The sequence below is a fragment of the Cydia strobilella genome, chromosome 20 (genome assembly GCF_947568885.1).
Source record: "Cydia strobilella chromosome 20, ilCydStro3.1, whole genome shotgun sequence".
Taxonomy (NCBI): Eukaryota; Metazoa; Arthropoda; class Insecta; order Lepidoptera; family Tortricidae; genus Cydia; species Cydia strobilella.
In genome coordinates, this window is record NC_086060.1 from 3867296 (window position 1) to 4011474 (window position 144179).

A 144179-nucleotide genomic window follows, 5' to 3' on the forward strand; every position below is an offset into this window, starting at 1 on the left:
AATTAATATATTTAACCAGTTTATTAAGAAAACAAGCGGCTTTAAGATTATACTAATATAACACTATAAAAAGGCAAGCCAAAAAAAATCAGGCTCGTGAAGTCGAAAAATGGGTCCGAATGTCCCTTACGTAACGATGGAATAACGTTTAGTAATAAAAAAAAGTATTGTCCCAGTGTGGCTTTTAAATGCACTGAGGCTAAAATCAAATTGAAAAAAATCTTTAATGCCTCATGTAAAGAAAACTAAATTTAAGTGCAAGTTAATTTGAACCAAAAGTTCCACAAAAGCATAAAATAATGTGCTGTAAATTAGCCTAAGTGGGGTCGCAATTATATTCCGTTCCTGAGCTTTGTTCCAAATGCTTACCACACAAAAGCGAATAGAAAAATCAAACAAGTTAGTACAAAAATAAGATTCTAGTTTTTCCATAACTGCAAATAAAGAATTTACTTACTTACGCCTGCTTGCTTGCTTAAATTGCTTCCCTCGTCCTGGAATCGAACCTACTAAAAATTAAAAAAATACTAAATATTCGATTTCATGGACATTTTGTATAGTCAAGTGTAAAAATATGGGTGCACTCATCATACTCAAAAATATGTCCCATATAGCCCTTATGTTAGCGTATTAAAAACTATGGGACATATTTTTGAGTAAGTTGTATGCACCCATATTTTTACACTTGACTGTACGACAGACGACTGTTGTCTTGGAGAAATTTTAACATTAACATAACTGTATCGTCGACTAGTGAAATAAAATAGCAGTTTTTTATTTTATTTTTAGTCGGCTCAATTCCCATACAAGCGAAAAAAAAACTGTGAATGCAGTTTTGTTTATTTTGAAAAATTTAAGGCACTTTCCCTCCAGGGGCCATTATTTTTTCCACACTATATATATGAGAGCCAAACGAAACAGAACACTGATATTGACACTTAATTACGTGTTGAATTTGTGCACCATAGTTCTGTTGGAGTCCTGTACCTGTACCCGTACCACGAGTCACTGACAGTGTCCACACTGACATAACGCTCTACGCGTAATTTACTTTTTACATCACCTATTCGAAAATGGGCTTTTTCTTCCTCGCTAGGAGGGATCAATGTAACACTTTTCTTCCCTGCTAGGAGGGATCAAAGTGGCGATTTTCTGTTCAAGGACACAATTTTATTTCTTTTTTACATACTATTTTTTTAGGTTAAATTATATTTCGGAACATAATTATTTCCTCATAGGTGATGTGAAAAGCAGTATGTGTCACATATAGCAAAATTATTTCCACCTTTGGGCGTTACGACTTGAATCCCTCACTACGCTCAGGATTCTATTTTAGAATCCCTCGCTACGATCAGGATTCAATTATAGAATCCTTCGCTTCGTTCAGGATCCAATACGCCCTCGCCGTAATAAATATGTCATTTTGCTCCCTTGTGACACAATCTACTATTCTGTACATCTCGCTTGCACTAGAAGCGCTGGTGGCCTAGCGGTAAAGCGTCCGACTTGCAATCCGGAGGTCGCGGGTTCAAACCCCGGCTCGTACCAATGAGTTTTTCGGATCTTGTGCACGAAATATCATTTGATATTTACCAGTCGCTTTTCGGTGAACGAATACATCGTGAGGAAACCGGAGTAATCGCAACAAGGCCTAGTTTCCACTCTGGGTTGGAAGGTCAGATGGCAGTCGCTTTCGTAAAAACTAGTGCCTACGCCAATTCTTGGGATTAGTTACCAAGCGGACACCAGGCTCCCATGAGCCGTGGCAAAAATGCCGGGACAACGCGAGAAAGATGATGACATCTCGCTTGCACTAATATGTCAGTACGAGCGAGATGCATATTAGAAAGTAATTTACGTAGACGTTAGCGTATATGTCAGTGTTGACACTGTCAGTGACTCGTGGTACGCGTACTGGACTTTCTTGACTTCCGCCTTCGGCAAGCAGTTGTAATGTCACCTGGAGTTTGTGTTCTGTATTTTTTGTCCTCAGCCATTAGGGGTTGATTAACTGAGGCCAGTTTTTCCTGAATCGTTTTTTAATGCTCGAATTACTGTCCTCAAACATTACCTTTTCATTTACCTGTTTACTTAAGGAAAGGCGTTTTTAGGGTTCCGTAACTCAAAAGGAAAAAACGGAACCCTTATAGGATCACTCGTGCGTCTGTCTGTCCGTCTGTCACAGCCTATTTTTTTTCGAAAGTACTGGACCAATTAAGTTGAAATTTTATACACACATGTAAGTTTGTAACCCAAAGACAAATGTATTAATGTAAACAAATGAATACATAGGGCCACTTTTGGGGGGTAAATGAGAAAATTTAAAAATAAAGTTTTTAAAACTATATCGTATTACATATCAAACGAAAGAGCTCGTTGTCAAAATGTCAAATATATTTTTTTGTAATTTTAAAATAAATAGTTTAGAGTTATTTAAGAAAATAGGCAAAAAATTACCATTCCCCCCCTTTATCTCCGATTCTACTGGGTCTAAAATTTTGAAAAAATTACACAAAATAGTTATTTACCTATGGATCACAGGAAAACCTATTAGAAATGTGCAGTCAAGCGTGAGTCGGACTTAATTACTTAGTTTTTGATCCGACCCCTACGGATTTTTTTAAAGACATTTCACTAACGTTTCACATAAAAAATACATTGTTAAAAATTGTGTAATGTACGGAACCCTTGGAACGCGAGTCCGACTCGCACTTGGCCGGTCTTTTTATTTTGATTGCTTCCTAAACGTGGTGTACGGTCTAAATATACCGGGTGGCGCCTAAAACATAGGCAAAAAATTAAACAGTAGGGTACTCAACTAGGGCTAGGGAACAAGGAGAGCTCTAAGGAGGCGGATTACATGAATATTTCCAAATAACTTTAAAAACCAATTTAATGTCGTAATAAAAATAACGTAATGACAACTGTGGCTGTACGTCTTTTTTACTATGAAGGAGAGACTTTTTGCGATAACTCTAAAACGGCTGAACTGATCATGTTCGCTATAGTTTTTATTTAATGTCTTTCTTAAGGTATATCTACGATTTTTTTCATATTTTTTGGAACCATGGTTCAAAAGTTACAGGGGGGACACGGCGATTTTTTCCGAATATATTAAATTTATCAAAAAATTATTTCTGAGGACCCCTATTAGTTTTGAAATACCTATCCAACAATACCCCACACTATAGGGTTAAAGCGAAACCCCCCCCACTTTGCGTGTAAGGGAGGTACCCTAAAAAAATTTGGCTACTAAAATAATGAGGCTTTTACCTTCGTCTTAGTCGAGTAAAAATCACAGTGGGAATACAGGCAGCCCGTTGCATACTCTAAAAGCATGCTTAGGTAAGTACCAACTGTGTTTTAACAATGAAACGTGCTACCGCCTGCGATCTCAGGGCTTTAGAAAGCTGCAGGCGTATTATCTTATAAATATATAATATTAATAATAACTGAACGGCCGACTTCGGCCACGGCGACTGATGTCAACTCCGTTGCTGTCGCTGGTGTGCTCGCAAGTGGATGATTAACATAGCCTAACCTAACCTAATTATGGATCATGTAAACAGTTCTGAAATGAAGCATTTTTATTTTTATTGCGGACATGAGCACACCATTAACAAAGTTATAGGGTATTGCCGCGGGTGGTCTGATTTTTAGGGTTCCGTCCCCAAAGGGTAAAACGTGACCCTATTACTAAGACTCCGCTGTCCGTCTGTCCGTCTGTCTGTCACCAGGCTGTATCTCATGAACCGTGATAGCTAGACAGTTCAAATTTTCACAGATGATGTGTCTGTTGCCGCTATAACAACAAATACTAAAAAGTACGAAACCCTCGGTGCGCAAGTCCGACTCGCACTTGGCCGGTTTTTTATTCTATCGCGCTTGGCATACCTAGAGTCCTAGGTCCTAGATAAATAATGTATGTGTGGAAGAATTTATATTGCCATCGGGAATAATTAATGGACCGCGAGCCACGAACAACAGAGGGTCTAGGGGTCTACCCTGAACCTCGTTCGACGTGTTGCCTCCCTGTCAGACTTACGTACGAATTTACAAGTGCGACAGAGAGGCAACACGTCGATCGTGGTTCGCGGCAGATTTCAATGACCAATAGCCTCCCGGCAAAAAACTCGTAAAGTGGTTAAGGGAGATGTGTAATGAATTCTAGTGGACGTCAGCTGGGCGTTTTATAAAATAAACTAGCGACCCGCCCCGGCTTCGCACGGGTAGTTCAACTAATTTGCACAAAACCTTTACAAATTATACAGATAAACCTTCCTCTTGAATACAAATACAAAAACAAAAACCGCATCAAAATCCGTTGCGTAGTTTTAAAGATCTAAGCAGACATAGGGACAGACGGACGGACAGACAGCAGAAAGCGACTTTGTTTTATACTATGTAGTGTGATAGTGATATTTGAACTTGATTCTTTCAAATCTGGACATTCTTGGGCTCATTCTTCTCAGAATCGAGCATTCTCTATCCTGCCTTTAAAAAAAATGTCCCAAAATGTCCATTCCATTACGTCACGTATGTACAATTTTCATACAAATTTTGGGTTATTTTTTTATCATCAGGATTGATTATGCTAGTGATTCTGAGTTAAAAGAACCCAAAAACACTAGGATCTGTCAGAATCAGGTTTTCAATATGTATTTTAGAAAAATACCTATTAATACAGGGATCTTTTTGTTAAGCTATCAGAGAATGGTAGACACTTGACGCGTAGTTGGATCCGTTACTTTTGGTGCTGACTGTAGTTACAAAAAATAACACCTACTTTCCAAAACGAAGGATCTACTGTACAGTCGAAGGCAAAAATATCGATCCAGACAAATGGCTCAAAAATATGTGAACACGACTTTGTTGTCTAAGGTGAGTAAGGTGTGAGAGCGAAAGCTTACACATAATTTTGAAACTGGGAATGTAAATATATTTATACCCTTGACTGTACCCCTAGTGGCCGTAGCCGCCTTTCAAGTGGCATACGTCATTTTTAAGTTGTTGGAATTTCGATTTGATTTTATTTAATCAAATTTCAAATTTAAATGACATAAATTGTCCGAAAGCCGGTTCCTGCCACTTCAAGGGCTAGTCAAGGGCCTGACACTCTTTGATAGAGAAAGATAGTCTTATCGCGATTCCTATAAGAGGAAAGAGAAAATAGTGCCATGCTTCACCGACCGGGCATTTTTTCATGGTCGGGTTATGGCATCATGTGGGCATCATAGCTAGGAGGCTATGGCGAAATACCGAAATTTATAAAAGTGAAAGAGAAAAGCCATTGAACATGCAAACCGGATAAATTGCGTATTATTGGTATGCTTGTATATACTATCCCCCTTATTCATAAACGTCTACTAAAGTTGACAAGCCGCTAATAAGCGTATGTCCCTTTCCATCATACCAATACGTCGGAAAGGGACAAACGATTATTAGCGGCTTGTCAACTTTAGAGTAGACGTTTATGAATAAGGGGTATGTCTATGGGGCTAGTGTAAATTTCATTCGATAGCGTACGAAGGGGTTTGAGTTTCCAAAACGTCCCGCTTGGCGCGCTGTTTAACTTCCCACACAAAATGAGAACACAAACGCGTACGTCCACCACGCTATTGAATAAAATTTACACTAGGTGTTCTATTATTCACAGGCTTTTACGAAAGGCGCCTGAAGCGACAAAGTTTTGGGGGCAATTTGGCAATATTGGCACGGCTAGGCACTTTAGGTTTTATTGAAAAAGATTCTTTTTTTCCTTAGACTTTTTCAACGCCCGTCGATCTTATTGAATTTTGTTACATATTTCGGAAAGTCGTCGAAATTAGAATTGATAGGAATAAGAAGATAAGAGTCATAAGGTTTGGGTGTTTTTGTAGTTACTTGAAGGACTTTGTATGGCGGGAAGTGTAGTGTGATTGATTCATGAAAGCTTACACCGACTTAAAATGTACCTATAGGTGCCTATAGTAGCTTGAAAACGACACATTTTCTTCCCGAATTGCTCTGAAATGGGAATTCGCCATTTCCTTAAACTTAAAAGATTGTGGACTAATAAAGCAGTGGTACCTTCTTTTCTGGTTGTATCTATATTATTGTCTCTTTAGCTTCTGAAAATGTTATAAAGAAATAAATGTTATAAAGAAAGGGATATGTATGTTAAGAGTTTTCTTTAAGAAAGGGAGCCTATTTCGGCTAACAAACTGCTATACAGTTTGGCAGAGGTTGAACCTATTTGATTTTTTTTTCTACGAAAGAAAAACATAGATTAGATTAGATATATTTATTTCACAACACAATATAATCTTTATAAGAATCTACATAGTGATTGTCAAAAATAAATTTAAATAAAAGCAAAATAATCCAAATTAATTAATTTCACTAATTATACATTATATACACACATTACATTTCATTACATTATCAGATATTATGATTATATGGCATATGTGTCATCTTCAATCAAAAGGGTACTTATTGTCGGTATTGAGTTTTTGCTATTAGCATATAGTTCAAAACATGCTCTTTTAAATGCAAAAAGAATCAGAACTCTAAGTTCCGTACTTATTTTTCAGATTTTTTGAAAATTCATCATGTAAATGTACAGTTTTGAGATATTCGATGTTAAAGTTTGAAAGTTTAAAATAGCAAGTTCTAGTGCGAAGTTATGGAGATAGCGGTTTATAATGTTCCTTAATCATTACTCCTAAACAAATGACATTGAATCTCTAATATAATACATATAATTGAGATATCGCACTGATGTATTGGTGCGATAGAGAGGGAACGCTATCGAGTTCGGGCAGATGCTAACGTAAATGTCAAATGCCAATTCGTGGTAGCCGTGCTAGTCATCACCCAGTATCTCTAAGAACAGAGACCTAGAACGAGCAAAACACAAGCAAATGACTACATCCTGTGTTTGTCGGGTGCCAAATAGCACCGGAACCCACAGCCTGTGTAAGTTATTACTTGTATTTCCACCCAGGAAACGACTTACGCAGCATCCTATAAGCGAACAACTCGCGAACGCGAAGCGAAGCGGTGCGGCGCGGCGCGGCGGACCCACGGCGTTCGCGTTCGCAACGAGATCGCCCACGTAGGACACTTCTATAGGTATCAAAGGATTGATTCACTGCCTCCGCATCGCGGTCGCGTTGTTCGCCTACGTAGTAGGCTGCGTTAGTTGCGAAACAGTGAAGAACGAAAACCGCCGTCGCATCGCTCGCTCCGAAGCTTGAGCTCAAAACCCAAAATCAAAACCATACCAAGTGTCCAGCACAAATAGAAGATCGTCTGTCGACTCCAGACTATGAAGTTGCTGCTTTCATCATCGAAGGAACCAAGATCAGGGGCCTCTACCACGTCATCGGGTCAGTCCCAAATTACGGTCTATGCTAGACTATCAACTACATTTCCCCAACATACTTGTGTTTCGTAAGAACCCAACGCAACCCTGTCACCGCTAAAAACGTCAACTGACACGCTCCGATGCAGTATCAACCTTCATGCATTACGATAAAATTTACAATGGCTCGCTGTACAAGTAGGTATATAATTAGGCTTGGCGTTCAAAGAACTGAACTAGAGAGCGCCATGAATTTTACGGCGCTTACGACGTTTTGGTCGTGTGGTGACGTTTTGGTGGTGGTTTGGTGTGTGGTGGTGGTGTGGTGTGGTATCATGGTGTGGTGTGTTACCTATAGGTTGTGATTTGATTGCAACAATTTCATTGTTTAGTATGGCTTTTCTATAGTAGTAATAATATCTCAATGGTTCAAAGAAAACTTGCTTTGCCGGTCTAAGTAGCGACACGAAGCCGCCGCCGATAGATATACAAGGCTGGCAAAACCTTAGGTCCATCCACAGTTCCACACGCAACTGTGGAACAGTGAGTAACTATTAGGAAACTTAATAAATGTTACCTTGTTGCTCCACAAAAGTTAACTGCGGTGTGGATGCACCTTTTTACTCTGAGGCAAGTAAGTATTTATGGTAACTTTTCTCCAAAAAATAAATCGCAAAATACCTACATTTATTGGCGTTGAAACTCTAGGTCCATGGGGTCCCGCGCAAAAGTTTTTTGTAAAAATCGCGAAGCGTCTAAGACGTAACTGGTGACCGAAGAGCTGGCTTCCTCACACAACGTATCAGCATTGCGATACAGCGAGGAAATGCCGCCAGCATCCTTGGCCTCAAGGGCCTATTTCAGATTTAAGCTAGTTATTCATTTATTTTAGTATTTGTACAGTTACTTTAATACCTTTGTATATATCAATTATGTAAATATATTACGAAATTTTATTTTTATTACTTCGTCTTCCTTCGTACATTAAGAATCTCGAGGTTCATATTAATATTTTCATAAAAGGTTTTATAAACAGTCAATAACAATTGCAAAAACGTTGCTTCTATTCAGTTATAGATTACCGCCAGATAGTAAAAGTGGACCGAATTAAACAGTGGCTGTAAAACCGCACCCGTAAAATGTACAAAGTTATTTAATAACACTTGAGTTTACAAATTTAAGTAAACACTTGTTAAAGCGTCAAAATGACCAACTTCTGTTTTATTTTAATTAGTTACATATTTAGTCGACTGCAAAGATAACTTGGTCTGAACTAGTGGTCTAATTACAAATATTACAATTTGAATTTGCAGACGCTCTTATTGGCTGTCGAAAATAAGGCTGTGGCTACTTAATTAGTAGCTACATAAGCGTAGTAGTTTAGTATCGAACCGAGTAAAAAACGTTTGGGAAAACGGGCGTCTTTTCTGTGGTCTGTGGACATTACAAAAGTAAAAGATTTAGGTAAATAATATTGTCTTCGGTTACCGCGATAGTTACTCATAAAATAATACTATGAAACCCGGATTATATCGCGTACGTCGCGATGTAGTATAAATTAATTATACGCGATATAATCTGTTTTCATAATTTTATTTCATGACTTAGATACAGTTTTATAAGACTGATCATACACATTTTATTTAAGAAGAAGAAGGCTGTAACATGCTTTTGAGGATAAAGTACGAAGATTAGTTTTTGAAGTCCATCTATTATATGATGTATTTAAAGTATTTATATAGGTATAGGTACTACAGGAAAGCCGCAAAACCTTAACTCAAACTATATTTTTTTTGCATTAGAAAAAGAGTAAACAATCTTGACGTGTAATTTAATTAAAAAATGCTTTTAAAATAAATTACATTTTTTAAAGGCCCTGTACGCCAAAAATGTCTTACATCATAGTAGAAGTTGTTCAGTATGACCTACATATTCACCTCTCAGAGTATGGTCAGACATAACAAAATTAATCTTTAGGTATGTATTAAACAATGACAATTAAGCTTCCCAATTCTGGTGAACGCTTAAAGTGTGACTCCAGCCTTAAGTCCCAAAAGTTGATTTCCAATAACCATCCTACCTTAAACGTGGAGACTGTAGAGTAGCGGTTTCACGTCACATTTCAGGAATAGAAACTTTATTATAAGATTTTCTTTTTAAATGCGAAATTATTTTTACGCACGATTTGCGTTTTTTTATCTATCTAGCATATCTTTTTTATCTATCTAACATAGTTTTAAGTTCCTGCATGTTCGACTAACCTGTTATGGATTTCTGTGGAGTCTTAGTAATAGGGTCCCGTTTTTACCCTTGGGGCACGGAACCCTACAAACAACATTACTTGCCCCTTGTAAAAAAACTATTTCTAAAGTTTTTTCTATTACCCTCACAAATATCCAATAATGTTATTTTACCGAAAATTAAAAAAAAAATGTGTATTATCAGTAAAAAAAATTAAAATTTTAATGTATGGAGAAAAAAACTATTCACTGCAAACGCGAACGCCGTGGGCCCGCCGCGCCGCGCCGCTTCGCTTCGCGTTCGCGTGTGTTCGCTTACGTAAGACATGGTAAGACGCAGCGTAAATTGATTCAGTTATGGCCGAATCAGAGCAAACAATCCAATGCCGAGACAATAGACGCTATTTGGGTCAATTTTAATGATACTATTTGATGCAATATTGTTTGGGTTAAGGCGCAGTTCACAATTATTTATTGTTGATTATAATAAAGTATATTTCGTAAAAAAGAAAATTGTATCTACATTCTGAATCAAAAGTAGGTACTGGCTACGGAAAATGAAGAACTAAAAAATTACTTTTTTAAATTGTTAGATTGCCTTGGAGTAAATTTATCACGGAAAATTTATAAGGACAAACACAGGACACAGCAAAATACTACATTTTTACCCACTTATAAAAACAAAAAAATATATTTTTTCTAAAAAATCCGCAGTAGTTAATATTTTTTTAAGTAACTTATTCGTAGTGTGTTTGTAATTACAAACATTTGGAAAAACAACGCAAGGGAGATGTTAAATTAAGGGTCATGTAATGTTGCATGATAATAGATCATTATTATTACGTACATTTAAAGCACGTTTTTTTCTGATATCATAAAACCCTCACAAAAAAATAACCTTTGTAAAAAAACTTACTTTAAAGAAATAAACAGCTTGAAACATTTCTCCCATCCGTATTTTATTAAGCAAAATGTACTCAGTGAGCATATTTGGCTAAATAAAATACGGATGGGAGAAATTTTTCAACAAGCTATGTATTTGTGAGCATAGCTCACAAATAACAACTCCCTAGGTGCATAACACTCGCCCTATATCCGGTTTTATTTTACCTACATGTATTTTTCTTTAAATTACATCTTATTCGCAGGTCGTTTCACCACAGTATAGAGACAATGACAGTAATCTATCACCGGTCCAAGAATGCTCATCGATCAAAACGTTCATCGTTAGAATTTAAGACACAACAAATGCTCGTGTGTTAGTTACATTATGTTGTTAAATGAGGCACGTTATCCTTGTCTTACAATGTACTACAATGGGAAGAATCTCAGAGGAAATAGTTTTCTAATACTTAGTCAAATTCAAGACGCAAGACGGAGGTGCAAGACGTCGGATACGTCATTAACAAACTAAAATGGAGCTGGGCGGGACATGTTGCCAGGCCGAGTGATGGCAGGTGGGCCAAAATGTTAACGGAATGACGGCCGCTCTCAGACGAAAGGAGTGCCTGGCGTCCGTTGGATGGACGACATTCGTAAGATTGCGGGTCACTTCTGGGTGAGATTGGCTTAGGACCGGGATAAGTGGCCTACTAGAAGAGGCCTATGCTCAGCAGTGGGCGGTAATAGGCTGATTTTTATTTTTTTATTTTATTGATGCAAAAAATATTATATGATGATGAGTCAAGTTCAAGTGTGTAGCATGTGTGCGGGTATTTTTAATTTATACCCAAAGGTAAACATCAAATGATATTTCATCCACACCCAAGAAATACTGATTGATAAATGAGAGGCGCGGGAGCCGCTCGACTCCTAGCGGTTTTTATAAGATGTAATACTGTATACGAATTGTACTCTGGTTCCGCCATCTATTTTCCTTTACATCGGCCTCTTCGTTGCCATCTTGAATGTTTCCGGAAAGCACCCAATTTAAGCCCATCGTTCTGAATGTATTTTATCAGCTTAAGCAATTTTCGCATTCTACGATATCGTATTTAATTAAATGAAATCTTTCGCATTGCATTTGATTAGGATATTGAGTCTTATTTCGTTCAAAATGTTATAGGTAGGTGTAGTCTACACCTAAAGCTGCTGATGTGATGACACAGTCGGTAACGTTATAAAATTACTTCTGTTTGCAAGCGCAACTTAAGTATGACTCACGTATGTGATAATCAAATAGTATTATTTGATTATGATATTATTTGCAATAATAATTACTTTATAAAATACAGTGAAGTTTATGAGTTGTGTGACAATGATCCTTCTATGATCCCTTGTAGCACCAAGTAGTATTAGATACCTATGTGCAAAAAGTAGTAACTATTGTAAGTTTCTACGTTTTGTTGTATAGGTATATACTAAACACATAATGGTTACGTTATCAATTATAAACTCAAATATTACTTCATTATGTACAATAATAAAATTTCAGTTTATAATTTACATAGTAGTGTGACTACTTAAAACAACACGAATCTTAATACATAATAAAACAATTTAATTTATTCCCTAGTTGTAACATTATCGAATTTCAGCAATAACGATCTTCCCCTTAAGCAATGAACTCATCAGCGCATGGCAAAGTCATATAGTCTTAACATTGAACTAGTATGACGTTCTTATATAAATAATTATAAAACATGACTATCATAGCACGCAACGGACTCAATACAGTGCCATAATTGTTCACAACTAGTCGCACTAGTTCCAACATAGTTTATTTTTAAAATGAACAACAAAAGTGGGTAGTTCATATTTTAAATTGTGAAATGTTTAGTTTGTATACCTTTTGACTGGACAATCAGAACTAACGAATTGTTGTTCTACGTTTTTGTTTGTCAATTTCTCGATTTCGATGTCCGTTGGTGCCACAGAACTATTGCAAACTCGTTTAAAAAAACTGTTTTTAATTTTACATCTAATTTTCTTGTAGTGCGCCGTGCGTGAAAAATTAACTATGAAATGTTACTTAGTAACAATACCTATAGTGTTAGAAATATCGATACATTTACAGGCTGGCTCAAAAATATATTGACAAAATTGTTTATTGCGGCATATTGTCGATTTTAACAAGTGTTTGCGTTCAAATATCAATGCCAAAAAGAGTAGGTATATTTTGAAGATAATATGTTTTGTTTTAGTTAATTTTAATTGACTAAAACAAAACATATTGAACTGATTGTATTTAATTTTTATTTTTAATGGCATTTTGTGTCTGAATTCCTAAAAAAAAAGCAGTGTCACTCCGGGAGTGCCGACAGAAGTGAACAGAAGTGAAAACTTCAACAATTATGTTTGTATTTTTTTAATTCGTAAGGAAATATTTTTTGAATCGTCAGGAAATATTTTTTGAATAGTCAGGAAATATTTTTAAATGACGTGTTTTTTTATTCATTATTAAGAATATAATTAATATAATACCACTACTAGTTATATACAGAGGTGTCAGTTACGGTAACAGTGTCGCGAGTTCAATAGTTTTTTCCCATCTCAAAAACCCAAGAACTCGAAAACTGAGAACACAAGAACCCTAGAACACAAGAACACGAGAGTGAGCTGCGAGTAGCCAACCGTTGGGAATTGGACGGAATCGTGACGTCCGTGATGTTCGAAAACAAAAAGTCGTATGTGACTGTAAACTTCCTATTATGATATGACAATTTGCCATTCACCGTAGAATTTTATTTGAGTAGCGAATGTTTTTTGACATTTTGAATATCGAATATTCTAGATAAACCTAAAGAATAATGACAAAAGACTATGGACTCTAAGTACTAGATATAAAGTAGAATTTTACTAACGTACATAGCCGTTATTCTTTCTTTATGTATTTTGACAGAATTTATTTGAATTTGACAGTAGCCTTCCCGTGTTTAAGGTTAATAAGGTCCTTAAATTTTTGTATGAAATTACAAGCAAATATCAGCCTTCTTGAATTAAGTATATAGTCCGATAATGATGCTTATTTTAAAGACTTTGAATTTTTCCCATACCAAAAAATGCCCAACGAGCCTAAAGAATTTCTCACTTCAAAAATATTTATTAGCGTATTTTTTGACCACCTGTACTACACCACCACCTTTATACAGATAACCAAGAGCTTTATACACCATTGATGGCATTGATACACGGCAAATAAATTATAGTTAAAACCAAATAACTCCCGAAGATACCAACAAGTTTAGTGAAAGTGCTACCATGAAATTTGCAGTGAAATGTTTCATTATTGTAGCGGTACTAGTGGAAGTCACTAGTCGTGATTTAAATGAGACGGAAAGGGCCGCCCGCGCTGCTTTCGTTCAGAAACTTCTAAACAAGCAAAAACTAGCTGAAGGGAGAATAAGGCTTGTCGGCGGTCCAAACCAATTTGAAGGTACAGTTCTTTTTAAGTTTTTAACGTATCAAACATCATGGATTACATACTTTCTGTTATTTTCCTTGCTTCAGTATTTGCCACCTGTCGCATCATTAATCTCTATTACCTATGATCTGTTCCGTTTCCGATCAACCAGAGCACTAAAACTTTTTAAATTAATCACGATGAACATAAATAAAGAATGGGCAATCTTACAGCTACTTATTATGTCCTTTGTCATGATATTAAGAACATTTTGGTATATTTTTCATAGGTATCCATGGTGGTGCTATTTGTGTCCGTAGTGGCTATATCCGGCCGTAGCGAGCAATATTTTCACCATATCCTGCATTTTTTACAAGCTTTAAAAACTATACTCATAATCATCCCATTTTAAAGACTACCAGACCAAAAATATTTATTTAAATCCTTAATTTTATACTAAAAACTCCTTTTAAGGTACTAGACTGTATTATTCACGAACTATCACTATTAGTAACTGCCCTACCTGTTCAGTACTGTTGACGTGGTCACGCGCGTGGTTTGCAGCACAGAACGTGTGCACGCAATGAATTGCAGCATTTGCAGCGCACGCGGCGCTGCAGGGTCCGTACTTCTTTGCAATCCCTACTGCACTAAATGGACTGGTGGAAACCTTACTCGCCATTAGTGTAACTGTAGACGTGGTCACGTGGTTTGCAGCACGGAACGTGTATACGCGATGAGTTGCAGCGAGCGTGTCGCTGTGGGGTCCGTACTTCATTGCAAACGCTGCTGCGCTGAATGCACTGCTAGCGGCACTCGCGCGCTTCGTTTATGGCGCTCAGGTTTACCTATTATTTCCTAGTAATCCAATGTAAGTATGTCATATCCAGAATGTTTTTCACAGACAATATTACGGAAAGCAATCATGAATTCATGGAAAAGCTTTTGGATTTTAGGCACATGGTTACGGTTAAAGTGGGGGATCTAGGTCACAAGGACTTGATGTTGGTGATAGTAGAATGCTGAACGGATCATTCTTCTTTTTGTCCTAACCCTTATCCCATCTAGGGTCGGATCTGATGAGATCATTAAAATAAGTTTGTTCACAGGCAACGTATATATCTACCACGGAGGCCGGTGGGGCGCTGTATGTGACGATTCTTGGGACGACGCGGCCGCCCAGGTAGTCTGCAGTCGTTGGAACCGGAGCGGAGTCGCCACACACGCTGCGCAGTACGGAGAGGCGAAAAGTAAGCCATTTTCATCCACAGATCTACAATGACACATGCGCAGGCATCTACCACGGGGGCCGGTGCAGAGGCGTCGTTTGTGACGACTTATGGGACGACGCGGCCGCCCAGGGTGCGTAGCCATTATGCCAATCGTTTACGCTCCGTAGCAAACGAAACGCGACTGTCACTGTCGCACTAATATGGAAGAGTGATAGAGAGACACAGTCTTTTGTTGTCGCAAGCGATGGTCAGCTGGCCTAGGCACCTAGGTCGTCAGTCGCCACACACGCCGCCCAGTAATGCGAGGCGTAAGTCTTACCATCTTCACTCTGCTTTTCCACTTCCTTGGGTCTAAAAACTCGGAGCTCGTACTCGGATATTTGTATTTTATATATTTTACGGTATCTCGAAGTCATCCTTTACCTAATTCCAAAACTAGGTATGTCTCCTTTGGTCCCTTATTCTGTCAACAATACGCCAACATGGGTAAAATTTTTGTACAAAAACGTACAACAGATCTTTTTCCCTATCCAAATGTTGTCTGGATAATATCGTGTTTAGCCATATGAATGCCCTTTGGCTACTTGTATTATTGCATAGTTCAAGTTTCTTTTATTTACACTGCACACAAGTTGCACTAGCTTCGAATGCATGGCATTCACGTCCGAACTATTTTAATTATCGGTGAACAATAAACAATATTGTATTGTACCTAAGTCTTTAATTTGTAGCATTGTCACAATTAATTTTTCCACTGACTTAAGAAAGATTGGACGATAAAATTCCTCTCGCTACCTCAACAGATTAAAGTTTATTTTATATGTTTGTGGGTTGGACATTGATTAGGCCTTAAAAGGGTCTTCGTAAAAAATTTACGACGGCGTCTCTAAAAGAACCCTCTCTCGTACTCTTGTTTGTATTGAGCAGACGAGATATAACAGCGAAGGAAAGACATAAACACTGTAAGGTTGACAAAATATAAAGTGAGCCGATCTTTCGAACAAGTTTAAACAACTTTATATTTCGTATTGAAAGATATGCGTTTGTGTTACGAGAGGTGTAAGAGTTAGGAGCCTCAGAATTTTAAGAGAACCGTTATAATTTAGAATATACTTCTGTAGAGAATCATTCAATCGCTAATATCAGACCCCTACCCCTATACCTATACCTCCCTAGTAGTCCCTGGTAGTAGTAGTCCCTATAGTTCCCTATACCTCGTTTTTTAGCAATAAATAAACCCCGATATTGGCGAATTTTGTGTTAGGCCCATAAAACGTGTTCCAAACCTCGGCCATCCCACGAGGGGCCCACTGACTATCAGTCCGCCGGACGATATCGGCCTGTCAGTTAGAACAAAAATGTGACAGTTCCGAACAACTGACAGGCTGATATCGTCCGGCGGACTGATAGTCAGTAGGACAAGATAGAGCAAAAAAATCGTTACAAATAAATGCAAAGAGGCGGCTCACAAATTCAGACAAAAAAACATACAAATCTTTTAATTGTCAGGAAAGTTCTGGATGGACGACGTTGTCTGCGAAGGCACAGAGCCATCCCTTCACCACTGCATCTTCAGCGGCTGGGGCTCATCCGACTGCGAGCCTTCTGAAGCCGCTGGTGCCATCTGTACTGAAGCTCCAGTGGCGCTGGTGAAACCGCGAAGGAGGAGCTTGCTTGAGACACTGGATGGCGATGCTAGGTTGAGGCTTGTTGGCGGGAGAAGTCATAATGAAGGAAGAGTTGAGGTGAGCCTTCATTTATGCGTATATGGAAAAAAATAAAGAGGGAATCAATATCTGCCAATGGAAACTGCGTGAGGACGATTTTCGTCCAACTAAAGCGAGAAAGGTATAGTATTTGGAAGGTTCTGAGTGAAGTACCAGTGGCACTGGTGAAGACACTAACGAGGTCTAGTAGTCGAGAACTAGAAACATTAAGATGGCAATGCAAGGTTGAGGCTTGTTGACGGGAGCAATCATGATGAAGGAAGAGTTGAGGTAAGACATGAATATATGTATCAGGTCTACAAACTCTGTGTGAAGAAGATATTCTTCGACCAGCGAATGTCTGAGGTACATTGGAGCCATCCAAAGCCGCTGGTGCACTGGTGAAACTGAGAAAGAGATGCTGGATGGCAATGCTAAGTTGAGGCTTGTTGTTGTAATGGGAGAGTTGAGGTAATCATTTATTTATACTGTATAAACTAGTGATTTACGTTTCATGGCTGATCGCAAGGCATGTTTATGTCAAAATTAGTTACGATACAAGTGCGAAATTCACATCGAGTGGCTTTTTAAATCGACACTAGTTGCGAATTACCTATTCGCACGTGTATCGTACAACGTTTTACAGTACATAAGTAACCCTGTAAATTTTCGACGTAGTTACGTAATGTGTTTATTATAGCAAAACTTATATTTTACTTTAGTGAAATACCAGTTGTTTTAGGCCTTAAAAGAATGTGTAAAATTCTTATTTTCACTAGTAACTAGAACTTGAAACCGATAAGTTTTCAAGATAAGACGTCTGGTCGTCTTTTTGACGTCCATGATAAATTACCAACACAACGTGCTGACCAATACAAGTCACAAAGTAACTTTTTCCAATAATTATAATAAGTTCCTAGTTACCGCACTTACTCCACCTTGAAAGTTGTTTCGTTACTAAAGAAACTGTAGCGATGTCAGTCTACTTAGCTTATCCACTGAAGGGTTATTGAGAACGACACTAAAAGGGAAGCTTTTGACGTCACGTCAGTCAGAAAGTATTTATTTAAGGTACAGCCTTAAATAAATACTTCCTGACTGACTTTATGAAATAAATTATTATAAGTATCGAAGGACAAATTAATATGTAATACAAAAACAAACCGTTTCATTTATTAAGGTAGGGGAGGTAGGGGAGTATTGGACACTTACTTAAGTCGTAATAAAAATGTAATATTTTAACATAATCAACTTTTTATTGCATATATTAATAGCACATCTATTTGGCTTCAATTAGTACTATAAGAACACTTAAACGTATCTATAAGCAGTCCTAAAATTGCAGGAGATTTTTTTAAACCATGTCAAAAAAAAAGTGCCTAAACCGCCCTGTGGTCGTGGTGTGGTGCCTGTGGTGGTTTTACTTTCCTCGTATTCGAAATGAAAAGTAGTTTTTAACTCGGGTCACCATTTCAGTCTCACTGCGTTCGAGCGCTAAACTACCTCGACACAGACGGCTGCCTTTCATCCCTTGGTTAACAATCTACTAATATTTGTACGTTCCATTATGGTTAAAAAAAACCGGCCAAGTGCGAGTCGGACTCGCGCACCGAAAGTTCCGTACTTTTTAGTATTTGTTGTTATAGCGGCAACAGAAATACATCATCTGTGAAAATTTCAACAGACAGACGGACATACGGACAGCGGAGTCTTCATAATAGGGTCCCGTTTTGACCCTTTGGGTACGTAACCCTAAAAACTATACTTATGTAAAGATAACTATATATATCCACATTCACTGCCAGCATATCGCTAGGCGGTTGCTTTGTTCGTAGGCGCTTTTCTCCAACGGGAAAAACTTTGTAATCGGCTACGCTCGTAGCGCGAAGCTTTCGCTTACAGTGAATATAATATAAAATACATATAATATAAATACATATACCGAATATATAATTATATACAATATAATATATAAATTATAAAAATTAAAACTAGGAAAGGCATTCTATCAGCAAAGAAAGCACGTAGATACGGATTTCTTAAAAGCGAACTTATTTATGTCATTTTTAATATTAAGGGGGAGTCGGTTCCGAAGGTGCGCTAACTTCACGCAGAACGAGTTTGACATGAAGCCAGTGCGATGTGGAGGGATGGATAAAGGCATAATTATTGCCACAAGAGCGAAGCTGACGGTCGTGATAAACGCCGTAGTATTTTCGCCGCCGAATGTTGAACAACTATTGTTCAACAGGCTACCGTTTTTGTGCTCACCAGTTGGCGCCACTAGATGTTGGTCCAGAAAAACAGATCTCAAAATTCTTCTATGCTTATTTTTATAAAATCAATACGTTCTAATATACACAAAGGTATTTTAACGTCTAAATGTGTCATTTTTAGGGTTCCGTACCCAAAGGGTAAAAACGGGACCCTATTACTAAGACTCCGCTGTCTGTCCGTCTGTCCGTCTGTCACCAGGCTGTATCACATGATCAGTGATAGCTAGACAGTTGAAATTTTCACAGATGATGTATTTCTGGTGCCGCTATAACAACAAATACTAAAAAGTACGGAACCCTCGGTGCGCGAGTCCGACTCGCACTTGGCCGGTTTTTGTTTCAACCTGTTTAATTTTGCATATATTTTAGTTGGCACTTTTTTAAACCACTAACATTTATTGAGCTAAGTATATCTTTAGTTTACCATGATTAATCAAAGATGGACAAAGATGTACCAAAATTATGAATAAGGAGTGAAAATTGCCGATAAAAAAGCTTGAAACCCCCCAAACTTCTATGCATTTGACATTTTGAAAGACCTCCATCTACACTTGCGCCCCTATCGGCGAAATTAAACGCGGTAGCCCTAATTTCAATTTTCTATAGGTATTTTTAACTTTGAAAGGGTTGAAATCAATCAAAAGAACACACAAGAGGCATTCAAGTCCCTAGACGGCCTAGACTATTATCAACAGATTGGGTTGTAAAACAATTAAATCCAACTACTTACTTTTATAAAATGGATTTCCTTACCGTCTTACTTTTTCGAAAGAATTTCCGTCTGTCAAGTGTACGCAACCTGCTACTGTATGAGCAAGGCCTCCGCTGTAACTATTTAATTAGTGTTATAGATTATTTCATATTATTATTTAATTTCAGTTTAGTTTAGAATAGTTAAATTAGCATGTACAAATTATAATAATTAGGGCCTGTTTCACAATGTCCAAGTAAAGTCCTGAATAAGCTACTTTTTTTTTTTTTTTTTTATGTGATGTTCAGCAAACGAGCAGACGAGCCGCCTGATGGGAAGCAGTCATCGTCGCCCATGGACGTAAGCAACATCACAGGAGCCACTTAAGCATTGCCGACCCTTGAGAACCCTAAATACCCGCTTCTTGAAGAATCCCATGTCGTAGCACAAAGGAAATACCTCAGGAGGCAACTCATTCCACATTCTGCACGTTCTGGGAAGAAACGAGCGGGATGCCCGCTTATTCATGGTGTGCCATGTGTCTAAGAAGTGAGGATGAGCTTTGCTCCTTTGGCGGGAGGTGCGGTGATAGAAACGAGACGATGGCACCAGATCAAAAAGTTCTTCGGAACATTCACTTTACTTTACATTGAACATTTACTTGCCACTTATCTGACAAATAAAGTCATCGTTGGCGTTTTACAATCTCCAAATAAGCTTTATCTGCTGGATAAAATGCTTTTTTGTAGGAAATTTTATCTGGTAGTTAATTTATTCGTTAATTAGCTATCCAATACTTTACTTGGACATTGTGAAACAGGCCCTTAATATTTTAATGTAATGGGTTGATACCTAAATAAATAAATAAATTATTTTTATTTATTTATACACTTAAGATACGGCAATAGCTAGCTACAATATTTCCTGGAAGTTATTATGTCGGCAAAAGATGTGCCGATTTTATGTTTGTTCGTGAAAGAGGGTAACAAACAAAGATTAATTAATGTTTGAAACATACCTATCTTCGTAGCAATTTATTGGAATGTAAACAACATTGGAGCTACAGAAACCTTGCATGATATCCGAGAAAAAACAATGTATCACAATTTATTTTGAACACACACACGAAGCTTTCTGTGACCTTTAAGGCAACCTTTAGAAAGCCATTAGGAATCAAACGAACTTACTTGTAAGTGAAGTTTGATTTTAATGATATTAGCTGCACAAATTTCGAAATGAGAACTTAACATAACAACTTGTAGTGGCGCCACCACGCAGCATTCGATCATGACTTTTTCAGAGGAAAAATAAAAAATTCAGACTTGTATCAGATTTCCGAACGTACAACTTCTGAGTTCCCGCGTGAGACATCTTTAGATATACATTTTATATTTTTAATGATTTTGTTTATTTAGATAGGAATTTAGTTTACGATTTCCTTTTTGATTTCATTTTTGTTAAATCACGTAGTTAAGAACATTAATTTCCTAATTGTTAAAATATGTATTTTACTACTATATTTTTTGTTCAGATATACTACAAAGGCAAATGGGGCAGCATTTGCGCAGACGGCTGGTCTCTCTACGAAGCCATACCCGTCTGCTGGCATTTAGGCCTCGGCTACGCAGCGCAGGCCTCGCAAACGACCGTGTTTGGGGCCTCGAAGATCGTCCTTAGCGGCGTGGAGTGCCAGGGGAATGAGAAGAGTCTGTTTGAGTGCAGTCATGAAGTTATCGGAAGGGTTAAGTGCCCGGGGGATGTGGGTGAGTAGGAAAATGAACCTTTTTGTAGTAATTTTACAGTTGAGTTTATACACAATTATTTATTATAATATGTTCTGATGTAACTACAGTAGTTAAGCTACTGTTTCATTGATACTGAATGCTCAGATAATCGTGTACAAATTCCTATATTACCCTTTTTCTAGTTTTATATTCATCAAAAACAAATCAAAACCTGTGTGTCCTGTGTCGGAACGTCGGTAAATAAAGGTAACAAAATTCGCGATAGACCCGGTTGTTTTGATATGTGTACAAAACGCGAAAGTTTTAAATGTTATACCCTGAAATACTTTCCAAATAGCAATATATCTACAGTTTGCGTTCAAAAGTATCTGTCACAGTCTAATTGTTTTACATATGGACATATCTCATTTTGTTATTACAGAATGGTATACAGTGTGTAAATTTAATACGGGCGAACATTTAAACGGTGGTTAGCATAGGACCTAAGAAATATATTGAGCTAGGTTTTGCTTAGAAATACAATGAAAATTTTAACCATACAAAATAATTCGGCCCGCAATGTAATACACCACACAAGTTACGGGATACGAGCTTTTCAAAGTAACTGTCAACGCTTGTTGGCAATTACTATAAAAAGCTCGTATCTCGTAAGGTCATGTCATCTTATGTTTTTTAATGTTTGCAGTACATTGCTGCTCGGTAAATTAAAAAAATAATAATTACGAGGTCATAATTAAGTGCAACTTAAAAAAACTTCCTACTGAATGATTAGACGGATAAATTCTATATCTGGTTTAATTTATTGCCCGTATTAGATTTACACACTGTATACTTTTGACTTATAATCTGATCCGCTACTTTTGATGCTGACTATACCGACAGATTCCATCTCAAGCGACGCGTATAATACCTAGAACATTAACCTTAATATTCGTAGTCTATCTTACTTTCTACCTGAAAAATCTTAACTACAAAAAAGTTCCCTCATTCCGTTTCCCTCGCTCTTATGTGTAGACAGTATAGATAGAGATAGAGAGACAGCAAGCTTTTTCTACAGATCCTAAATTTCTTGAGTTGGGTACTTGAATTGTCTTTTCTCACGGTATTAAGGTGGCTAATGGTGTTAATAAATTGACGTTGATTTAAGACAGTGGTTATGAACAACCGTAAACATGATACATTATGTCACGGTGCCATTTTGTTAACTTACACCACATGAGGCGTTTTGTTAATGGTGATAAATGATCAAACACAGTTTAATCTCCATTTTGCCTTTTATTCTTAATTGGACAAGTCAAATGAGCTCTTTTAGGGTACCGTACCCAAAGGGTAAAAACAGGACCCTATTACTAAGACTCCTCTGTCCGTCTGTCCGTCTGTTCGTCTGTCCGTCTGTCCGTCTGTCCGTCTGTCCGTCTGTCCGTCTGTCCGTCTGTCCGTCTGTTTGTCCGTCTGTCTGCCACCAGACTGTGTCTCATCAACAATCAATAGTACAACCGTATTTCTGTTGCCGCTATAACAATTAACAACAAATATTAAAAAGTACGGAACCCTCGGTGGGCGAGTCCGACTCGCACTTGTCCGTTTTTTTTATGTTAACATTTATGTAGTAGGTACAATACTTTGTACATACTCTTAGGTACAATCGGGGACATTCCGGGCGAACACCTTAAGGGCAAAAATCGTTTAAAAACGTCTTGCAGACGGTCAGGCGATATCATAAGAGTGATGACCACTTCAAAATGTGGGGGTTGAAAAAAAAAGGTTAGCTCAGGTAAAGTTTATTGCCGTCTATTGTCTTTGTGACGGTCGGCAAATGATATGTCAATAGGTACTTACATCCCAATTTTGACTGATTTTCATTTAATTTGTTTTCTTTAGTTGGTGAAAACTCCGTCAATTCCGTCATATAAGAAACAATCATGTAAAAAGCTAGCAAAGTTTTCTCGCATGTTCGATTTGAGTTATTTTTAGCGGTTTAGCAGCTACTATTAAAACACTATTACGAAACCTTTTAGTTAAAACCAATTTAGTATAATAATACCATTGACTCATTAGAGCATAGTGATGTGACATCACCAGTTACTCCCGTTCCCGTCATTGTTGAAATTTTGACAATAATAGTAACTACTTCTTAATAATAACCAATAGTTACTGTCGGCCCAATTCGAACAATGCTTATAAGATGTAACAGCGATACGATACCCGTCTGTCAGTGTCAAAAGTGACATTGCTTCAACCAAAAACGTGACTTTTGATACTGACAGATTGGTATCGTATCTCTGTGACATCTTATAAGCATTGTTTGAATTAGGCCTCGTATCTAGCTTCCGATCGAGATTACGTCCGTGTGAAAGTCATCAGAAACTTTCAACCCAAGTTTCACCTCTTCATGGGTTAAATTTCCAAAAAAATCTTTACTTAATGAAACTAACGCATTTTGAAGAATATTTGTGGCTTTTTATGATTTTCAGCCAGTAATTACGAGTATTTAACCAGGCCCAGAAATCATAATCTGCCAAACTAAAGGATAACTGATCATCTGATTTAAACTTTCACGATTTTTACTCATTATTATCCACAACGACGGGACTTAATCGCGTAAAATAAGTTTTAAATTAACCTCCGACGTTTCGAGGAGGAACTTATTTTACACGATTAAGTCCCGTCGTTGTGAATAATAACTGATCTTCTGTTATAAAAGTTCACATTTACAGTGGAACTTCCATACTTTGCCACTTCAAAGTCCATGCAGTTAGTTTAGAGGGGTCTCAGGCCAATTCCAACCAGGCCAATTCGAACATTGAGATACGTCATTTGCTAGTTCTAGAAACGATATGGATTAGATATGTCAGTGTCAAAAATGACATTTTTGTTTGAAGAGACGTCAATTTTGACACTGACATATGTAAACAAATCGTCCATGCTGAATATGTCTTCTCGGCCACACCTACATCTTGCATGTCTCCTCTTTGGCGTCTTAAACAATAAATCTCCGGAATAACTCTTTTCCAAGATTAACATTTCAAAATTTCACAACCGTCATGACACTAGGTCAACTCGGCGTTGTCTCTTAGAAATGTACCTTCATAGAAAGATTGCATTTACCGGTTGTTTCCGATATCTCGCGACCAAATGCTGGAATGATATCCCTCCACCTGTAAGACGGCTCAAAAATAAGCAAACTTTTAAACACCAGTTTAAAAAGATACTGCTTGAAAAACAAAAAACAGGGATACCATACGGCTTTTTGGTTGCTAATTTCAGGATCTAATCGGTATTTCGCGCTTTCTCACTCTTATTTTATGGCCACTTTTATTTTTATTTCTATGTTTATGCTTATTTTCTGTTTTATTTATGTATTTTATTTCAGAACTTTCTAACACTACTCAACTACACATTTTTTACAGTACCGTATACTTATCACCATCATATTTACCTAACTGTAACGTGATCTGGGTTCCGGCAGAATATCAGTGCTTCGCTCAATAGAGTGGAGCGTATAGCTGAGTCGGAACCCTTTTGTTGTTGCTGCAATGCACACAGCGTACAGCTAACCACTAAAAACTAATTTTTCGTGTTTAAGTAAAAAAAATTTTGTTAATTTAATTTAGTACATAAGTTTTGTTCTGACTGCAATGTACCTACTTATACTTTACACTAAAATTGTGTGTTTTGCAGCATCCAAATAAACGTTTTATCTATCTATCTATCTATCTAAACCATATCGTTTCTAGAACTAGTAAATGACGTATCTTATTGTTCGAATTGGCCTTAATGTGCAGTGACATCAGACCGATATAAGAATGATATTGAAAGCTCAGACTTGTCCGCACAAGTATATTAGTGCGAGCGATACGCCCGCACTGATATGGTTCCAATTTCCAATATCATTGTAATATGGGTTGTATTTATGTCAGTGCACGTTCAAATCGGCTTGTCTAATTGCACAGTAAAGTTCTACTCTGAGTAATATTACCAGCATTACCGGCAACATAGGGAATATTGCCGGTAATGCTAGTATAAGCACATCATTACCGTAATCGTATTATGTCAGTTAAGCTACGAAAATCGAATTAGGCTCCCGGCCTCCTGGCGTGTTTCGTACGTAAAATTTTAAAGACTGTAAAATGCCGGCTAGGCTTTAACGGTTTAACACTAACGCTTTAAGAGATCAGGATCTTGTTACAGTTTTGATTTGGTTTTGACACGACCTTGACGTTCGTCTTGGTGATTGGCGTGCATCTCACTCACGACTTTCACTTCATTTTACATGCAAAAATTAGCGTTAGCGATTTTCAGTCGTATGAAAATAAGATCCGGTTTCTTTATACGATTTTCAGTCGTATAAAGAAACCGTAACAAGTTTTTTAATCTGAATCAGGCTCTAGATTATGAGTAGATGAAATTTGGTAGTCGACAATTTTTTTCAATGGTATCAGTCGATCAGGGCCGACTCCTTTTCTTATAAGTGAAATTAGAAAAAGATTTCCGCTTGTAATATTAGTTGTAGTTTATTACGCAACACGGCCCAGGTTTGTTTTGAGGATCAAATGCCTGTATGGGACCCCTTGTCTTTAAACAATACAAAAGTCACAAATTATGGTCAGTCTGACTTTACTAACGAAGTGACGAACGCTCTAAAAAAATGTGACGTTTTCAACCAAAAGGTACCACATTGTCGCTTGTCGATAAGGTTGATTTCTAATTGAAGCTATATGGAAATAGTGCCTTACTGATAAGCGACAATAAGTACCCTTTTGGTTGAAAATGGCACAAATGGCATCATATCGTGACGTCACTGTGTCACTTTGCTTATAAGTCGTTTCGATGTATGGAAAACAAGGAAATTTCGAATTTGTCGGTGAAATGTTGCGTTTATGTATATTGTTGCTGTACAATTTTTTTTTAAATAAAATATAAGTAATCAAAGTGTACCGTTATTTTTTCCTATTTAAATGTTTTAAAAAAGTTTTTTTTTTTCGAAATTTGAGGTCTTGTATTTTTTTATTATTCCCATATATTTTTTAAGTTTCCAATTTATTGTGATTGTTAATTTTATATCTATTTAACTAGATTTAGTTGTTTCAACATGTGTCAACTACCCTATTGTATAACTAGGCAAAGGAAATTTTGCCTCGCCTCACTAGACTTATATTTCCGAGATATAGACCGTCAAACTAATTGCCTCGTCTCTTTTCTATAGTATAGGATGTTTTTTTTTCTAAATAGCAGGGAGGCTCGTGGGGCGCAAACTAGTGAGAGGGCCGCCTGTTGCCGACCGCTGGCATAAAGTGTTGGAATCATAGACATAGTATATACAAGTAGTTATAGACGCGCCACCGAGCGACCGGGGGTAAGAGAAAGAATATTCATATAAAACTTGGGCAGCATAGATTTTTTTCTCTTACTAACACTCATAAATTTCGGTTTTTCGACATCTCCTCCTACCTATAATGCCACCCGGTCGGTGATAAGGACAAAGCATGGCACTATTTTCTCCTTCCTCTTATAGGAATCGCAATAAGATTATCTTTCTCTATCAAAGAGTGTCAGGCCCTTGGTTGGAATAGTGCGTACGCAGCGAGAGTCGACATTTGAATGATGATTAATGTGATTTTCAAAAATTTAAATCCACATTCATCTACTTTTCATAAAACTATATTTATAGTTTTTTTTATGTCAAATTTTGAAATCGGGAATCAGACTGAACAGCCTGTAATTACTATGTATTACCAATAGGGATGATGACACAAGTTAAAATTTTTAACATAATCTAGTAAAATAGATATAGCAAATGAGCAATTTATTACAATAATGTGGATATTAAAATAATATATGGAAAAAATACAAAAATACAGGACCTGAAAGTTGCAAAATTTAAGTTTTTTGTAACTTCCAAAAAGGAAAAAAGTAAGTAATTGGATTCCTTACATTTTACCAAACAAAAGATTGTATAGAAACTATATACATAAACGCAATATTTCACCGACAATAACACAATTTTCTTGCTTTGTCCATACTTCAAGATGGGCTCTGTGACCTTGACGTCACGGTCTCTTATCGTTTTGTTAGGAGGGTTTCGCGAATGAAGTACGACGGTAGGACTTCGACTATCATTTCTGACTTTTGTATTCCTTTAATGCAATGGGTCCCATATAGACATTTGATCCTAAAAACAAACCTGATTGATTGATACCATTAATGAAAATTTGTCATCTAGCCTATTCACATTACAATATTTCCTTTTTGCAGGTCATGTAGCAGCAGTGGTGTGTACAGACCGCCTTGCAGATTTAGAGTTAGACACCGTCGCCATAGAGAGATCGGCACATCTTCAAGACGTTCCTATGTATCTTCTACAATGCGCTATGGAGGAAAATTGCCTCAGCAAGACCGCATACGAGGTGCCATGCTAATATTTTGCTTTTATACCTTACTAGCGACCCGCCCCGGCTTCGCACAGGTAGTTCAATTCATTTACACAAAACCTTTACAAATTATACATACAAACCTTCCTCTTGAAGTATACTCTATCTATTAAAACCGCATCAAAATCCGAAATGCAGTCATCGCATCAAAGTATTGGGTTTCAGAGAACAACCCAGAATCGATGCAGTGTAATTGATCAAATCAAAGCATGGATGTGCGTAGCAAACTGTTACTTCGATATGGCGACCTCATTATACCTCACGCTTTGAATGATGGTCCCATTGGTCCCTAAGACAATTCCTTCAAGTATCTTTTGATTGGGCTTACCTTATTAAAAAAATATTAAAGTATTTTTATTACTTAAATGTTATATTAGTAAATAGATTAATTGCTAAACTTGCGGTATAGATGAACAACTTAAAGTAATTTCACCCTAATTGCTTCATTTTTTTTCATTAGATCCAGAAATCCAACCCCGCCTGGCAGTATGAGACACGGCGTCTACTACGGTTCACCGCTGCTTCTCTTAACATCGGCAATGATGAGTTCCGGCCCTACTTACCTAAACATCTGTGGCAGTGGCATCTTTGTCACATGTAAGTTAAAATATTTCAGATCCAAATTACCTCGTGAACGTAAACTGATTGAGGAAACGTAGTCACCCAAGTCAAGTCAAATCAATATATTCTTTATTCAAATAGGCCTAGCAACAAGCACCCAAAACTCGTAATCAATAAATGTTTGTAGTAATTTTCTCCCATTGAGAATGCATTTTATGATCAGTTCTAAGAAATATTCTGTAAATTTTTATTTTAGTTAAGGTTTAGGATAGGTAGTATATTTTAATTTAAATAAATATATATGTCAGCGATAGATGAATGATGATGAAGATTAAAGATACTCGATGAATGCCATAGCTAAAACGATACAATTGATAAAAATACAAATAACAGAAATGTAGTGAGGTTGACTGCGACACTTTCCAATTCAAATCTGACTGACGGTTCCTCTCAGGATGCCAGCCCCTTTTGGGCTGTCATCAGAATCAGCCAGGAACCAATTATACTACTCTTTGGAACCAATCCATTCAAGCAGCTGTTTGGGTCATTCAAATAACAGTCACTGTATCGCAGCCAAACACACTCAAGCATAGACAATTTCAATACTTGACATTTCATCAATCGCAGCCGTCATAAATTACAGTAATAACATTATTAACATATACTAATCTATGGTCATAAATTCATAATAGACGGTCTCCGACATATAAATATATTTTAGTTACGTTTAGTTTATAAGTTTTGTTACTATATTTATATTTAATTTGTTTCAATAAAGAAGTATAATATTCTAAGATCTAGCCACGACCTATCCATAAATACGTATAGGTTTATTTCAATAATGTCTCTATACTTCTGGGACACCCCACTATGTGTGATTGTTCGATGTAACATCATATTCTTTCTGTATTTTCTTTCAGCTTCTATATTTACACTAAATGGATTCACTTTTTCATGAAATTTAATTTAATGTCATTCACCGGTCTGCACCGAGTTTCATTCGTTAAATTATTTACAACAAAGCTTGGGTGCTTTGGGATCATTCCGAAATATTTATGGATTAATTTGATTTAATGTCATTAAAATAGTTTAAATTTAGAACTTCTGATGGTTTTTATTTAGTTATGTGCACTCATATATTTTGTATTAATAAGTATATGAGTACACTTAGTGTTGTGCCGGTAGTAAATTACTTTTACTTCTTACTTTTGTTATGGTATTACTTTTATTAGATACGAACAGAAATCATTATTTTATCTTTCCCTCGCTAAGCTATTAAGTAGATATTTTATTATATTAAGATACATTTGAGAAAAATAATGCTATGATAAAACTAGTGACTCTGCAAGTTGTGGACCTCGCGATAAGTTTCTTAACCTTAAAAAAATTACAAAAAAAATACTTCGTTATTATTCGATTTCATTGCATTTTTTTCTTTCATTCGATTTTACACAGCATAAAATATTTTAGGAACCTTTCCAGTTTCCATGACGAAATCGGTAAAATGGGCGACAGAAATTTTTATATCGAAAATAATCCCAAATCACCTCACAGCCAAACGATTAGGGATCACAAACGCAGACAAAAGAGATTCTTTCAAAATGCGAGGTATCAAAGGAATCACAAAGGAATGCCGGGGCATAGATATCTTGTAATTTAAAAAGATCTGAGTTTAGCATAATCGGTGTTGCGATTCGCAAAGTCATCTTAAAGTCGATTTTTTATAACATAAAGTATAAAAACCGGCCAAGTGCGAGTCGGACTCGCGCACAGAGGGTTCCGTACTTTTTAGTATTTGTTGTTATAGCGGCAACAGAAATACATCGTCTGTGAAAATTTCAACTGTCTAGCTATCACGATTCATGAGATACAGCCTGGTGACAGACAGACGGACAGACGGACAGCGGAGTCTTAGTAATAGGGTCCCGTTTTTACCCTTTTGGTACGGAACCCTAAAAATTAGTCGGTCTTGACATTAATAGGGCTACTTAGTCGCTAAACCATAGACATATATATTACGTCGTAAAGACCGGCCTTACGAGCACTACGAATGGGGCCGATACATCGGAGTCAAAATCGCTTTTAGTTATTGGTGTAAACAAAGTATAAGCGTATGCATACAATTCCGACCGATCACCGACGCCTTTTCACTGCGTAATTCGCCACACGACTGAGCGCGCTGGTGTAACTAAATGCGATTATGACTCCAATGTATCGGCCCCATTCGTAGTGCTCGTAAGGCCGGTCTTAACGAAGTAATATAATAATATGTGTCATTTCCAACCAAAAGGTACCACATTGTAGCTTGCCACAAGGACGCTCTGACAGGTTTTTCGTATAAAGATACAAGCAATTTTCGTCCTTATGGTAAGCGACAATGTGGTACCTTTTGATTGAAAACGTCACATATATGTCTATGCGCTAAACTCGTTCAAAAAGGGCGCCCTTTACATGATAAGGAATGAAAGAAACATTCACATTATTCACATTCATAAATAATGCCAACATTATTAATGATTCCCGAACCTTAGATAAATTCTATCAGGAATTTCGTTAGCGAGATGTAGGAATCGACGCGGCAGGTTTTCTATGACGGAACAGTAGTCCCACTCGAATAAAGTCACAGTCGCAGGTAGATTAGGTAGAAGGTAGTCATGTGACGGTGCTAAGCCAGAAAGTTATCGCTCCATACAGTTCATAACGGCTGTTTTCATATTTCCCAGGCACTATCACAGCATGGAAGTATTCGCAACGTTTGACGTTCTTAATGCGACTGGGCACAGAGTGGCAGAGGGCCATAAGGCCTCCTTTTGTCTAGAAGACAATACTTGCTTGCCTGGTGTGGAGAAGAAGTATTCTTGCAAGAATTATGGGGATCAAGGTAAGTTAACTTATGAAATAATTTCTTTTTCTGTCAACAGCTAGAGCAGTTTGAAACAGCGACGGAATATGTATTTTTTTTTGGAACCCCTAGTTAGCCCCAAACTAAGCAAAGCTTGTACTATGGGTGCTAGGCGACGATATACATACTTATATAGATTAATACATACTTATATACATAGAAAACACCCCTGACTCAGGAACAAATATTTGTGTTTATCACACAAATAAATGCCCTTACCGGGATTCGAACCCAGGACCATCGGCTTCACAGGCAGGGTCACTACCCAATAGGCCTGACCGGTCGTCGGTTATCTGACACAGTGTATCACAGCTATCCCTTCTCCATAAATGTACCCCGCCCGCAGCTATATAATACCCGATACACAATTTGCCGTTATTAAATGGTATTTTGTGCAACAGGTACATTAATAAAGTTTCTTAAAATTCAAGTGCCGAAGTTACAAAACAAACGAATCACAATTTTTTTTTCTAATACGGCAAACAATCAAAATTAAAAAAAAAATATTGTGTGGTTTTAACCACGATGCAAGTGAAGCTTATTTCAGATTGTAGGCATTTAACTGAAATTTTTCGATAAATTATATATTTTTGTGAATATTAGGTACAAAAGGTTTTATAGAGTGGAATGTAATAACAAAACCATAATAGTAATGTAAGTATTTTTATTGCTTTCAATTTGGTATACAAAGATAGTAACTGATTGTTAACGAAATTAAATTACAACAACATTCAAAACACCATTTTCATTTGCAATCTTAACACTGTTAAGGCCGCCAGCGCCTGAAATCTAACATTTTATGGAGCGATATATTAGACCTAGACCGTTTCAAATTGCTTTCCTGGCGCGTTGCCAGCGCCTGGTGTGAGATACATACGTATATTTTGTGCAAGCGATGTCACAAAATCGAGAATGCTTGTTAGATTATGCTGATATCAACTTCTCCGCTTCCTTAATATCTTATTAGATTAGATTAGATTTCTTTATTTCACGATAAAAATACACTATACGTACTTACCTACTTATAGTCGTAAGAAGGACGGCCTGTATGCATTAGTAAGAAATTTTAACCTTGTTGCCCCAAATGGATTTTTTTACAAAAAATATATTTTACTAGCTTTTGCCCGCGACTTCGTCTGCGTGGAATTAGTATTTTGGGTACCTTAATACTTAAACAAATCTGATTTTTAATCCATCCTTTTTTCACCCCCAAATTAGTCCACACTATACACTTCCACCCCATTTTTTACACCCTTAAGGGATGATTTCGGGGATAAAAGTTATTCTATATCCTTTCCCACAGCTCAAACTATCCCCATACCAAGTTTCATCTAATTCGGTTCAGCGGTTATTGATTCCCCATACAAGTTTCCACCCCCCTTTTTACCCCCTTGAGGGGTGAGTTCTGGGATAAAAATTATCCTATGTCCTTCCCCGGGACTCAAACTATCTGTGTACCAAATTTCAACTAAATCGGTTCAGCGGTTTAAGCGTGAAGAGCTAACACACAGACAGACAGACAGACTTTCGCATTTATAATATTTTAGTATGGATGCAATATTATATTCTGCATTAAATAACTAAAAATTGAGGTTGTCATATTTTTAAGCTTTTACGAACATTGGTTTTTTTGAAAAATTAATTACAATTAGGTGCATGTAACATCCAAATTTAAAGAAATCGAACTACTAGTTTAGCTAAAAAAACTTCTATTTTCAAAATCAAGTTAAGATTTTTTAATATCTAAACGCCGCTCTACACCAATAGATAGCCTGCTAGCAAGTTAGCGCAGCGTACTACGTAGGCGAACAACACGCGAACGCGAAGCGAAGCGATGCGGCGCGGGGTGAATCAATCCTTTGATACCTGATTATAGGAGAATATTACTTATAGGAGGGATAGAAGTGTCCTACGTGGGCGATCTCGTTGCGAACGCGAACGCCGTGGGCCCGCCGCGCCGCGCCGCGCCACAGTTGTTCGGAACTGTCAAATGTTTCTTGCCTGACAGGCCGATATCGTCCGGTGGACTGATACAAAGAGTAATATAATATAGGTATATAACTGATAGTCAGTGGCCTTAACGGTTGGCTTATCATTTTGCAGGCATTTCCGTCAACTGTTCCGATATCTACATGTACAACATCGACTGTCAATGGGTCGATGTTACCGACGTTGAGTTGGGTGACTACACTTTTAAGGTAACAGTGAAGGGCAGTTTCATTTTTGCTATATTTTTGGTATTTTCTATAAAAAGGGACCTTATTGTCGATGGCGCTTACGCCATTATTAACGATGCTCCGATATAAATACAATGCCGCGCGACGCTGTGCGGCGTAAGCGCCATCGACAATAAGGTCCCTTTTCATAGAATATGCCCCATTTTTTCTTTTATCTTTCCAATCTTCTCACGAAGAGATGACTTTAGCACTTCATAGATAAATAAGGTGCTAACAAATTAGTTACCGATATTTTAAGAGATAGTACTTTTTATTGACGTTAAATAGAAATTTTCATATCATTATTTTGTTTTCATTTATCGAACAAAAAAAAAATTATAATCCTATCTAAAAATAATCATCATGTGCATTATAAATTATAACTGACAAGATGTGTGTTTAAATTGAGTCGCTTAACGCGATTTTGGTATTTAGAAAAGGTAAGTAATAGAGTAGATATTTACTGAGACGGTCTAATGGATTTACCCGAGTTTAAAGTTATGCGACACAATTGTTTGTCTTAAACGTCATTATCAACGTATCATTTGATTTATCAACGTGAAGTCGCCAGTTAAGTGTTAGGTAAAAGAGGTTCTAGAATCTGTTCAATGAGGTCCCATTTAATTATGTCATTAACAGGGTGTTTTTACGTAGCAAATTTGTTTTCCAATTTTCTCCAAAAAACATCATAAAACCTGGAGAATGTTTCATACTTAAACATATTCCAGGAGCCGAATACTATCAGCCGTAAATATATTGGTAGCTAGTTTGTTAGCATATTATCATTATTTCTACGAATTTCTCTGCGAATATATGCAGGTTTACTCTCGATGTTTACGTTCGCCGAAAAGGTAGCGGTAAAATATTCGGAACTTAAACATGCATTTAAATTTTAAAGGCATGTTTAAGTTCCGAATACCTAACCAAACAACTAGCAACAACGTCACGTTTCGAAACCACAGCCACTGGACTGAAACTCACACGGCTTGTGTGTCAAATCGCTCAGCCTAAGCCGCTCTTGTTTTCTTTTAATTAAGAAATGCATATTCATACATTTTGCGTTATCCTCAGAATGGGATAACAAGCTTTGTCCAGAGAGGGTCATATTGCACTTAGATATATAGGTCAATCCTTTAACTGAGTATAGTCAGGTTTTCAATCTAAGGTACCACATTGTCGGTTGTAAATATGGTTGATTTCAAATTAAATCCATATGGATATAGCGCCTTATTGACAACCGACAATAAGTACTCTTTTGATTTAGAATAGCACATATACCTACTTATCTACTTATAAACTAACAAGTTATAGTCCCAAAACTCAGCTAATAAACATTTCTTTCTTTCCAACCGACTGAGATAAGTGGTAGAGTTGGATCAAGCTAACTCTGCATAGTATTTGCAATGACAAGGTGTGGTAATGTCATCAATAATGTATTTTTTTTTAATGACATGAAATATGTTCTGTTCAAGTCGATGCAAAGTTTAGCTGACGGACTCTACACCCATAGATGTATATACTAAAAGTGAACTTTATGTACAGGTAGCGGTTAATCCACACGCCCGCATAGCAGAGCAGCAGTTCCACAATAACGCAGCGACTTGTGTACTACGGTTATCAGAGACTTACGCGAGCGTGTATGGATGTACACTGGGACGACCATAGTTTATAATATAAAGGATCCACACGCCCGTATTGCAGAGCAGCAGTTCCACAATAACGCAGCGACTTGTGTACTATGGTTATCAGAGACTTACGCGAGCGTGTATGGATGTACACTGGGACGACCATAGTTTATAATATAAAGGATCCACACGCCCGTATTGCAGAGCAACAGTTCCACAATAACGCAGCGACTTGTGTACTACGGTTATCAGAGACTTACGCGAGTGTGTTGGATGTATACTGGGACGACCATGGTTTATAATATAAAGGATCCACACGCCCGTATTGCAGAGCAACAGTTCCACAATAACGCAGCGATTTGTGTACTACGGTTATCAGAGACTTACGCGAGCGTGTATGGATGTACACTGGGACGACCATAGTTTATAATATAAAGGATCCACACGCCCGTATTGCAGAGCAAGCAGTTCCACAATAACGCAGCGACTTGTGTACTAAGTAGTCCGTATGTCTTATGGGTAGGACAAATAGGTGTAGGCACGACATTTTAAAATCTATGGCCGTCCAAGTGTGCAGCCATACACGCTCGCGTAAGTCTCTGATAACTATAGTACACATTGTGTACTATGGTTATCAGAGACCTGGTCGTGGTGGTCGTCCTATTTGTCCTACCCATAAGACATGCGGCATACTTATGTACAGTCAGCAAAACTAATAGCTTAGCAACTGCATATATTTTTATATTTGGTTCCATCCAATACACACTCCCGCCACTACAAAATATGTGTCTAGGTTGACTTGCCATATCCGTTGTAACCTTCCCATTCCCCCGTGGAATCACAGAAGAGAAATGTTAACTTGACCAAACCCTCATTTTGTGAAGTATAAATATTAAACTCTCGCTGTAGGTATAACCAGAATACATTCTGTATATATTGCAGGATTTAAATAAATAATAAAACACGTGTGATTTCTAAACCACTTTTATTTACAATACCTTAACTTTACTATCACAATGCCAACAATATCTAATTGAGCCATTATAATTCTATTGTACTCTAAAATAACACCCATTATCAAACCAATAAAGTCCTATTTACAATGACACCTTCTATCCACCTCCATCCTTGTGATTTATAGGAAAATATAGGTTTTCCTCGTAAGTCCCAGCGTACTTTTAGAAGTACAAATTCAATTCGAATCTAACTAAGTACCTACCTACTCCAGAATTTACAAAAGGTTCTTAATTAAACACAAAGACCCTGGGTCTTACAAGAATGTGTTTTTTTTTTAATTCGGAGCTATTCATATAAATAAAAGTCAGAAAAAACCTAATAGGTAATAAGTTTTTGATAGGCTGTAAAGTCTGTTCGAAATACAGATTTGAAAGTCGCGGAAAGTTACAATAAAAGTTGGAGAAGTTCTAGGAAATTCCAGGATTTGTTACTTACAGGAAACAAGAACATTCATAGTGGAAATGGAAAATTTCAGTTTCCATACAAAATTTGCTTAGCTTCCGATTTTTTGCCATGTTTCAAAATATTGGAAACTTCTCGACGCCTCATCAGTAACAAATGCACGTCTTCACTACGTTTGAACTCTGTTTGAACTTAGTTTATTGCATGAGAATGAGAATGCGGTTAACAATTAAAAAATATGGCCGACTAATAGTAAAATCCATATCGCGTCATTACGCGATACACAAAGGATTCACAATCGAGTTTCTAATATATATATACATTTCTACAATACATTTCTTCACCTTAATCCATAGCAATAAGATATGCATACATATTTGTGAACTCAACTGTACAAACTAAAAGCGGTACAAGGGATTTTAAGAGCTAGATGACGCTGCAAAATTGAATGACACTTACGGTTTCGCGAGTTACATTCACCAAATAAAAAATAAAACAAATATTTCATAAATTATAAATGTCAGATATTTAAATACATCAAAATGAAATGTGATGTTACAAATGACGACTGGCCAAATTTTATAAATAAAATTATATAATTTTTAATTATTTTATATATATATATTTTTTTTTTTTGCGTTTACTGTTTACGAAATAATGGCACTTAGTGACATTTTTTTACGAAATTACGTTAAATTTGTACGACTAACTAACTATAAAATATAGGGGCATGGAAGTGACCTCTAAGACAGGCCAAATTATTTCACATTATCACCATTAGTTTTTAAGCTGACAATATTTTCATTTAATTTGTCATGATAATAGTTTCATTCAGTCTATTCTATTATGTGTGATTCACTTATTAAAGCTCTATTGCTCTTGATATTAAAAACAACTACATATTCTAAAATACTCTTAAAGCTATTTTCATTGTGTCAAGACAAAAAATAACTTAAATATTGTAGGAAAAGAAATATACACAAAATATAAACATAACATTATTACAGCTTCTAAGCTTTTACACGTGGACGGGTTTATTGGAAACATAATGGCATATACATATAACCAAAATAACTAAGTAAAATGTCAATAAATAACACAGACTGCCGATCTACTAGGCTCCGCATTACACAGCGCAACTTTCACCATCCCACTAACCCGGGGTTAACCGGTTAAACCGTTAACCCAGTGTCAAATTGTACGTTAACCATGGTCTCGAGCCATACTCGTACCTATACGATGATATGATGATCGTATTTGTCTACGTCATAGCGTGACACTGGCAGTCACTGCCTCTTTCAATCGCGTGGTGTTCAAAAGTGACACGTGATATAACGTGGATGGAATCCATAATGCGTCTGCTGTGTTCCATCTCTATAAAACTCCGGTAAGCCTCGATCCAGTGGCGTAGCTAGGCGTGGGCGAATGGGGCCTTCGCCCACGGCCTCGCACTTATTAGGGGGGGGGCCTCGCAAAGCCAACCTTTTTATTAACTTGGGAAAACACATTGAAAAGGGCCTCGCAGATGTAGTTTTCGCCCACTGCTAGATTGGTTCACGCTACGCCACTGCCTCGAACTTATTAAAATTATTTATAGCGGGGTGCTCACGTATTATTAATTCGATTTTTAGAAATAGTACACGTCGCTAGCTCGATCGATGTAATCGTTGATCCAGTCAATAATCCTCAAAAATCGATAGAAACATGTCGAGCGTTTATTCAACTTAACCTGTTAAACGCCAAGAATACATAAAGTCATTATTACCTATTCACAACGACAGGACTTAATCGCGTAAAATAATGAGTAAATAATGAGTAAAAATCGTGAAAGTTTAAATCAGTGTAATACATAAAGTCGTTGTTATTAGTCGTGCACACAGCGCCAAGGACAAACTACAGGTGTTATGGCATACGCTGTCAAAGTAACCTTGATACACTCAAGTAAGGTTTACATTTGCTCGCTTTTTACCTTGGCGTGTATAGTATGAATCTTCACCCTAATCCCTAATCTGTTAAACAAAAGCCATAGTTTCTTTTGTGTTGGGCTACCGTGTCTGAGCGCGTGCCAAAGCAACAATGTTGTTTAAAAAGCGGCTGTATCATGGTGGTTTTTAGGTTCAAATTTAAGAACATGAAACATGTTTTGGTAATGTAGGACCATCGACCACCTGAATGTAGGCGAGCGCGTATATAATTACATATATTTGAACCTGAAAACCACCACGATACAGACGCTATTTAAACGACACTGTTTCTTTGGCACGCGCTCAGATACGGAATCCCACCATTCCCACCTCTCCCTCAAAAGGAAAAATGGCTTTTGTTTAACTTAATAGGGTTTTAGGCGTAAAAATCATTTGTTTATGACTTAATAGGTTCAAAAGGTTAATAATACGTAAGTAACCCGTTTAAAACAGTTTTCAGATGTTCCATCTAGGAGATAAACTAATCCGTGATAAATAAATATAAAAAACCGGGCACTGACTAACCCTTCTTAAACTTAATCAAAAGAATACTGCCTATCAAGTACAGAGCGATCCATATTCCAGTGGATAGGAAGCCGTTATACACCATAGGCATGTTTATGGTCCAGCCGCGCTGCAGCATGGAGCGGAGGGATTCCGTGGACTTGGTGAGGGGGAGCACATAACTGATCCATTGGAGGCACTCGTGGAGAGCTGTGGACAAAATTGAACCATTAATATCCTCGTAAGGCCCACTGTCCTATCCATAGTACTAATCCTTCAACGTAATTATAACCGTTTTCTATTGGAACAGTTGGATTTCTTTTGTTCCGTTCGATTTCAAAACAAAAAAAAATGCAACCATATTTCCTTTACAAATTCATATGGCATTTTTTGTATGACAGGCCTTAAGAGCTAAGTGTAAAAATTAAGATTTAAAAAAACCGGACAAGTGCGAGTCGGACTCGCCCCCTGAAGGTTCCGTACTTTTTAGTATTTGTAGTATAGCGGCAACAGAAATACATCGTCTGTGAAAACTGTCTAGCTATCGCGGTTGATGATTTACAGCCTGGTGATAGACAGACGGACAGACGGACAGACGTACAGACGTACAGAGGAGTCTTAGTAATAGGGTCCCGTTTTTACCCTTTTACCCAACCTTTGGGTACGGAACCCTAAAAACATATTACTTAAATTATTTTTGAAATTAAGCCTATCCAAAAGCGACTTGGAGGAAATGTCATATATTCGACGCGTGAAGTATAAAATGCATTTATTCTGTTGTAATTGTACTTTTGTGCATATGACAGCAGCTAGTACCTTAAAGTCAGTCACAAAGCTATATTTATATGATCTGTGGCTATATCCACATACTCACACTCGCTTTGCCCAATAAACCAAGACCAATCAAACCAATTACAAATAGCGGCACAGAGTTGTCAATGTAACAGATTGATGGCCGCTTCGAGCACTTCGTACATGGAGACTATATAAAGGAGCCAAATCTCTATGTATGAAAAGTGTCCATCAAAAAACAGTAATTAGGCGGCGCCACCATACACCGAAATACTACCAAAAACAACCTACTTAATTTGGTCGAGTTATTTGTTGCCTTATATGGTTCATGTTATACTCATGTCCCAGAGCCTAACTAGCGCTACCGGAGAGATAAGGAACTACTATTTAAAGCTGAAAGCGGTCACTTTTGCAACAATTCTGCCATAAGAGATTGGCATCCTTTCTATACCATCCATAACTTCGTAGATTGGCATCCGTTGAGGTTTAGTTTGTCCATTTCATTATAGTATTGGTTTTGATGTCGTGTTTGCAAGAGATACAAAATTGGTGAATTGGGTGAAATAATGTTAAGGTGCATCCACGCCACTTAACGTTTGTGAAGCTACGTCGACTGTGCAGCAGTAAGTATAGTATGAATCTTCTACTACCTAAACGTTCATCCACACCGCAGCAAAGTAACGTTGAGCACTGTGCAACCCGCTAAAATTAGGTAACTTACCTGGTTATCTTTCCCCATATTCAAAAATCAGCTAAAACTATACTTTCTATCTCTGCCTTAAGTTGCCATTTTATATATGCTTGTATATATATATTGTATTGTATATTTATTTGTGTGTTAGGTTTTGTTTTAATACTTATATGTATAAGTAGTAATTGTAGTATGTGTGTTTGTGTTTAATAGTCTCCATATTTAGCTCTTTGCACTACCTGCTGACTTTTGTATGAGTTCTACATTTCCTGCTACCCAAAGGTTGTCTGGAAGAGATCGCTTTTTAGCGATAAGACCGCCTGTTGTTACCTGGTTCTATTTTTCTTTAAATATTTCTTTGTAGTTTTACATGTATGTAAAATGTATAATTTTGGTGCAATTAAGAATATTTACTTACTTACTTATAGTATGAATTTTCTCAAATGATTTTTACGCCTAAGATCCTAATCTGGCACGCGCTCCGACACAATGGCCGACCGCTCCCATAAAAGAAACAATAGCTTTTGTTTAGGACAGATTAGGGTCTTAAGCGTAAAAATCATTTGAGAAAATTCATACTATAACTAGGTTAGTTATCTTATTTGACCGTGTTGCACACCTACCTACTATGATGTATAGTCGCCATCAGATATATCGGAGCAGCCAAGGCGCTCACAAATATCTGAACACGCCTCTATTGTCAAGGCGTTAGAGTGCGTGTTCAGATATTGTAAACACCTCGGCCGCTCCGATATAACTGATGGCGACTGTACACTGTACCTAACGTTCATCCACACCGCAGCAGAGTAACGTTGAGCATGTACTGATGTACCGTAGGTACAACCGGACCTTAGTGTCGTTCGGGTTTTATGATTGTAGCAACATACTCGTAAAACCTTTTAATTGTTAACTATTTCAATAATTTTTTTATTAGGGCGTAAGTACTGTTTGGGAACATTAATTGTTAACATACGATTAAAAATATATTATATTCCTATCATCACAAATACGATTCGTTGCAGATACAAAGTAATTAAACATGAAAAAAAAAAGTTTTTATAATATAAATTCCAATTGATTCCAATTTAAACTTGCCAAAAACTGTGCAAACCTATTATTACGATTCAAGTATCAAAGGTCACATTTATGTGAATAGTATTTTCCAAAATTCTAAGTGTTTACTTATATGCATATGTCCAACGAAATATTAACCTTATCATCTGTATCCCTAGTGTAAATTTCATTCGATAGCGGACGTGACTTACGCGTTTGTGTTAAGTGTCATTTTGTATGGGATTTTGAGTTTCCAAAATTTCCCGCTTGGCGCGCTGTTCAAAATCCCATACAAATTAACATAACGCAAACGCGAACGCTAGTCACGCTATCGAATAAAATTTAAACTAGGTTCTGGCTTAACAAATGCCAATGCCATATTTTATCCACACACACAGAGCTAAACTGTATTTACTCAACTTTGTAATCCTCTTAAAGTAAGAAATAGTGCAAATTGTTGCCAATCGAACAACACTAAAAGCTTCTACAAGTAAAACCATAAAAACACATCCACGTTATAGCAATATAAACTTTATTAGGCACTACTAAAGTTGATTTTCCTTTAAACTTTGGTTTGAAACATTTTATTCCCTGTAATCCCTGTGCGTCGAAGAAAATTGTGTAAAGTAATCAACAGTTCACTAATGGATGCACTTAGATGCACTAGAAAGAGAGGAAAACATCCAATTGAGTGGAGATAGAGCGTATTTTTTCTAAATTAATAGAAACTGAGCGGTGATTTCGAAAGCTAAGCTTTTAGTTAAAAATTTAAATGTTTTTCGTGGTTGGGTTTCTTTAGGTACCTAATCCACTTTATTGTTTGTTATTACGGTGGCATAGAAAATAAAACCTTATAACAACGTTTATATTATGTAGGTACGGTGTACGCAGCGTCTTAAGGAATGTTATACATCCCTATTGAACTTACCTTCAAAAATATGATGAGGGTAATATGCCAAACGGCCAAACAGCATCATTGACTGGAATGACCCAAAAGCAATGAACGTGGTGGTTCTCTACGTATTATTGCCATGTGCCAAACGATGCCGCATTGCAACATCGTATAAACATACAGCGGTTTTCCAGCATCAAAGAGATAATAATAAATAGTAATGGAAATAGGAACTGATAATAATTTTGACGGTTTGCCTTCAATAGGCCAGACAATGCCGCAAAGCATCATGAATGAACGTGACGGTTCTCTCAGTATTAATAATTGATGATAATAATGATGATAAATATTATTGGTTTACCTTCAATAGGCCAGACGATGCCGCATAGCAACATCATTGGCAAGAATGCTCCGAGGGCGATGAACATGACGGTTCTCTCAGTATTAATGGATGGTAATAATGATGGTTTAGCTTCAATAGGCCAGACGATGCCGGATGCCGCATAGCAACGTGATGATTCTCTCAGTATGAATGGATGGTAATAATGATGATTAATATTGATTGTTTACCTTCAATAGGCCAGACGATGCCGCATAGCAACATCATGGGCAGGAAGGACCCGAGAGCGATGAACGTTGCGGTTCTCTCGGTGTCGCAGAGACAGGACACGAAGAAACCTAAAACAATAATGCAAATTAATATACCTACACATACGTATTTAAATAATTCTCTTTTTTAGAACTGTTCCTAATTCAAATATTTTGTAAAAGACGTCCATGTAAAAAATATTCGTAAAAAAAAATTGTCAACGTATTTTGGGCCCTTCTGTATTTAACTAACTTCAATTTTATTATGAATTCATTAAACTTATTAGTAGGTTCGACACGTTCGACAAATTGAATTATTGGGCCACTCTGAAATTTGTCAATAGCCTTAATGGCTATTTTCATAATAATGGACGAATTAGGTCTCTCATTTATAATCTTAATTGATTTATCTTTTTATACCTAAGAACGAATATATGGGATAGACTAAGGATTTTATTTTGATTATAAGAAAATGTTAGCTAGAGAAAATTATTTTGAAAGACCCAGGCCAATATTTGTGCTTTTGAATTTAGAACTTTCTTATATTTCAAACTCTTAATTTGCACTTGTACATGTACGCCGGGACTTACGAGGTTAAAATCATATTTGAAAAAAATTACTGTAAGTATCCACGCTTCAACCCTGTATTCGGTCTGTGTCGTTATCCTTGCCTCCCCCAGGGGGTGGGTTTTCGAAAACAAAGTACAAAAGGCTAGCTTTCAAAACTTCTAATAATAATCCGATATTTTAGACCCCAGCCTACACGAAAAATATTTAATTCATTATTATAATGCGACGTCTGTTCGTATGATTATAAATTTAAATTAAAAACACTTAACAAAATTAAAACAGACAACATTTGGCCCAACCATCTGTTGGTTTATCACAAATAATTTACAAAAAACGGCAACCAACCCTTTTATACCCCTTGGGCCGTTTTCGACAAAAGCAAGTACTCGCTACTCCTCATTTAAATAAGTAGTAGAAAGAGTTCATAACCCCAAGGAGTTTAGACCAATAACTAATCCTGGGCATATGTGGGCTATACCAATTGACAAATGAATTTTGTTTGCACAAACACGAACGATACTACTATTAAAAACTAAATGTCATATTTTGTTAAGTACATAATTGTGACGTTTTCAACCAAATTACTAAACTCATTAAACATTGTCGCTTGTTGATAAGGTTGATTTCTAATTGAAGCCTTACTGACAAGCGACAATAAGTTACCCTTTTGGTTGAAAATAGCACAATTAGATTGTTAGTTCCTTTGTTTCTTCAAATTTTCATCTCTACAACGTCTGTTCTTAAACATCTTATCAAAGAAAAACAAAACACTATTTTCTGAGCACAATAAACTTTAGCTTCTTATATTTTTACAAAATTTCAGTCTTTACCAAAACGACGTAAGCGATGCGTATTTTGTATACGCTTTCAGCTGTTTTGTATAAAAGTACAGTACAGCATTTCAAGTGGAAAAAGGCCTTGATTATGAAGAAAAAACCGGGTAAGCCGGCGGCAGAAATAGGAGGGCAAAAAGTGAAAAGACTGAGGTAGCAATGATAGGTACTTTTTCGAGAGATTTAAAAGAAGATGGCGCACTTTTTAATAATCATATCCCGGTTTTTCGGGAGCAATATCAGTGCGAGTGATTAATTAAATATCGAATTTGGTTTGGTTTGGTGGTCGGTTTGATGGTTTGGTTGGCATTCAAGAAATAAATAAATAATTATTGGTGTTAATATCGATAGCAAGCAATTTCTAAATCTTAATAAACAAATGTGTCGTTTTCAAGCAAAAGGTACCACATTGTCGCTTACCATAAAAAAAAGAAGAAAATAACTTTATTATGCATGAAATATGGTACAAAAGGTGGTCAGACCATATTATACATAAGTAACACATATTTTACCAGCATCTGGCATGCAAAAAACTAAACTAACAGGACTAACTAACTAACTAACTATAAGGACGCTCTGACAGGTTTTTCGTATGAAGATACAAGCAATTTTCGTTCTTATGGTAAGCGACAATGTGGTACCTTTTGCTTGAAAACGTCACAAATATTCTTATTACTTAAGTGTTAGCTTTTTCATGAAGTATTTGCAAACCCTTTTCATTAATTCTAATCGTGACTGACTAGTTATTTTGACAATCATTAAGGGGGGGGGGGGCTCCTGCAAAACTGCAGTTTTTATTTTGAATTTTTTCACCTCTTAATGAAGGGCAAATGTATTGAAAGAATTCACACGGAAACTACACTATACATTTCCGAGGGCAGACTCTAAGAAAAACCTTAAAAGTTTAAAGCTAGCTAAAGAAAAAAACACGAAAACATGCCTAATTTTAATTTATTTTCAATTGTACACCGTTACCCTCCATACTAGTAGCAGTATTATTTTAGTATAAAATAGCTGGTGATATAGCCAAGGGATTTGACCAGCAAAATTTTAATCAGAAGTATACTTTCAGAGTTATTGAGTAAAGCCCTTAAACCCGCGCGATCGTCAAATCTTCCTTCGCAATTATCGCGCGGCGCGGCAAATTTTTATTCCTTTCTTATTTCCTGGGTGTATGCGCCCTCTTAAAATTAAATCAAATAATAATTCAGTAACAAAAACAAAAACAGAAAAACAAAAAACAAATTTACATTTAAAACATAACGGTGATGTGGTACGTAACGTACGTAAGTACAATTTTTATCGACATTGACTTTTAGTAAGTACCACTTTTGTCCTCGTACTTTTTAAACCCACAATTTTTGACCACCAGACCACACACATATACCGGGTGTTTCCTTTAACAGGAGAATTAAATTAAACTGGAGGCTGTACTCCTCAAACTGACCAACATTTGTTCAGCAACTTTTAAATATAACTTGTGTTTTGATTTTCATTATACTCTAAAGTTTATTCTAAGACGCAATGTATTGCAAAATTTGTTATGTTTAAAGGGTGACAAGCAACGTCAAACACACAGATGGCAGCGTACATTGAAAATAATATTTAATTAGTATGAAAAAGGTATAATCTAAAAATTTCATAATTTAAAAAAGTAGCTAAACAAATGTTGGTCAGTTTGAAGCGTACAGCCTCCAGTTTAATTTATTGCTCCTGTTACAGGAAACACCCGGTATATACCATATAAAATGGTAATGGTAATGGTATTTCATATGAAAGGTTAATGTGAAGTAGCTTACATTATAGTTTATCTGTGCTTCAGATCTCGTTTCAAAGTTTTTTCTCGCTGCAGAGCCGAGCAGATATAGCTTAATTGTAGGTGTCACAAGAATTTTCTTGTTACATTTCCGTTTATTTCAGAAGGAAAAATCGTCGGCTGAGAATACGTTTGTGTCATTTTTGAGATGTTTTTTAATTATTCCTAAAATAACAAAAAAATCGGTTTTTGGAAAAAAAAAATTTCAAAAAGGTGCCATATCCGCATTTTACTATAGTATAATAGACAATTGTCACAAAAGTGTTACATATCCAAAACTTTTGTCATGTCATACATTGTACATTGACTCATCAAAAACGGATATGACAATAATAAAAATGCTTTTATTTAATGATTACCACTATATTCAAAATATTTGTATAAATATTTGTATGAATATGATAAATAAGTTCAATATTTCCTAAATGTAAAACTTTTCGAAAAGTATGTTTTGGTTCTTTTCGCTCTCCTGCAAACCAATGTAAGTGGCGGGCGTATGGACCAAACGTATTCTCACCCGACGATATGCATTTTAGTACTGCAGCCCATCAAGACTCGCTATAGCAGGCTTTCAGGGCGTAATATTGCAATATATTCTAGAATAACGATCGTAAAAGAGAACATTTATCTTCCATTCAGAATGGGTCTATTCGAAAGTATCATTGCCTTTTTATATTTATTACATAGATTTTATTATCTACTATTTTATATTACCAGTTTTCACATTGTCCGATCCGATATCGGATGTCGGAAGGAAGTAAAATGTAAGATATATGTGTTTCTCTGTATAGTAGTACTTTACTATAGTACTTTACAAAGCGCGAGGAAATGTTCGCAAGACAACTCCGGGCTCAGTACCAACATCTACTATACCAGCCAGCCTGTACCTCTGATGTATATAGGAGAAATGCTTTTAATATGTGTGTTGTAATATTCAATAACCTCCCTATAGAGCTGAGAATGTTGAAAGAGAACGTATTTAAAATAAAATGAACATTGCTTTTATAGTGTTAAGGATTATTTAAAATTTAAAACAATATTTAAAATGACAAACGCCGATTTTTATTTGACATATGTAATTTATTTTATTTTATTGTTGACTAATGTACCATAATTCTCTCTTTTTTTTCAATTTAATTTCATTGACTGTTTTATTATGATATTGTTTTAATTATTGCATGTTAGTAATTAGTAAATGTACCTTAATGTACCATTTTGTAAATATTTTGCATGTTGATGTTGTGTCGACTGAATACTGTGTAACTATTTTATAAGATCTGATTGTTACGTATTCAAGCAAATAAATATATTCTATTCTATTCTATTCTAGAACGAAATAGTGTCCTGAGTCACAGAATAAATAATAGTACTAGGTACAGAAGTTTCACTCTCCAACAAAACGCGTCTATTACGACAGATATGACCGCTAGGCGGCGCATGGGCGAACAGGCGTCCGTTCCGTAGTGGTGCGCGCCGCGCGGCAATTACTATAGACCACAGAAGCTCAGAACTGGGGGCGGCCGCATGTAAGTACTTGTAGCGGCGCAACGAAATCGTGGAGTCACGCCTGCCTGAGTTTAGGTTGCACTTACCAAAAGTCATCCCGCAGAAGCCATTAAGCACCGTCAACAATATGATCCAGCCGAGAGGCCCGTTGTTGGTGAGGTCGAAGAACACGAAACCAATGAACAGCACCACGGCGGCCTGGGTCATCATCATGAACATCTGGATGCACACGTGCGAGAATAAGATCTCCGTGCCTGCGGATAGAGTTCAATGTTCAATGACGATATTGTGGTAGTAATACGTAAGACCTAACCCAAGCCGGGTTGGGTTAGGATCAAGAATATCGACACGCACGTGCGAAATTAGGATATCCGTGTCTGTGTATAAGGTGCAATTTTCAATGACGATATTGTGGTAGTAATAGTTAATAAGTACACACGGGGGCAGGAAGATTTTGACAATTGCGGCACCAATGCAGCCGGCAATAATATCGCGCTGCAATACCGCAGCAGTAATGCTTGTGTAGTCTTAATCCGAACCATACCTTTATTCTTTATTCTTTCACAATTGCATACATGTATTAATAGGTACAAAAGGTATTAAATATTACAAGAAGTTCTTATATGCTACCCATGCATATGTTCTTATATGTTAGTGGTAATCGTGCTCCAAATAGCAAAAGTTTCGGCAAAAATTGACTAGAGTCGGACCAAGCTAACTCTGCATGGCATTTGCAATGACAAAGCGCAGCAATGTCTTCATTAATGTCAAATTTATATGAAAATAATAAATAAATAGTATATGACATTCTTACACAGATTGACAAAGTCCCGCGGTAAGTTGGGCTTGTGTTGCGGGTACTCAGACAACGATATACATAATATATAAATACTTAAATACATAGAACAAATACACCCATACAAAACACCCATAAAATAATGACGTCTTTAAAGACACTCCCTCACTTTGTTCTGTTCCATGCAAATTTAGCTTAGACGGAATCTCCTTTAGGGACTTAGGTAGTTTTGATTAGGTACGTAATTCTTCAATAAAATCCTGTCTTCCAAAATGAACCACTAAAGGTAGAATTTCTACTTTTACCGGTTATAATTCTAGGTTTCACTATAACGGCCCAGTAATAGATCCGTTGTAGCCTCCATTTTTCTGCAAAGATATACGAAACTCCCCACAAATTAACTTTTCCAAGCGACTACTTCCAACAACTTCAAAACTATGCCCCTGATAGTTACTACTTTCTACTCTAACTTAGAAGAGTGACTTAAATTCACTGAATGTTTACGCTATTTTGGCTTCTAACCTTCGACTGATAAGGGTCATAATCTCGTGCACTAAATTACATAAGGTTACGCTAGATTTCAGGTGGGTAATAGTTGTTTGTTGTTGAATGTTGTTTTCTTTAAAAACTCCTGAACTATGTATGGAGAGGTATATTTTACAAGATGGGACAATAGTAGTATCCTAATGTAAAAGTGCTATTCCTATTACTTTTACAAGTCATTCAAATAAAAAAAAATCAAATAATTATTTCCCATTAATCTGGAAATCATTTTAATATCTTCATTTTGGTCCTAAATGCGTGTAATCCAAGTTTGCTCCATCCCATAAACTAATTTAATGTAAGGAACAAACCGATACAGGTCTTGCAAAATAAAATGTAAAAATGAACACAAAACGAATAAATAATTATATTTCCATACTGACCCCATTTTCTTTGACTTTAGCGAGCGGAAACAAGAAGTTGGAGTAGTTTCCTAATGCTATTTTTATTCCATCAAAACGCTATTTTAGGGACGCGAAAAAGAACAAGTTAGGAAATATTTATGGAAATTGAGTTGGACGTAAAAAAAATGTATACAGTGGATTTCGGTTATAACGACGGAGGGACCACTGTATAGTAGGGCGGCGGAACAGGTTTTAGGTTACTTTTCATTCATGTCATCTAGGATATGGGTAAATATGGTATCAATGCATTCAGTATAATGTCCTGAACACATTTATACTAGATGATAAGCGCGAAAATGGTGGGGGTAGTTACGCGACGTCATAAAACCGGCAGTACAAACTTTTTGGGGATTGTTTTTTTTTTACTTTAGCAACATGGGTACCAAAATGAAAGCAAGTGAAGACCATTTCAAAAATATATGTAAAAGTTGCAGTTTAATGTAACAGAAAATTATACTGTTTTTCAACTTGATGTATTTTTCTTATTTTTTTATATATCTGGTTAATTATTTTAAGCATTATATAGAGGATATTCGCGCACGAGCGCTGAACGCACTGATACCAAATATACCCATATCGAGATGACATGAGCGAAAAACGATTTCTAGTATTTTCGGGGTGTATTTATTGATGTATGAAACTACGTTGCCTCAGGGCTATATAACCGCGAAAATCGAAATTCGCAAATTGCGGGCATTTTTCTCCGTCACTCTAATTACGCCTTCATTCGAGTAAAAGAGAAAGATCCCCGCAATTTGCGAATTTCGGTTTTCGCGGTAGCCCCACAGAACTTCAAATGATATTCGAGTTAGTTTTCGACTGCTGTTGAGAGATTTTGGACTATAGTTATGAGGTTATGAGGTACCTTAATATCTATTTTATTATTTTATTAAATGCAATTTGAAAATAAAATAATAATTACCTGTAATTCCGGACACTAGAGACCTCTCCAAAATGCCTTCGTTCCGTTCAGCCAACATGGAGCTAGTTGTCAGGGCAACAGCCAGGAAGAAAACAATCCTAAACAAAAAGAAAAATATTTATGTTACAAATTATTTTTTCAAATAATCGAATTTAAACTGTCCTGAGACATACTAACATTATAAACTGTAATAGATAACATGCACTACAGAAAAAGTTACCAAGTCCACCGTATATTACAGTTTATAATTTATCAGGATGGCTAAAATATATGTGCATTCCCGTTGCCAGGGAGGTTTTGGGATCATACTGAGCAACTTTTACTATGGGACCAACTACAAAAACGCGAAAAAAATTTTTACCGTCCCATAGAAAATGGACCAGCAAAATGTATGAAACAGTCAATTTTTTTTTCGTGATTTCGTGGGAGATCCCATAGTTAAAGTTGCTCAGTATAATCCCAAAACCTCCTTGGTAACGGGAATGCACTTATTTTTTACCTAGTGTAGTGTGACTACTTAAAAAACAAATCAAAAAAATATTTTATAGAATAATTTGATTTGTTCCCTAGTTGGATACTTTTTTATTTTGTTACTAAACAGAACGTTTTTTTATTATGGGGGAAAAATTCGCCGTAACCGGGTATTTCGGTTCTTTGTATTTCAATTTCTAGCAAATAAAACTAGTTCCAGACATAAATATATGTTACCTAGGTACTTGAATGTTCATATCAGTTCCGATTGTCGTTTTAAAATGAGACCGAGTGTATGGCGGCAGCTAAGGATTCGTGTGACTCTCAAGAGTCCCCGGCAAGCTCGGTTCTCCATACGGTTACGCTCTCATTTTAAAACGACTAGCTAGATTGCTCTGAAACTTTGTACTTACAATAGGATAAGGTATATCTAGGTATGTAATTATTTTATGTAGCTTCAGATACCATAGTAAAAAAAAACCGCGAATTTAAGTTTTTCATACAAAACTTAATTTTGCTCTATTTCGTTTGTTTTATAAACTGGAGCTTTATAAACTAATTACAGACATAGATATACCTCATGTGCAAAGTTTCATTACAATCCAACACGTAGTTTTAAAATGAGAACGAAACTCCGTTTGAAATATCATTGGGGTCAAATAATCTAGTCTAGGTAGGTATGGAACTTATAAGACGTTATTTTGTTACCTAATTATCACCACAAAACAAACACAGTCTATAAAGTTAAAATAAATAATATTATAATCACAAATTCTAACGTGTTTACAAGAATTAAAGCAACAATTATACAGTTCAGAAATAAAGTTAAAGGTAAAGTTCAACCAAAATTAGAATGAATTCAAAACTTTCAAACACTTCTATTTATACGCAATTACCTAATTCAGTTTAGTTTTAAGGTGACTTCGATGTTTTGGTACAGTCGCCATCAGATTTATGGGAGCGCCCGAGGTGCTCACAAATATCTGAACACGCCTCTATTGTCAAGGCGTTAGAGTGCGTGTTCAGATATTTTGAGCACCTCGGGCGCTCTGATATATCTGATGGCGACTGTACACCCATGGCTGTTTGTTTAGGAAAGTGCTTAATGTTTGTTTTATTCAGTCAATTAAATATTATTGATACAAGAAAACTTTTGCTTAGTCATTTTTTTAATCTAAATCTTCACTTTGTTTGGAAACGGTATTCGTATTTTACAATCTGTTACAGTTATGATATTCTTACGGCCTTGCTGCGACCATTATGCGTGCAATAATCAGCGCGAGCTATCATATTATTATTATACAAAACCCTAACATAAGCAAATCTTGTCAGTCGAAAAAGGCGGCAAATTTAAAAAATGTAGGCACGAAGGGATATCGTCCCATAGAAAATTTGAATTTCGCGCCTTTTTCTACTGACAAGATTTGCTTGACCAACTATATTTTAAAACTAGTGGCTCTGTGAGCTGTTGACCTCGCGAGGATTGTAAACTGAATAAATGTATGGCTCCGCCATTTTGAGAAAACTTGGAAAAAAATATTTAAACATCGAACCTACTCACAAATTTTCATGAGAATCGGTTGAGAATAAAATTGCGACCTGTTGAGAAGAACATCCGGACATACGAACACGAACAAGCATTTTAGCCCAAGCTGAAACGGAGTCCATCTCTAACGCTCGGTCAATTTGTAAATCGCTGGATGGCTGTAAAGATCCTGTTACACCTTACTTATTTAGTAGCTTGTTAGAGTCTATCAACTCTATAAGTACCTATTAATAATTGATTGTCCAACTGTCATTTTCACATTAGTGTTTATTAGAAAGAGACAAAATTTAACAAAGGTTTAATAAGTTATTGGAATAATTATGTAAAACTTGGAACATTTAATAAATCCTAGTAAGGACAACTGAATTAAGTGAGGTGAGTTTATTTATTTTGTTCGTAGTGTTCGCTATTAAGTACTATGTTTTTTGTTAATAAATATATTTCCAGTTTGAGGTGTGCTAGGCCTCTAAGCGCCACTTGCACCATCCCTTTAACCCAGGGTTAAGCAGTTAAACCTTTAACCTAGTGTCAAATTGTACTGGTAACCATGGTAACTACAGGTTTAACCGGTTAACCCCGGGTTAGTGGAATGGTGCAAGTAGCGCTATTAGATACGTCTCATAGTGATTCAGTTTTTTTTTATTCATTACATTTCACAGCATAACAGTGATCCAAAGATATCTTTATTAAACCTTTATTACCTGCGCAATATAAAATGCACAGAAATGGCTCGGAGTAGCCACTGAGTGTCGTAAGATGGGACACAAGCTGACAGGCCATAATAATAAATCTGAAGTAAAAGAAAGCTTTTATGGGACGGAAGAACTGTTTATTGGCACGAAATGTACGAGTAAATGTCAATGTTTAAGTTTTAAAAATAGATGAAGAGGAAAGATTTCACAAGATGGTAGATCCTGAAACGCGCAAGGTCCCTTATAATGTTAGTAGAATTAACTTTAAGACGCGTTTAGATCTGGAAGCCATTTGCGAATCACTCGCGCGCTGCACGCGCACTGCACATCGTAAAACGTACCTAATGAATAGAATAGGGTATAAAGGATGACTCACGTTAGACCGGGCAGTATCCGGGCCTGAGCTTCCGGCGCTTCGTTTTCTATGAAAAGCATCACGTGATCACCTGTTATGTCATAGAAAATTAAGCGCCTGAAGCTTCGGCCCGGACACGGCCCGGTCTAACGTGAGTCATCCTTCACTGTATTTAAAATAAATTATTTCACACCATGCATGAAATAAAGCACCAGATATTAGAAAAACATAGATAGCAATTGTTTTTAAACACAATTTATATTTAATCAATCGGATTGAAGTATAAAAAGTAAGTGAGTTGACGGTGACGTCATTGTGTAATGTTTCATATAAATTCCATATTAGAAAATCGTTTTGACAGTTCAAAAAGAGAAACTAATTTGACTAGTAGGAGAATACCCTAAAAGATCACCAGCTTAGCATCAGCGTATGCTTGTTTGCCACCAACGTGGTCTAAGAAAAAAAGATTTTCTTAAACAAGAGCATTCACAGTATGTTAGTTAGTTCTTAGATAAATTTCAAGTCGTTATTTATTATTTATTAGGGGGTATTTATTAAAACTTACGTCAAAATAACTCCAGGACCGGCGAAGTCAGTCATTTCTGGTGAAGAGATTCCATATATGGGTGGGTCGTTCACCTGAAAAAAAACCGATGAGTTTAGGATTACCTATGAATTTTGATATTGAAAATCAAGGATGGCCAATTTTCACACCCTTACTATTATTTTAGAATACCGATGAAATCCGCTTTTGAGGTAGGTTCCGATTTTGAAGTGATTAAACTTAAACGCTATAACGTGTTTGAATACATAAAATATTATGTTCCTAATGCTACTTGTATCGCGCACCACCATTAAACTGATTCGGAGGCAAACATTAAATTAATGTAGAGTACAATGTTGTAATTTTTGTAAAATTTTCAAAAAAAATGAAAACATTCTTCTTCAAGAAAACAATTCTTTACAAATCTTGTCTGATAAAACATTTAAGTATATTAATATTACTATTTTATAATACAAGAAATATAAAAAATTAGAAACTAAAACCCGTTCTGAGCCATGCCGGGTCCAAAGGTCCCCATCACACTAGCAGCGTTACCCCGCTGTATGGCGATGGGACCAGTTGGACAAGCCGTGACCACAGAATAAGTAATAGTATTATCATACCGAACGGCCACGCACCGCCCCGCCCCGACTCGAATTACCTCGCCCCGCGACAGCAGATTGACGGCCGTTTGCCGGCCGCTTAGAACAATTTATAAGCAACTTACTCACACAATGACGCATGCCGCGTGTACAGACGTGCCGTTCACACATAGCAACGCAAGTGATTTTTGATGTACAGCGTGTCCGCCCTGTGCCATGACTCAGAACGGGGGTCACACCCTTTCTCTCTGAGGCACTTGCCAAGCTCTCGGAAGAGATGGAATGTATTTATATAAAATATAAAATCCATCCATTTCGGAATCTAAATAAAATCCTTGAAAAATATCCGAATTATCTCCAGAGAAGCAATCAATTCCACCTAATAGCTAGCAAAGATAGATATAACTCCTATTATATCCTCTTTGTAGCTAGTAATAAGATAGTTGCAACGCCTAGTTAATTAGGTTATATGTTATAAGTAACAAAAATACGATCTAATAAAAGTGAAGCCCCTAGGCAATTTACTCTACCTTTTTCAGACAGTAAATTTGCCCCGATGTGGTAAACAAGTTTGCAGGGCTGTCTAGTAATATGGATTGATCTAGAGATTTCTAAAGTAGGTACATACTTGCATTTAGGATGAACAAGACCCATATAAAAATAAAATAAAATAAATAAATATTAATTAGGGGACATCGACATCTTACACAGATCAACCTAGCCTTAAACTAAGCAAAGCTTGTACTATGGTTGCTAGGCGACGATATACATACTTATATACATAGGAAACACCCATGACTCTCGAACAAATATTTATGTTCATCACACAAATGAATGCCCTTACCGGGATTCAAACCCAGGAACATCGCCTTCACAGGCATGGTCACTACACTACCCTTAAACACTACCCACCGGCCAGACCGGTCGTCAAAAGTCGCTAAACGATATGCAGCTAAACTTACGACTACTAGTGCTGTGGAGTAAAAATTATACCTACTTACCTAATGGACCGCGAGCCAGGCGCAAATTTCGTCAGTCATCGCCTCCCGGGCGAAAACTCGTATAGCGGTTAACAGCTATGTATGATGAACCCTCGTGAACGTCAGCTGCCGCTCCTTTGGTGGGTTGAGGAATGGCAGCCACCGAAACGCGTAACACGGTCTTTCCACCGCGATACAACCGGCTGACGATTTGTTTTATTAACAATAGCATCTAAACTATCATCTGACAAAGTATCAAACGGGAGGAGATGACGCCGATGACTGAAAAGAATTTTCTTTTTTACATGTTCATGTGACCAGCTGACGGTCTTTCCACAGCGATACAATCGGCTGACGGATTTGTTTATTCACAATAGCATCTAAACTATCATCTGACAAAGTATTAAGCGGCAGGCAATGACTAAATTTTTTTTATAGACTTTATTTGCTGCCATTCCTCAACCCACCAACGGAGCGGCAGCGGATGTTCACGAGGGTTCATCATACATAGCTGTTAACCACTATACGAGTTTTCGCCCGGGAGGCGATTGGTCATGGAAATCTGTTCCTGGCCCGCGGTCTATAATAATAATAAATGACTAAGATCACTACGGGTAAGTGAGGTTGCGGGATAAGTGTGCTGGCATTCACATTGGGGCCTGTTTACACATTGATTAGTGTTTATTGCGAGTTCATACATTTGCTACTTGCGTTTAGTGACAAATGTATGAACGAATATAGGTTTTTTTTATTTTTTTTCTTTAATATAAAAATTTGTAGTAACGCTCGCAGACGCTTCTGCTTGATAAAAAACAAAGATAGATATAACTCCGTAATAGATGGATACAGTCTAAGGAAAAAACGTGCCTCGAAAATCAAGAAAATTTGATTCTCGTTCAGAGGGCGCTACTAGTTTTGGCCTACAGTGGTATAGATGGCGTTGACGGTTTCCTTTGTTATTTAACAATTTTAACGCATATCAGTGAAAGAATATGGGTCAAAATCATAAAAATAATTAATGCAAATAAAAAAAATCATTTATCTATATTTAAATACATTCTATCGTATTTTTATAAATCTTCATTTTTAGTTCTAAAGTGTGTCGACAGATGGCAGTGAATTTACTGTGGTTACAAAATTTACTATGACAGTACCGCTCTAGTATAAGTTACTCTATGATAAAAAAATAGTTTAGTTTGAGTTAGCACATTGTTACTGGTGAATTCTCAATGTAATTGAGACTCCGGTGCCTGTTAAAATATAACATTCTTACGGGTAGATGTTGCTATACGTAACAAGGCGTTTAAGCGTTAAGAGAACGAATGGAAAGATGCGCACACTTCTGTTAAGGCTCCTTAGCTCAGTTGGTAGTAGCGATTGGACCGGTGGTCGCAAGTTCGAGTTTTGCCGGAGGTGGTGAATTTTTCAATTTTTGTCTTTAATACAAAAATATTATGTGTAAACAGGCCCCAATATGACGGCACTTACTTACCCTTACCCGTATTGACCTTAATATATTATACTTGAAAGGTATAAACCCATATCCTGATAAATAAAGGGTTTATATAATTTATTTGCTACATTTCGTCCCAGTCACCAAAATATGGCGCAATATCAGTACTCGTCCTTTGTTTGGTTAAATCTTATTGATTTATACGTAACACGTATTATTTGTACACAAAACACGTAATGCTTATTGTCTTCCGAAGGCTCTTAGGGGATAAAGGTGAGTTTTGTCACTTTAGGGGAGAGTGGCCAATATGTTATTTGAGTTCTCATACGCATAGAACCGGGCTATATGTATTATTGCTAGCCAGTGTGATAATCACTTATATGATAAAGATTGCGATGAAGTGAAGTTAATTCGAAATCCCACTAACTTAATAGAGACTGCAATATTGCACCGGAAATGTTCCTATCTGCAGAAATCCTTTGTCAATAGAGCCGCCCAGGCTTGCTAATGCAATTTAGGCGCAAACACCGCAGATGCATGAGCATTCTAGGTCGGTTATAGGTACTGATGCAATCATATGCACGCAATGCTTCATGTAATGGCACAGGGCGGACACGCTATACATCAAAAATCACTTGCGTTTCTATGTGTGAACGGTACATCTGGACACGCGTCATGCGTCATAGTGTGAGTAAGTTGCTTAAAAATAGTACTGAGCGGCCGGTAAACGGCCGTCAATCTGGTGTCGCGGGGCGAGATAATTCGAGTCGGGGCGGGGCCGTGCGGCCGTTCTGTATGATAATACTATTACTTATTCTGGGTTAATGGCATCCACTAGCTGGCACGGTTGCATGGAGCGTGTAAGCAGGTTAAAAAAATAGTGTGTAGCGTTGCTGACTGACGCGGACGCTCTCCGGGCACACCAGTGCCCTGTTTATCAAAAGCTTGTACCTTGTAATACAAGCGGAACTCACTTTTTGACAGCTTTTGTTAGAAAGGGACTTCCACTTGTATTACAAGCTACAAGCTTTTGATAAACAGGGCACAGGTAGCGCACCTACCTACAATGTCATGTCAATACGCATGACTTACTTTAATTAATTTCCGCTACCTATAAGTTCTATGGAAGAAATCGTTTTAGTGATAAGACCGCTTGTTGTTTACCTTTACTTGAGTAGCTGTATTCAAGTATTGAAGTGTGCTATAAAGAATAAATATTTGTAATGTATTATTATGTCAGTGGTTAATTATTTCAAAATTGTTAGAGGGAACAAATACCGAAATATTCGCGCACCGTCTAAATGAGCCCTTATTAAGAATACTGATATATAATATAACATTTCAAACTTACGCGTTTTGAACATATATTAAAAGATATTTATAACCGCGGTCTATAGAGAATATGTTTTAATATTAAAATACACTCACATAAACTTCCTGGTATGAACCATTCATACCAGGAAATGAAAACGAAAGCCCAGAATAGGCTGGAATGGAAAATGCTGCAGCGACAGAGGGCCGGGCCCTCTTAATATTGATAGATAGACTTACATAAACAGGTATGGAGAGTAGGCGAGTCGGCAGCTGACAGGTCTTAGCGAGGTTCTGGGTGGCTTCGCCGAACGCGAGCTGAATATCGCGCGCCAACATCCACTGCACTTGCTTGTCTGTGAAAAAAGTGATGAAATTAGCGAAAAAGGGCTTGGACAAAATCTCGTGGTTATACAGCCCCACCTGCTATAAGAGTCGTAACATGTCGCCCCCCCCCCCCCCCCCATCCCTATGCATTATGTTATTGTACCTATCAAAATAAAATAAAATAATCTATCCCTATTACATCCAGTGCTGGACGGCCCTTGATCTACAGGCCCGACGTTTTCTGGGACTGACGCCCGGATTTCTTCCCATTGAAGACCTATATATAAAAGACAGTAAAGAGTGTGTAACAACCTATATATAATACTATTATTAGCCAGATATAACTGGCAGCCGGCAATATATTCGGGCGACAATTCTAGTTAACGTAGCTTAGTTTGGATCTCGTTTTCCGTTTATTCATTTTAATTAAAAATCGGCCAAGTGCGAGTCGGACTCGCTCACGAAGGGTACCATTACGCAAAAAACGGCAAACAAATCACGTTTGTTGTATAAGAGCCCCACTTAAATATTTATTTTATTCTGTTTTAGTATTTGTTGTTATAGCCGGCAACAGAAATACATCATATGTGAAAATTTTAACTATCTAGCTATCACGGTTCCTGAGATACAGCCTGGTGACAGACGGATAGACAGACGGACGGACGGATGGACGGACAGCGGAGTCTTTGTAACAGGGTCCCGTTTTTACTTTTTGCGTACGGAACCCTAAAAACTGCAGTTTCATAGCAGACTTTTGTGCTTAATACTAGAAACGAATGAATTTTTGTGCCAGCACATTGTTACTGACGATTTCTGTAAATAAAATAATTTAAGTTTATAAAACTTGATAAAAGTCTTGGAGTTTTCAAGATCAATCTCAAGATATAATCGAAGTTTCCATTTTGGTAATTGAAAATTTCGTTCTCTACCTATATCATATCATGTCATATCGTTTATTGCATACATGTGCTACAATAGGTCTTTTTTGTAGTTTAGGTTACAACATGCACCCGTCAGGGCATAGCAACATAGGTACTTACATACTACTTAATCCTATACTTAACATAGGTATACCTAATAGTGAAACATGCAAATTTTGTCATTATTTTAACATGCGTTTCTGATTCTGATTACATTACTTATTTCAAATTTACATTTTTATATTCATTATTTTAATATACGAAAATGGGAGAAGTGACCATCCATATGGAAAATTGCATTTAGAACACAAAATAAACTATTGGATAGGTACATCACTATAGATAGTTCTTGCGTCAAATGTCGCAGTGAGTACAACTTAGTAAAAAACTCAATAGGGTGAAGGAACTGAAAGATTTGAAGAAGAAGAAGAAGAAAGACATTTATTCCATAAAGCACACATACACAGGACAATACAATGAAAGAAAAAAGATGTTTAAAAAAGGGAATATAAAAATAATAGCAAAAACAAAAAAAAAAAAAAATATTATTTGGTGACCATGGCGAACTGCGGAGCACCCAAGAGCGCAATTGCTTAAGGCTAAGTAACGCTGCGTCTTACGTAAGGGAACAACTCGCGAACGCAAAGTGAAGCGGCGCGGCGCGGCGGGCCCACGACGTTCGCGTTCGCAACGAGATCGCCCACGTAGGACACTTCTATAGGTATCAAAGGATTGATTCACCCCGCGCCGCATCGCTTCGCTTCGCGTTCGCGTTTTGTTCGCCTACGTAGTACTCTGCGTAAGTTCGTGTTCTTCTCTTGCTCTCACTGAGCGTAAGCGTGAGCGAGATGGAATGGAAGTGGGTGCCCGGGAGCCCGGATATCATGTTTTTTAATTTGAATTTTTTGTACGTTTAAATAAAACAGTAATCGATACGTTCCCTCAAACATGATATTGCCGATTTTTAGAAGCAATTTCCATATAAAAGCAATTTATATATATTAGCTTGAAATTGAAATTGAAATTGAAATTGAAATCATTTATTGCATATCACATAGCAGGTACAGGTGTTCTTAAATATAAGCTGTTCATGTGACGCCCTGTTAGGGCACGGCAACATAGTTCCACATAGGGAAACATACTTATTTAATCTAAAATTATACATCTTATTATTTACATATGTGCCAAATAATTAATTAATTATTTTAGCTTTATTATATTTATTAATTTTTTAGCTTTTTTTGCATAATGATCGTGATTTTTTTCTATCGAGCGTAAGTCAAAAACTCAGGATTCGAGTCGATACAGTCGGCGCGATTCGGGAAATGAATTAGAGATTAACTAGATATGAAATAGTAAAGATATGTGACCGTATTTCCCGAATCGCGCCGAGTGCCTCGAGAAAGGCCTAAAAATTGCCAAATTTATGCCAGCCTTATTTGCACCCTAAAAAGCTCTACGACTTTTTATAAACTTTGTTTTCTGAACCTCCAGTACTGCACTTTAATAAATTTAAAAACATTGACTTCAGCAAAGGGTCGCGTTCATAACCCGCTCGGTAAAAATATAGTTTTTTAAGGTTTTTTTATTACAAACTATAGGCACAGTGCAATGGCGAATGTATGTAGCTCGGTTGCGCGCAGTACACCCTTCGCCTGTAGTGATGTATAGGTTAGTGCGTATTGTTTGTCTGCGAAAAATTAAAAATAATGAATTATTCAATAATATTATTGAATAATTCATATGAAAACTAATGAACCATGAAAATTATTTCAACGAAAATATTTACCCAAGTGAACGTCTAGGTATTTTAGTCAAATTTACATATTTTTATTCAGTTGTATGAACTCATTTAAAGGCACAAACCGGACAAGTGTGAGTCGGACTCGCCCGCCGAGGGTTCCGTACAAATTGAATTTTTTGTATTTGTTGTTATAGCGGCAACAGAAATATAATCATCTGTAAAAATGTCAACTGCTATCACGATTCATGAGATACAGCCTGGTGACAGACGGACAGTGGAGTCTTAGTACTAGGGTCCCGTTACTCCCGTTTTTATCCTTTGCATACGGAACCCTAAGAACCAACTAAACACTCGACTAACTTAATTATACTAAGAAATTTACTTCGGTATTCACAATAACAGAATTCTTGTGAATGATGTATAAACGTGACATGATATTAAAATTTATTACGTTTAACACATTGAGTTCTCTGTACGTAGTCGCTTTCCTCTACAAAGCGCTACAAAACGCTGAGATCGGCTACGAGCGTAGCGCTACGAAAACATTGGCGGTGAATGCGTTAAATTACGAATTAAAAAACTTATTACATTTCTAGAAAGGCGTCACTCAGTTTTTTAATACGCATTTTCTTTTTAATTACATAATATATGTACCTAAAAGCTGCTGAAATTGATGATATAATATGCCTTTAATAAATAACGCTCGCAAATATTATAAGTTTTGTTAACGATATTTAGGGCATACATAGTTCACTAGATAAGTTTTGCAATACACAAATAAAAAACACAGAGGAGGCCTATCACATATACTTTTAAAAACTATATCTCCATAGGCAATGTTTGGCGGGAAAATATATACTTTCTTTAAAAAAAATGTTTGCAGCGTGCATCAGACAAATGTGAACGAAACCATATTAAATGTATGAAACCGATATGCGTCACGACACAACACAACACAACACGTCAGACAAATGTGAACCGGGCTTAAAGGCAACTTGTACAATTTGTCACAAAGTAAACGCATCAATTTTGGAACACCTATAACATATTTGTTTATTGTTTGATTACAAAATAAGAATACAAGAAAACAAAATTACAAATAAAAACCAAAGACAAATTAAACATTAGATTTGGGCGACGACATTACAGGGTGGGTCCGTTGCGTCGTCTGACTTGGTGTAGGATTCGGCAAGTTGCCCCGGAACCGCCGAAACACCACACCCTTCGGCCAGAAGTCCCGGCTAGCGACATAGTATAAAGAGGGCAAAGTATGTTATCTTTATACAACGCACCGCGCGCGACTTTTATGTGTGCGCCATAGTATCTATGCGTCGCCGCACGCACACTCAAACAAAATTTCGACCTGTTTCTCAGTGCGCCAGTTGAACATACTTTGCCCTCTGAGCCACCAAGACCTCATCCATAGTCAGCAAATCTTCCCACTATATGGGTCTAGGGGACCCTAGCGACATCTACCGTAAGAGTGTTACACTTCTTAAACTGCCACCGGAGTTCCAAGTCATATTGGAAATTCACCAGTTACGATGTGCTACCCATTCTATATTAATTTTCAACAAGCAGAAACGTCTGCGATCGATGCTATTAAGCTTAGAATAAATTTAAAAGTGGAAAAAATTACTGCCTTGGGTGAGACTTGAACTCAATACTTTGCCCTGTTTATACTATGCTAGCGATGGTGTCCTGCAGCGGATGCGGGGGCATATCTTGAGTTATAATAAATCATTGGCTAACAAAGAAAGTTTATAACGTACCTGTATCATCCAAATGTACTTCAATGTCAGAATTATAAATGTCCATATCGGTGACATGTCGAGCGTCCCGGATACGGTCCATGAGGCTTGTGGAGAAGTTAGCCTGGAAGATCAGCACCACGCGGCACTGGCCGTGGTACGCTGCGTCCATCACTACTTCTTGCGATGGGTAGTAGATCTGGAAAAAGGGGTCAAGTTATTTGGAGCCACTGAAAACGTAACAGGAGCTTTCGAAAGAGTTATCGTGAATTTTTTTAACACTAAAAGTACCAGTACCGTGAACCGGGGTGAATAGGGATGACTGGGGTGAATAGGGACAAAACTTAAAATGTGATTTATTAGACTATTCCTTAATAACTACCCACACAGATTGTATCATACAAAATCTACTATTATTTTCAATCTAATAATACAATTTTTGTGCGAATTATTTCAGAAATTGTCAGGTAAACCACATTTAAAGTTCCCTATTCCCTATTCCCTATTCACCCCAGTTGACGATACCTAAAGGCCGTTTACCTGATCGCTTGGTAAGAAGTTATTATGGTCAACTGCGGACTGGCTTTGCACAGAATAAATAATAGTAAGTACTAGGTACAGAAGGTTCACTCTCTAACAAAATGCGTCTATTACGAGATATAAGCGAAAGCGCGAGCAGGCGTCCGTTCCGTAGCGGTGCGCGGCAATTACTACTGCTAGACACCAAAATTGGTCTGGGCCGCATGTACTTGTAGCGAGGCGACGAAATCGCCTAGTGAGCCACGCCTGGCAAAGGCATGGCTGTATGAAGCTGATTTGTATAATGTTAATGTTATTAAAGTATGTAAAAACGAGTAAGTCCCAAAACCCAACCTACTACAATTTCTTAATTGTGACTGATCTATTTCTGCTATAAACCAAGAATCTCAATTATGAAGCTCTAGTGAAATGCTACAGTAACAACATGGCATTTTTATTTTAGAAATTATTTGTAACATTCAGACTTTGTTTTAGATTTGGAATGCTTTGCAACAAATTGGTGATATTTAGGAAAAAATAATCAGGGGAAATAAAGTTATAGAGAAAATTCGTAAAAGAGGAACCGGGGCCTTGAAGCAGTAACGAAGGGAAGTAAGAATGCAAGCGGAAGTTTTCAAGTTGGGAATTTTTTATTAGAATATTTTTCTTAAGATTTCAAGTTAAGTATATTGTTCTGCCGTTTTATGCAGTGAAATTGTGTTGACCTAAGGTACTTGCGCCAAAGAAGACCCTTCGTAATTTTTATTTTTAGAGTTCTTATTTCTTTCTTATGACCGTGCAGTTTGGTTTATACTAGGTACTATATCAAATTTTTAACCCATTCACAATTATAAAAATATGAAATTATTAATGCTCAAGTCGCTAGGAAAGCTCAAGAACCGGGGCATCTTAGCCGCTCGTACCTTATATACATAGTTAAAGGCTTCGGTTCAGAAATTATGCAAAATTGAACCTTATCGCTTTAAAATAAAGTTCAAAATCAGGTGGGAAATGTATTTCCTCTGCCTTACAAAGGGTTAAATGAGCCTATCAGCCGATTTTACAAATACAAAAATACTTTTTACGAGAAATTTTTCTGAGATTAATCGTAGCTGAAAGGCTTTGATATTGTTAATCTTGTATCTGAATGAACAAAGTATTAAAAAAATACAAAACAGGACATTAACGTCAGGAAACTAATGACCCGTCTCTGTTGCACAAAAGAGCCGTATTTTCGCCTTTGTTAATGCATAGTGGTAGTTTATTGGGGAGTTACATGTATAAAATTAATTACTTATATATATTCAAATTGGTTTGATACTATGTATCCACTACTGTATGGATTCTTCCTTATTAGCAATAAAGATATTGAGTATTGAAAGCCAGGGATACACTAGGAGAAAAATGACCCGCGACGCGTGCTGCCAGTAACGTCGGGTGAAGTGACGCGATTGCCGGATTCCGTTCGATATGTCTGGTACGCGATACTTGTGCGATGTCGCCAGTATGTCAGGCGAAGTTTCGCGACGTCACACGACTTAGGGCGGTTTCAGAATAAGACTAGCGTGTTATACGAGCGTACGCATACGCGCGTGTAAGCTCGTATAGACTAAATGTAGGGAAAAGTAACGCGCGTGTAAAGTCGTAAAAACCAAATGTTAGGAAATGTAATGCGCGTGTAAGCTCGTACCGCCCTTAGCCTGACGTCGCTACCGACTTAAATCGCGCGATGTGCAATCCCTATTTAGTTTCACTCAACCTAATTTCAAAATGATAGATGCTATATTGGGGCGACTGGGCCACTGTTCGAGCTGAGCCACTGTTTCCTACCCTACCCTACTTTGCGCGTTGTTGAATTGTATTTTAATAGCATTGTCTATTAGACTTGTTCAAATAAATTCTATAATTCTTACCTGGTTAGGCTGTCGCTTTGCAAAGAATTCCAAATACTGACAGCTGAACCGTTTCAAGTCCCATTCATAAGTCTCCGGGTCCAACGGACACTTCTTGTCCCAGTCACAAGGCGTGTTAGTATTGTTTTCTCCTAGCTCGTGGTTGACCACGCACATGGGCAGGCCTTGGGGGTCGTGGCCGACGGCGATGCAGAACAGGACCATTTGCGAGACCGGGAGGACGACAATGAATGCGAGGAGGCTGGAAAGAGAGGAAAGATAAAATAAAAACTGTTAGTTGAAATAAACGAAAGAAGAAGTGATGGTAACGCTGCGGTGACGTGTGACGCTTACAACTAGTTTCGTCATGCCTGCCTCATTTTCTGATTCTGTCTTGTAATAAAACAGGTTTTTTTTTAAATTAAACAAGTTATTAGCTGAGTTTTAATACAAGTACCCACGTTTCAAGGCACGCAATTCAAACAATTATGGTGATTGGCTGTAGAGGTATTCATTACTTCATTATTTTGTGATACAAAGTTGCTAATTGTCACGAAACGTTTATGTATGAATTTAATGACTATGACCAACTTAATGATGAAGGTAGAGAATAGAATCTTAAGTACCTAATACTGCTTAAAAATATATAAATAGTATAAATACCTATACTTTTAAAACAAGCAATAGCAAGGCTAACTCGTCTAGTGGTCGACTTTCCGTTGTTACGGATAAGTTGGAGAATAATAGCCTCCTGAATCCCAGATACATTTTAAAGCCTTATTCCAAAAAATTCTGGGACTAACGTGGATAGAAACTAAGTACAAATAACTTACGCGTAATTCCTAAAGAGAGTCAAGAAGTTCTTCCACAGTAATGCTTTCATGTGCCTCCATCTCATCGGTTTGATTCTCTCCAAGCAGCCGATAGGAGGGTTATCCTCCGGAGGCAAGGCGTCTAAGGGAGCAACAACTGGGGTGACGACTACGCGGCCTTTGCTGCTCATGGAGACGTTATCGCCGAATTCTCCGGAGATCTCGCCGATGTCCTCTTCTAGATCGATTACAGCAGGGTCCTGGAAGACATGGAATGTTAAAGCTTTTGCAAAAACAGACAGGCTTTAGTGTCAGTTTGATAAATCTCGAGTTTATTCCATGATTCATTCTCTATTTAGATTTAAATCCCGGATTTTGGCGAGATGACCATTTGCAAAGTTCACCTCGCATAATGTCATTTTAAGACCATGTATGTTCACTGTTCAGTTTACTTTTGAAAGCCACTAACAGACATTGACGGCAATTCCACCTTCTTCATGATATCTCCGAGGATACCAGAACGGCGCGTCTTGCCCCTAGTCGCAGAACTGCTAGCTTCAGTAACACTCCCACAAAGTTGTCAGCCTGATAGTTTGAGCCCGCGCATCAACATGTGCAAGCTACATGCGCCGAGTGCAAGTGAATATTCAATTTACTTTTAAAAGCCACTCACCGGCAACGACGGCAATTCCACCTTCTTCACGATATCTTCCAGGATGCTGGAGCGGCGCCTCTTGCCCTTGTTCTGCAGAACAGCCAGTTTCAGGAACACATCCTCAAGGTTGTCGGCCCGGTAGCGACGGAGCAGCTCGTTGGGAGCTTCCTCCGCGAGGAAGCGACCTCCTCGCATCAAGCCAATCTAGAATACAAGGAACAGGTAAAAAAACGGTAATCTCTTTTATTCCAAAGTGACCACAGAGCCTAAAGCGAGTGTGGAGTCTAGTTCGCTAATCAGCGAAATCGACTCCAAACTCGAGTTCGCGGCTTCGCGCCGCGTAGTCCGGAGCGGGCTAAGCGGGCTTATGGAATAGCTCTTGCGCACGGTGCATGTAATATGCGCATTATATTGGTTATCTGTGTGCATTATAAGAATTCAACATGAATTTAAAGGGAAAATATTTAAGAAAATTTTGAAAGCTTGGCTGTATGCAAGATGTGTTTCTACAGTATAAGCAAGTTCCATAATAGATTATTTTATACGTAGTGAGGCCTAACCTCACTACGTTAGTTATTTTAAATTTGTATGCCAGTTTGTAGGAGATCTAATGTAACATGGAGATCTAATGTAGGAACATATATATTGTAAATAATTTTAAGACTACTTTCTAAACCCACTATTGACAAATAAATAATCCATCAATCACATCTATTCGGGCAAGATGTACCGAACAAAATTGTCTTTTTATATTTTTCAATAATTGTACCCCATTTCAAGATATAAATAAATAATTCATAAATTAAATGATTTATTGATTCATATATCAAGTAAAGGCACAGGTTAGCTATAGCTAGTGCACATGCTGCAGCTTGCGCAAGTATTTATCCCACGCCAGTTACCTATGTAACAGCACAAATGTAAGCTTTTACAAGACGACTAACTAATGTGTTTAGCTTGAACCCGCACATCAACATGTGCAAGCTACATTTGCCGTGTGCCAGCTACATGCGCCGTGTGCTATCTATATGCGCCGTGTGCAAGCTACATGCACCGTGTCCAAGCTATATGCACCGTGTGCAAACTAATGCGCTGTCTGGAAACAAAATGCGCCGCGTGCAAGGGTTAAACTAAACCGATTTACCGGGATTAATGATACTTACAATATTAGCTTGTTTTGTTTCATCGATGTAATGGGTTGTGATGATTACTGTGGTCCTGCCTCCTTTGGTAATATCCACTAAATGATCCCAGATGCTGTAAAAAATAAGGATTAAATTAAAAGATTTGAATATTATTTTAAAAGTATAGGTTAATTAAATTAGTTGACATATTTACGTATAAAAACGCAACAGAGTAAAGTTAGCATATAAAAGTAGAACACGGTAATTTTTAAGAACAATTTTTATTTAACATCTAAATCAGAGAGCTTTTCAACGAGGTAGGTTATTTGATATTAGGTACTGAGAAGTGACGTCACATTTCAGTACCCATTTTTTTATAGAAACTTATCGTATTGTCAATTGGATAAAACAAGTTGATTGTACCACTTGTCATTAGAGATGGACCAAGCATTTGCAACAAAGTGTATACATGTCGAATTTCTATGAAACTGACGTTCCTTTAGATAATAACACTTTTATACCTACTTTGTTCTGTCAAAGTTAGTGCAGTTAGCTTAAACGGACTCTATCAACCCTATTGGTTGAATTTCACAAGTGACAAAAAGGCTTTATCTATTTTATTTTCAACCTTAGATATGGGTCAAGGCGGAAACAGTGGCTCAGCTCCACGAGTGGCTCAGTCGTCCTATTATCGCCTCTCTCGTGTTAAAATTAGGATAAGTGAGCCACGTACCCGTCCTTTTTCTACCGAGCCACTGTTCCCTCCTTGACCCTACGTACTTAATCATGTCTCAAACTATATTTTGCACTTTTAAGTTCTAATCGTCCACCTATATCCAGGAAAAATATAAAAATTCAAGAGGTCTCTAAAATTTTTATTACTGGCAGTATGAGCACATTCATGCAGTAGCCACAATTTAAATTTTAAAATGGGAAAGTAGGTAATTTGACTTTAAAATTAGGATGAACTGGGCACTTTTACTCCATTTCTAGTCTCCGGCTAGCTCGGTCGAATTTCACCTTCCCATACAAACGGAGTTCCGTTTTCATTTTAAAACTACGTTTTGGATTGTAATCAAACTTTGCACATACAATGACATGAGGTATATCTAGGTCTGAAATTAGTTTATATAGCTCCAGTTTATAAAACAAACGAAATATAGCAAAAACACGTTTTGTATGAAAAACGTAAATTCGTTGCATTTTTTTAACTATGGTATCTGAAGCTACATAAACTTATTTTAGACATAGATATACCTTATCCTATCGTAAGTACAAAGTTTCATAGCAAACTAGCTACTCGTTTTAAAATGAGAGCGGAACTACGTTTGTATGGAGAACCGAGCTTGCCGGAGACCCTTAAGTAAATAATTTTTATGATTCTCTCACTTTGCAGTTTTCACTACTTGAAAATGGGGTTAAATGTGCCTTTTTATTTGTTTTATGACTGAAATTTTAATTAAATTTAAAAAAAAGTACCTATTTTATTGTTAGAGTTAGACCAAGAAAATTCTGCAACGATTTTGATAGCACACGCAGTGCAAGTGTTATTTTAAACGTCAAACTTCTTTGAAATTATGACGTACGAATAACACTTGCACTGCGTGTGCTATCGAAATCGTTGCACTTATTTTGGACTGTCTCTATTTTAATTGTACTCGTGATTTTAATGTAATATGGATCTCGTTATCTGCAATAAAGATGAATTGAATTACACTTCCACTTTGAATGAGTACCTCTGTCGCAGTACTGGGTCGACTCCAGCCGTGGGTTCATCCAAGATCACCAGCTCTGGCTCATGGATGAGAGCAGCAGCCAAGGATACTCTTCTTTTCTGACCTCCTGACAGGGTCTTCACTTGCCTGTAAAATAATACTTGTGTTACACAACCTTGGGAACAAATCAATAGTAGATTGTACAGCAAGGGCATAAAGCGATTCATTTTTACCCGAGGCAATTTATTGGTCCGAGCGCAGCGAGGCCCAATATAATCGAGGATAAAAATGGACATTTATGCCTGAGTAGATGCCTGAAATAGATGTATTAAAGAAAAAGTGACGAAGCCCTCCAGTGGTGAAGGCCGGAATCGAACCGGCGTCTTTAGCAATCCGGGCTAACGCCTTGAACCCATAGGCCACACCGCCACTTCAACGGAGGGCTTCGTCACTTTTTCTTTAATATATGACATCTATTTCAGTTTATAATACTTGTGTTATTAAACCAGAATAATAAGCATTTTACCAAGGAAATTGACAGACACTGCGGCGGCAACAACGACGCTGCAACTGGCAGCTGTAGTTGACATCGGAACGTCTAACGTGACGAAAGGAAGATTTCTTTGTCTAAATGCATCTACCTACTACTGTAAATTGTTATCAATTTTTGTTCCATAAACTATTAAATATAAGTAACATTGTTTACGTAATTAGGATCTTTATTAGTCTTTAATAGTATTTTATACAATCGTGATTATGAGAGCTTCTCAGTCGAGTACCGTGTTTAGGCCACGAGGCTTGCTGAGTGGCCTAATGAAGGTACGAGATTGAAAAGCTCGATTGTATCACTATTGTATACAATACTATTATTAAACACATTTGATAGCGTGACGTGAGTACGCGTTTGCGTAAGTCTCATTTTGTGTGGGATGTTTCCAAAACGTCCCGCTTCTGCCCTGTTCAAAATCCCATAAAAATAAGACTTAACGCAAATGCGTACGTCCGTCACGCTATCAAATATACTAGGGGTTCAGAAATCGGAGAATAAATACTGACTTGGTGGGATGCGGCAGCTGTAAGAGGGTCAACAGGAAGTCAACTCTCTCATCGACTTCACTTGTCGTCATGCCAGCTATCCAGCCAAAGTAGATCATGGTCTCTCTGATGGAGAACTCGCCAAACAGCGCCACTTCCTGAGAACAATAAAGATAGAGTACAAATCGTTTATTTACCAAATATTTTTCAAATTGACATCACAGATGGAACTTAACAAAAAATGAGATTTTACAATTAAGCTAATATCCATCGGCCCCAATCTGCCTGTATCTCGGGAAGTAAAGTTCTAATTTTAGTAAAACAAAGATTTTTTTATGCCACGTCAGTTGCGCGTCGCCATCAAGCCTTTGGTAAAATGTACAGGGGGCCTAATTAGCCTAGATAACAATCTTACATCGACGAACGCCGAACGAAAAGAAAAAAATAACTCATCTAGTTCTCATTTAGTAAAAAGCTTAAAAACTATCTGGTATGTAGGCCCTTTTACAGCCTAAACGAATATTATACTCGATTTTTTTCATTAAATTATTTTACCCTCCTCCCTTCACCGCCTCCTCCTTCGCCTTTGTACATCTCATTATTTGTACCATGTAATTTTGAATATGTTTTTTTGTACAATAAAGAGTTTACTATTACTAAAATATTGGACTCAATTTTAATTTATATCATATTTTGACATAAGTAGTTTGTTTAAATCCTTCCCATTGACATTAAACATGGTATGAAATTCTGGACCAAAAATACTCGTATTTTGACACCTCTCTTTAGTGTACAATTAATTTAAGCAATCGAATTTATTTATTTTGTTAATTGTTGGTAGGTAACGTATTATTTCTAGATCTCTTTTTGATTGGTTTTTGTTACTGTTTTTATTATTGACTTTGTGGAATGATTAGGTATTTATGTGATATTTTATTAAGGCTTTTGTCTATATTATTAGCAAATAAAGAACTGAATACTAATACGTGACAATTTCCATATATTATTTTAGTTTCGCGTTCTCTATCAACGATTGTCTTCTTGCCTAAGCACACAGTATTTTCAAAGTAGTAAATATATGCTTTAGTCTCTAGTAAAAACCTCTAGTCTGCTTAGTCGGCAGAGAGTACATTCCACAGTGTGTTCGCAAAAGGAAATTCCACTGAAATCCCACTGCATGGTGACCATTAAGATTTCAGGGTGTTAGTTAAAACGCCTTAACAAAGGTGACTTAAAAATAAAGTTAAATGTTTTTACGCAACTAGTTACATGTTGAAGCGAATAGTTTTGATGACTGCACCTATTTCAAGGTTCTCTGCCTCACTAAAGGATGACTCGCGTTAGCCCGGCCCGTGTCCGGGCCGGAGCTTCCGGCGCTTCGTTTTCTATGGAAAGCATCACGTGATAACCTGTCATGTCATAGAAAAGTAAGCGCCGGAAGCTCCGGCCCGGACACGGCCTGGTCTAACGTGAGTCATCCTTAATTCGTACTCATAACATATGAATAAATTAATATTACAACAAACATGACCTGTATCCAAAGCTATTATTGCATGCAATACGGCGCGCATCTGCATCTAAATCTATTATTACTCAGGAAATAGCTCCATAGAGTATCTTTAACAGAGGACTCATTTCGACTTCTTCCATATGTTGAAGATCAATCTTCACGTTGTAATTTAAACATTCTTATATTGTAATTAATAAAGTAATACCTACCAAAAAATTAAGTTTCTCAATGTTGACAGAGATTAATTTGATGCAAACGCCAATCCAAATTAGTAACATTAACAATAGGGTACTAAGTATAACTCAATGAAAATTCATAAAATGGCTTTCATGAACACCACTTTTCCTTGGTTTACCTACGTGTGTGATTCCGTTCATTCAATAACATATATATCGTCCGATTTACCTAATCATCTTAAGTATATAAATGCATTTTTATTACGCTCCAATTACAGCTTTTTAAGCTGTCTTCGTTAATATACCCTAAATATTAGACATAGCGATAACGGATGACTCACGTTAGACCGGGCCGTGACCGGGCCGGAGCTTCCGGCGCTTCGTTTTCTATGAAAAGCATCACGTGATCACCTGTCATGTCATAGAAAAGTAAGCGCCGGAAGCTCCGGCCCGGTCACGGCCCGGTCTAACGTGAGTCATCCTTAACGCCAGAAACAAATAAAATACATTAGCTAACCTGTAGTAAGCTGTAAAATACATAAATGTTATTGGAATTGGTACAAGATTATTGCGAATATTAACTATGCAGAGACGCTGTGCTCACCCGATATGATATAGAATGCACAATAATTATTAATATCAACGGTAATTTTATGGATGCTCTAGTATCCTTTATTCAAAGTCACACAATTTACCACTTTCTCCTTATCATCTAGAGTATTCTAGAGTTTTGAATAATTCACGGTTAGTTTCACTAGACATATATTGAGCGCGGTCTACACAACTTTGACACCCACCAGGGGCCCGTTTCTCAAAAGCTTGTAACTTGTAATACAAGTGGAAGTCCCTTTCTAACAAAAGCTGTCAAAAAGTGACATCCGCTTGTATTACAATTTACAAGCTTTTGAGAAACGGGCCCCCGCTATCTTCAGTCACCCGTGAACAAGATGCATGTAACTGCGTCGAAATATCGGGAGCTCATAAATAATACAAAAGGTAATCACGGTCTATATCCCGGTTCCTCATCATCATTTTCGAACGCTTATTTATTTATTACCTAATATAAAACCTAAAGTTAGCTATTTTGGCTTGTCAAGATAAAACGAAGGTAAGATTTATTTTAGAGGGTGCGTAAATTGTTTTTCCTTAACCGAAACTTATTTATTACTTGACCGGTTTATTTTAGGATTCGATTTAACAATGATGTATTACTTGCGTACAGCATGTGAAGATACTTGGTTTCAACTTGGGTCAAATCGCGTCTTTTCTGTGGACGCTGCCAAAGTTAAGAATTTGGGTTAATTTTTCTAAGACTTTAGGAGTTCGCAGCAAGCTCGGCTAAATAGCTAGCCATACACGCACGGATTTGCCCGTCGGATCTGCCTGAAAGATGTGTCTGGCGGACACATCCGTCAATGGGTGGCGAGAAATAGACACAGATTTGTCCGCCGGATGCCCATCCGCTGCCCATCTGTATCTATTTCTCGCCACACATTGACGGATGTGTCCGCCAGACACATCTTTCAGGCAGATCCGACGGGAAAATCCGTGCGTGTATGCTAGCTAATTTCACCTTTCCATACAAACGGAGTCCGTCCGTCTGTCTGTCTGTCACCAGGCTGTATCTCATGAACCGTGATAGCTAGACAGTTGAAATTTTTACAGATGATGTATTTCTGTTGCCGCTATAACAACAAATACTAAAAACAGAATAATATAAATATTTAAATGGGGCTCCCATACAACAAGCGTGATTTTTTTGCTGTTTTTTTCCGTAATGGTACGGAACCCTTCGTGCGCGAGTCCGACTCGCACTTGGCCGGTTTTTTTTTGTTAATATTATTATAGCATATAGTTATTATCCATACACTTAGTTACACATTTGAAACACTTAGTTGATATGGCCCCTATAGGGTAGAAAACCTCCTTTTTGTTAATATACTAACGTACAACTATAAATAGTCTAACAACATAATTTACAAGAAATATAAGTAGGTATATATGTAAAGTCGTCGTCAATAGAACTTGCAAATAATGTTAACAAATATGACAGATTTTGTTAGCGTTTGACACATAACCTAACATTTTTACGAACGTTATTTTCCCTGACATATTAATAATTAACATTTAATTTAACTAAAAATGTATATAAATAAAATATATTATATATTAGACTGTTGATAAGATCATGGTTATCCTTTTAAAGAGCGAGATTACGAAATAATAAAGGTAAAATGGTTTGTTTACATTATTTGCAAGTTCTATTGACGACGGCTTTACTCGTATATCCTATCCCATATAATCTTGACACAATTCTTCAGTAAAATCCACCTTTAACATACACATGTAAATGGACGGAAATACATTGTAACGGGACGTGTATACACGTGATAGCCGGCAACTTCCGGCCGACTATCGCATCGGGTCGCCGGTGAACAGGACGCATTTAATGGATCGTATTCGGTATCGATTCCCACTGAATTGCTAATGCCGCCGTGACAGGGTTAAAATGTGACCAAATACACGCAAAATGTTAAAAGCCAGTGACCTGTGTCCACTCAATTTTAGATCTAAAGTGCCTAGTAATTAAAAATAAAATTGCGTTTCAAACGAAGTTAAATTTATTGTAGAATAGTAGGGCAGCGGAACAGGTTTTAGGTTACTTTTCGTCCATGTCATCTCAGATATAAAGATAAGATAAGATAAGATAAAAAATGTTTTTATTGCACAGAACGAATACAATTGTAGTACATAGTAGGTACATATCACAAATTACAGAAAAGAGTTGGTGCATAACTGAATTGACATTCGGAGGTTCCAGGAGTCCCCGCACTAGGCTAGGCCTGTATCGCGGGAGACCAGATGTACATTTTTATGTCATGCGAGTTAACTAGAATAATATTTTTACAATAGAGGACAAAAATGAGATTCAGGTTTATATACCTGGATTAAGAATTTTTACAATTGAGGACAAAAATGAGATTCAGGTTTATATACCTGGAATAAGATAAATACAATTTCTGTTATTAGTTATTACATTATTGCTATTAAATTTGTTTCTAGGTACAACTTTAGTTTAGTTCAGTTATATTCGAATGATATTTAGTCTAATCTAGCTAGTTTTATATCTATTACAGTTATGTGTTACACAGTATTATAAAGTTACGGTATTTTAGTCTAATTTAGTTAGTTTTATATCTATTGCAGTTTTGTGTTAAACAATTTTATACAGTTACAATATTTTAGTCTAATTTAGTTAGTTTTATATCTATTACGGCTTTGTATTAAACAATTTTATAAAGTTACAATATTTTAGTCTAACTTAGTTAGTTTTGTATTTATTACAGTTTGTGTTAAACAATTTTCAAAAGTAATGTCTCAGTCTCATCATAATCAAGTGTTGATAACCAGCTAAAAAGTAACTTATTAGCCACCTGCACAGTGCAACCGATTAATTCGCTCTGGCGCTTTACGGCCGTATTATAAATCGAAGAGCAGAGGACGTCGCCAAATCGTCTCCCAAAAGCCGTGTTAACCCACGGGATAGGTAACTTAAACACGCGTTTAGCAAGTAATTTCTCATAATTTTCAGACTTAACGGCTTTTTTGTGAATGGAAAGACAGACTTTATGTATGTAGAGCTGGCGGACTGTAAGTACTTCAGCATCTTGGTAAAGGCTGTTTGTCGGATATCGAAAGGGCTTTTTGAGCATTACCTTCAAGACCGAACGTTGAGCTCTTTCAGCCATTATGATAAACGTCTTGGCGGCAGTACCCCATACTGAGATGGCGTATGTGATTAGAGACTGACATATAGATATATATATATTCTTTAAAAGTTTCAAGTCTGCGGAATGTCTAAGTTTCTTAAATATATACATCGTTTTCCTAATTCTGTTGGAGAGGCACTTTATATGGGCTTTGAAATTTAAATTTTCGTCTAAAAGTAAGCCGAGATATTTTATAGAGTCGGTACGACATATTACTTCACAGGTACATGATAAGTTACTGACATTATTGCAATTATGAATTTTGATTGAGTCTCTAGCATTAGAGGGGCTGGAAGCGGCAGATTTATGAAAACACAGGAATTTAGTCTTTTTACTATTTAAGGTTAGAAGGTTATCTCGGAGCCAGCAGGCGACGTTACTCATACCCTTTTCTGCTGCAGTAAAAACACTCTCCCAAGTGTCGCCTTTAAAAAGGATCACTGTATCATCGGCATAGCAGATTGTTTCCGCTTGGGAAAGGGGAATGTTGTGAATGTCATTAATGTAGATTAAAAATAATGTGGGGCCAAGCACGCTCCCCTGCGGAACCCCAAAATCCACCCTGTCCAGCTCGCTCTTGTGGCAGTCCGCTTTAACTAGTTGCATTCTGCCAGATAGATAACTATCGAACCAGGCCAGTGACACGCCCCGTATCCCCAATTTTTCAAGCTTATGAAGGAGTATTGGTCTAGACACCGTGTCAAAGGCCTTGGCCAAGTCCAAGAAGACGCCGATGCAGTTTATGTTATTGTCCAAGTTGGCAGATATTAGATTGACCAAGAGCGAGATGGCATCCTCAGTGGACTTGCGAGACCTAAAGCCAAATTGTCTCTCAGAGAGTACTCCGCTCCTTTCTAAGAACCTGACGAGTCTTTTATTGACTAGTTTCTCTAAAATCTTCGAAAGGACACTAAGTAGGGATATAGGTCTATAGTTGCAAGGTTCATTTTTAGGTCCGTCCTTATATATGGGGGTGATAGATGCTATTTTCCACAGTTCTGGAAAGTGACCCGTACTTAAACTTAGGTTATAAATATGTGCTAGTGGTTGCAATATTAGGTGGCCAACAGACTTGATCAGGTCGCCGCTGACCCCATCCAGGCCAGGTGCACTATTCTTTTTAAGCTGTGAAATAATACTTTTGATTTCATTGACATTTGTAGGGTGCATGAAGAAGGACTCGGAAGGACTTTCTCTTATATTTACTTTGGCGGCTAAAGTCTTCTCAGCGACCCCAGTTTGAGCAAAAATTCTATCTGCAAGCTTTTTACCCGCCGACGAGAAGAAGTTATTGCACCTATTCAGAGACTGCTTGGGGTCATTGGGATCAATCAAGTCAGCGTGTTGAGTCGGTTTCTTTGGGATGTTGCATATATTTCTTATCGCACTCCACAGCTTCTTAGGGTCTTTGTTGTGAGTCACGAGGAGGCTTTGTTCGTGTTCGTGTTTTAGCTTCCTTAGGAGGTTGTTAAAGAAATTTTTGTACCGGATGTAAGTTACTTTTGAAAATTCGTCATTTGGATTTTGCCTTGCCTTTAAGTGTAATCTGTCTCGATGCCGAGCACATCGAAGCAGCCCTGGCGTCATCCATGGTTTTAGTGTAAACTTCGTTCGACTTAAAGTTACTTCCCGCGTGTTATTTGCAACTACAGCTTCGAAGGTTGTCATAAATAAATCAAGAGCCAAATTCGTGTCGCCTGCCTCTAACACCGGATCCCAGTTGACCAATGAGAGTTCAGCAGCAACGCCGCCAAAGTCGGTAAGAGACCGACGCTTATTCTTAATTACAGGCCTGGGTCTGGTTGAGGTAATTCCAACGGCAACCATCTTGTGGTCAGTTATATCTGTTTCGCAGACCGTACCGACTACTGTAAATTTAGATCTGACAAAGATGTGGTCTAAGCAAGCGCCCTCTCTAGTAGGTTTAGTTATGGCTGGCGCTAAACCATGCTCGCTCATGAGACACAAGTATTCTGTAACATTAGCTCTATGTACGTCATCTGAAAGTATGTCGATATTAATATCACCAGCAATAATAAATTGCTTCGTGTTATCAGAACTGCTTATTAAGTCATCCAGGGCAAGCAAGAAGTTGGCAGTATTTTTAAAGGAAGGTGACCTATATAAGCCCAGAACAGTTAAAAAATTAGGTATGTCAATTTTGAGGCAGCAGGCTTCACTGAATGGAGGCTCGCACACGGAAGCGTTCCAGGATGATTTTATGTAAGCTACTACCCCACCATTTTGGTTAATATTGTGCTTAGAACAGTAAGAGATATAACCCGGAATAGGTTCTATTAACGTTAGCGGTTGTAACCTACACTCGGTCAAAATGATAACATCAAAAGTTGTCTGAAATCTATGTAGAGATATTAGGAATTGATCAAAGTTTTTATTTATGCTACGAATGTTAAACGTTATTATTTTAAAGTTTGCGGGCTTAAGTATACCCGTGCAGGCCTCCGGGGAGTCAAGCTTGTGACAAGTAATATTTAAAACTGAGTCTAGATCTTCTGCTATGTCGAGCATTACCTAATAGTGTCTAAAAATAATATGCATAGGGAGTTGCAGAGGTAAGGATTAAAACAGAGTTTGTTTAGGTATGCAAAGTAGCAAATGGGCACTTGAGATTTCAATTTATTAATTTGATTTGGTTCGTATGAGACTTGAGTAAGGTATTTTTGAGTATATAAAGTCTGACTAAAAGTAATGGCTGGAAGAGTCATGCTATAGAAATAGTATTGCTTTTGCATTTTTATGAGATTGTTTGTTTTTTTAGCATTGATGCATATAACAGAAGTCACCATAATGGGCATACATATGTATGTCTGAGACTGAGACAGTTTATTCTTAAAATTAATACTTTTTAAACTTACAAAGATAAAATAACATGCATGTTTCTTGTAGTTATAGTCATGAAACCCAGTAAGAATTAGCATATATGACATAATGAGTATCAGGGTACTACTACAAGTGAGATCAGGGACAGTGCAACTCGCTTGGCCTTTTTTCCAAAAGTCTTCTAGAAATCGATTTTCGCTCGTGTCATCTCAGATATGGGTGAATATGGTATCAATGCATTCATGTTGATGTCCTGAACACAAATATATGAGATGACAAGCGAGAAAGTGGTGGGGGTAGTTGCTGTGACGTCATAATGTCGGCAGTACAAAGTTTTTACCTTTTTTTTTTTAAACGTACCATGTGGGGTACCAAATGAAAAGGCTTCCAAAGCCCTTCCATTTGGACAACTACCATTGCTTGAGCTTGTCATCTCATATATTTGTATTCAGGAGTTTCAGGACATCAAACTGAATGCATTGATACCATATTCACCCATATCTGAGATGACACGAGCGAAAATCGATTTCTAGAAGACTTTTGGAAAAAAGGCCAAGCCACTAGAATGCAAAACGTAAGTTTTGCAGGTTTTGTGGGATATCATAAAGTATTCATGATTCAATTCAAATGTTTATTAGCAACGAATGCATAGAAACGAGGGTTTATATCAAATTAACTCTTTCAGAAGTTAGAATTATTAAAAGTAATTGAAAATGTTAGTGTCAATCCCCAAGATATGGTGCCATATGTTTAAAAAGTTTATGCATAAACATATTGTGTAGGTAATCAGAGGTAATACTGATTTAATTAATTATATATTTAACTATGCCTCTTTTTTTTTGTATAATTTCTTTCGTCCCTGTCTTCCCTCCTCTTCTCTTTTTTTTAATAATTTATTTTAACGTACTTTACATATTATTATAGTGCTCTTAGTTTATTAATACGTACAGTTTCCTTTATAATCGGGGCCTGGGGATGAGGTATATCATGTCAGCTTTTCTAAATCTGCTGCTACCTCTGTTATATCAGATGGCAGCCTATGGTTATTTATTACACATATTCCCAAAAACTAAGAAAGTCTTATTGTACACGAACTAACATGCACTTGTGACGTTTAGACATGGAAAGCCGATATTGGGGGGCAATTAAAGGGGTAACCGGTGAGTTATGTGATTAGTTTGAATAAGGATGCCGTGAAAGGGTTAAGACCTACCTATAGGTCCTATAGTCGCCGAGTTTGTTAGAAACTAGTGATCAAATTACTCAATTTAAGTGTAACTACCTGGCGTCATGGCGGGAGCTCAAAAGCTTTTTTAATTTAATTTAAATTGTGCAATAAAGTTGAAATAATTAAAAATTGTCTTACCTGAGGCATGTACCCGACCCTAGGCCCAGGGACTCCACTCCCGCGGCTCCCTGGCCGGCCTCCGAGCACCCAGATCTCTCCAGAGTTCAGCCGACGGCGGCCGACGATGCAAGAGAGGAGAGTTGTCTTGCCACATCCTGAGGCGCCTAGGAGACCGTATCTATAAGAAAAAGTAGTTGGGTATTTAAGTTTTTCATCATATTTAGGGAATTTTATGGGTGTAAATATGGTAATTTCCTTATAAATCCTGTACATATTTTTTATTTCATTGATTGAAATAATAGCCTTACTCAGCGTGTAATCTCAAGATATATAATTTATAAGAGAAAAAATGTGTGTTCGTGTAATCTTTACGTGCGATTGAAGTAAAACTTCTTTATCGATGACGATTATCGCTATGTTGGCACTTTGACATGTGTCCTATTGTGCGTGTGTCACTACTGAGCGTTACTTCCGTCAGAAAAAAAACTGAGTTACCCTCTAGTCTAGTCGTGCCTAAAGAACGTTTACTTCAATATAACTAAAAATTCGATAACCTACTACGAGCTGAGGGGGGTTAAAATAATGACTTTAAAATCCGGCTAAAGACTGTAAAAGAACGAAGCGGGATAATCATAAATCACGAAACGAAAGAGTATTAATTTAAAGTTAACAATATTTTGTACTCAAACACAATAGATCACCAGCTCAAAATGAATGAGAAAATTATGATTCTGTGTAAAGGCGTACCTACTTTTCTTTTTCATATTTTTATTACAACTGTTTTTAATCTTGCTAAATTCATAGCCGTTACGCTCTTTTTGCCGCCTACGCCGGTTGAACCCTTGCCGTCTGAATTATATATAAAATATCCGGTTTTTAAGAAAAGAGGACTTTTAATTTTGTTGAGGGCGCTTACCGTTTGCGTAATATTCTGGAAAAAATATAATTTCATCTCGACACTTGGATGATAAATTATGCTTTGGTACTCTTTTTATAATTTATTGTAATGATCCGGAATTAAACTGTGCCGTTTTGACGTAAAATAAGTCTACGATGGGATATTTTGGGATACAAAAATAACCGGATAAGTGCGAGTCGGACTCGCCCACCGAGGGTTCCATACTTTTTAGTATTTGTTTTTATAGCGGCAACAGAAATACGTTATCTGTGAAAATTTCAACTGTCAAGCTGTCACGGTTCATGAGATACAGCCTGGTGACAGACTGACTGACAGACGGACAGACAGACGGACAGACAGATGGACAGACGGACAGTGGAATCTTAGTAATAGGGTCCCGTTTTTACCCTTTCGGTACGGAACCCTAAAAACACTTCTTGAAGGTAATTTAATCACAATATAATCAATTAATACGGCCAACATTCACATATAGAATGGAAGTCTGTATACAAATTGACCTAATTTGATAGTCACGTTCTCTTTAAAGATCGCAATAATCCTTGGAGTATTGGTGTAATGCTGAAGTGCAATCCACAGACATAAAATACTTATATTTAAAACTAGTTAAATTCGTGAAGTGAGCGATCTTAACGTATATCATGCAGTATAAATTATTCTCAACCACATAACATTTAAAGGTATAAAATAGGTTGTATTGATGATGTTGCGTCGTGTATTGGTGGTATTATACTCATCTATCGAGAAAGGCTAATATTTTTCGAGCGTCTATTGTACAGTCAAGGGCATAAATATATATACATTCCCAAAGTTTCAAAAATATGTGTACGCTCTTACACCTTAGACAATAAAGTCGTGTTCACATATTTTTGAGCCATTTGTCTGGATCGATATTTTCGCCTTCTACTGTATTGGGACATATATACATTAAAATGTTAACTCAAGTAATCAAACTACGCGATATATTGACTAAACTAACACGACACGACGACGAGACGAGACCGCGGATAATTCGAAGGTTTCCCGTTATTTCCAGTTTATAATAAAAAATATCGAAAAAGATATCCGGGCGATGTAATTTTATAAATCATTTTGATGAAGTTAGCAGACGATTTTTCTAAATATTTTAAAAAAGGTAATCAAGCAAGTAAAAATAATAAAATATTAAATACCATTTTTTTTGTTCTAATTTTTCATTATTACTAAACGTAACAGAATTATACTTACATAGCGCCCTTAGGCACGGTCATATTCAGTCCGTCGAGGATGACATTTGGACTGCTTTTGGAACCATATCGCTTGTACGCTCTTCTGACGCATACCGCTTGCTGTCTTCGAGAGGTTACTGTGGACTTCTGAGTCTTAAACTGTATGCGTCTTCTTTGTGTTATCTGTGAAAAAAAAACGTAGGGTTAGATACATTCAACTCAAACAAATTAATTAATATATATAACGCAATATTTTGACCCATGCTACAAAATGTTTATATTAAAGCAAATTAAATGAAAAATTTACCGCCTCCGGCAAAACTCGAACTTGCCGCATAAAAAAAGGAAATTAAAGTGAACTACTACTAGAACATGACATAACTAGATATACCTTATCCTATTGTAAGTACAAAGTTTCAGAGCAATCTAGCTAGTCGTGTTAAATTGAGAGCGAAACTACGTTTTTATGGAGAACCGAGGTTGCCGGAGACCCTTAAGGGAATCTAAAGCTAGTTTTTACGCTGCACCTTTACAGGACTTACATCTGGCGCAGCAGGCGCAGTTCAGGCGCAGCGTTACATCCCGCTCGCACTAATATGCGAGTAAGAGCGAGATGCATACAAAGTAAATTACGCACACGCTCGCGAATATGTCAATATCAAACTGGTAGTTAAGTAGCCGTACATATCTGTCGTATATCTCTAGCTAATAATGAGAACAATTGCATTCATGAGTAAAGTGTACTACCATGCCACCGCGTGCAGTAAAGATTTGGGCAAAGTTAGCAGCGGCATGGGCAAAGTTAACAGCGGCTTGGGCAAAGTAAAACGGTATAGTTTATTTAGTTAACGTACCTCGGAGTCAGCGGTTCCAGCTTCTGGATCCCGTACATCCTCGAGGGAGATAGTGGCGCCAGCGTTGTCGTAGGCTGGCATGGTGCTGCAACAAAAAGAGACATTTGCTAGAAGATTGCCAGCAATGTGGGCAAAGTAACAGTAACTAGCATAGCATTTACTGAAAAGGTGGGCAAAGTAACACAAAGCTCGCGGGCAAAGTAACACACTAGAAGTTATACCTATCATGAATTCTAAAATTAATATCAGCCACAACAAAATTGTTCCGTTCCCATTCTAAATATTAAAGTGAAACTTGTAACAATGCCTTTTATTAGACTCTGGGGCCCATTAATGTCTAGTTAAGTCATGAATAAATCCGCCTTTTATTAAACTTCAAACTCGTGAATGAACAGAGTGGGTCAGCATTATTACTCGTGTCACTTAAGTACAGTCAGCTGCGGAAGTAGCTATACGAAGTGCTCAAAAAGATCTCTACTAGAAATAATAACCGTTAAAATTTGTTTGAGAATGTTGTTCTGCTTCTGACTGTGCTTTCAGTTGATTAAAAACAGGGTTTGTTACGAACATACTCGTAGCTAGAAATGAAAAGGGTGATTTGCAAAAAAAAATACATACCTAGTTACTAAGGACCTGTAATTAGTATAAAGGTATTTGATTCCATTGTGTTACGGCAAGAAGGAAAGAAGGAAGACAAGACGAAAGTGTTAGCGTATGCTATAGATTTTATATGTGTATGAATTAAGTACAAAAAAAACAATACAATTCAATTGTGTTACGAAAATTAACCACGTAACTTGTTACATGGTTAATTTTCGTAACACAATTAATTCAAATAACTTAGAGTTAAGACTAATCACAGCTTCTTGACTAGGTACAGTCGCCATCAGATATTCGGTGCGGCCGAGGTGCTTGAAAATATCTGAACACGCACTCTAACGCCTTGACAATAGAGGCGTGTTCAGATACTTGTGAGTACCTCGGCCGCTCAGATATATCTGATGGTGACTGTACCTACGCTTAATTATGCAAGTACATTTTTTTTGCTATTCACCCGAAATGTCACATTTAATTTGCAATAACTTTATGATTAGTTATATAAGGACAAGTACGAGTATGCCGCAGTATAAAACATGTTAACCCTGTAAATAAAGTAGCTCATAATTTTATATTGCTATACACCAACAGTTTTCAATAAATATCTAAACATAAACCTGGATAAAACCCAATTTCGCAAAAAGAGTAAATTATCTACCAACATAATAATCCACAGTCGTAAAATTGAATAATGACAGCAGACACGTGAAGCTTTAAAACCTGTTTACTTAAATATTCACAAAAATATAAAACACGTAAACGGATGACGCATTTCACAAACTGAGGCACAGAATAAGTAATAGTATGAGGGTCGGTTGCACCAAACTGTTTGTCATCGTTAGAGTTCGCTAAATTTTATTAGATGGAAAGTTTCTTAGTAAACCGCCGCGGCGCGCCGGGTGACGTTGATCAAGTCTGTCTGTCAAGTGCAGATGGTGCAACTGGCACTTAAACAGTGGTGATTTTAACTCACACGAACCTCGGAAATAAAGGTAACAAAATAAATTCGCGATAGACCCGGGTATGTTTTAACTTTTATAAATTCTCGAACCACTTAAAATGGCTAGTTCCTCTGGAACCTAATGCCTAATGGAAGTGGGCCTAATGTTCGTCTCTTTGGCTCACAATCGCTCGAAAATGCAAGAGCGATAGAGACGCAGACAACGAAATTTCGATTTTGGATGTTCTCGATCACAGGATTCCTAGAGTTAGACCAAGAAAAGTCTGCAATGATTTTGATAGCACACGCAGTACAAGTGTTATTTTAAACGTCAAACTTCTATGAGATTATGACGTATAAATAACACTTGCACTGCGTATGCTATGAAAATCGTTGCAGGCTTTTCTTGGTCTAACTCTAGTGATCCTTGGACAAACGAGCCACTGCCCTATAAGGATGACGTAATATTACTGTCGATAATTATTGATAAGCGATTCGCATACAGAAGCGGTTAATCAGACTCGTTTAGGGAAGACAACCGGCTGCCCGTGAATTTAATGAGTTAAGGTGTGCTTTCTCTGCGAGCGTTTAAAGTGACTTGAATCATAGATTGCGTAGAACAACTGACCACAAAACTGCCATGGCTGCTTATTACGGATATGTCGAATCAGTTCTCAGATATGGACTCACCATCTGGGGTAATGGGATTGATATTATAAGAGTATAATATTGCGATGCCAAAACATGTTTAGTTTAAGAAATACATTTTAATATTTGCATGCTGTTTGTGGACGGTTGAATTAGGAGAAACTTTATGTAGGTATATATAACAACTGCAATCTGACCCTATTCATGCAAATAAATAATTTATGATAAAAAACATTACTACGGCTACATATTAATACCGGCTGTACACATTCGTCGAGTCTCGACAAAAAACCGACCTAATCGGAGAAAGGCGAGACTAGACAGGTAAGACCGAGACGAGAAGGGAGCAGTGCAGTATGTACACACTCGTTCTCGGCCTGACACGGAGTGTCTCCACGAGTCTGTACAGCCGGCATGTTTAAAGGTTTTGTACTTTCTTGATCTTTCGAGCTCTATATGTAATTGCCGTTTTTATGTAATAAGAACAGGCCGAGAGTTTTAGCCCGTATTTCGTTGCACTGGGATGCAGTCCATTTCTTCATGCCCATCCGGCGCACTGGGCAGGGCTTGTTTCGGCTCAATGAATCAATAAATCGCTGACCTGAGTCCGCGCCCTTCGCTATGATGGCTTCACCTTGACATGTTTCCAGGCTTTGAACAATTCGTAATTAGAACTACTCACACACACCATCTGAATTTAGTCCCTATACGCCCGGGGATGTAGTCCTATTGTTACGACTCATACCACTGATACAAAGTCCGCACCTGTAGGCTTCTTCCAGGCTTCGCGCAATTCGCAATAAAAACTTTATATCAACTGCACGAGAGTATTAGATCATCTGCTGCACTGGCATGTAGTCCGCTCGTTTCGGGTCAATGAATCTCTGACACTGAGTCCGTGCCCTTCGCTATGATGGCTTCACCTTGACATGTTTTCAGGCTCGCAATTTGTAATGGGAACACATGCACATCACCTACACAGTATCAGTCCAACGCCGCTTGGGATGGAGTCCGCGTGTTTCGGCTCAATGAACCGCTGACACTGAGTCCGCACCCTTCGCTATGATGGCTTCACCTTGACATGTTTGCAGGCTTTGCGCAATTCGAATTTGAGCTAATTGGCGCTCTTAGCAGCCTCATGCTACGGCGAGGTGACAATAGTTATTTGTAAAAGGGGGCAAAGTTAAACGACCCCCTCGTGTAGGTATCCGAGTAGGTAAGAGAAATGTTCCAAAATTGACCTACGGGCGTAGCGAGTGATTAGAAAAGTTGAATTAGTATAAAGTTGAATAAAGGTTAACCTATTTGTCCCCGAGTAAAAATCAACATTTACACCAAATCAATGCGGGAAAATACTAACTGCAAAACATTACAAATTAAAATACAAATGATTGCTATTATAAGTATTTATCATTTAATATCATCATTTAAAAGTCAATTATACCAGCCAACGTGAGGAAATAACGCAAAAGCATCAGATTACTTTGCCACTCTTGATCTCTATAAACTTTAAAAATTGGTGGGGGGTGAATAGGGAAAAACTTAAAATGTATTCATACAAACACTACTATTATTTTCAATCGAATGATAGGCACAATATTTAGGTGGTGTGGGTAGTTTGTAAGAAATTGTCAGGTAGATCACATTTTAAGTTTTGTCCCACTCCGGTTGACGATATATTCTAAAGGGGCCCACTGATTATCAGTCCGCCGGACGATATCAGCCTGTTAGTTGTTCGGAACTGTCAACTTATTGTTCTAACTGACAAGCTGATATCGTCCGGCGGACTGATATCAGTGGCCCCCTTAAGATATAAGTCAGCATACCGTATAGGCTTAGTTATTTGCAACGAAGAATCAAAGGAGGAATGTTAACGAAACTTCGAATCTTAAGGGAAGGCATTCCTTTGTGTTCAACCTAAAATACTTGACTAGTATGATTATATAGTTAATAATAGTTACGTTAGTATACCTACATTCGTTGTGCGTATACTAACGGATAAATCTTGCAGGTTTTAAAATTGTTTAAGTGATTATTACAAAGCAGTTTGCACATATTACCTAAAATTATTTTAAGACGTCCCGTCTATGGTAAACGACAATCTGGTACCTTTTGATTGAAAACGTCACATATACCTATATTATATTATGTAAAGTGAAAATATGTCTATTTAAAATCAAATCACATTTAAATTAATTAAAAAACCAACATTCTGATGCGATTTTTGTTAATTAAACGTACTACCTATACCCCATTATGCAGATTTAGAAATTACAAACTTAGTAGAATTTGGAATATTTACAAGAGAATGCGATAAAGTATATGATAGAATTTTCAGTGGCTCTTATTATGTCTGTTATGCGGAAAAAAGTTGCTTTGCCATTCGAACATCTATAGTCCGACAAGAAATTGTAGAAAATTGTTGAGGGCGCCACTTTCTACGTAGCTGTCACATTTTTGACGTAAAATGCTTAAACATGGCAACAATTCAGTATGGAATTTTATTAGCTACATTTTATTTTATTTTTACTATTGTATGTCGCAATGTAACTAAACAATGTAGCAAACGCATAGATACAAAATGTTAGTACCTACTGTATACTTTACCGCTAAAATGATCTCATCATATCCATTTGCAAATAACGATGAACATTAAGTACATATTTTACGTCAGTTAAGCAAAAAATGTAACTTACTCATGACCATGACGACAAAAGTTACATTACGCAAGTAAGTAGACTCTTATTTAGAAATGGTTCTGGAAAATCTACGAACATCTTAACCGCTACGCCATCGCCATTATCGTAATGTTCACTACGCACTTACATTCCTCGGGAGAAAATATTTACATTGCCAACGCAATATAAATCTGCTAATTTTGCATCTTGTGTCACTAACCAATCGAAAGTGAAGTCGATATTTAATGTCAGAGGCAATAGCTATGAAAAAAATGACGATTAAATTTAGATAAGATAAGATAAGATTGTAAGATTGATTTGTAAAAGTAATGTACATGAGATGTTATTAAAGTTATACAGGAAGCTTCCATGACACCCTGTCAGGGCACACAAATTGTCTTATATCTAGCTTATTACTAAGTTACATTTAAATTTCATTTACAGGCCATGCATGCTATTATGTATAATTAATAATAAATTAATGTATAATTAATAATTTACTTTTATTTAGAGCGTTTTCACATTGTCCGATCCGATATCGGATGTAGGATCCAACATCCGCGTAGTCAGGCCGCGTAGGGCGCGTAGGCAGGGTTTAATTCAGGCAATAGGGCCCATATTACATATACCTTATAGACTAACATACGTATAAATTTCATAAACTTAAAAACTAAACACTATTTTGGCGACAGAACGGCGTGGCTCCGTTGAATAGTCTGCTCTTGTGTCGGATTCGGCAGTTTGCCCCTGAACCTCCGAAAAACGACACCCTTCGGCCAAAAGTCGGCCGCACTCGATGGTCCACCACAAAAGAGTTGAAGTGCACGTAGTGGCGCGATCAAAGCTGACACCCTCGGCGTTTAATTGGTTTTCTGGTGTACATACTCCAGCACTTCAGCAGCCGTGGCGGGCTAATGCAGGCGAGACACATACAGCGCCGTACTCGGTGTAGCAATCCGCAAGCCAGAATTAGCCGGTTCGGCGATACCACACCGAGTCTTACGAGGCGCCGTGCGTGCCTTCTTCTTTCTTGACATAACACCAGAGTGAAGTCCTCCTCATCCACAATGGCACCAGGGAGCTTCTCAGAGCTAACGCATAGATACAAAAGCTTCCGTTTCCATTCCTTCGGGACTAAAAAGCGCGACCATCATAACAGGGCTCTTGGTTTTGCTGTCAAAAACTGTAAACATGGTGTAATTCCAATGGTATTGAACTTTGCAAGTCTTTCATTAGACTCATCCTTCCCCGCTTTAATTATTTTGCTTCAGAACTAGTAATTAGTGTAATTACTGTACTTGTTAGTTATTTTCTATAATGGAAGGGTCGGAGTATTAATTATTTATGAGAATTTGTTTTTGTAAGCATTTTAGGTCAAGAGTAAAAATAACTAGTTTTAATATGGATTATGGTGAATTAAATTTTACATACTAATCGAAACTCAAACTCAAAATATACTTCATTCATGTAGGCCTAGCAACAAGCACTTATGAATGGTAAATAATATGTACATATATATTATCTTAAGCTAATTATCAGAGCAATTTATTGACGTTAATATTATTCCATAATAATCCGTATAATTAGAATATACTCGTATAATTTTATACATATTCATCTCTCATGTAGATAGGTAAGGTAAATATTCTTTACCTTATTTATTTAATTATTGTGGTCATGGCTACATTCGCTGTTTTCGAAAATATGGTTACAAAGAGATCACGATAAAAGTTTTTTTTTTTTAATTAAATCGGGTCACTCACGCAATTACGCCAATTATCGCTCGACATGTCGAGCGACTCGTTATTATAATCTTTTTAATTCATAATCATATTCATTTATTGCAACCCCATGGTATTACAAGGTGAATAGTAATTTAATCTCATAAGGTATTAAGTAGGTATTTTGCTAACTTATTGGGTATATTACATGTTTTATTAACCCACATATGATCGGAACTAGTATTTGGGCTGAATTCCTTTAGGATACAGGCACACTCTCCTACTCATTAAAATGAGGAAGACAGAGTTTTTTCAGTGGGTCGAAAACAACCCAATGGGCATATGTGGTTCGGCCTTGTAACGTAACTTAAGGTAAATCAGGTAAAACTAGGATAATCTAGATATAGCATTGAGCAGTAGCGGTTTCGTCTAATCACTGACATTTGGTGTTAAACCGCAAGACTGTCGACACTGCCTTTGATTATTGCAGGAGGCCAATTCGGATTATAACTGACATTTTGACATCAAGATGATGTCAATTTTAGGGTTCCGTACCCAAAGGGTTAAAAAAAAAAAGTAAAAAAAAAAAACTCAGGGGCTATCCGACATTCGATATCGCACTTCCGATAATTTCAGAGTTAGCTGTCGGACCGACAATTTTTGTTTGTGTGCGTATATGTGTAGGCATAATACGAGTATTCGCTGTAGTGTGCGTGACCGCTGAAGGCGCGGCTACATTACAGATGTATAGGATCCTACATCCGATATCTGATCGGACAATGTGAAAACGCTCTTATTCGGCTCGCCGTTGTGTTGTCTTTCCGCTTTTCAGTAAACCTCCATTCCGGTGACTTAAAAACATCTTAACCTCTCATAGTCTTAAGTACCAGCAAAGTGTGGAAGTTTTGACAGTTGTGACGCCGTCTCAAAGTCAAAGTCACTTTTCCACAGTTTACAAACACTCAGTTTTCTGAAAAACGGCAAACGGTTCATTCAAAACTAGACCTTAAGGTCACGTATTAAGAGTTAGTTTAAGGCCGGGTTGTTACTGTTGTCTTTTATCTGTTGTTTTTGTGCTCATTAGGCTGGTGTAACAGCAGAATGATGCCAGTGGTTTCATTTTCTTTAAAATTCTGTAAGTTAAAAATACAACTTTTCTCTACGACTCTCAGTATCCATTTATTTTAGCCCATTAAATAATGATGTGATTAACCGAAGAAAGGGGATGCCTTTATCCAGCAGTGGGACACACAATAGGCTTTTGAGAAAAGGTAATGTCGTGACTTATCATTGTTATCAGTCAAACAGGCCCCCAATTTTGTCAACGACATTCATACCGACGGCGGGCATAGTCGTCTTGTAAGACAACTATTTTAAAGATAAAGATAAAGATAAAGATAAAAAAAAGTTTATTGCCATAACTAGAAATCTTACATTCCTTAAACCTTAATTAAGTAATTACAATACGAAGAAGTAGATCTTAAACATAGTAGGTAGGTACATTCATTTAAATTTCATACCGTTATAGGCAATGGGTACCAGTCTCAGCCTGTGCTAGATATGTTGTGTACATATATCCAGCGCTGATTTTCAGCCTGGTCCCTTTATATATATATATATATATTTTCAATGCATGTATTGTTCTTTGATATTATGTTCATGTTTGTTGTATCCCTCTTGTTCATTTTGCCCAAGATCATTTTGCCTTTGTGTAAAATTTACCCATTAAGCTTCTGTACCGTTATTTGAAGCCTATATTTTAATATTTGGAGAGAGCGATGCAGTTTGTCAGTGACGAGCGGTTCCGGTTCATGATTGTGCTGACATCTACCGGCATGTTTCCACTTTACCAATTTCAGTTTTAACCCCCTCCAACTCCACCAGCGACCGTGGCGTGCGGCCTCGGATTTAGTTCATTGTAGAGATGGGCGAAATGTGTCAGTAAAAAGAAAAGAGTGATATATATCTTTCTCTCACTGGGATATATATCACTCTTTTATATCTTTATATCCGTATGCGTCACTGCTCCCGCTCGCAACTGTATCGGGCCGATACAGTTACTATCGGCACTTGCTCACTTTACGTCATGTTATGAGTGAGAGAGAGGACACTAGAGTAGTTATTATACCGTGGCGAGATTGTTTCTTTCATTTTGTATATTGAATGTCTTGGATGATTGTATCATGATGGATATTGGATATAGATCGATTCATTCACGAAGGCGCTTGCTTTGGTTCGTATTGTCATGCTCATGCTATTACTTTAGGTTTGACAAATCTGCGCGTCGTGAATTGCGCTATTTATAACCTTGACCTTGCATTTAAAAATGAATATATTGACGTTATTGAATTTTAATATTTTTGCGTAATAAAATACCTTATTGCGGTTTGTTTACATTTTATTAAATACCTAAAGGAATACACTCAAGTCCCGTCGAAACGAACGAGGTCAAAGCAAAGCGAACGATTTGCATAATTTTGGAAATCGCAAATACGTTTGGTGTAAATCCTTAAACTTACCAAAATATGACCTAAATTAGTTTGCATATGCATAGTTCAATTCTAACTTTGTAGGAACAAAACGCAGCTAGTGTATAATAACAACGAAAATAATCATGCTAGGTCCAAAAAACTTTAAGCTTTAAAACTTTAAGCAATAGAACTCATTGCATTGTACTTCGGTTGACCGACGGCGTCGACGCGCGGCCGAGACAAAGAGACAATAGACATCGCTTATCTTATCTATCTATTCACTTTTGTAAATCCTTGCCGGGGGTGCGACGGTGCGAGTGTACGGATATATTGGGATATACTGATATATTCGGATTCGTAAAGACAAGAAGAGTGATTCATGAAAAGAGAAAGATATATATCCTTTATATCTATATCCCCTGAGCTACCCATCTCTAAAACGCGTTCTGTTTGTCGGAACGTTCGGTTCACTACAAAAAATTCTTAGAAATTCTTAAATTCTTAGAATTTTTTGTAAGTACTAATTAAAAGTATTTTTTTTTTAAACGGTGTTACCGTTCGATTATTAATATAATTTAAATTTAAAACATTTGACGGACAGCTCGGGTTCGTTAACGTGTTTAGAGAAGCTGACACGTGATCGATTCACATCGCGAGCGCAGCGCAGCGGTCGCCGTAAGTAAGCGACTTTTATATTATTTTGTTTACCGTGAATCGATTCGTCTTAAGGCACGGAACAGGCCCTTGAAAAAGTGAAAATGGCAATTTATAGGCCTCCGTTTTAGTGTCCTCCGAAAGGGAGGTTATAACGGTTTCTATTTCAAAATAGAACTGCCTAATTTCAAAGGTCTTAAACAGACGCGCTCTATGACGTCGTAATTTATGCTAAGTAATCACTGTGTGTTTGCATTTAGTATTTTTAGGCTAAAGTAATTACAGTGTTAATGATAGTGAGATATACCTATGACCTGATATTTTCCGTGCATTTCCATATTTTCTGGTACTGTGCTGCTGTAATAAAAATTATTTTCCTTTGCATTGAAATCGAAATATCACAAAAATAAAGAAATGCCATATTTGGTATTGGCACCATTAAACAGTTACTCTAGTCGCTTCCAAACTAGGGTCCTATCTGCCTTAAAGTCGACGAAGCCCAGCTATCGCTGGGCTTCTATTTCCGCTCTGAAGAGCGAAAGGTAACTAACAAACCTACATCGAAAACCTCCCTTTTCGATCTTTGTGTCTATAGTCTTTGGAAAGTTTTCTCTTAAGTATTGCCAACTTTGGTTGCACGGTAGTCACGGTACCGTCAGCACCTTTGAATTTTATTTTCAATTATGGGTTTTGTACCTAACAATAAATACTTAGCTGTTAAAAGCTGCCTGCTAGTTCAAGCAAGGGATTGGAAAGTGAAACTCTTGTATGTAAAACTGAGGTATCTCTATCCAGTTTGTGTTGTTATGAATTTTGGTTAATAAGTATTTTTATACATACAAAATGTTGATTTCGTATATATATGTATATGTATAACAGCATACAGGAGGGGCACTATTTTACCCTTTGCTATAACAATAACTCTTGTGAAAAAACTGAGTAACGTAATTGAGGCTGGGAGGTCTGGTGGTTACGGAGCCGCTGCCTGCACAAGGCATACATTCCTGCTGCATAAGCAGAGTAGTACAATGGTGCATTATGTTCTGTTGACTTAGCATACTCTAAGATTTTCCACCTGCGCAAGGTGTGGAGAAATTTACCACCATAACGTAACTTATATAATGGATATTCGCCAAGCCCTAAATACTACAGCAATTACCCACTGCGCAAGCGGGTATTGCCGGAAAGTTTACTAAAATATGTGCTGATAAGCTATGCTGTGCTATGCTTTAGAATTCAAATAACATACTTAAAATTTCCTGCCTGCGTAAGGCGTGTGAATATTATTATTTAGCCAGCTGAAGACCCGTCGCCTGCGCAAGGCGTGCGAGTTTCATTATCATGAGAAGCTAGTAGATGAAGCAAAATACTATAACACTGGTATAATACAATCAACATGGCTCCAAACGCCAAGACCTTTTATTACCGCCTGCGTAAGGCGTGTAAAAATGATTAGTCATTGGGCGAAAAGCTAATAGTTGGACATTGTTCTGGAACTGTTGTTACTGGGTTTTTAGTAGTTACAGTTACACTAAAACTGTTTAAGCTAGGTATATTAATATCATACAACATGCCTGCGCAAGGCGTGCAATATACATTAGCCTGCTGTGCAAGCGCGTAGCAATTAGTTCAGGAGTTTATTAACCAAATATTGCTACTACAAAGCAAATATGATACAAGTATACATGTTTTTCAATGTGTAAAAATGATTCGCCTCCATGTAAATCTCTGCCTACGCAAGGCATTTGAGAAATTATTTACACTTTCGTTTTGCTGCAAAAACACACCTCACTAATAAACATTAAATTCTCCCGGGGAGACCCTAAGTCTTAATATTATAAGACCCTAAAAAGATAAAATAAGTAACACACTCACTGCCAGCGACCCGCTAGGCGGGTTCCCTTTCGTAGACGCTTTTCGCTACATACTGTTTTTCTCGTGTTATTAGCTACGCTAGCAACGCGTAGTTCGCTCTGGCATTGAGTGGGTTAACTGGCTTTTAGGGCAGTAAGATTAGAAATCACCATAAGCACCATGAACCCCGTTTTTAACAAACCAATCGATTAGGTTAGAAGTGGGTTCAGACGCGGTTCATTCAATCAAGCAAATAATTGTGTAATTCCTATGCCAGGGCCAAGGTCACGATTTTATAAAGTTCATGATACTAATCGTTGAACTAAAATTTTAAAATTTAATTTTGTTTGTCATAACTAGCGGGCCGCCCCGGCGCCACATATGATGCAAGTCATTGCGATTGCAAGTTAATGGGCCACTAGTGCCTGAAGTTGTTAATTTTTTCATTCATTTTCAGTTTATTCATTCATTAAAAGGTAGAAATACATTACTCTTGACTGGCTCAGGCCAAAAATTCATCATTTAAATGATGGGATTAATCCCATGTGGGTCAAAACATTAAGAGAAAGGTTCCTTCTCTGCATATAATTATAAATGTTTGATACAATGTATCCCACCTGCAAGGGTACATTGTAAGAAGTTAACTTTAGATTCCCTTAACTTTGCATTGTCTTCAGGAAAGACGTGAACGAGGTAATCAAATTACTATATGTATAAAATGTGTATGACTCTCACATTGCAACTCATCTACTCAGAGTATCAGTCCAAATGAAACAAAGCCATTTTGTTTATCAATCCAGATGAATAACACACGTTAATGATATAAATGTCCTAGATTCCCTAGACAACTTCAGGTTAACAACAGAGCCCTCGCAGGCTCGCACGTTTTTAAGGAATGGGGACAAAGGTCATTTTCTGGAAAACTGATCCAATCCCTTAAGTTAATAAGCTGAAAGAATTTACATACATGTATCAATGGGTTAAAATCCAACAATATAAAAAACGGTCAGTTTGTTTCTAAATATCAAAAGCTAAAAATTACTCAGGAAGTAATAAGGTAATCTCGATGGTTACTACTGTACTAATGCTCATTAATGGTGTCCGGTGAAATTCCTCCCATATTTATTGTTTTTGGTAACAATATTTTAAAAACAGTATTAGCTTTGTGAGAATGGTACAAATACATGCGCGAATCAGTAAGCTCACTCAGATAACTATTATTTAAATCATCCTAATATAGAGGGTTGATAAGATTTAAAGCTAGGTGCCTGCGCCATAGCCCAGGCGGCAGGTTGAATTGGTGCTCAAATCACGTTTGACACTTTAAGGCACTTCATTTGAAAGCTACATCACTATCTTTCTTTCGTTTCTCTTCAAAAACATAAAAAGAAGGGTGCTTAATGCCAAATGATTGAAGGCTGATCATTTTACACGCGAAGGTCATTGACCTTACCTATCTAACCCGCCAGATAATAACATCAGTTAAATCTATAATCTATATATAAATATATCTTGCTCTTTCTTGAGCTTGCACTACGGGTAGTACAAGTAATCCCGAAATAAGGTGCTGTGGTAGACAAAACGCCCTAGCTTTGTAGCCGTCTTCCGGGTGGCATGGCTGTTATAGGTTGAAATTATGCGAATGAAAATATTTGTTTTGAAACACTACGCAGATCTGTCGTCTATGCACGGGCCAAACCTTGGCTAAACAGAAACGCAAAAAGCGTACCTAATGTGTAAAATATCAAACGGCACAAAGAACCAAGCGGAAGAGCAATTCTCTGGACAGAGCTTAGATTCAGTTGTTGTAGCTGGTTAACCGGAATTTACGGGGTTTTTATTACCAATAATACAGCACTTGCTTATGACTTTGATCAGATACGGTCACTACGTGTTTAATCTAAAACCAAAGGCCAAGTTAAGTTATATATGTCGTACGCCCTAATATACTAATATTATATACATCTTGCAGGATGTTACATATTTTCACAAATAGTAATGAGAGGAACATCTTACTGTTATTCTTGCGGTAATACAGCTCTCGGATTAATATTATACTTACCATACCGGCTCTAATTATTGCTCGTGTAATAAAATAAAACCACATAATAGGTTGGTTAGTATGGGCTTAGGCCCTAGAATATTTTGGAATACTCTGTGGAGTTAGGCTTTACTAACATAGCGACTATCATAGAAAAGTTTAGTTTTATACAAAATGTATATACCTATAACAAGGGCATTCACATTATGAATAGCTGAGGCTCAGCTGCTGAGCACTGTACCTACACAACGACAGAGAGTTCATGTTGGGTACCTGGCTGAGGTAACTCCTTCAGATGGGCAACAGAAAGTTGTTATAGCCCTACCGAAATTAACTTGTCAACATAATATCATTCACGATCTAATTGTTATTCAAGATTGTACCATAGCTAGAAAATAATGGTAGCTAATGAGTTAATCCTTTAATTGATTGACCGAAAGCCCTGATCACGTTTACACTGTGGTGACAAGTGCACTTTACATGTTAATTACCTGAAAAGAAACAAGTGAGGCTCGGAGGAATGTATTGAAAACTCGTTTTTGGGTGCCTGTAAAATAAATTGTATCCTGCCTTATCATTACTAATGTCGGGTATTATTACATGGGTAAATGACACTTAAAATTTTCAACAATCAAGGTTTATTTTCCTCGTTGCAAGGTAAATACGTTGAATACAATAATAAATATTGAAAAAGAATACAAACACAAATTATGGCCTGAATACATTTGTGGGATGGATGAAATAAAATATAATAAGGTTGTCAGAAATAATTTTTAATAAACATACTGATATCTATATACATTCAGTTTTTGACAACCCTAATTACCCACCTATAAATAATTAGGTGTAGTAAAATATGTCACTTCACACTTAGCCCATTAGTCTATTTCACATTCATCCATGTACCCGGATTGTTAAGTGCACTTGTACTAGTTGTTTCCACCAGTTTCACTTATGAGTATAAATGAGTCACATAAGTCACATTGGCGTTTTCTGACCACCAGGCGATCACAGACACGTCTCAAATATTAAAATATAGGCTTCAAATAACGGTACAGAAGCTTAATAGCAGCGTTTTACCTTACAATAAAACGCTTATTAAGCGAAATACCTTATTTGAAGCCTATATTTTTAACTTCGCCTGTGGCTACAACACTCAGTTGCAATAAACCACATCACTTTTATTTTATTATGCCCGTTGAGGGTACTTTTGGCACGCTGCATTTTAACCTATACCATGCAATATGCAAATAGCAACATCTACTGTCTTTACAGTTCAATGCCAGTGCATACCAGTGATACCAGTGTATGTCTTTGTTTTATTACACATCGGAATAATAACAACCCTTTGGTAAGTGGTATATTGCAACTTTGTTTTATTATGGTATATTTTGAGACCCAATGAACTAAATCCGAGGCCGCACGCCACGGTCGCTGGTGGAGTTGGAGGGGGTTAAAACTGAAATTGGTAAAGTGGAAACATGCCGGTAGATGTCAGCACAATCATGAACCGGAACCGCTCGTCACTGACAAACTGCATCGCTCTCTCCAAATATTAAAATATAGGCTTCAAATAAGGTATTTCGCTTAATAAGCGTTTTATTGTAAGGTAAAACGCTGCTATTTTTGACATGCAAACAGTGCTCCAAAAAGTAATGCTGTGGTAATGCTATATCAAATCACTTTTTCGAAAACGTAGACTGAGATATCACATCACTCATCAGCAGTCATCACTCGAAACATGACCCGAACGTGAAACAGCGCTCCGGCGCGCGGGAGGATGGTCAAATTACAGCATCTCCTAGTCTCCTACATTACGCAGCGCATCTACAGCACTCTAGTGACGTAGTGACTAGCGCGTCTCGTACCTATCCGTAATCCGTATCGCCGATCGATTTATTTAATTTATTACGCGTTGCGTTTAGTCACCGCTATGTGAAAGATTTTTTGTTAATTCTTATAAATCATAAAATATGCATAATTTATTATTATTTGGATAAAATTGATATGACACTGTCCCATTTCGGCTCATTGTTATGCATTTCTCCCCTTTTCCCGCTCAATAACTTCTTCTCATCACATTAAAGACATATCAAGCAGGAAGGTAAACAGGGGGGCAAGCTAGCGTTGAAAAACCCGGGAATTTTTTTTTTTCAAGTTTCTTTCGAAAAAAACAATGCAAATTTCAGTTACAATACTTCCAAAAAAATGAATAAAGCTAAAAAAAAACAAGTTTTTTTCAAAATTTCTGTATTTTTCAATATACTTAATTAGGAATTTAAACAGGTAGGTTAAGGTTGCATGTCTAATGTGTTTGTTTATGGCATTGACACTGTCATCACTCATCAGTGGCATTGTGTGTGACGTATTTAATTTTTCTGAATAGAACTGAAAAAAAAAACAGAAAAGAACGAATTTTGAACGAAGAAATTTTGTAAGTCCCGAAACAAAAACATTTGATTTTTTCCGGAATTTTCATCCTTAGCCTTGATAGACATCCAAAGATGATAGAATACGATATAATGGAAAAAAGTCACGTGACTTTTCGTAGCATCTGTCATCCCGATATATTTTTGTTTACGTTTGGCGATAGTTTGGCGTTTATTGATGTACGATTATTTTTATGAAATATTTTTTGATTTGTGTCGTTATACCGTAATCCGGTAAAGGATTCGTATAGGAGGTGCAAGCACACACTGCTCGCCCTTAGTTGGTCAAAGGCGCCTAGCCTTTCAAAGATAGCATAGGTACACCAGAGAATTTGGGACGAGTCAAACCGGGGATCCGGCAGACCTCGTCGGCGATGGCGGGATAACTTGGACTCCGTTTTAAGCGACTGGCCAGATGTAGCTCAAAACCGGGAGGAGTGGAAGAAGAGAGGGGAGGCCTTTGCCCAGCAGTGGGACACAATAGGCTCGTAATAATACCACCGTGGCCGGGTGGTCTAGTGGTCAGGACGTTAGCCGCGTAAGCTGAAGACGCGGGTTCGATTCCCGCCTCGGCCACCGGTGGACTTGGTAACTTTTTCCTTAGTGTATGTTATCGATTTCAGTTTATAATCCCATTTTTTGTGTAAGTAGTAACAAAATAGTTTGTCACTAAAATTTAAAAAGAAATTCAGTGCTAGGCGGGAGCCTGAACTCACTAATTACCTAACTGTTCAATAGCATTGACTAATATCCTTTGGGGCAGTGGCCTCTAAACTTACGCCATAACCAAGTTTCTAGGGTCAACGGTCAACTTGGAATCAGATTTGCCACAGAATAAATAATAGTACTACCGTACAGAAAGGAAACTTCCTACAAAACCGAAGTTTGACAGCGGTTCAGTGTCGAATAATGCTGTCCCTTTCTAATATATAGAACTATCCCTTTCGGCTATTTAGGGTTGTCAAAATTCAAGTCATTATCTTATCTGTGGTTGTGCACGCAAAGGGACGTCAAGTTGTGACAAACCTAATAATTGCTCGGAGCAATGCTAAGCCGAACGGAGCCGAGTTTGCCCGAAGCGAGGAGATTCGCACCCCTAGATTTGCTAAACTGAGGGCCTACCGCGAACCACGTTCGACGTGTTGCCTCTCTGTCGCACTTGTAAATTCGTACGTAAGTGTGACAGAGAAGCAACACGTCGAATGTGGTTCGCGGTAGGCCCCTCTGGTGTATTTTCGATGTTGACGTCAATATTATATGAGGGTAAATAACCTTTATAAAACCTTTATAAAATTCAGGTTTTTATAAATAAAAATAAACGAGTGTTTAGATCAAGTCTGTTGCGTCCTAAAATTAGTTTTTAGTGTTCCGTACAAAACTTTGTTCACGGAATGGGATTACTACTTCAATCTTGCAAATCAGTTAAATGCGTTTTTGTGAGAGACCGTTTGACGTAGATACCTAAAATTTGGAACTTTTGTAGCAATTATCACCATTCACCACTAATATTGTAAATAGGTCAAAACCGCTTAATTCTTATTTTAGAGGGAAATTTGGGGGGTTGAGCGGAATTTATTTGTGATAATTGTGATTATCTTAAAACCAGGTAAAATAAGGTGCCAAATTAACACCGTCTTTTTAGGGTTCCGTACCCAAAGGGTAAAAACGGGACCCTATTACTAAGACCCTATTACTAAGACTCCTCTGTCCGTCTGTCCGTCTGTCCGTCTGTCCGTCTGTCCGTCCGTCCGTCCGTCCGTCCGTCCGTCTGTCCGTCTGTCTGTCTGTCACCAGGCTGTATCTCATGAACCGTGATAGTGACGTGATAGAACTCATGAATAAAAAAACCGGCCAAGTGCGAGTCGGACTCGCGCACGAAGGGTTCCGTACCATTACGAAAAAAAAAAGCAAAAAAATCACGTTTGTTGTATGGGAGCCCCATTTAAATATTTATATTATTATGTTTTTAGTATTGGTTGTTATAGCGGCAACAGAAATACATCATCTGTGAAAATTTCAACTGTCTAGCTATCACGGTTCATGAGATACAGCCTGGTGACAGACAGACGGACAGACGGACAGCGGAATCTTAGTAATAGGGTCCCGTTTTTACCCTTTGGGTACGGAACCCTAAAAATCGCTATTGATATAATGCGCTAACGTGGTCACGGGACAGGCCTAGCCTAATGTGATCCACTAAATCGATGTAACTGACTGATTAAAAAAATACTTTACTTTACTTTTACTTTATGTAATTTAAGCATGAAGTTCTGTCCTATCTAGTCTGTGCCCCGCCCTAGATACCTGCAATTACCTAGGCAGTGAGCAAGCTGCGGTTGCCCTTAACATTAAATACGCCAGAAACTGAACCGGTTAGGGACCTCTGGGGGCCTATCCGAGACTACTACTATTACAACTTCACGCTTAAACCGCTGAACCGATTTAAATGAACTTTAGTATTAAGACAGTTTGAGGCCCGGGGAAGGACATAGGATAGTTTTTACCAATCATCATCATTATAAAAAAAATGAAAATTGTTTTATTTCCTTGTAAGCTTAATCTACAAATTGCCATCAGTGGTTGGGACTTCCTTTTAGGTGAATGAACCTGTATCAGGATGCCCCGCTCCTCTATAACTATAACAGTCTTTTTATTTTATTTAGGAAATATTGTAAGTATACATGCGTTACTTATTTTTATTTATAAACTACTTATAATTTAACTTATAGTTTAGGTATTTATAGTATTAATTAATGTTCTAACCTAACTAAATTACTTAATTAAATTATTGTAATTATTATTCTACGCAGAAGAAGAAAACTAGTGGCAGATGCCAGTGTTTTTATAGATACGTTTAAATACTGATATTATTTATATTTGTTTAATATGTAATAATAAATTTGTTAAGGACCACTAATTTAAAAAATTGGATATTGCCAAAACTGAACGAATCAGTTGGAAACATCCTCAAAACGGACTGTTTCAAAGTTTAACTTGGAAGTTTATAAGTAACAGATTGCAAAACTTTTCCAATTAATTCAATTTCCCGCTGCCAATGACGCATAGCTTCGGACTTATAAAGTTTCCGAATGCACTAGACATGCATTTAAAATTGTAAAATCTTATAAGCAACAATTTTCTACGCTCGTATGACCTTTTAAAAGTGAGTGATATTAACTAGTGACTATTTTCTAAAACGTCGTATATCTTATATTTGTTAACGTCATTACGCCATTTTTGAATTTTTGTATCGTCATCAGACTCTGTATAATCTATAATGTCGTATATTTTAAATGTATTAACGTTCATACGCTCTGTTGGAATTAAAATCGCTAGCGATACAAAGTTCAACAGAAGATATAGGTATTTCTAGAAAAAAAACAACCTACAGGGGTTCAGATAAAGTCAGGGGTCGGAAACAGGTATTTGCTCCATACAAAAATACCGGTATTATTACGTTCTTTTTCGCTCTTTTGTTTATAATTTCATTTTTAATGGGACGTTTTAATAATGCAAAATTGTTTCCTAAATACACGATTCAGTCCTACGTAATGAGCATAAAAAAATTCAAAATATTGGGCTATTTCGGGGTTTTAAAAAAATACCGGTTCCGAGCCCTGGATAAAGTTAAGCCGAGTCAGTGGAGTCAACACTTTGCGACTGTTACTTGTTTGAAATTACCTAGGTACTAGAAGAGATGACTCTACGATTCGGAAAATACGAAGCACATTTCGACATTGATTTTAGGTGCTCATAACATTGCTAATCTTGTCACATCATCAGATCAGACTACAAAAATAATAATTTGTAGTTTTGCATGGTGGGGTAAGTAGAGTTAGACCAAACTAAGTTGGCAGCGATTTTGATAGCCCAGACGGTGCAAGTAATATTTAAACGTCTTAATTTCATAGAATTTTGACGTTTAAAATAACACTTGCACAGTCTGTAATATCAAAATCGCTGCCAACTTAGCTTGGTCTAACTCTAGAAGTTTACTGGCAGAAAATTCCGCAAGATAAAATAATGTAACCATTATTTGTAAATCTATACATATAATAAAGCGGAAGAGGGTCGAAAGTCTGTACATGGAAGATATTCGAAAAAAAATTGCCTGGGGATACTTAGAATCGATAACAGAACACATTCCAACAGTTTTTAGAATTTTTGTCTGTTTATCTGTTTGTCTGTTTATCTGTTTATCTGTTTGTCTGTTTATTTGAACGCGCTACAAATGAAAACGGCTGAACGGATTTTGATGCAAACTTTACTAATCTGTCGAAAAAATCCACGGCCAGGTTTTAGGCTATAAAATATTTGAGAAATTTTACCCCTAAGGGGGTTAAAAAGGGGATGAAAGTTTGTATGGGGTTCAAGATTTATTTTAAGCTAGCAATTTGAAACTTCGTAAGAAGATATATTATTGAAATACAAGAAAACTAATTTCAGCGTTTTTGAAAATTCATCCCCTAAGGAGGTGAAATAGAGGTTGAAAGTTTGTATGGAGATCAATTTTTTTTTGAGTGCGTTACTTGAAACTTTGTATAATGAGCATATTATTATAATACAGGAAAAGTGATTTTAGCGTTTTCAAGAATTCGTCCCCTAACAGGGTTAAAAGGGGGTTGAAAGTTTGAATCCATTACAAATGCTTTGAAACTTCTTAGAAAGGTATGATAGACGATTACAAAAAAACTAATTTTGACGTTTTTGGAAATTTAACCCCTCAGGGGGTTGAAAAGGGGATGAAAGTTTGTCTTGGGGTGCAAATTTTATTTTAAGCTAGGAACTTAAAACTTTGCAAAACGTTATTATATTAAAAAGCAAGAAAATTACTTTCAGCGTTTTTAAAAATTCATCCCCCATGGTGGTGAAAAAGCGGTTAAAAACTTTATCTTGATAACTATATCATTTTAGCTACTAGGCCAAGTTAGGTATCGATTTTGTATAAATCGGGTATGCCGAATTCATTTATGATATCAAAATGATACCATTCCCGAGTGAAAACACAAAAAATATGAAAAAACTTTTTTTAATTTCTCTTTACGCTTAAACCGCTAAACCTATTTAGATAAAATTTGGTATAGAGATAGTTTGAGTCCCGTGGAAGAACATAGGGTAGTTTTTAACCAAAAAAATGGAGACTGCGTTTGCATGGAGAAGCGGCCGTGCCCTTTCCTCTTAATAATGGTCACGAAGGTGGGTACTTTAAAAAAATCATTTTTCAGTAAATGTCAAACGATTTGGGACTTAAACGCGTTACCATGCCTTGCCGAAAAAAATCGAATCTTTCGCAAAAGTCTCGCAATGCATTGCGGCCACAAGGGGCACGGTCTCAGGAGACTGAGAAAAACCACGGTGAGAGACTCAGTGGCGCTCTAGCCAGGCAGGTCGCTTCGCTTTCGGCTGAAACGGCAAGCCAGCGCGAGTTCGATTGTGATCCCAAATATATCGTACGTAATACATATGTAGGCGCAGATCCTGACGGAGTGTGGCGCCGGAGAAGCCGTGTTCATCCCGCGTATCCTTCTCATTCCGAGCAACTTCCCGTTCCGCTTCAAGCGCCTACAGGTCCCCGTGAGCGTCTGCTTCGCTATGACCATCAACAAGTCGTAGGGGCAGATGCATTTCAAACTCCGAAAAAAAAAAGGGGCAGACGCTGCCCGCCGCCGGCGTCATTTGACTGATTTGACTGGAGGACCGATTTGGATGACATGATTTTGATGGGAAAACCCAAATATTCCGAAATATGTTTTTCCGATTTTTATAACCACGACTTTCATAATCCCGATTATTTATAAGTCCGAAATATCAAAATTACGATTTTTAAAAACACGATGGAATAAAATCACGAATGTGCTATTTCCGAAAACTTAAAATCCGATTGTCACTTGATAGAAAGCTTAAAGTTCCGATTTTACACTTTTCCGAAAATATTTTTTTTTCCGAATTCCTAAATTCTGAAAAATCATTGTCCGATCGGAAATAAAATAATTCGGTATTCAGAAATTCGGTTTTTTACAAGATCGGAAAAATGAAATCCGTGATATTCAAATGAGACTCACGTTTTAGTAATTATTACGGGTACCTGTCGTGCCGCATCATGTTAAATTCGGCATAAAATATGTTTGGCATAAAAATTCGGCATAAATAAATTAGACAGAACTGCGAACCTGCGAACCCGAACTGTTGCTAGAAGTGGGTTAGGTTAGGTTAGAACTGCGACCCCCAAGAAAACGAACTGTTGCCAGAAAAGTGGAAATTTAAAAATTGGGATATTTAAAATAGGAATCACGTTAATTCGGAATAAGGGCAATTCCGAATTCGTGATTTTGAAAATCGTAAATGTTAAATTCGATGTTTGCCACCATCGGAATTGTTATAGTCGGAATTATGTAGTTCGGAATTTACAATATTCGGCTTTTTGGGTTTTCGGAAATATAAATCTTCGTGATTTTCGTCATTCGTAATTATGACAGTCGGAATTTTGATGGGTCGAGCATTTAAAAATCGGAATGATAAAATTCGACATTCTAAAATTCGAAATAAAAAATTTCGGAATTATGTAGTGTACCCGATTTGCATAGGTACAGTCAAGGACGTTAAACAAAAATGGTACTGTATCGTTCGAAATACACCTATACTACTCTATGCCATTTAAATCACGACAAAAATTTGAATAAGGGCAAAAAAAATATTCATTTTGTAGTGTAATTTTATTTAGTGGTAGCAAAGAGGATATAATATTATAGAACGGTACTGTCATAGTAAATTTTGTAACCACAGTAAATTCACTGCCATCTATCGACACACTTTAAAACTAAAAATGAAGATTTATTAAAATACGATAAAATGTATTTAAATATGGATAAATGATCTTTTTTATTTGCATTAATATTTTTTTTATTTTGACCCATGTTCTTTCACTGATATGCGTTAAAATTGTTAGATAATAACAAACGAAACCGTCAACGCCCTCTATACGAGAGTAGGCAAAAGGTAGTAGCGACATCTGATCGAGAATCAAATTTTCGTGATTTTCGAGGCACGTTTTTTCCTTAGACTGTATCCATCTATTACGGAGTTATATCTATCTTTGGTGGTAGGTACCTAATTGTAAAATATTTTATCTGGACTACAGTCCTCTAGCGTATCCATCTGTCAACTTTACTTTAAGTTCTGTCTCCAGGGGACAGGGAGATAAATTAGGGGTGAATTAGCCGCTTACTGAAACAGACCGAATTCCACGCAGGCGAAGCCGCGGGCACAGCTAGTTATACATAAGTATGTTAGTGATAAGTTTTGCCCCAATTCCATGTAATAAAGTGGTTAAAAAACCGGCCAAGTGCGAGTCGGACTCGCGCACGAAGGGTTCGGTTCGGTACCATTACGCAAAAAACGGCAAAAAAATCACGTTTGTTGTATGGAAGCCCCATATAACATAAAACTAATAATAAACTAAACGTCTAATATGCGCCTCCACCTTGCATCGTACCCGGCTCAAAAACCCCATGATGCCTGCAGCATTCCCTCGCTGTACTGCAATTGAGATCTGTTGAATCAGGTACGATCCGGAGCGGGGGTCGCAGCCCCTCTCCCGTAGACGATTATTTTATTATGTTTGTACAAGCTTTTTATTAACTTGCAATGTACCTATGTCAGTAAGTATGTATGTAATATGTTTATACGGGTGAAATCTTGCGAGTTAAATTTGACCCACTTCCCGGTTTCCGATGAAGCTGAAAATCTGCATACATTATGTAAGTCGGGTGACAACGCAATATTATGGTACCATCGAGCTGATCTGATGATGGAGACAGGAGGTGGTCATAGGAACTCTGTGATAAAACAAAGCAACCTAATTGTGTTTGGGGTTTTTAGAATTGCCTCAATGATTATTAGTTGCTTGTGGAAAAAAAAGTACAGTCAGCGACAAAAACTTGTACCAAAAATGAAATAGGTATTTGCCAAAAACTTATTAGTATTTTTTGTTATAGTGGCAACAGAAATAAATCGTTACAAATTTCAACTGTCTAGCTATCACGGTTCATGAGATACAGCTGGTCTGGTGACAGACAGACGGACAGTGGAATCTTAGTAATAGGGTCCCGTTTATACCCTTTGGGTACGGAACCCTAAAAATTTAAATACGAATTTAAAGTTGCATACGAGCATTGCAGATAATAAAAATGTCGCAAGAAATCTCGAAACAATGAAACGTAACGTAGTGACTTGATTTGAATCTGTATGAATATTGCAAAAACTCACATTTTCCACAAGTAACTTGCATCACCGCAAATGACAATGCATTGGCGTAGTTAATGCAACTACTAATTTATTTGAGCAAATAACTGCTTATAACCGGCTGTTTGTGTGTGCTGCCTTTAATAACGTCCTATCAAACAGTTATATCCTGTTGGTTTAGTTAATGGGTATTATTTGTGTACTTGGCCCTGAAATTTTATGTGCAAAGTGAGGAAAACAAAAGACATTACTTCTACTTCTTTTAAAAATAACTTCCATCAAATTTATAATGATTTCGCCAATGAAATAAAACTATGAAAACGGATTATATCGCGTATATTGAATTTATAATACATCCCGACGACCCGTGACCCGTTGACCACGAACGCTTTAAAGGGTTCGAAACGTCGGGATGTATTATAAATTCAATATACGCGATATAATCCGTTTTCATAGTTTTATTTCATGAGTAACTATCGCGGTAACCGAAGACGATTTCGCCAATGTCAACCTGAGGTTTACTTGTGGTCGTCAGATTAAGGATGTAAGTGTTTCAGTTATAGAAAAAATATAGCATTACGAGTAACTTGGACCAAAACGACTACATCCACAATCTACTTAACGTTATTTTAATCCTCCACCACCCAGAAATTTAAAAAATCCGTAGACGCTTTCCTGCTCGCTGGAAAAGAAAATTTCAAATAACCTAGACTTATATTGACCGGGATATAGACCGTGATTACCTTTTGTATTATTTGCGAGCTCCCGATAACCTACCTACCTTTATATAACCTATTTTTCTTCTTATCATCTAATCTTTAGATTCCAATAGATCTCTACGACGCTCGAGTACTCGAGGCTCCCCAGCTATAGTACCGGCCAATAATATATCACCATGTTTTGACGGTATATAACTTTTTTTTATTATTTGTGAGTGGCTTACACCTCACTGCTTTAGGTGGTCTAGCAGTATTCCTTTGTACGAGCGATGAGAAAAATTGGTCTCATGTAATGGTTTTTCATAGAGGTTTTTTTTAAATGTATTGTCAAGTTCATTTTTTTTATGTAGAGATTTTTTGGTAATATGCTGTCTCCTATTGTAAGTCACAGTATTTCATTCCAGTATTCATCATATATTTGTATAAAATGACTAGTAAAATATGAAATCTACAAACTAACTTATATTGTTTACTCTATACAAGGTCATACAAAAACACTCAAAGGTGATATATTATTGGCCGGTTAAGCCGGTATATTATTATTATTGATACATTAGAGTGGTTTGTGGAATTAAGTCAATCTGCTGAACTAAATACAAAATGCTTATCTTTTGTACCATAAACTTTAATATATATAAAAAAAATTATACCACGTCGGTGGCAATCAAGCATACGGCCCGCCTGATGGTAAGCAGTTACCATAGCCTATGGACGCCCGCAACACCGGAGATATCACACGCGCGTTGCCGACCCCAACACTCCTCTCCCTCGTTGAGCTCATATATAATTATATCCTGTTTTCGACAAGTAAAGTCCTTGACCTATACTTTACTCGCTAGGGAATTTCCAGAGCAAAACAAACGCGAAATTTTCCGTCAGACTTTGGCAGTCTTAACGAAGGTTGACAACTTTCTAGATATTTCGACACATAGGTTACGATACGACATGTCCTCCTAAATAAATGGGGTTTACGTACGTAAGTTCTGTCTGTCAGATCTGTCTGGCAGATGTGTCTGTCGTACAAACCTGTCAAACATTATAGTTAAACGTAAGTTGTTTTAGGACGTAAGTACAGATAGCAGTTGTTTTTCTATCTGATATAGATATGCATCAGTTATAATTTTACTCATTTCAGTTAACATACTTTATAATTATGAAGGTCTTTTTTGTATTTTTGTTTGGTTTCTAAATAAATAAATAAATAAAAAATACAGAAATTAGGGATACAATATGTGTCTACAGATAGATTTGACAGATCTAGAATGACCCTTATACGCTTATATATATATTAAAATTGAAGTGTGCAAAAGGGAAGCCATCATGGAGCTATATGAGCATTGCATAAGTGCGAAAGAAGCAGACACAAATGTAAAAACGTGACCACTCTTGAGACACATAGAGACCTCTAACGGTTTGTATTTAAAGTACCTACCCGAGGCACTACCTAAATCTATCCGTCATAACTAGCCCAGTTTAATCGGCATAAAATAACGCTGCGTCTTACGTAAGCGAACAACTCGCTAACGCGAAGCGAAGCGACGCGGCGGGCCCACGGTGTTCGCGTTCGCAACGAGATCGCCCACGTAGGACACTTCTACCGGTATCAATCAAGGGACTGATTCACCCCGCGCCGCACCGCTTCGCTTCGTGTTTGCGTGTTTTAGCCTACGTAGTACGTTGCGTAAGAGAGAAAAGATATAAGTCACAAAACGTCACGTCACAACTGAAATACAGACTTTAGGGGGCCTAACTCAAATTGACAATAGTACATCGACAAACCCCAAACGAAAAAACAAAAATAACGGGATGGCAGTATGCTACGAAAGCCACGTGACTATTTTTATACATGATTTAAGTTTTGACAGTGGGGGGACACTCGTCCTTTCGGGCTTTCTCGGCTCCGTTCGGCTCAGCATTGCTACAAAATAAGTATTGTCATACAGAGCGCAACGCCCCGCGACTTGCAGATTGACGACCGTTTGCCGGCCACTCAGTACTATTTTTAAGCAACTTACTCACACTATGACGCATGCCGCGTGTACACACGTGCCGTTCACAAAAAGAAACGCAAGTGATTTTTGATGTTTTGCGTTTCCGCCCTGTGGCATTGCTCTTAGCAATTATTAGGGTTGACACAACTTGAAATCGCTTTGCGTGCACGACCACAGATAAGATAATGACTCGATTTTTGACAACCCTAAAATTTAGGGTTGTCAAAATACTACTACTACTATTTAATAGTCGAAAGGGATAGTGCCATACATTAGTAAGGGACAGCGTTATTCGTCCCTGAATCGCTGTCAAACTTCGGTTTTGTAGGAAGTGTCCTTTCTGCACGGTATTATTATTATCTATTAACGATTGTCATTTTGGCTAGGCCCCCTGTTCTGACATGAGCAAGGCCCTGACACTCTTTGATAGAAAAAGATTAGAGCGATTCCTATAAGAGGAAAGATAAAATAGTGCCATGCTTTGTCTTTATCACCGACCGGGCATTTTTTCATGGTCGGGTTATGGCATTATAGCAAGGAGAGGAGGCGATGGCGAAATACCGAAATTTATAAGAGTGAAAGAGAAAAAGGATTATAGGAAACTGTCAATACATGAATATGTCTTTCTCTTATCCCTGGTTCGGTTTCATGTCTATAACTACTTGTATATACTAGACTTATATTAACCGGGATATAGACCGTGATTACCTTTTGTATATCCCGGTCAATATAAGTCTAGTGAAACTAACCGTGAATCATTCAAAACTCTACTTGTATATACTATGTCTATGGACATGAGTCATGTTAATATCAAATCAGCTTCAATTGCAATTGCGTGCATGTATGCACTTTGCAAACAAAGAAACCATTTCAGACCTGAACGTTTTTCCCTAGATGATGACACATATCATTTCAGGGACAGCTCAAAGATGGCAATAATATTACGGTCTCTAATTTAAATAATACATCAAATCAGTAGATTCACGTTACTCCACTGTCCGTCTGTCTGTCCGTCTGCCTGAACCGTGATAGCTAGACAGTTGTAATTTTCACTGATGATGTACTTCTGTTGCTGCTATAACATCAAATACTAAAAAGTACGGAACCCTCGGTGGGCTAGTCCGACTCGCACTTGTCCGGTTTTTATTGTTTTTCATATTGTGTCACGTGTGAAACTCAGTAATCATAAAATAATATTATTAAAAATCTATTGATCGTGTAAGATATGTAGTCTAAGACAATTTCGTGCTTTGAATTTAACAGTACACACAGTTAACTAACAATTAACTTTTTATTATATTATTTAATAAATAAAAAACAGCTTACAATTTAATGTTACTACAAGACGTATATAGATAATGGGCATTTCCTTGAATTTAAATTGTAGGCATTACTTTTATTAAATTATTATAAAATGTCAAATTTTAATCATCATCTGATGTCTCTTTCGACCTTTTCTATATTATTGGATTTAATTACACTAATTTATAACCTTATATGATCAAACTTGTTCAAGTAATTATAGAAGATAGTAGAAATAATTATGAACGTAATTAAAATTCTTATAATCAGGTATTGCAGAATGCCAATTTATGATACAATTGTAATTATCTGCGGTGTCGTTGTTACCGCCGCTGTATCTGTCAATATCCTTGATAAAATGAGTGACGTGCGCCGCCGCATTACTGCCGCGATTATGACGTTAATTCCGCAGTTGGAGTTGACATTTGTTAGAACGTGATAGACATGGTGACAGGCGATAAAAATGCGACCGTGCTTAGCCCGCAGGCTGTATCTCATGAACCGTGATAGCTAGACAGTTGTTTCCGCTATAACAACAAATTTAATACTAATGAAGGCAGTTAAAAACAGAATAAAATAAATATTTAAGTGGGGCTCCCATACAACGCGCTTCCACTCCCTTCGTGCGCGAGTACGACTCGCACTTTGCCGGTTTTTATTTGTACCTACGTCATAATTTTATTTATGTTATGAGGTCAGCTAGGGTAAGAGGAACGTCAGAGCAAGAATGACACTTAAATTTTATTTTTCGCCTCCACTCGCACGGTCTTCGGCACTTTTGTGAGATCATTGGCGTGAATGCCATCATCACAACAAACTATGTTCGTTCTCCAACCGATTTAACATAAATATATAAATTTAAAAATATAGATATGGGCAAGTTGAAGATTTGCCAACGGGCTATTGAGCGCAGCATTTTAGGTGTGAAGAGGACCGATCGTATCCGGAAAACCCGCATTGCTGACGTCGCCGAGAAGACTGCTAGGCTCAAATGGGACTGGGCCGGTCAAGTCTGCCGTAAGCATCCAGACAGATGGGCTAGCGTAGCTACCAAGTGGGTGCCTGAAGAGGGGCGCCGACGCGGCAGGCCCAGACAGAGATGGCGGGACGACCTAGTCACCTTTCTCAACAACTTCGGGAGTCGTGGAAGACAAGGGGAGAGGCCTTTGCCTCAGTGCCTGTGTTTCATTGGAACGCCATAATAGGCTAGTAAAAAATAAAATAAAATAAAAAAGGGCATTTCACTTATACATACCTCGGTGTAATGTCCGATAACTGATATTGTGTTATTCAGTATCCACTCTTTCACATCACAACCTTAAAATTACGTTAAAAAAATGTGTTTATTGCGATATACATTCACAGTTGCTGGGAGAACGTTACTATATTTTATAAGAACACAATCAACCCATTTATGTTGTTCAATGTGCACTCTTTCTCAACACAACCGTTGAACTGCCTTCTCAATTTACCAAATCATATCATATAGCTTAATTATTATCTAGTCATAGTGACTCTCAAAACATGTGCTGACATGTCCGCTCGGTTTCTAGTTCATAAAACCAATCCACTGGTTTATCTGATCAGCTGTTGGAACTGTGTTAATGACGGCGACGTGTCATGGTCAGTGTCATCAACTATGACCTTCGGACCTAGTTATTTTTACCCACTGATCAATCATAATCATAATATATTTATTATAAGAGCCCATCAACGTGCTCACTAGCGCCATTTCTAAATAATAGTGATTATTTAAATTTAACGATAGATATTTAAAAAAGGGGGCCGCTATGTACTGTATTAAGTATTTAAGTACCTTTTGAATACATTATAATCGTTTTTACGTTGCCGGATTCGTCAATCTATGCGTCCAAAGTTAAAATGGCCGTTTTTGTTTTGAGTTCATATATCGACAAATCGAGCAACATAAACACTAGTTTAGTGTATTCAAAAATAATACAGTACGTAGTGGCCCCCTTTTATTTAATATCTATCGTTAAATTTAAATAATCACAATTATTTAGCAGTGGCGCTAGTGAGCACGTTGGACGTATGATGGAGTTATACACGTGACAACGCAACTGTCAGAAATACAGTCATTATATAGAGACCGTGCATGAACTGTAGGCGGCAGTACAGAAAGAAGCCGCCTAATCATTGGCGCGAAGCATTATATCAAGTTTATATTTTAGATTTAAGCCGCTAGATGGCAGACCCTATACTATACGTAATAGAGCCATCAGCGTGAAGTGTAGGGGGCAGCACCTGCTTCGAAGCTTGAATTGTTTTCGCTTTCGATTCAAGTCACGAGATGGCAAACCCTTCAACACAGTGCAAGTCCGCAACCTCGTCGCGACAAACGGGTAGTTTGGGAAGTGAATGAACACGTTTAAATTAATACAAGAAATGACATTGACACTATTAATGTTACGTGCAGTTGTTGCACAAATACTTAGAGGATAATAACCAAACGGAGACGCCTTGTCTGTAATTTTCTGTACAAAAAAGTCTGCCGATTTTTGCGGGGGAGGGGAACGTCAAATGTGTACGTAACGTAAAACTAACCATGTCAGATTAACGTCAGTCCATACATTGTGTATGACCATTGGCCGACTATTTTCGACAGAGGGGAACGCCTGCTAATGGCTACTCCGTTTGGTTATATCCTCTAAGTACAAATAGGGTTGCATTATGTAAATATTTTATCTTATCTTATCTTATAGTTTCGGGGGCCCTTACGGATACACTTCGACCCATAGGGATCTTTTGTGCAGTTACCCCCTAGGAAAGATACCAGTATACAACCTTAAAATATACAACCTTATCTTATTATATTAGATTCGATCTGAAATTTTTAATGGAAGAACACATTAAGTAAATATTTAACGTAGGTGAGTATAGCAGTTTATGGCAGCTATTTTGAGTTGATAGTTTTTATACAAATACATAAAAATAATTACGGAATAATTCAAAGCATTACCCAAACACAAAATTATTTCGATTAAATATTTATTTAAAAATATGATTACTCTTATTTACATTAAAGTGTGTACCTAATTATTTGCTTTATTTACTCCCAAAACTTACACTATCAAACTGACAGCGCGACGACATTGCGGACTGTAATTATCACGTTATCACGTCGATAAACACGACCATCCTATCCGTGCTGCGCTGCGACCGACCCTAATATTTATGCGCGCATTTTTATCGTCTTACAAAATGGCATTCACGTGCTAATAAGTATAGTCTGAGTGCAAGAGTGACGCATAACATGATAGCCAATAAAACCGCAAGCATCCTTATATCTATGGACATGAGCTTAATATATCTAATTTTAATTTATAACCTTTGCAATTATAAGAAAACATGTCGGCAAATCCAGGCAAGTAGCTCAGGCTTTTATCACTAGACTAGCGACCCGCCTCGGCTTCGCGCGGGTGCAACCTTCCTCTTGAATCAGTATCTATTTAAAAAGACCGCATCAAAATCCGTTGCCTAATTTTAAAGATCTAAGCATACATATGGACAGACATACATACAGAGCGGAAAGCGACTTTGTTTTATACTATGTAGTGAAGTCCCGATGGATGGACCGATAAGTGATAACACTCAAAAACGAACTACAAGTAACAACAAGAAACACAAATCTATCACCATAAATATAAGAACATTTGTCCTTGAACATGAATACAAAGTTTATAAATTGCATACATTAACTATAGCCTTAACCCTTGACAGACTGACCCTTATAACTATACACATATAAAGTTCTTATTCCCTAGGCAAGGTGAGGAGAAAAACAACGTAACCTTCAGACTTCTAAGAGGCACCTTCCGTAATAACATAACAATTTTATTTTTTACATTTATCATACACGATTGCCATGATAGTAACTATGTTTATAACTTTATATGAAAACAAACACCACCTATGTACCACGTACCACCACCACATTAGTAGTACGAGTTTTGAAATTTTGGAAAAGACCACGTACCCGGTTGAATGATGATCTGATAAAGACTATGGGAGTCCGTTAGGCGAGGGACCGATCTGACGATCCTCAGAGGCTTGGGTCCACTGCTGGGACGTGAATCTGCAAAAAAAATAGTGTTCATTCGGATTGAATTTTTGATATATTGATTTAAACTAACACCATTTTCACTCATAAGTTATAAGGTAGTATAAGTTTTTACGCTTTTAAGTCCCGTGTTAGTTGAACATTTTTAATTTTTAATGTTTTACAGGCAGTATTTTCGTCGCATGGGTGTGGTGAAAAATTTTGTGAAAATATTTCACGCGGTAAACAAAATTGAAATTGGGACTTGAAATGAAACACTCACAAGGCTTGAAGGTCTCATTTTTCGTTTTTTTTTATTATATCTCGGAAACTATGCGTCTTAGCGACATGGCCACATACAAAATGAAAGGTGATTTGCGTTGCTAGCCTTTAAAATGTGAGTAAATACGGTATTTTTTGAAGGTCTTATCGGTCTGGAAATACCGCGGGCGATATTTCGTTCCACAGTTTAGCTATGCGAGGCAGGAAGTTTTTGGAGAAACGCACAACAGTCCGCCAACCATCTTGCGCACACATTGTGTGTCAAGTTCGAATCGTATTTACATATAATCAAGTCGAGATTTTAAAAGTTCTAATATGACTCCAAGATTGTTACTAAGTAATAATACCTACAATAACAAAGCATTTATTTTATGACAATGCATGTGACACGTAAGAAACTGAACAATGAGAGGTAAAGGTTACCTAAATGCTTCTTATTATGTCTTTAGTTTATTTGCGCACATACACACTACATAATATTTTAAATGCGACAGTAACTCTCTGTTTGTATGAAATTTGGTATGGAGATAGTTTTATGCCCGAAGATGGACGTAGGATAGTTTTTATCAATCGTCATCATCTTTTCACGCAGACAAATTCGCGGGCAGAACTTAGTTGCAAATAAATATATATATAGAGAATGCGAATTTAATATGCGAAGAAGTCTTTAAAGTGTAGTAGGAGAGTTTTTGACAAATTATAGCGCTTTTCCAGATCACAATACGGTTGGCAATTTTTTTATTAGCAATCTTGAGCCTTTTTTTCGAAACCTGACTTCTTGACTTTCGCCAAAGATAATGACTTAACAACATTTATTTACATACAAGATATATACAGTGGTACTACGTAAACGAAATTAATAACTAGCTTAAATCTAAAATAGGCCCTTGAGGCATTGTACCAAGGATGCTGGCGGCATTTCCCCGCTGTATCGCAATGCTGATACGTTGTGCGAGAAAGCCGCCAGCTCTTCGGTCACCAGTTACGTCAACCAGACGCTTCGCGATTTCTGCAATCAACTTATGTGCGCTGGGACCCCATGGACCTAGAGTTTCAACTCCAAATGGAATGAATTGATAAAGATAATTAAGTAAACATAGAGTGCCTACAAACCCCTACAACATCCTCCATACATCAGTTTTGTTACCAAAAAGACTAATATTTTCGTAGTCGACATCTATACTCTGATTCGTAATTAGATTCCATAAAACTAACCTCACTTTTTCTCTTTTCCGTATGTTTTAAGAAACTAAACACAGCTAAAATGATACATCTATATTTATTTTAAATGCTAGAGTATATAAAAGTGAAATTTGAGCTTACTTCTTTACATATTTTCCATTATTACGAAAGAAAAAGGATCTGAGTGAGGTTTTTTGGAATCTAATTACAAATCAGAATATAGCGTCAAGTAGCGGAATTATCAGTACTGTGTAATTGTCATTGCTTTCGCTCGACAGAAAAAAATCACTAACTTAATTAGATGGATTCTAGGAATACTTCACAATTTAAAAGATTATTGAATTGATAATTTTAGTGAAAATGTAATCTAAATGAGCAATAATTCGCGCTAGACCATACGATTACGATTCAGAAATAACTTTTAGTAATATAAGCGCTAATGTGTTCCTAAATGGTTCTTAACGACGTGATGCCAGGCGCATCTCGAAATGTTTCCTTCTGATATATTTTATTTATTGTTAGTTACGAAATATTTACGTCTATATGTATAGTTTGTAGATTTTACCAGCGCTTTCCTAAATGGTACGATAATAAAACTTGTACTCAAGGTAAATCAACTTTCCGCAACAATCATATACCTGAAAAATTATTATATTATTAATTATTTTCACCTCACTAGCTCGGAAAGCCGTCTTTTATACTTTAAAACAAGCGGGGAAAAACGCATTTTATCCACTAGTGGGGAAAGTAATTTGACCTTGGATGGAGCGTGTTTAAGTAGCTTTTGACAGATAACAAAACGTAAAACGCTCATAATAATGGTTCGTTCGATATTAATTATCATTAAATAAATGGTTTGAGAATTTAATAAAAAATACCAAATTTAGCTTTATTTCATGATTTTAAGTCATAAACCTTAAATTCCAGAAACATTTGTTTTTTGATGTTGAATGTAATTCTGAACGCACAAGTTGAGTCGATGCAATTTCAAAAGGCATCGTCAGAAATGTCAACATTGTCAACAAAAATTTTCTCACCGACTCCGACACGTAAAAATACACAACTTCCAGAGTTTTCTGTTATAATATCGTATTATCGTAAAAAAATAAGTGATTCCAGTGATGAAGATGATCTAACGACGCCTGTGGATGTTGCACTTTCCTCGCTATAGTGAGGGGAAAAGTTTTGTGTTACACACGGGTGCAAATGTATTTTACTTCTCTTGTGTTAAAACACTCGCTACGCTCAAGATTCTACTATAGAATCCTTTCGCTTGTTCGTGTTTCAATTCCACACTCGCGGGTAAAATACAACTTTGCACCCTTGTATAACAAATAACTATTTCGCTGTCTTCTTTCGGACCACTCTGTCACGCTTGTATTTCTGTATTTTATCAAATAAAGAAAAACGAGTGCTATTGAGTGTCTTTTTAGCTGTAGATTACATTTCACATGAGAAAAAAAAATATATAAAATCTCCACTCCGTCACATTTTTTGGGAACAAAAAACAAGAAAACGAAAATTATTTTGACCCAGCTACATCAATAGTAGACCTTAGGATCCTTTTTCAGAAATTTCTTTTAGTTTTTTAAGGTTCCAAAACGTAAATATAACACAATACTAGCCTTATTAATATAAAAAAAAAAAATTTAAATCAGTACCGCTTCACTCTATTATTTTTAGTCGCTTTGGGCGACATGTTTCGGATTCTTTGAAAATATTATTTCTAAATATTTTGAAATATGTCTCACGATAGTTTAATTCCTTCTAATATAATACTGTCATTAAAATATTAATTGCCTTTCAGTAATTACAGATCCGTACCCTCCATTACGTAAAGTTTCCCTTCCTTGTTCAGAAAGTGATTATCGAATGCCTTGGTAACGGGCTTTGAAGGGATTAAACAAGGTAGCTTTGATTAAGGCCCAGTAGGTTGTTCTTCTCTCACTCTCACTGAGCGTAAGCGTGAGCGAGATGGATGTGATGTGCGTGCTCGGGACACGGATATGTTATTGGATTTAAATTTTTGACGTGATTAAATCGATGAACACCGGTAGCATGCACGAAAAAGTGTCACGTTGTGGACAGATCTCCATGGTAACGTTGTGGACAGATCTCCATGGTAACGTTACGGTCTTTTCGTCAATGTTTTCTTATGACGTTATCACGCAAAATTATCGTCCGTAAACCGACTTTACAGACAACCATATTTTTTGTGTGGTTTAATAATAATAAAAGTAATCGCTGAGTTCCCTCAAGCATAATATTGCTAATTTTTATAAATAATTTTCACATTAATATAATTTTTTAAAGGTAATTTTAGACCTAGGTCGTGGTTTTTTTTTCTATCGAGCGAAACTCAAAAACTCAGGGTTCGAATCACTGAAGTCCCTAGAGAAAGTCCTCAAGATTGCTAATTAAATTTTTGCAAACCAATCTAAAAAAGCGCTACAAATTTCAAAAATTCCTTTCTCTGAGCCTACTAAGCACCCTAAAACAGTAAGCGAACAACTGGCGAACGCGAAGCGAAGCGGCGCGGCGGGCCCACGGCGTTCGCGTTCGCAACGAGATCGCCCACGTAGGACACTTCTATAGGTATCAAAGGATTGATTCACCCCGCGCCGCATCGCTTCGCTTCGCGTCCGCGTGTTGTTCGCCTACGTAGTACGCTGCGTAAGAGCGAGAAGAGATAAGAATATCATTACATCGTGAGGAAACCGAACTATCCCGATAAGGCCTAGTTTACCCTCTGTGTTGGAAGGTCAGATGGCAGTCGCTTTCGTAAAAACTAGTGCCTACGCCAATTCTTGGGATTAGTTGCCAAGCGGACCCCAAGCTCTCATGAGCCGTGGCTAATTAGCCGAGATAACGCGAGGAAGATGATAAATTAAATTAAATTAACGTTTATTTCGAGCTCATGGCTCATGAAATGTACTTACAATAAAACTTAAAAACTATGTTAGTGACAATAAACATCTTAACTAAATTTACAATTACATATATATAATATGATAAACGTGTCAGTGTCCCATCAGTGCAAACAGTCAAACACTAATATCATCCGAATCCGAACACAACATATTGATACATGTTCGAATTCGGCCGACCTCACGTAACCACGCCGCGGGACGTGACCCGGGTGCAATTAACTATGATTATTAATGTTACTATCGTTATATGAGTGTACCACTCAAATAACTATGATTATCAATGTTACTATCGTTATATGAGTGTACCACTCAAATAACTATGATTATCGATGTTAATATGATATACCAGTCATATCTGCTTAATGAAGCGTGCTAACAATTTTTTTACTAGAAATTCTTTGATATAAGTACAATGAATCCAGTTGATTTTAAAACAATTGAATGCGAAGCATGTTTTATTTTGTATCTTTAAAACAACACAGATTTTTTTCGCTAACAATTTTTTTACTAGAAATTCTTTGATATAAGTACAATGAATCCAGTTGATTTTAAAACAATTGAATGCGAAGCATGTTTTCTTTTGTATCTTTAAAACAACACAGATTTTTTTTTCGCTGATATATACAACGTGTTTTTTAGGGTGGTGGTACACCCTTATCGTATTACACTTATTATGTTGATAACAATAAACATTTATTTACATACAAGATATATACAGTGGTACTACGTAAACGAAATTAATAACTAGCTTAAATCTAAAATAGGCCCTTGAGGCATTGTACCAAGGATGCTGGCGGCATTTCCCCGCTGTATCGCAATGCTGATACGTTGTGCGAGAAAGACGCCAGCTCTTCGGTCACCAGTTACGTCAACCAGACGCTTCGCGATTTCTGCAAACAACTTATGCGCGCTGGGACCTCATGGACCTAGAGTTTTAACTCCAAATGGAACGAAATGATACTCTCTACCGAGGCTATGTTGTTATGTTGATTAAATACGCCAAGTTTTATAACCTTGTCTCAACTACAAGGGGGTGCTCAAACACTTTACTTATTTTTTTTGGATTTCATACAACATGAAAATGTTCAGTGGCTGAGCACCCCCTTGTAGTTGAGATAAAGTTACCAAACTTGGTGTATTTTATCAGCATAATAATTGTAACAAAATAAGGGGGTACCCATCAGAAAATTAAAAAAAAAGGTTTTTTGAACCACTCTAGTGTTTTTGCAATATTAATTTAAACGCGGCGTAGATTTTAATTAACTAACAGAGTGCAATTAATTTTTATTGTTTTTCGGTCGGCGATGATTTTTTTAAAAGGAAAAATAAAAGTCATATTAGTACACAACATTACGACACAAGGAAAAACAGGAAATTCGCAACGAGTGGCGATAAATTAAAACACGTTTTCTAACAACGTCCTTAGTCCTTGACCTTTGTGCAGGTCGTTGAGGCAAATGATAAAAATGTACTGTGTGGAAATATTTTAACTTGTGGAGATTATTAATGACAACTGTGTCTTTTACAAATTAGCATTATCAGCATAGCATATGTTGTTAGCATAGTTAATAGCATAGTTTTATACAGTATTTTATGCGTAATATAATAGTTATGAAACACAACCCCTAGTGAGTACGCGTTTGCGTCAAGTCTCATTCACGCAAACGTGTACGTCACGTCACGCTATCGAATGAAATGTACACTAGGGATGTATTATATAACGTAATATAATAGTTATAAAACCGATAATGACCTCATCTCGCTTACTTAGCATGTCTCTGTCACGGACTGTTGACATTGGCACTATTTTCGGTGTAAAGATCTCTTGCCTATTCGATGGCGCATATAAAACTCGCGGTCACTTAACACATTCACTGCCATTTCAACCAAGCACATGCTAGGTCTGTTTATGTTTTATTGGAAATGGGGCGTTTGGCACTGAAAGTTAATCCTACACTAAATGAATAGAGAATGCCTTAAGGCATTAAGTCCGCCATTTTGTACCTTTATGTATTGGACAATAAAGATTAAATAAATAAATAATAAATTAGTATAAGAGTGCGGACACTTGTTTCAGTTATGATCACAATTAAATTGTGATCTCTACTCGATAGCGCATATAAAACTCGACGCCTACTCGATGGCGCATATGAAACTCTAACAGTCTTAACACGTTCACTGCCAAGAACGTTAATTTTTTATTGAAAATGGGGCGCTTGACACTGAAAGTTAATCCTACACTAAATGAATAGAGGTGACGTTTTCAATCAAAAGATTGTTGCTTACCATAAGGACGAAAATTGCTATACGAAAAACAATGTGGTACCTTTTGCTTGAAAACGACACAGAGAATGCCTTTATGAATTAAGTCCGCAATTTGTACCTTCATGTATTGTGCAATAAAGATTAAATAAATAAATAATAAATTAGTATGAGAGTGCGGGCACTTGTTTCAGTATTATCACAATTAAATTGTGATCTCTGGATATTGATTTAAACTTTCACTATTTATATACATTATTATTAACTTGGTAGTAATTTTCAACCTTATTTATACACGATTAAGTCCCGTTATAGTTAACATACACAAAAAATACACAAACAGATGTGAATGGGTCATACAGTCAGCAGCAGAAGTAGCTAAGCAGAATAACACGTTCAGAATGATCTACGCAGAACCTTATTGACATTTAGAGTCCGTGTGTAGATCATTTTGAGTATTAGGCCCGCGTAGCTACTACTGCTGCTGACTGTACATGATCAGAAAAACAAAAGTTTTATCTTCGTATCCTGAAATTTAAAAATACTTGTGGCTAATTTCTAGTAACTTGCATCTATACGATCACATAAATCTTTCTTGTTGTAGTTGTAGGTTGAACCATATTGTGGACGTTTGTTTCACCTAAGTACCTAAGATGTTCTTAAGTTTTGGGTGGCTAGTGGCTACCTATAGAAATAGTAGATTGCAAGGATTACAAGGGCATCAAGATATGCATTTTTGGACACAAAAATTGACATTTATGCCTGAGTCATACACTACTTTCCACTTCGATTGTAAGTTTTAAAATATACAAAGAATATCCAATATTGTAGGTTATTTTACCGTATTTATTCAAGAATAAAAAAAAAATTACTCGGGACGGTCGGGGGCGCGGGGGTAAAATAATGCGGAGTTTATTGTTAGTAGTCTATGTTACGGTATGTCAATAAGACAAGTCAAATAATCGAGATTTGTGACGTGTGTTCATGCAAGATTAGCAGGCTTGTTTGACTGACTTTGACTTTGACTATCGAACCATGTTCTTATTTTTGCACTCGGGCAAAATACAATCGCAATGGGAATCTTACAACTTTTAAGATTAATAAGTACCTATATACGAGTAAATCATAGTTTTTATCCGCTCTATCGCGAGTATATTTTTTTAATCTATATTTCCGACGTTTTGACCAATGTATTATGGTTTTGTTCGCAGATGACTCATGTTCCCGTCTTAAAAATTAAATTTTAGATAGCCACGATAAAAACTACGATTTACTCGATGATTTATTATTTCATAATTAAGTATAAGCAATATATGGACAAATGCACCTACCCTAGATATAACCGTAAAAAAGTGTTAAAGGGCATTTAACTCGTTACTGACGTTTATATCTAGGGCGTTTACTTAACTTAGGTAGGTAATGTCCTTTACACAGGATTTTAAACATCACAAATCAGAGATCTAAAACACACCTTAGGATTTAGGACAAATTGGGATAAATACAATTAAGAATTACCTACTCCTTAATCTAGATCAAATACAGATTATTTAATCAATGATTCAGTTTGTGGAATCTTTGTAAACATATCAGACTAGAATAGATAGTGAGTAATGTTATCTTCATGGTACGAGCAGATAAGTTTCGGTACTCGAATCTTTATCAAACGATAATCCAAACCAAATGAAACACAACGTCTAACAGTTACTCCTGAAAGTTATATAAAATTGACAAATATGGGTATATTTTGTGAAATAAATTTAAATAAACCTGCAGACGGAAAATATAAATATACCCCAGGAAGCATCGTATCAGGAGCAATAAGGTACTATTTAGATGAAGAGTATACATTTCAAAGAATAACAATATCTTTCAAAGGACTTGGAAAACTACGCATACAAGACCAATCCAGACGGAGAAGGGATAAAAAGTATAGATTCCACAACTCTGAAGACTATGTTGATATAGATCATGTGATATACACCAATGAAAAGAAAGAACCGCTGACTATTGGACAATATGAAATAGATTTCAATTTCCAACTACCAGAAAACGTGCCGCCATCTTTGAAGTTTTATAAACACTCTGGAAAATACAAAATTTGGTGTTTCATCAAGTATTATGTGAGAATTAAATTTGAAAGACCAGGAACATTAAATCTAAGTACACGATACAAGAAGGAACTTAGTGTTATATCTGGTGCCACACCTAGATTGTCAATAGAGCCACTTATACATGGAGATGAGAAAAAGCTACTAAAGTTGACTTCTATTTGTTCTAGCAAAGAAGTAATAAGTGTTAAAGCAACAATCGCTAGTTCTATAGTAAAACCAGGTGAGAAAATCAAAATAGATTGTGAAATAGATAACAATACCAGTGTTATAGTAAAAGGCATAAAAATCAAGTTAATCGAAGTGGATACATACAGTATTATCGGATATAATGAAGTGACGGGTAAATCAGATGTTGAAGGTGTTAATGTTAACTATGGAGCTATATTCGCTGGAGAAGCTACTACAGTGTCCGCTGATCTCCCTGTACCTGATAACTGTTCGTCAATAGAGCATTCTAAAATGATAGCGAGAGATTACGCCGTAGGTATTATACTACTGCTTCCATCACCTCATATTAATATGTATCTTGAAATACCTGTACAAGTAATTGAGAAACTGACAAAGGATGGAAAGAATAATGATTTAACTGAGGAGGATGATTTTTCTATAGAAAATCCTGATGATCCGCCTTCATATTGGGAAGTGATGCATGAAGATAATATTGTCAAGCCTGAAATTGAGACTGAATTTGATGGAGTTGAAACTTTGACTATAGAATATTAATTGGAGCAAATAAATATATAATAATAAATAAATAAATTTATGGGACATCTTACACAGATCAACCTAGCCCCAAACTAAGCAAATCTTGTACTATGGGTGCTAGGCCACGATATACATACTTATATAGATAAATACATACTTATATACGAAACACCAATGACTCGTAAACAAATACTTGTGTTCATCACACAAACAAATGCCCTTACCGGGATTCAAACCCAGGACCATCGGCTTCACAGGCAAGGTCATTACCCATTAGGCCAGACCGGTCGTCGAATTATTTAATTAAATACTGGTCTCGTCAATTATTGTGATATTTTAAACGTGTAATTAATAAATCTAATGTTAAATGTTTCGTTATAATAACTAAATGTTTAGTAATAAAACGTAATTAATTACGATTTTGTTCTTATTTTTTAATCTTTAATTCATTCATAAGTTAAACACCAAGCCGCTTGAACTGAGAATTCTTTTTTTAATCAAGCACTGACATTGTCATCCATTATGTCTTTCCGATATCGTAACGTCAATCAAATTTAAACATCTTCACATCATCCATTTCAAGAGGCCTATAAGTCCACAAATTATTAGTACTTGCAGGATTAATTTATTGCAAACATTTCTTAATAAGACAAATACGATACGTTAACATGAGTACTAGAACGCAATTAAAAAGAACCAACGAAAATGTATCCCTACTAGCCTAAAATACACGAAAAATAAAAATAGAGTTTTCTAGATGAGCAAATTGATCTCATTATATTTTATGACCTAACATTAGGCTTTTATGAGCCAGATGTAATTAACATAATCGCCATTCTTGCCCAGATCATTAATAATGATTATAGTCATTATATATAAGTCTGAGGTTATTATAAGTCCGGCATGTCATTTTTAATTAGCAAACCGTGATTTCGATCTGGGGGCTATTTGACATGTCATAGTCGTGACGCGGCTACATACTTGACTGTACACACCAAAGTACACACACTCTTCTATGAATTTAAACTAATATGGAAATATTGTGGCCACGTCATTCTTACGAATCAATCATTACTATCAGTTTATTAATACTTTACTCACATACTTTATACTTAAAAAAAAAACTCCATGACAAACATACACCAAAATTGTTTATCAAATCGCAATCGTCAATAAAACCATCACATAGGTTTTCTTACATGATTCTCGAAGTACTTAAAACTGCCAATTTTTTTTCATATTTTCGGGTGTAAAACTTCTTTGCCTTTTTGAAAAAAATCCACATAAATTGAATAAAAGATTTTTCAAATTCCGCTGATATAATGGGCGCATGGCAGAAATATGGAAAATGATTAACGTTAAAGAGGTACTTAACTTACGATAATAGGATTGTCGATGTTTTTATTTTGTCAAGAATGTCAAGCACTAACAACATGACGTTCGTGCTAGAAAAGTCACTGTCTAAATGATGCACGCCTCTTCTATGTTCAATGTACGAGGAATATTGAAATATTCTTTTGCCTGCACCATGACAACTGATATGACGTTGAACGTAATAAAAAGAATACGAGCAACTACAGGTACAGTCAGCATTTAAAGTTGCAGATGATGCGTCAAAGGAGAGTGACATTATCTATTAGCCTATATCTCTAGATCATCATCTTCCTCGCATTGGCATTTTGCCACGGCTCATGGGAGCCTGGGGTCCGCTTGGCAACTAATCCCAGGAATTGACGTGTGCACTAGTTTTTACGAAAGCGACGCCATCTGACCTTCAAACCCAGAGGGGAAACTAGGCCTTATTGGGATAAGTCCAGTTTCCTCAAGATGTTTTCCTTCACCGAAAAGCGAGGCATTTTTCTGTCTGCTACTGTCGATGTTGACTGTACATGCACGTTCGAATTGCTGGCTTCCAGACAATAAAATAAAAAATCTATCATTTAAATTCCCAATTTACTGTGTAGCAAATCGGTGGGATATTAAAATGGTTTTTAATAACGAATAGCTATGCCATCGGGTTTAGTTTTTAGTGAATAGGCTGTTACTGAACCGGTGAGATCCATCTTAGGCCCTGTCTTCACTTTCCATCAGGTGTGACTAGGGCCAATCGGCGATCAGTTTATAAAAAAAAAAAAAAAAAAAAGATCTCAGCTTTTATAAATAACGTTTTGTAATAAATTAATTGCGTTAAAGAATTAACTGCAGTCCGCAAAATCGCTTTGCACCCATTGCATTCATTTCCATATGTACATTATGATGTAGGGATATTAAACTTAATAGTCTTGTTTTTAACTATGTAAGTGGACATGTTTAAGAAAAAGTGTTCATAGAATCAAAGATAGATATAACTCCGTAATAGATGAATACAGTCTAAGGAAAACACGTGCCTCGAAAATCACGAAAATTTGATTCTCGATCCGATGGCGCCACTAGTTTTGGCCTACTCTCGTATAGAGGGCGTTGACTGTTTCGTTTGTTATTTATAATTTTAACGCATACCAGTGAAAGAACATGGGTCAAAATCATATAAAAATAATTAATGCAAATAAAAAAAAACATTTATCCTTATTCAAATACATTTTAACGTATTTTTATAAATCTTCATTTTTAGTTTTAAAGTATGTCGATAGATTGGCAGTGAATTTACAGTGGTTACAAAATTTACTATGACAGTACCGCTCTATCTTATTATATCCTCATTGATAGAATGCATTGTCATACCTGAGGGGTTTCAGATAAAAGTGTACCATTTACTTTTTTTAGAAAAACTATCAACTGTTGGGTTATTCGGGTTACTCAGAATTACGAGCCTATCGTTTTAAAAAGGAAAAAAACACATACCTACATTACGTATGGACCGTCACAGTAACTACACCCAAAGTTTTGTATGGATAACTGGGGACTCAATATTCCTTGTGATTGTGAGTAGAACTAACCCAAAAGTTGTCAGTTTAAAAAAAAGGAAATGGTAGGTACACTGTCTGAAAACCCTCAGGTATGAGAATGCCTTCTTTGACATCACAACGTCAAATGAGTTTTACATACAAATCTACTCGCTTTATTTTCTTGGTACAGGTAACAGTTTTTAGCAGCGAAAACTACTACCAGATATTTTACGCAAATGTTCATATAACTTAAGCATGCCGTTTTAAAATCAGAGACTTACTTCGATTGTACAGGAACGACTTTTTGGTGGCGCGGGATTTAGATCAAACAAATAAATAATAATAAATAAATATCAATGAATGTTATAATTATAATAGGGTATATCTACATACCCGTTTACGCAGGGAATTTGTATGTAGAGGTGTAATGTAAAGTTCTCAACAACCTGCACGCACAAATAACGTGACCTTGGTATCTTCTTAGCAGTTCCCAATAAGACTTTTATCTATAAGAAATATCCGTATTGTCTCAAGTCGCGTACAAAATCGCAATTTGGCAACATTAGGAATGTTACCAAATTTCGTATTCTCAGCTTATTTGCGGTAGTTATGAATATATCATGAGGTATACGTATTCTGATTAACTCCGTCGTAATTTTCCGCCATCGTTTGGGTTTCAGCTTCCTGTGGGACTGTACAGATTAGGCTTGTGCTGAATTTTATACTCGACTAATAAAAGCAAGGAAAAGTACACGCTAATAAAATTAACTTAGTATAAAAGCAAATACAGACTTCAAAACGGATAAAACAAAATATCGTCCCTTTTATATGCGCTAGCAACTGATATTTTTGAAGTCGGTGCCAAGCCAAATATCCGAAGCCAAAGATCAGCAGTTACCTTTACCATTTTGCACTTTATTAAATGCTTGATTTGTTGATGAAAAACAAAAATCTCTATATATATGCCTATAAGATTTGAGGAGTTCCTTCAATTCCTCATGGATTTCAGTCAAATTGATAACCTCGTCGGTCGAATTGATAATCTCTTCCTTTTTTTTGAAGTCGGTTAAAAATGACCTGTTCACGACCATAGTTGAAACCGCGACCTAATAAAATGACAAAATAAACGTAAATTCCAAAAGGTTAAGAGATCCGTTTCTGTCTTTGCCCTATTCTGTACCTGTAATTTCCCCGTGGAAATACGTGAGACGGCAAAATTGCGGCAGTCATATTTCTGGTTCATTAGTCCAATAAACATACCTTAAATAGGCTGTTGAATATAGGCTAGTTATTCTTAAATATATGGAAAAACACAAACAACACAGGAAAGAACACAAACAAAACAATTCATAACCTGTTATTATGATCAGAATATGCCTCAAAGATACGTTAAGCGGTTCTCTATGCCAGAAGGCGAAAAATCCCCTTATATGATCATATTTTTCTAAGAGACGTTGATATTCGTAGATGTGGAAAAAATATATGTAGTTCTTGATTATATTATCTTTAATTTATAAGCTTCCGATACACGAATTATGAGACTTCGCTCGATACATCGTGCGGAAACCGGACTAATCCCAAAAAAGGCCTAGTTTCCCCTCTGGGTTGGAAGGTCAGATGGCAGTCGCTTTCGCAAAACTAGTACCCACGTCAATGCCTGGGATTAGTTGCCATGCGGACCCCAGGGTCCCCAGGCTCCCAATGAGCCGTGGCAAAATGCCGGGACAACGCGAGGAAGATGATGTATATTTTGAAGCTAATTGAGATATAAGTTAAAAACCCGCGCGATGGTCATCTCTTAATTCTTATGCCGGCGAAGTCAAGTGTCAGCAACAGCGATTCTTCCCTTGCAAATATAGTATAGTTTCCGTGTGATTTTTAGGGCAATTTTCCATTATTAAAACGTGTAAAAATTTACTATAAAAACTACAAGCTCCTCTTAAAGACCGCGTACATGCAAGTTCTCACGGCAATCTATTGAATGTTGGTTTACGTGTTAATTTGACATAAATCGGCATACGAACATGAATAATGTAAAATATAGATAGTAGGTTTTGAGCACGCTTTTATTCAAGGTGCTATAGCTACGTGTTTCAAACGCTAACTAAATAATATTCTGCTCTTAAAATATAGAATTAAACGAACAACATTTGCATCTCCAATATAAATATCTTAAACAAGAATGTGGCAAACTACTTGCGACACAGTTCTAAAGAATTTAAAAATGCCGCTTATATAAATGTATATTATTTTCATAATTTCAGACGAGTTAGTTCAATGTGTTGTTTACGTCATATCATGCATAAGTACCTTACGCGATCTTATAAAAAAAATTGTCAAAAAAGGTGATTTTGTAACAAAAACCATCTAATTATATGCCCCTAAAAGATGACGGCGCAGTAAACAGTACCTTAGTCCAGGATTACTTACGTAAGTCCCTACTTACGTAGAAGTGAACAAAGCTATTAGATAGAATGAGATAACGATATTCATATCTCATTCTGTAGTATAGCTGTGTCACTACTTACGTAAGTAAAACTTACAAGTGTAATCCTGGCCTTATTGTATGAGATTTTGCTCATCTAAAGGTGGTGCAGATGCATATAAATTTGCTTAATATTTATTAACCATTACAAAGTTTCAGGACGTTGAAAATGGCCTAAATGGCTTCGAGAAAAGGATGGCACGGCCATGCCTCTTTATTTTGCTCGACTTAGCAGTGGTGGCCGAGTGGATCTGACTTCCGACTTTCAATCTGGAGGTCGCGGGTTTAAATCCTGGCTCGTACCTACTACCAATGAGTTTTTCAAAACTTATGTACCTGCGAAATATCATTTGATATTTACCACTAGCTTTTCGGTGAAGGAAAACATCGCATTAATACGCGAAGAAATTTAAAGGTGTATGTGAAGTCCCCAACCCGCATTGGGCTAGCGTGGGGACTATAGCGCAATCCCTCTCGCGCATGAGAGGAGGCCTGTGCCCAGCAGTGGGACGTATACATATAGGTTGAAATATTTATAGTATTTAAGTAACTATTTAAGCGTATTACGATTGTTTGTATTTTTGGATATTATTCAATGAAATTTTTATCTTATCTTATTTTTTAAATATTATTTTTTAATACATATTTATAACAAAAAACTCCAGTGAGACTCAAACATAATAAATTATTTTAAACCGGGTCACTCACGTACCACCTTGTAAATTGGACCGAAACATGTCGAGCTATTCGACTTAATAATACGTGAGTGACCCGGTTTAAAATAATTTAATATATTTATAACAAAAGTAAAGTACCAGTCCTTCAATCCATATCCAGTCCTTATGAGGACTAAGTCATATTTTGTAAACCCCAAAAACCCTTTCTACCCCTGTTACCCACTAATTCAAATCCTAATTATCTAAACGCACATCCTAAACTCATAAAGGACCCTACTTTAGGCCCTTAGTCTTTCAAGTACTTTTTCTACTGATTACGAGAACCTTTTCTTCTCAATGCTTTTATTGGAATGTAAGAAGTACCTGGATTATAAATTGCTATTGCAAAAGCTTAGCAAGCGCATGCGAGTTAAACCGATAGAGGGTATTAAAATTTTCAATAATTAGACTTATTTCGCGAAGTGAATAAATAAGTAGGTCACAGTGAATAACTTTTTTTGTATCGGACTTACCTCAAAATTGGAACAAATTTGGCTCTTTCATAGAAGACATCGACATCCAATCATCCAAAATTGAAGTGTGCAAAAGGGAAGCCATCACACGTAGGTATAAACATTTCATGAGTGCGAAATAGGCAGACTACAAGTGAAAAAACGTGACCACTTTTTAGCTTCATGGTGACCGCTTTAATGTACCAAAACGTATAAGGTTTGCATATCGAGGACTGCTCTTGCAAAATATATATAGGTAGTATATATGTTTCCTTATGAATTTTTGCCTTTGATTAAAACGTGTAAAAATTCAATATATAGACTACGATTTTGCGTTAGCTCCCTCTTAAGTTCATGTTAGAGTTAGACCAAGCTAAGTTGGCAGCGATTTTGATAGCATACCTAGACTGAGAAAGTGTTATTTTGAACGCCAAGCTTCTATGAAATTATGACGTTTAAAATAACACTTTCACAGTCTGTGCTATAAAAATCGGTGCCAACTAAGCATGGTCTAACTTTACAGTGGTTCCCCCGCGCTCGTTCACTAAATATAATACCCAGCAAAGCCCGTTCTGTATCTGTTCTGACACTTCTGACGCACGACTTGCTATGGAGAATAGTTTAACCAAAGGTTACAGACTCGCCAAGGACGACAGCTACGTTATTCTATATTATGTTCTGTAAAATTGGTTGAAGAATTTTTGCTTGAACCTAATATTCACGGGTTAAGGATTATTTTTAAAGTTAGATTTAAAACCTATAAAAAACCTAAATTTAAAACGTAGTGGATAATCAGAGAGAATGTAAATGGAGAATATAAATTCTCTTTGGTCTAGACATGGGGGATAAATAACAAATAACGTCACGGTGACTTGTGACTTGTCACCGTGACTCGCCGTCAAAAGGTGTCACTGTGACTTTTCACAAAGGAACAACGTTACAAAATCACATACGTTCCTACTGTTCCTAGCGCAGTCTCTGTTACTCAAATCACGACAAACGCGGAGCGTGACGCTACTGACAGTACTGACGCTGTGACTGTAACTCGGCTCTAATCGGGCTCAGTCGGGAGTGTTCAGAAGTGGCGAACATCGGATGCACGGGTAACAGGCGTGACAAAGTCACGATGACTTTTCACTGTGACTTTTTTGGAACGGGATCGTCAGTCACTGATATCAAAATGTAACGCTTTTCCCCATGTCTACTTTGGTCGTGCCCCCGCGCCATGGACAACTATAGGTGTTATGACGTACGCTGTCAAAATAACCTTCACACTTTCAAGTAAGGTTTACATTAGCTCGATTGAGCCCGGGACCCTTGGCGTGTCAGTGACGTTTTTGTTTATAACGTAAAGCGTTCAAAGGGTTAAGTTTCAATTGATGTTTTCTACCAATGATTCTCATCTTTGCCAGATCCCCAGATTAGTAATAAAAATGTTATCATTTTTTTTAATAATAAATAATCACTGTAAACTTTTATTTTTGTCTTAGTTTCAGGTCTTAGAATGCAATGCTTCTTTGGTGCTGTTGCAGTGCATCGTGCATGCAAAATGCACTTACAAGTTATATTTAGAAAACCGGTTATATAGGTTTGTTCCTAAAAGGAGCATACAAGTATTTGTATGGCCAATGACTTCATAATAAGGTCATTTTGCATCAAACTTGACGATATTCTCATTTTAATATTAGTTAAGATTTTGATATTGATATGATATATGATACAATACAGTTGGTCGCTGATTGGGTCGCGCGAAATGCCCTGTAAGCCATTGAGGCGGAGCGGAGCGGAGGCAGAGATATAATGTAATCCACATCTCTTCTCCCCTTGGCTGGAATACAACCAATGCTATCGGTTGATCGCCGCATGTCTCCTCTCATCTCCGCTTATCTCCGCCTCCGCTCCGCTCGCTCATCTAAGACTAGTTGTGTAATTAGGAATCACGCGCACACCAATAAGTTTGAATCTGGAGATCGTATGTTAACAATATAAAATCAAAAACCGCTTGTTGTTCCTAAAAGGTGTACGGAATATTACCTGCTGATTTTAGCCGTCAAAAGAGTAACACTAATAACCGATATTAACACTTCAAAGGGATCACGGAGGTTAAAATTAGAATATTTTTGTATAAATGAAGCTGTTACCAAGTTTTTATGTAAACATCAACGTTTTAAAAACTTTAACCGGTCTAAGGCCTTTATCGATAAGATCTACCGTTGACTTATAGCTTCATAAGCCTAAGCTCCATTTTTCGAATTTAATTTTATTTTATAAAAGTCTATTTATAACTGTTAAAAATTAATTCTTACGTTGCTCCGACAACTCTTCCCGTAGTCAGGTGAAAATTATGAAAGAGACACACTAAGTATTTAGGAATGGAATGAATGCGAAACCCATCTATGTAAATATTAGGTAGGTACCTTTTATAATATATGTATACATGGGAAACGAATATGCATAAACATAAAGTCGTCAGAGATCAAGGGAAGCCATATTACTCACAAGAGGTGTAAAATTTGCATAAAATCATAATACGAACCAAGGTTGGGTCTTAGGTCCGACCATAATAGTACGGCTACGGTTGACATTGCAATTCAAAGTACTTATGCTTAACTATTATCATCTATTATAGTTAAGCACTAAATTTCTGACGGGGGAGTGAGTCATTTTATAAGTTACGATTGTTGGAAATACGGAAGACCAGCGTCAGGAGTGTCAGGACCTGGCATTATGCTGTGTTCGCCTTTTTCAGTGTAGTTACAGTGTTCAAGCTAGTTATAAGTCTTTTTAGGGTTCCGTACCCAAAGGGTAAAACGGGACCCTATTACTAAGACTCCGCTGTCCGTTCGTCTGTCACCAGGCTGTATCTCATGAACCGTGATAGTTAGACAGTTTAAATTTTCACAGATGATGTATTTCTGTTGCCGCTATAACAACAAATACAGAATAAAATAAATATTTAAGTGGGGCTCCCATACAACAAACGTAATTTTTTTGCCGTTTTTTGCGTAATGGTACGGAACTCTTCGTGCGCGAGTCCGAGTAGTCCGACTCGCACTTGTTTTTTTTCTTTCTTTCTGTATGTATTGTATAACTGTGTACTTATACTGAAATAAATGAAGGCATGTTTACAAAAACAACATAACTACCTATACACTAGACATGAATTTACAGGAAACGAAAAAAACTAAATGTCTTAATTCTTATATATTAGTTATTAGACATAAACATTGTATAGGTAATTTTAGTAAGTGGCCGAAATATACGATTACACATTTCAAAGACCAGTATTTTTGGAAAAAATTTAAAAATAAGTTCGTCACATGCTGTTTTTGTAAAATTTTGTTAGTTATTTTCTTTTTTTAAGAAAATAAAACAAGTTTCTATAGAAATTATGTTTTGTATTCTATCAGAGAGGTACAGATTTATCTTACTAAACTAGTGAATTTATTTTAATCCTCACATCGTATATTTTTGGGGACTGATTTTGGACAATTGGGGTCATTTTTGGACACTATCTTTTGCTCTACGTGTAGATCCTGCTTAGACGAATGCTATGATACCAAAAACTCAAATCCGCAAAAAATGTTAGTTACGTTGTTTTTGTAAACATGTTTTCAAATGATATTCTATTTTATTCTATTCTAAATAAGCTTAACCTTGTCATTGATTTACATAGCAGAATTCTGTTTTGCTGTGCAATTAGTTGTTATAGGTTAGTATTTTTTTGCTGATCATTTAAATAGTACCATAACTTAACTAAGATTTGCCTAATCAAACTGTCATTCTAGTAAGTATCTGGGATTAAAACAAGTCTGTGAGTGATTTCACTCATTTCATCATTCTGCGAGCTAAATTTTGCAGCGTCATCATGAATGTTGATCATGATCATGCTACTGAGAACGAACGAGTATGCATTCAAGGCGCTTGAGTGTTGCAAGGTTCTTGCAACAGTCATACATGCTAATATGTAGCACTGTTTCCAAAACTGTTGCAAATTTTAGCGTGAAATTTTATTAAGACATTAATTTGAGGATTTTAGCTACTTCAAGTATTTGAGAGGTGTTGATTTTGACTATATGAATGGATTTTATATCGCAGGCTCTTGCCGCTTTTTTGCAGAAGTTTTTTGCAGAAATCGCGAAGCGTCTGGTTGACGTCACTGGTGATCGAAGAGCTGGCGGCTTCCTCGCACAACGTATCAGCATTGCGAGACGACGAAATGCCGCCAGCATCCTTGGTACAACGGTATATCTATTATGTAAATAAATTCCCATTTTGAAGAGTTCCCTTGATCTCCCAAAGATCCCGTCATCAGATACTGACCTGATAACACTGTATGACCCAACCTCAAAAAGAAGGACGAGAATTTTTTGCTGTTATGTACGCTACCTGATTTTTTAAAGACGGCTGGACATTTTTTTTTTTTTGAAAGGGTAATTTACAATTTATTGAAATGTTTTCTTCAGGATAATGATGATCTTTATATATAAAACTTGAAATATTGCCTCAATTTCTTTAGGACCCCATAGCACTTTTTAGGGTTTCGTACCCAAAGGGTAAAAACGGAACCCTATTACTAAAACTCCGCTGTCCGTCCGTCTGTCTGTCCGTCTGTCACCAGGCTTCTCATGAACCATGACAGCTAGTTTGTAAATGCAAAGTAACGCGCGGATTTGATATGCCGACGATATAATTAGGTACCTATTTATAATCTCTTTAAGTAAGTACCTTTAGCTACAGTAATTTGCTAATGAACGGAAATTACTTCATCTTTATAACCACCGCCTGTTTCCGTATTAAAATAAAATTAATGTTGCTGGAAGGTTTCGCAGGTATAAGGTCAAGTCTTTGCGTCGTCCCTGAATATTATTATTAAATATTGCTTTTATTAAAATTAAATTAAATATTCGTTTATTTCAGGCCTGGGGCCCATAAAAATGTTGTTAGCAACAATGCCTTAGTCTACAATTAGTATATACAATAAGTAATAACAATTAAATCCTTATTGATTAAAAGAAAATTCAACTAAATACTACAAAAATTAATAATTACAAAAAAATAAATAATAATAATTCACAAAATAAAAAAATTACACAAGCCCCAGCATTATTTGCCTTTATTAAACCTATACGCAAACAGCCCCAGGACGCTGTTGCTACTTTTATGTGTAGGTTTCGCGGATAGAGTGCCGCAAGCGATCCCGTGACGCTCCCCTAACGGTAAAGAGGGTGACGCTGCAGGGGATGTTAGTGGGTATTCTTCTCCCCTTCCTCTGGTTAGCAGAGGATGTACGGGAGGAGCGAGTCCCACATAACACCCCCCAATGGGCTTCCCCAGCGGGGGTGCGATGCGTAAATGCATTTACCACTGCGTCGACGTGATTGGTCGAGTAGTTATTTTTTTAAGCATAGTAGGGTTTAAAAAAAAAGTAAGTACAGAGAAGTAGCGCGGTATGACCTTCACAAAAGTTGTTTGCTAAGAAACATACACTTAAAAACAATGGAAACAGGTTATTATTTATGGAATATTCCAAACATTTAAACATATTTAGTTTACGAGAACCGATTGATTATAAATAAATTTATATGAGATTTTTTTTAATAGACAATAAAACCTTATTAAGGTTAAATGTTAAAAATTGCCGGTTGGACTATACCAAAGGGGGGGGGGGGGGGGCATGCAACGTGCATGCAACCGAGACACCCCTTTGCTCCAGTCCAACCCCGACGACTTTTCTATATACCTTCTAATAGTTACTACGTATGTATATAAGGATAATTACCTACTTACGAAAATTAAGCTTCAAAGTCCGTTTCCTGTGTCCACAAGAAAGTCGCATAACCTAATTTCAAAAAAGTTTTTGTCCCTATTGCTAAATCATTTCTAACAATTCTACCAAATTTAGTTTTTGCGCTAATGAATTCATATGCAACATGCAACAATCGTATGAGCATTGTTACGGTGAGTTATTTTATACAAATTAAGGAATTGAGGTAACGGACGTAAAATATTATGAGGTAACGCGAGGATTTTGCATACAGAGGCCGAAAGTTAAGCAATTTTTGTAACAGATAGGTATAATTATTTGGGTGACGGCTGTATTTTATATGTTAAATACATCATAATATAGTGTACTTATAGTGTATGTTTAAGGGTTGATTCTCCTTTCGTGAGTTCATTAGATAGTTTATTTGATACGTATTTATTATTTGTAGTATAAATACTAGTTAAATAATATATAGGTCCCTATACTTAGTAAAAATAATGGATTAAAAAAATCCACAGTGTTAATACTTACAGACTTAAACAATGTTGTAGGTAGTTTTGACCGATTTCAGCCATTTCGGGAACGTAAGACACGATTTTTGTGTGTCCTTTTACCATTTTCCTTAAAATGAGGGTAATTTACACAAAAAAAATCAACGTTATAATAAACCCCTGAAATTTAATATAAAAATACTCACTTAAACTTCGCCAACCCTATTCACCACAACCAATCCAAAAAAACAGAATCACAACACTAAAACACTTCGTTCGAAGTTCAAAATTTAAATTCGCGCGTGCAACCGTCGCTGCGATTCTTTAGCACTGAACTTGATGCTCAGGCGCACAGCGTACGTTCCCATTGGTCGAGCGAAGTCGTCGAGTCGAGTTGATATACCAACCAGCGTTAAGTGACCTTGTAATACTTAACTACTATTGGAGCGTTTATACTGGTTTTCTTTATATTCGACTCGCGTCAAGTTTGGAACGGCGTCCATCTTGCTTACCTTCAAACGTAAACATGTACGTTAAAAGTGAACTTTATTGTTAATGTCCTAAGGCTATGTTTATTCTTAAGGTCGGCAAACGTGTTTTCCTTACGTCATAGAATAATAAGCATCCTGTGGGGTTTTTATAGACGTGTTTCCATGAAAATCGTAATTAATATTTGCAGTTAAATATAATTTTTGATACTTTGGTTATTTGTTAAATGGTTTTTATAGGTTAATGGAAAATCAAATAAACTTTTCCATAAAATAAATTTTTGGCAAAAAAATAATTTTTGGTACAAGTTTTTATCGCTGACTGTACTTTTCTTTCCACAGGCAACTAATACTCATCGAGACAATTCTGAAAACCCCAAACACAATTAGGTTGCGTTGTTTTATCACAGAGTTCCTATGACCACCTCTTGTCTCCATATTAGATCAGCTCGATGGTACCATAATAATTATAATATTATTGCATTGTCACCCGAGTCACCCGACTTACATATGCATGCAAATTTTCAGCTTCATGTTTGGTATATTTTTCGTATAAATCGGGGGTGCGAAATTCATTTATGGTATATCAACATTGACACCATTCCGACGTATAAAATTTAAACGATATCACAATGCACAATGACACTTTTTTTTTTTACTTTTCATTTATTTCTAAGTATTGCAATGAAGATATTCTGTATGTTCACTCATCATGTAGGAAACGTAGTAGGTACGTACAGAATTGGCTGCAGTTTTTCCAAACAAACTAACACACCACACGTTTTCCCCAACCGTTCATATCAACGAGTGAGTGGCTCAATTGCCGGCAGCTGTTACCAGCCGTCATCCTTATTTCCTAGGAAATAGAATTCAATGTAAGTATGAAAGTGAGAGAACACACACACTAGTTCTAACTATTTGTAGTAAATTCGTTAAAAATTCATTTTTACTTCTTGTTGGCATGCTACACAAGCGTATGCACCGGCGTTTTCAAATCTAAAACGAACCAAAATGAAACTTGTAATTGAATTTTCCCTTTGAGTTTTCAACCTGAATATCTAGACTACCGTTGAACCTGTGGCGAGCACTGGCTGATGCGCGCAATCGCGCAGGCCTGTCGAGCTGACTTGCCTTTGTCACGTCAAATAAAATATATCTCTCAGATATCTTTTATGTTATTGTGTGAAGGAAAATAAAAAGTAGTTGAAATTGAAGAACGGTTTTATTATTACTAACTACTTGTTCACGACTTCCACAAACCTAAATGCAGGTAAGAATTTAGACAGTTGAACAGATAACTGTATAATCGTGCACCACAAAGGACGCAGTGCTAAATGCAAAGTAAAGGTTTAATTTAGTGAACGAATTACGTACTTAATAGATGGCGTTTTTCCTTGTAGCAGGTAGGTACTTTACTCGCGCCTAGCGCTGTTAATTAGGATTCCGTACCCAAAGGGCAAAAACGGGACCCTATTACTAAGACTCCACTGTCCGTCAGTCCGTATGTCTGTCTGTCCGTCTGTCTGTCACCAGGCTGTATCTCATGAATCGCGATAGCTAGACAGTTGAAATTTTCACAGATGTATTTCTGCTGCCGCTATAACAACAATTACTAAAAACAGAATAAAATAAATATTTAAGGGGCTCTCATACAACAAGAGTGATTTTTTTGCCGTTTGCGGTTTTTTTCTCTTGGAATAATCACGCCGTGGCCCGTGGCTCATACATTTGTTAAGATAAAGATAGTTTATTATTCAAGTAGGCATATATATTACAATGCGCTTATGAACGTCATATAAAGCTACACCGGCTCTAACCCTACGCCTTTGCCTCGAAAATATTTAAATCCCCCCTCAATTAGAGGAGGGTAACCCAATATGGGACCGGCAAGAAATTCGGCGGGACACATCTTTTCATAATATTACAGCTTATCATTAACATGCATTACGAGTAAATAAGAAAAAATACAAATTAAATTACTATAGAATTCATGCAATTATTAGATTCAGTTAGGCTTAGAACGCACTGCGATAAATTTCTTGCGGTTTCAGTCTAATTTCTTGCGGTAATTTTACTAATTGTAAATGAATACAGGTATTTAGTGCTTAAGTTCGTACTTAAAATAAAATAAAATAAAATAGCCATTTATTTCGACCTCATATTAATATTATTTCGAAAATTTTAGAGGGTTGGAAAACCAATAAAAATACCTAGAAATGTGGTATTAATCACCATTTTTGACGTTTCCTGCAGCAATTTAGAAGCATAATCGCAGCACGACATAACTGCCGACTGCATTACAGCCGCAAATGTCAATATCAAGGTTACTGGATTTTCGATAAGCAGTCGCGCCGCAATACTGCAGCAGTATTGCTGTTGTAGTCTGAATCCGAACGGTAACTTCATACGTACAGTCAGCTGCAGAGATTGTTGACCCCCCTCAGGGGTAAGCTTACTGTGGGTACCCACATTATAATGGTACGGTATGCACAAATATTATGCAGTTAGGTATGTATATGCAATCACGTGCATTCGATAACTCGTTTTATGAATGACAATATTTATCTACGTGATTTTTACTGATTTATGAAATATTCAACGCGAAACGTGATTTTATTCTGAATACTTTATCACTGTTTTTAAGTTAAACATCATCGCGGAATTACCATTTTGTTGTGTTAGATTTATAAATTAGTTAAATTAGAATACCGGTGTGAATTATGTTACTAAGTGTTATCAAACTATAATTATTTTTTTCCTTAAAATCTCTGTATTACCACACTAAAAGCACATTTTATTTGTACTTAAGTAAGTACGAAGTAAGTATGTAAAAAAAATTATTTACTTACATATCGTTAGTGCTCTAAAATGCGTTCAGAAACCGTAGGAAATGACCAGCATTATTACAACCAATTTTACTATAAGAACTTTCTTATCTGTGTCTGTGGTAGTAGGTAAAATCTGTACTTTACATTATAATGCATTATAGATTTTTATAAGGTTATGAGTTTAAATTTGGAACAGCTGTTGGAACTCAAGTGGGTCTCTATTCTAGTATCCATAGATATTAGAACAGTTATCGATACGAAACGTCAATTCAGTATGTTTTTTTAATTAATCGCACGACATTTGAACTCGAGTGACATGAGAATAGGGACTTTATTCGTTTGTCTATTATAATTTAAAAAAAAATCGTCTTGACGGAGGATCGAATGAGGGCTAACGCGTATGTATTCGCCGCTAGGGGCGCTAGTGTAGATGGTGGTCTTTTCCATAGTTCGAAATGTCAAATGTCACTTCAATGACTGACAGCTGTTCTTTAGTCTTTTGGACCACCATCAACAGAGGCGCCAACTGGTGAGCAAAAAACGATAGCCCTCATTGCCGCCATTACTGTTGTCTTTTCTTTGTTGGTTTTTTGCTGTTACGAAAGTAGAATTGTGAAAAGCTGTTTGTAATTTGCATTTTAGTTGATAATATGAGTAGTTTTTTTCTGTATTTGTTCAAATTTATTTTTATTGCATTATTTTAATATCTATAGTCTATAGATATTTTACAGGTAGCACTAGTATCAATGCAGGTCATTTCCCTTCGGCTTCTGAACCCATTTTAGAATACTTATGATATGTGTGTAGATAAAGTAGTGTATGCAACTGTACATAATTAGGCCTTAAAACACTCGTGTGATTCTATTATGAAACTCGCTAACGCTTGTTTCATAAAACCACACTTGTGTTTTAAGGCCTCTCATTATGTATCAGTTGCATAAACTACTATAAAAACCGAGACAAATTTTACAATAGGCAAATGTTGTACCTATGTATGTATGTATTTGTATCACTTTATCGCACATAAACAGGTTTACATAAAACGGACAAAACAAAATAAAAATGTTATGTACAAAGGCGGACTTATCCCTAAAAGGGATCTCTTCCAGCTAACCTTTGAGAAAATATGAAAGGATCAAATACTAACAGCCTAATAATCAGAAATAAATTTATTCAGTGACGGCGTTATCATAAAATTCTTGCAAAGTCACACCACGTTATTAAAAGTTGTTTCAAACATTTTGCTATAAATTTTTATTTGCTTAGTTAAATGTTAAAGATCTGTCAGGTTTTTGATTGAATAACATTGAAAACCGGATTTCTTTAAATCTAACACATAATATTCAAGGTCTGACTAGCGAAACTAGCTTCATATACCTACACACACCTACACATAAAGCCCATAATGATATTAAAATAATATGTGTATCTAATTTAAATCAGTTATACGTATGTATAGGTGGTTTAGGTAAATAACATATTATGACCTGTACATACATAGGTAAGCTTAAGTGGGACTGGGCGGGACATGTCTGTCGCATGCACCAGGAAAGGTGGGCCAAAATGGTTACTGAGTGGGACCCACGGAGCACCATAGACGGTGCAGGCCGGGGTTCAGGCAGACCAAAAAGGAGATGGCGGGACGACTTGGACGCATTCTACCCCAAATGGTGGGAAAATGCCGATGACAGGGTCGAGTGGAGAAAACGAGGGGAGGCCTTTGCCCAGCAGTGGGACACCAAAGTAGGCTAATAATAAAATAAAAATAAATGACCTGTAGGCAAAGGTCATAAGTTATTTACCTATACCACGCTACGCATATTTTCTACAGAACTGGTTATGGAATAGATAGGGTATTTAACTGACTAGTCACGTTCATTTTTTCGAATTGTCAAAACGATTAGCCACTATGGAATTTGTATGAAATACATAACAAGTGACGTTGCGGTCAAATTATTATTAATAACATAACTTTTTATAATTATAATATAACTTTTTATAAATAGAAATAATCCCCCAAAAAGAGGGATGATAAATATAGCTTTTTAGGGTTCCGTACGCAAAGGGTAAAACGGGACCCTATTACTAAGATTCCATTGTCCGTCTATGGTCTGTCTGTTTGACCGTCTGTCCGTCGGCTGTCTGTCACCAGGCTGTATCTAATGAACCGTGATAGCTAGACAGGAAATTTTCACAGATGATGTATTTCTGTTGCCGCTATAACAACAAATACTAAAAACAGAAAAGTTACATTTCCGACGAATTCTTTCTCCAGAATTTGAACCATTTTAATTTAAAATATGACTGCGCATCTTCAACCGAGTAAAACCAGTTAATAGCACTTCTTTGAAATATGATGATATATAACCACTTACGAAGAAAACAGAGGAAATAATATATTTATAATATAATATTTTCATGTCATAAATTTCTATCTTTGCGCGCCATCTATAGGTGGACGTCCAAACTAAATAGCTTTCAACTTCCCCACACGCCGCAGCACTATTTACTACCTTGCATAGCTAACTTGGCTTTACAGTTATCAACGTACTTTCTAACGATACCGCTAG

The 144179-nt window shown here is 36.9% G+C and overlaps 2 protein-coding genes and 1 non-coding gene across 3 annotated transcripts; 2 read left to right on the forward strand and 1 right to left on the reverse strand.

The window, feature by feature from the left end:
- The first annotated feature begins 12398 nt into the window (after positions 1-12398).
- On the forward strand, positions 12399-36422 carry LOC134750507 (lysyl oxidase homolog 2A). Its single transcript, XM_063685694.1, has 10 exons — positions 12399-12695; positions 13680-13963; positions 15040-15180; positions 16672-16907; positions 21367-21598; positions 27836-27987; positions 28472-28608; positions 31296-31453; positions 33578-33672; positions 35233-36422. The coding sequence occupies exons 2-10, from the start codon at positions 13789-13791 to the stop codon at positions 35353-35355; spliced, it is 1449 nt and encodes a 482-aa protein (XP_063541764.1). The 5' UTR covers positions 12399-12695; positions 13680-13788; the 3' UTR covers positions 35356-36422.
- A 2661-nt stretch (positions 36423-39083) lies between these two features.
- On the reverse strand, positions 39084-83764 carry LOC134750484 (ABC transporter G family member 20). Its single transcript, XM_063685659.1, has 16 exons — positions 83680-83764; positions 82845-83008; positions 80720-80879; positions 71078-71214; positions 70043-70168; positions 68346-68439; positions 67201-67386; positions 66549-66787; positions 65737-65977; positions 63326-63503; positions 58803-58918; positions 54238-54311; positions 50609-50706; positions 48030-48197; positions 43201-43308; positions 39084-39412 (listed from the first exon to the last, which is right to left on the reverse strand). The coding sequence occupies exons 1-16, from the start codon at positions 83758-83760 to the stop codon at positions 39219-39221; spliced, it is 2364 nt and encodes a 787-aa protein (XP_063541729.1). The 5' UTR covers positions 83761-83764; the 3' UTR covers positions 39084-39218.
- Positions 83765-100216: 16452 nt separating this feature from the next.
- On the forward strand, positions 100217-100288 carry Trnat-cgu (transfer RNA threonine (anticodon CGU)). Its single transcript has one exon. It is a non-coding gene; the product is annotated as a tRNA-Thr (tRNA).
- The last annotated feature ends 43891 nt before the right edge of the window (positions 100289-144179 follow it).

Bases quoted from the DNA above. Each gene is read 5' to 3' on its own strand.
- LOC134750507 (XM_063685694.1), top strand. From the start codon at position 13,789: ATGAAATTTGCAGTGAAATGTTTCATTATTGTAGCGGTACTAGTGGAA. The intron at 31,454-33,577 runs GTAAGTTAACTT...ATCATTTTGCAG, and splicing joins CAAGAATTATGGGGATCAAG to GCATTTCCGTCAACTGTTCC. The intron at 33,673-35,232 runs GTAACAGTGAAG...CTTTATGTACAG, and splicing joins TGGGTGACTACACTTTTAAG to GTAGCGGTTAATCCACACGC.
- LOC134750484 (XM_063685659.1), bottom strand. From the start codon at position 83,760: ATGCCAGCCTACGACAACGCTGGCGCCACTATCTCCCTCGAGGATGTA. The intron at 58,919-63,325 runs GTACGTTATAAA...CTTTTTTCACAG, and splicing joins AGTACATTTGGATGATACAG to ACAAGCAAGTGCAGTGGATG. The intron at 50,707-54,237 runs GTAAGTTTTAAT...CTTTTTGTTTAG, and splicing joins GGTCCTGGAGTTATTTTGAC to GATTGTTTTCTTCCTGGCTG.